Consider the following 144179-nt stretch of genomic DNA (forward strand, 5'->3'; position numbering starts at 1 on the left):
CATAGAAATGCCCGTATGTACGTGTGGGTGAAAATCTGCCAAAATGTTTCGATCTCTTGCGCTCTTTAAGAAATTCCTATTCCGCTTCACCCCTACAGTAAACTTTTGGAGGTGGCAGCAGCTTATGTTCGTCAACGCGAATGCAACTCGATCGGTCATTCGTCACAAATTTCCCAGTCGTCTCAAAAGTCATAAATCACTTTCGACTTGGTCAAGCCATCTTGCATGTTGAGTCTTCGTGTTTCCGGTGCCGGTGGGGTTGTTGAAAAGAACTGTTGTCGTTGCTCTGCCGTCCGGCATCCTTACGACGTGCCCGGCCCACCGTAGCCTACCGACTTTCGTCAGATGTTGATGGGAGTCTCTGGGATTCTCAAGCAGTGAAAGTATGTCGTGATTCATATACTTCAACCCTTGATGCAAATCATGCCTCTGCAAATCATGTATGTTGCTTTGAAATCAATAAAGATGTGATGCAAGGACACGATGTACCCTCAAGATTTCTGCAAGATCTGTCAGATGGTAAAAATCTGGTCGGTAGTTGCGCGTGCCCCCATGAAGTCCACCTGATAAATTACAATGTAAAATAACAATGAATAATGCCGTTATTACAATTTCCTATTTTTTTGCTACAATGCTGTGATGGGAAAATTACTGATATTTACTGATAGTTATCAGTAACGTACTCAAACTACTGATAGCAATCAGTGACGATTTTTAATTATAGTTCCCATCCGTACAAGCACATGAGACGATAGCACATGAATGCTTGGTTTTTCGCTCCATAGCCCTCTGTAAAGAAAATACAAAGCACACGCGTGGATATCGTACGTAGCAAGCATTGGATTTCATTCAAGTACAGAGCCGAGGAAACGACCAAAAGAAACCTTCCAACGAGAAGTATGTCATCATTGCTTCCTCTAGTCTAAAGTATATAGTTGCTAACAACTGGAACATGATTCCAGGTTTTTACCTTTGTTATACTATAACAAAGGTTTAGGAATTGGTCGAAAAACACGAAATTGATCCGAGGCACCTAGGGCCGAGCCACATATACCAATCGACAGGGTTCGACGAACTGAGCAATGTCTGTGTGTGTGTGTGTGTGTATGTGTGTATGTATGTGCGGGGCGCAACTTTTCTATCGCCTGTTTCTCGGAGATGGCTGAACAGATTTGTTCGCTATTACTTTCGTTTGAAAGGTATTATTGCTTAGTATATCACTATTGAATTGCTTCGAGGTCCGACATTTCGTTTAAAAGTTATAAGTAAAAAAGTAAAAATTACGTGACACGATTTTCTCCGGAACAAAATGACCGATTTCAACGATCTTGGTATCGAATGAAAGCTCTTGTTAACGCTAAATTTTTCGGGTAAATTTTATTGAAAACAAACAAGTAGTTTAAAAGTTATGCTTAAAAAACCTGTTTTGACAAGGTAATAATTATCGCCTGTTTCTTAGAGATGGCTAAACCGACTTAGGCGCTATTAGTCTCATTTGAAAGGTAACATAGCCTAATAGATCACTATTGATTTGTTTTTTGATTGGATGTTTAATTTGAAAGTTATGAGCAATTGAATACAACACATTAAAATTTATAATAATTTATAACCATTTCATCTAAGATGATTTATCTAGTTTGAATTATTTTTACATCAAATTAGAGATTTTAATGCTGCAAATATATCTGCAAAATTTCAGTAGAATTGGTTTTGCCGATCAAAAGATATTAACCCTCCAACACTCGCGCCAACTTTTGTAATACGGTTATTCGCGCGCACAATGGCCCAAAGCCAAAAAGACATGCGCACTAGAGTTTTAACTGGGAAAACTTGGTTTTAGGTTTATGGAACCTTTGGAAGAATTTCTTGAAATTGATAGTTCTATCGTCTGGTGCAATTTAAATTTTGATTAATCCCCCTAAAAGTGCAATAAAAATGAGGTAAGGTACAATAGAGCGTGCATCATAGAGCGACACATTGATGTATTCTGCAAAGTTTTAGAGTTTATTATTACAAGAAATTTTGCTGAAGACAGTAACCCCCTATCTCTTCAGCGAAGCTAGAAAAATCTTATTTATTGTATATGAATTAGTGAAATCAGTTTTTTATTTTAGCTCTTTTCGTAATTGTTGTATGACTTTTTCATGTATTACAAAGTTGCACAAATAGTAAAAATACACAACTTTGCTGAATATAGTATACCTCTATGTTTGCTTGTTTAGGAACTGTAGAACTTTGATTATAAAAAATACCCTAATTTTGACACCGAATTACTCGACTAGCAACAGACGGATACATTTTAAACATTTTACATTATTGCTGATTGTTTTGATGCATACAGACACCATTTTTCCATATGAAGAAACGAGAGAAAATTCCAGGCCAATTCCGGTACACCTCATATGCTGATTGCTTCATTTCTGTGATGTCAGTTTATGCTGATCAATTTTCCCAACAATTTAAAGTATTAATGCATTGAATAATTATGACATTTTGCTCATAACAAGTTAATTGAAGAATATACGTTAGTTAAACAACGATTTGTAACTTTATAACAATATGGCGTTCAAAATACAAAATACAACAGCGTGAGTAACCGAAGGTTAATAAAAATTGATGAAATTTATTCTAGAAAACTTTATTGGTGTGAATCAAATAGGCATTACAGGAAATTATGCATAGTTCAAAAATCTATAAACTAGACCTTTACTACGCAATGTATATGTTAAAGAATAATATTTGCTCTTACAACCTACTTTTACTTGCACTTACTCAAATTATTAACAACTTACTTATCCTTATTACGCAATTTCATGAAAAAAGAATCTATCAAAATTTTGTTACAAGCAATTTTGTTCAAATTTTGTAAACGTATTCAATTTTCAAAATTTTTTATGTAAACCAACGCACTACGCAACGTTAACTAATAGATGGATTATACTCCGAAGACGTGTCGGTTTCTATCTCAAATAGCAAGTAAGATCGTATAACAAAGGTTCCTTTCACCACTAGGTGGATTAAATCGAGTTTTTTTTGCCACACTTGTTTATCTACGTATAGCGCATCGGATTCTCGCAACCGTGCAGGTACGACTGCGACGACGGATGGCTCGAGTGAACGCACTCGGCAGCATCAGATAGTTACGACTCAGCCGATATACACAAACGCTTGGCTCGGACGTTCGAAACGGGCATCGTGATACAGGACGACGGACGTCGTTGGATTCGGGCGTCTGTTATCGTCAACACAAAACCGAGACGCTTCATGATCGACGAGCGAACTCGTGCAGAGCAATACTGCGAGACGCTCGAAGGGATTGGCCGCTGCTGGCCAGCAAGCCCGAGGAGAAAGGCAGGATTAAATGCTGATTCGGTGCGAGTCGCATTCGCATCGAATATTCGGCGTCGGATAAATAAAGCCGAGTTCGACAGTTTGTGAGCAGGGATGCCACATATAATTCTGTGTTTTTTGTTGAAAAAATCTGACAATCTGTACGGCGAGGAAAAATATCTGTGCAAAACTCTGTCCAATGCAAAACAATGAGAGTGAAAGAGATAGAGAGTCATTTTGCTGACTATTTCCGTCTCTTTCACTCTCATGTAAAAGCTCAAAAATCTGTTTAATCTGCGTAATTTGGCGAAAATCTGTATTCTGTGCATACAGATTCTGTACAGGCGATTTCTTTCAAATATCTGTTAAACACAGAATAATCTGTGCATGTGGCAACCCTGTTTGTGAGGCGAATGGCAGAAGTGACAGCAGCAAACGTGAAAACGGTGGGCCCATCGTCGTGCTTTCTGTAGAAGATAAAACATGTAAAAGTAAAGCGATATAAGCTAGGTAGGGAGAGATAGGAAACCAAGAATGCATCCTATGCAATAAAGTTCATAATGTTTAATTCTGTTGGCGCATATTTAGATTCAGTTCATATTTGTTGATGACTTGCAGGACAACTTGCAACAAGCTTTTGATACCTGACGCCGATGATCACACCGATCCGCCATCCCTGAGTATGGACCACGTTCGCTAATAGCCTTCGCTTGTTGCCATATACCGCAAATCTATTAGACATCATACGAGACAATGCCGAAATAGCTGTGGAAGCCTTCTTGCAAATATATTCGACGTGGCTCCCTAACTTGAGCTTGTCGTCGACTATGACTCCCAGGAGTTTTAAGGACCGCGTTGACGAAATAGTGCAGTCCCCGACGCTGATCTTTGCTTGCTGTACCGACTTGCGGTTATTCGCCACGATTACCTCCGTTCTATGATGCGCTAGCTCCAGTCTCCTAGAGCGCATCCAATCTTCAACAATGCTTATAGAGTGGGTGGCCGTCAACTCAACCTCTCTGATAGATTCACCGTAGACTTCCAAGGTGATGTCGTCCGCAAAGCCGACAATCACAACCCTCACCGGGAACTATAGCTCCAACACCTCGTCATACATGACGTTCCACAACACCGGGCCCAGTATGGAAGCTTGCGGAACCTCTGCGGTGATTGAAACGCACTTCTGACTCTCCTCCGTGTTGTATCTTAGCACTCGATGCTGGAAATAATTTTCCAGAATCCTGTACAGCGACACCGGCACTTCGACGTTCCGAAGCGAGTTGGCTATGGAGTCCCAACTAGCGCTATTAAATGCGTTTCTCACGTAAAGCGTGACAACTGCGCAATAACGGATACCTGTCCTCTTGCGGTCACCTCGGCTGTCTTGGTGACAGACTAGATGGCATCCACTGTAGATTTTTCTTTTCGGAAGCCGAATTCGTTCCTTGACAGACCGTTTGAACTAGGGCTGTCTAACCGGTAGTACCGGTAGTACCGAAACCGGTAGTACCGGCCAATTTTTGGATACCGAAATACCGGTTTTGAAAAGGCAAAAAACCGGAATTTCCGGTATTTTCCAATATCCTAGTATTTTAAAACTTTGCTTTGAAAATGTGTCTGCTCCAGTATCGAATAAGAACTAAGGTTGATAGAAGATTGTAAAGCTCATAGAAAAACAACTTGATGTTAGTGCTGAGGAGGGTGAGGAGGAGGACAGGGTGAAACTGCGGGTCAAATATGTGGGGCACAGTATAGCATCTTTGCTGTAAAAATGTTTCATTGAGTTCATGTTTCATTCAGCCAAACGTCGCGTTTCAATTTATTTTTGAGCAAATTGATACTTAAAGCCGCCCAAGCTCTCAAATATATGAATTCAGGAAATAAATTCAGAATACAGGGATCTGTGCGGTTTTTGAGCATTTTCACCATCAAAGCACTTTTACAAGTCTTTCAAGTGATACATTTATTAAACAAGCAGATAAAATCTCCAAGCCACTATTTGTAAACAATGGTGATGATACAAAGGTATTCAGGTTTGGGGATAGAGGAAAAATTTGCGAAGAGACTGTAGTAAACTGGGGCATTCATTATGCTGGAAGCTAAGACGAGTTCGAGGTGATGCACAAGTTTGTATACCTCGTGTGGTTGATGACGTGGGATAACAACTGCAGTAGAGAAATACGCAGATGTATTCTTACCGGGAGTCGTGCTTACTAAGACCCTAAGGTCTGGTAAGCTTCACCCCGGTACCAAAAGTACTATGCACACCGCTAATAAGACCGGTAGTTCTGTACGGGCACGAAATGTGGACAATACTCGACAGGGACGGGGAAGTTGTTAAAGCTGGAAGGGTACAATGGGCGGGACATGCTGTGAGAATGCCGGACAACAACGCCGTAAAATGATTTTCGCCTCGAATCCGGTTGGTACCAGACGCAGAGGTGCGCAGCGTGATCGATGGTTAGATCAAGTGGAGCATGACCTCGAGAGTGTGGGATAGTCGAGAAATTGGAGACGCACAGCCATGTACCGAGTTTGCAGGCGGAACATTATATAGCAAGTCAAATCCTGAGGGACTGCGAGCCAAGATAAGTAAGTTAGAGCCGTTCGAGTGACTTTGATGGAAGGTGAAGTTTTTTCAATTGTTGGAAGCGTTGTCAATAAAATCAGTTCTACAAAGGAGATAAATCGCTAAACGTATTATATTTGCTTAAATTTTACTTGACTAAACAATAATACTTTGAAAAATAAAGACATTTACTGAAAAACATCAACATTTCTATTGATTCCGAATAATTTGCCAATACCGGTATTTTACCGGTATTACCGGTATTTTCTACGCCAATACCGAAATACCGGTTTTCGCCAAAAGTGCCGAATACCGACAGCCCTAGTTTGAACCCTCAGTGTACTGTACGAGTCTGTTAAGGATAACCCTCTCCAGCACCTTACCGGCAGTTTTGGACAGACAGATCGGCCTATATGACGAGGGGACACCCGGAGGGTTTCCCGGCTTCGGCAATAGGACCAGGTTCTGTCGCTTCCATCTGTCCGGGAAGTGCCCATCTTCCAGGCATCTACTCATAACTGCCCTGCATGGGCGTAGCGACGGGGGGTGGGGGGGGGGGGGTAAGGGGGTTAAAAACTCCTCAGGAGAAAAATTTTTCTACACTTTCAAGCTTGAAATTTTACAGCCATCAGCTTAGAGTAGAGCCCGATAATATCACTTTCAATTGCAAATTGTCACTCGACAATGAAGCACTGAAGCAACACTGCTTCGCTTCAAAGCTGGCTTCAATCTGCGTCAGTAAAACAGGTTTCACGTCAGCATGACGATCGGTTTTAAAGTTTCATTTTCACTTTCCTATCAAACATTCAGTAGAAGGTCAGTAACTTTTAACGCAAATGAATTGAATTTGTGTAACATCTCCTACAATATAACGCATGTAATATTTAACCTAGTCACCATCGACAAATCGTGTTCGTTCCTGACTTTCAGTTGTCGTCACTTGAAACAGTCACCAACTTCAGCTGGCGCTTGCTGGAAACATTCTGTTCAACAAATGATGCCAGTATTTTCATGTATGATGCGAAGGTAAGAGAAAGTCAGCGTCTTTTATTTGTTTCGACTATGCCGAGTCCTGGTTTAGAACATAAGAAAATTTGCGGGGCTGGTTGTACGATCTTCGTCGTCGTCGTTAGCAGCTTAGAGCCGGGGTGGGTCGTGCTGTTGCTTCATTCAACTCGATCTTGGGTTATTCGTCGCCCATTTCCCAGGTGTTTCTGAAGTTGTAGTCCACCGTCCACGAGGGTGCGTATGTCCTCAGTGCGCATTGTCAAATCCCTAAAAACTATCGGTCCAGAAGGGGGTTTATGCATTGTCAGCTTCGTACGGCGGCTTATGCCTCTTGATCGTGCCGTTTTACGAAGTAGGCTTAATGTCCTGCTTGAATACGTTGCTGGATTTCCTCATTTGTGTTGCTGTCCGTGGCCAACAGTGATCTCACATACACGAGCTCATCTACTACTTCTGGTTCGTCGCTGCCAACAATTGTCGTCCGCGAAAAACGCACGTTGCTCTCGTTTGAGCCTCTACCATACATGTATTTGGTCTTCGACGCATTTATTTTAAAGCCAATCCGCCTAGCCTCCGCTTTCAGTCTAGTGCAAATGGTCGTGACAAAGTTTCTGGTTTTAATATCACAACGCGTAGCCCGCGTAGTTCGCTACATTTATTGAAAATCAAACTTCTTTTTTCGATATTCGCTTGTCGAATTACCGCCTCAAGAGCGATCTTGAATAACATGCAGGCTAAATTGTTAGCTTGTTTCGACCCTGGCCGTGTCTCGAAAAGGCTCGATCCTATGGACTTTTACAGCCTCTCCCAGCCGAGATTCGAACACACAACATACCTCGATGCCAACTGAGAGGCAAAATTTTAACATTTGTCTGATTTTATTTCAATTTGATTTTTTGTCAAATCAAGAACACTCAATTTCAACCTAAATGTTGTTTAACTGAAAATAATTTTCCATTTCTTGAATAAACTGCTTAAGGTTAGGCTGTGTCTGATTTTTTTTTGGTAACCCCCCCAAGAAACTTTGCCACGAATAATTCGGGAGCTTCCAAAATAGCCGCTTCGGGATTCTGTCTGGTCCCGGTGCCTTGCTCACCTTTAGGGATTTAGCGATCTCAATGAGTTCCTCGTTCGCTTCCACCCCGACCTCTAAACCGCAGTCGCCCACGTTACTTTGGATGTTCGGCAAGGACCATCTTACGCTATGGTCTGAGATACTGGAACGTCGGCTGTGGGACGACTCTGCGGACGTTTATAATGTTTAGTCAAGCTTAATATGCATGTATTCATATAGAAATGACTTGAAGAGTCAACTGATTTTCAACAAGATTGTTGGCTGTATGATTTGATATATGATATGTTATCTGTATGATATGATCTGATCTGTATGAATCCCGCTACACGGGGTATGTTGAAACACCGCCATAAGAATTAATTAATAATCAATCGGTTTATTTAAAACAATTATTATTATTTGTTATTTTTTATCGATAGTTATTGAACTAAGCTAATAAATAACCCCAGCAAATTTGACAATGAATATTTTATAGTTTTATTAGAGAACTTTGAAGACGAACTTTGAAAAAATCATTTCAAATAGTCCCGGAGTACCTTAACTGTAAAAGCAGAGCCATGGGTATTCAACGTCCTTCAGAACATGACCCTTCTTTATCGACAGAGTTCGTAGCCGGTTATTAGGGTACAGGTAAATTACAGGGCTAATGTAAAGATCCTATTAACTCTGTAGCGGTGCCGCCCAGTCGAGATTCGAACATACGACGACTGGCTTGCCAAATTGATTTGATTGATTTTTTTTGTATGCCAGAAGGGCATTGGATTAAAAGGCCACTGCGACAGTCTTAATGATCGTCTTTTGTGGCAGGCCCCGATTGCTGTACACAGTTTTTGGACCGCTCATACCCATTGATGGAGTTGAGCGGGATAGTTGTAATCCTGTGCCCCAATTCGGTACTACATGGTTTATAAAGCCAATGACCGTTTTGGGATTTAGGCTCCATACCTGATATGGAGTAAGAAGGAAACTTCCTAAGAAGTTGTGCCTTGATAATGCAAGAGCTCCGCAATAGCAGAGCAGATGCGCTGAACTTTCAGGTTCAGAGTTACAAAAGCGGCAGGTGTCGGATGATACCTTGCCGATATTCTTTAAATGATAAAGAGCGGGGCTGTGTCCTGTTAGGAGTTCCGTGATTGTGCGTGGTTCACTACGAGTTAAATGGAGTAGTTTTTTAGCTACTGCAGGGTTTGGGTAGATAAACTACCGAAAAATTTGATTGATTAGTTCTCGAGTTATGAGGAAATTTGTATTTCATTTGCACAGGAGCCCCCCCTCATAAAGTGGGGAGAGGTCTTAATTCACCATAGAAAAAATTCTTGCCTCCAAAAACCTTCACATGCCAAATTTGGTTCTATTTGCTTGATTAGTTCTCGAAGTTTTTGACCCTTACTGAAGTTTTTGGCGCGTCTTATTAGAATACGAAACCTAAAATTAAAAAAGAAGGAAACTTATCCAATTTAATTCTACTATGCATATTTTATTCACGACAGATACGCATTTCGCATACGACTTGCAGGCTTCCTCAGTGTCTGTGCACCGTCAGTGCCAAGAAGCGCGCCCGTGCAGATAGCATTGACGATTAACATTGACCGAAGCTTCCGCGACAGCGAAAGTTTTATCTCTCGGTGCGGTTTTGTCGCAAAGTTTATTTTTCTTGGGGTTTCAGGGGCAAGCGAAAACCTACCCCGTAACAAAGTGACAGTTATTAACAGTTTCCCATAACGCCCGCCAGTGTCAAAAATGTCGCGACGATCGTTTTTACGTGCCGGTCAAAATTGACGCACCTTCGATTTCTAAAGGAAATGTTAATTTTTGTTACGTTAAATGTGAACGCAAAAAGCTGTCTGGACAACGATTTGAAAAGTGCGTATTGATTATTTCAGCATTGTTTCATGTTTTCGGTAAAACTGTTTGAATTCTTGGTGGGTTGTTTGATTGATTTGTTTACAAGATAAAAAGCGGTGTTCATTACAAGATTGTCACTCTTGTGTACGAGTTGTCTGCTCTAAAGTATTTAAATATTGCGTGTTTCATTGAAAGTTATCCGCTGCGCAATTCAAAATGAAATGCTCTTTCATGATTGCTGGATCGATTTTGTCATTAACAGAACAAGTTAAGCAAAATTCAAGAGTAAATCCAAGCAATAGAGATCGTTGCAGTTGTACAAAAAACACTCTGTTACATGACAGAACCAAATAGAGCATGTTATTATGACAGAAGAACCAGGTATGCTGCTATTGTCATTACCACGGAAACGTTTTGATACTTGACATAATGTTGTCAGTTCGTAAAATACTCTATTGAAATAATAAACCAATTCAGATCTTATATGCACAAGGGATTTTTTGCCAAAACAAATGATAATAAACTCTTTCTTCGATATTTACGCCGCTTTCAAACCTGTCGTGAACCATGAACCAGCAGTTTTAGGTACGTTTGATTAGTATGGGAGCTGTCACATTGTTACCGGGTTGGCGAAAACGCTTGTGCATGGACCATAACAAACATTGTACGTCGAATAGTGCGATGTGAGTTATAGTAGTACCTACATGTGTGAGAGGTTTCGCGCGCCACCTGAAACTCTCATAGACTTAACGTAAAGTCTCGCTCTACTCTCTTTTTTCTCAGCAGTGGTTCTAGTACTTCTTACTAAGAACAATTATAAGAGCTGATATAAATACCGGCGACAACGCCGCGAGGGGAGGCCCATTTCCGTGTGGAAAATGTAGAGTTGAAAAGTTAAGTTATATTCGAGTTTATTAGTGTTTTAAGCCAGGGGGATACATGTTACAGAAGATAAAAGCAATTAGTTCTTTTAGTATAGAGTTTAGTGTGATATAGGAAGTCCACGTTAAGTATAAGAAGGGTAGTTCGTAAGGGAATTTAGTTAGAGTGTTAATGTAGTTGAAGCTAACATTAATAAAGCATCAAACAAGGGATTGTAACGGAGTTTAATTTAGTTGAAGCTACATACAGCTACATCTGTTTTCGAATTTTGGGCAGTAAATTTATGTTTAATTTCTTTTTACAAATATTTAGAAATAATTTTCAAAGTGGGGTCTCGAGTTCGTTGATATTGTCGCCTACGTACATTTTTCAACCTAATATAAGCAATTGAAGGTTGTCATCAACAATTGGAGTATCTAATTTCATTTAGACCTTCGGAACAGAATAGTCCCTGGCTTCAATAATAGCACTTTTCAAAGCTTCCAAAGCTGAATCAATATTGGTTTTACTTTGCAAACTTGCTTCACGATTTAAATGATTCTCAATATGAGTTTTGTATCTTTCCCAATTGGCGTTATGGTAATTAAACACAGATTTAATTGGGTTTAAGATGATTCGAAAAAAGAGCACTGAAAAATCAATTGTGCTCAATAACTCTCAACTTTCAAGTGTTCTACAAAGTTATACATATACATATAATACATATACATAAAATACATATTTTCCCTGCAGACTGTTTCTCACTAAGGTGCATGTTCGCATATTCGAATATTCGATTTTATTTTAAAGTGCATTGTACAGAATGCCAAATCAAACCTCTATCACGTTATCCAGAAAACTAATATTCTACGAGAGCCAAAAAAATGGTATAATACTTCTTTACCACCTTAATTAAGTTCATTTAGTTGCACAATTAATATATGATAATGACTTGAATGTTTACAATTAGTAATGAACAGATAGATTTATTGGTCTTACTTGAGCACAACTGGAAAAATGCAATTGAATGATATAAAACATGTTATTTTTACACCAAGTGTTTCCGCAAGACATAAAGAGGATTTCCTTTTCGAGATTACATTGTTGCAGGATATGTATTACCTTTGATTCACAGACCTTTGCGGGTATACGAGGGATTACATAAAATCGTGTCTTTACGTTCAATCATAAGTGTTTGAGTACTAAATTTTTTATGTGTCCTAATTCGCGCACTTTGTTCCGATTGAAAGGGACACGCATCTTCGCATGCTATATTTTTGCGTTGACAATGTTATACGTGGCACCTACAACTCTGTGAATCTTCCAATATATGTCTATTAAAAACACTCATAAAACAGACCAATCGGAGGGCAACGCTGTACAAAGACGTAATTTTGAAATAAAGATTTTTATTTATGGCAAAAGTTGTACAACGAGCGGACACAAATTGTGGAACTTGATGCTTCATTGAAAATGGGGTTGGTAGACGAATGTAGGTATTGTAATAAAATATATTTATTGATATACGAATCTTAAACATAGGGGATCGTTTGCATTCGGCTGTCTGTCAGTCACAACACTTAATAATAGTTATCAAATTAACCTGCAATTCGGTTAATACTTGAAAAAGAATTTTAAGATATCTCTGAGAACAGCAGTAGGTTGGCAAAGATCGACACAGATTGCCTAGTTTCATTTATTGCTGTTTAATCTGTTGTCTTTAACTAACTTTCTAGGCGTTTACTGCGCTATGAACAACCAATAAAACAACACGCGAGACCAGTTAATTGCTTGCAACCACGCGATAGTATAAGCTTGCACGTACATAGCAGTTTAAGTCAACAGAATTCCACGTATCGTATCGGTTGGTTTGCATAGAGATGCTCAAAACATTTTCAAACGCGCGTCGAATTTCTTTTGCACATTTTACATATGTACCATCATGTAGTGCAATTTTTGCCTATATGGTGTGATTTACATGATACATTAGGGCAAGCGTACCAGTAGTGGCGCATTTAGTAGTAAAATTTCAAATTTTAGGTCAAAATACAGTGATATCAGAACAAATATACATGCACACGCGCGCGATATGATAGAAACATTCTTAATCTTACTAAAAATGACGGTTGGCATAATTAAAAATTTGAATTTTGTTAAAGAGAAAGATTTTTCTACCTTCATTGGTTTGCCTATAGTGGTGGCAGGCTTGATTTGCTCTTTTTACTTTGTTTTTGCTCTTTTGACTACAGCGTCCCAGTCGAACAAAATTCGAAACATTGATGCAAAGGCCAATTGTAGAATTGATTATTATCTACAATATTGTTGACGAAAGTATAGTTTTATTTTTTATATTTATGGCGCTATGGGGCTGATACCCCGCTGGTAGCCAAAAGAGCACTCTTTTTGCAACCAATGGCATTGCAGTTCTGTAACGCTATAAATACAATAGATTATTATTATTATTATTATTATTGAGCTTACGTACTCACTTTATATGCTTGGCAGATTTAAATTTCCTAAATTCATAAATAAATAATATCAGAAAAAGATAAAATTCAAAACTTATTTTAGCAGCTATGCAAAATTAAATTTTAATCAGAATATCTTAACAAAACCAGCGGAATATTTCTACAAATTTCATTTTACCACTAAGAGAAGAGACGATTATTTCAAGTAAACCTGTATAACCCAGATACAGATTAGATATACGTTATTTAGAAGCTTAATTTGCTTTTTATCTCATAAAAGGCGTATTATATTCAACTATCACCAGCCACGTAGCCAGAGGTGGGGGCCAGGAGCCCTATCTTGGCTTCTAATACATTGTATACATATCTTACTGCTTATAAATATAATACATTACTATACATTTGATGTATTGTAGTTCTAAACGAAAAAATATGCATATAAAACAGTTAATATCAAAATTGGGCCCCCGGGCCCCCCCTTCTTGCTACGTGGCTGACTATCACCACTATTGGTGCTACCTCCACTTAGGGTACGCTTACCCTATACGACTTTCATAAGATTTTTATATATCTTATGATCTTGTTCTTAGCGTAAGAACACTTGCTGCAAGCAGGAAGACTAGATACCTACAACAGTTATTCTTTTTATAACATTACATTAAAAAGTTTTTTTGCCGACCGGTTCGGGTTTGATTCCAGTCATAAATAGGCTGTATTCAATTTATTTATTGGTATATTTCATTTTGCTGTATAGACTAGGTATATTAAATTAGCAGAGATTTATAAAATTGGAACATTAATTAATGCCAATATTTGAATCTATTTTCAATATCTAGTTTCAACATTTAAAGTTAATTTTTTCATTATGTTTTCAAAATAATTGATAAGTACAGAATTATTGAAATATGAATTTGCGTAGGACTTGTAAAATTGAGGTTGCAAGGCACAGTATGAAATAGATAGATAATTGATATTTGTGTTGTTATTGTTCAAAATTTATTATTTCATAATTGTCAGAAATTACGAAAAAGTTTAAAAACTAAACGCAATATTTTTATAAATAGGGAATACACTTCAGTATATTCCGTAAGAGCAAAATCCTACGACAAATAAGTTTAAAATGTTTACCATCCCTACAATCACATTGAACGCGCCGACAGTTGCGGAACGACCGGGAAAGTTTATATCACCAATAACGTAAATTAATGTACTGTGCATTTATTGTTCTTGATGCATTTAATAGGTTTATGCAATTGTTCATAATGCTAAATATACTCGTGTAATAACAAATATAAGACACTAAATATACCACAGTCAAGTCCAATTTTGAATTATTAAATCATGGCTTTACAGAGCTTCGTTGCCAGAACTGGAGCTTTTAAAAAATCAACACCATATGTTCTACACTTGTTTATGCCGCAAAGCGCATTTGTTACTCGTGTTTATATAATAGGCTGTGATTTTCGAGTCAGCGCTTCTCCATTTGAGCTTTCCCGCCTTTCCCTCAAATATTGAAATGAATGGATTTCCATAATAGAATATTGCAAATCTCTCGCTGTATACTGTAGCATCTAAATTCTCACCCTTTTTCTTTTTTCAGCTCTAGTGACGATAGATAGTAGGGAAAGTCGTTCAGTTTCATCCTTGCAAACTTTTCTATATAGTATGTCGGCAGTCTGGGACAAATAAATGGATGAATAATTTAAGACTGTGATGCTGGGATTTGTCTCATGTGCTTACCATTCTCCTACTTGTCTTTGTGGCAGATTTCCGGAAACGATCGAAGATAAAATTGAAAGTAAAATACGACTTTCGTTTCAAGAATGTTCTGCCGATGTAAACATACAGCCTTGATTTTAAATATTTTGCAAGTAGACTATTGTTCGATCATCGAGCTTTCTAAAACAATTAGATCAAAAGATAGGGCATGTCAAGTACTATTGAATGATTGGATTAATCGAAAGTAAAGGGAAGCAATAGATTTGTTTCTTGCCGTTTCATCGTGTTTTTTGTTATATTCAATATTAATTATAGTTATAAATTCTGGATACTCTTGAATGGGGACAGTAAAAGAGCCATATCTAATCTCATAAACTAGTTTTGTCATATGTAGAAACACTGTTCTCTAAAGATTTCTCATAGTAAACAAACGAATTAGTAAAAGGCAATGCGTTGAATTTGAGGCAATACGTTAAGCTGTTATTGTCCAGTATTATAATAGCATTTATTTTATAGATTGAGGCTGATCGAATGCTTAACCTCTCAACTGTATCAACAAACGGTTGAACTAGACAACCGTCCAGTGCCCAAGTTTTCCCAATCTAGATGCTTTCTTACGCATTCTTTTACACGTAAAGCAAGGCAAATCATTTTGTTCTGTATGGACATTGTCACTGCGACCAATGGTCTGCGTTGGCTGCTTTGTCAAGGTTGTCAAACCAAAAAGGAGAAGGTCAAGGCTTGGCTTTGCACTGCCTCCAGTATTTTGCGCTGTTCTGGTCATTCATCTCTTAAGGGGTTATATCCATTGGCGTAGCTAGAGGGGGTGCCTGGGGTACCAGGCCCCCTCCAGAATTCTGCAGGCCCCCTCCAGAAATTTTCCTCATTGGAATTGGAAACCGGGAAAAAACTCAGTGTATATGTTCCCGCTGTGTAGGTATTTTCTTTTTCATGCTGTTTCAAGCAAGTTCATCTCCATTCAACTACATCTTGGGCCACTCGTCGCAAATTTCCCAGTCACAGAAGTCGCAAATCACTTTCGACCTGGTCGAGCCATCTTGCACGTTGAGCCTCCCTGTTCCTGATGCTGCACAGTGGGACCATTCTGGAAAAAGGCGGTCAAAAGTCTTTTCTCGCTTTTCCTGATGTTTTCGAGCTTAGGTGTCTTAGGAGAAGTTTCATAAAAAAGTATTCTGCATCTAATGACATTTTCATATAATTATATATTAAGGGGATAACAAATTTGAAAAAATTACTTTTTTATAGAAACTAGATAGCATGGTCATGTGTTCGGCAAAGTTGTAGAACTTTGAATTTCATTAAACTTTGCCGAAGATACTATGTATCTGCATCATATGGTTTGCGAGATATAATTGACTTTCTGTCGTGACCCCCTTAAAATCAGTTTTTTAAACTTCTTGTACACAAAACCTCATCTAACAGGTTCGACATGTTCTACAAACTTTTGGATACTATCAAAATACGTAACTTTTTAGAAGGTATATATATCATATATTGCTTTATTTGCTTTAAAAATGGATTTGAAGCATAAATTTTACCGTTTTTACAACTAATTTTTTCCGTAAATAGGCAGCTACTGGCAGCTAAAGTTAGCATCGCTTGAATCGCCATAGAATGTAGTATAAGTGTGCCAAAAAATTTTGGCCGGGTCTGGCCGGGCATTTTGATTATTTCAATTATGAATTACATACATATATGCTGGTTTTAGTAAGTTATCAGGGTTTTTTTCGTACATGTTCATAATAATTTTACAGGACCTCGCCCACGTCTGTTTCGCTATCTGTTGCAGAATTATTTTCGTTCTGGGATTTTTGTAAAAGTTTGTATGTTGCTGTTAACAACCGCCATGATTTTTTTTACTGTTGGTCTTCTTAAAGTTGAAATCAATGGATACGACGTCATTAACAATTTTTTGAAAACATTTTCGTTTGACAATATTCTGTTCAGAAATCAGATTATTTCAATTATTACATAAAATCATGATTCATTACTGTTAACATACCTTGAACATTTACGTGCACGCTTTATGTCTTTGATACGGTACTCTTGCGGTTCTTCCGAAAGACGACCGACTGGTAGAACAGCTGCATCTATTATTTTTTCTATTACCGTGAATTAACGACAATATCGACAAACGAAGATGTTTTCAGAAGATTGTTAATGACGTCGGATCCATTAATTTCAACTTTAAGAAGACCAACAGTAAAAAAAATCATGGCGGTTGTTACCAGCAGCATACAAACTTTTACAAAAATCCCAGAACGAAAATAACTCTGCAACAGATAACGAAACAGACGTGGACGAGGTCCTGTGAAATTATTATGAACATGTACGAATAAAAAAACCCTGATAACTTACTAAAACCAGCATATATGTATGTAATTCATCATTGAAATAACCAAAATGCCCGGCCAGACCCGGCCAAAATTTTTTGGCACACTTATACTACATTCTATGGCGGTTCAAGCGATGCTAACTTTAGCTGCCAGTAGCTGCCTATTTACGGAAAAAATTAGTTGTAAAAACGGTAAAATTTATGCTTCAAATCCATTTTTAAAGCAAATAAAGCAATATATGATATATATACCTTCTAAAAAGTTACGTATTTTGATAGTATCCAAAAGTTTGTAGAACATGTCGAACCTGTTAGATGAGGTTTTGTGTACAAGAAGTTTAAAAAACTGATTTTAAGGGGGTCACGACAGAAAGTCAATTATATCTCGCAAACCATATGATGCAGATACATAGTATCTTCGGCAAAGTTTAATGAAATTCAAAGTTCTACAACTTTGCCGAACCCCGAACACATGACCATGCTATCTAGTTTCTATAAAAAATTAATTTTTTTAAATTTGTTATCCCCTTAATATATAATTATATGAAAATGTCATTAGATGCAGAATACTTTTTTATGAAACTTCTCCTAAGACACCTAAGCTCGAAAACGTCAGGAAAAGCGAGAAAAAACTTTTGACCGCCTTTTTCCAGACTGGTCCCACTGTGTGCTGGTGCAGATGTTAACGAGAACTGTTTTCGTCGTTTATGTTTAGAACACTCGTCCTAGATTCCGATTTTGTTGGATCACCCCTTCACATGTGATGTTGAATAGCATGCAAAATAAGCCGTCACCTTGTCCCAACTTTCGCCGCGTCTCAAAGTAACTCGAGATGCATAAGTATTCCGAGATGCACACGAAACATAACACTCTCTCCAATGTAGCTCTGCTCAGTTACGTCAGTTTATTCGGAAAACCGTGTTCGTGCATTATCTGCCATAGCTGGCCTCGATCGACTGTATCGTATGTTGCTTTGAAATTAATAAAGATGTGATGCGCGGACAGGTTGTACTCCCGCGGACAGGTTCTGTTTCTGGTAATTGCGCGGATCCTCATCAAGCCCGCCTGGTATTTCCGTACAAAACCGTTCATAATCGTAGAATACTCATATTAAAGAATGCACATAGAAAATTTCAAGCCAATCCGGCAAATATTAATATTATTTGTAACGACGTGTTAAAGCGAATGGAAAAGGAACGCTAAACTTTGAATGCGTGTTTCTCAAAATCGTGATTTCAAAGTTAGTGAGCAAGATTTCTCGAAAACGGTTGAACCAATTCACTTCAAATTTTGACTCAAGTATTATTCTAAGGTTATATTCTAAAAGTTAAACGAAGGTTTATAATTCGGGACTGGAGTGTCGCAAAAAAAATATGAATAACTGGATTGCAGTATTTTGAGACTACGTCTTTGTTTACTATACTGGGACTGGGTAGCACTTTGTGAAAACGAAAATAAAAGTGTAACGTTTAAATGAAAGATTTCAAATGCTAATAACTACTAAACGAAACTGTACAATTTATATGTACAGCATATTCGAATGGCACGTCATATTTGCGATGAACGTGCTTTTGCTTTAATGTTATTTGTAACCAATGGCCCTTTTAAAGACCACAAACGAGTTAAAGTAAGATTATCGAAACAAGTCAAGCTACGCATAATCATATTTAATGCAATAATCTGTGGGCTGGTCATTCATTACAATTTCAACCTTTATCATGCACACAAGTGATTTTTTAAAGAGCCCTCTATGTCTCAATGATTGCAGGCGTTGTACTTATGAACCCCCGACCACGTATTTTCAAAGCCACCATTGCATTCAATGAAGAATTGAAGCTGAATCTTTCGCTCTTCTCTTTTAAACATTCACTTAAACAATGGCACTCACAGATTCTTATAAACATACATATGCCAGAAATGCAGTTAACATTAGTCTTTGATCTAATGATCTGATATAGTCCTACGTCACCCTTTCGTACAACCCTTAGGGCTGTATACCTTGTAGTTTTTATTCAGCTTTAAGTTTCACAGTATTACATCATCGCATTTCTTTGGTTCTGATAAAATCTCGAAATTTGTACTTAACAGAACTCATCATATCCTGCACCGAAGATGCAATGAATCAGCATGTTTTTTTCCACTTTGAACGCATTTATTTAGCACTGTTGACTGATCTCCTGCTTCGTTCATGTCATTGTCATGTCAAAACCGCGTAAATTCCGAAAACCGCGTAAAAAACCCCGTAAATTCCGAAAACTGCGTAAAAAAAAACGCGTAAAAATAGTCGCGTAAAAAACCGCGTAAAAGCGACTTCAGTGTACCGTCATCCGGGGACATTTGCAACCCCGGGGTTACTTGTAAAACTCTTGCGCATATCGCTTTTGACAGCTCTAACGCATTTATTTGTGTATAAAGAAGCAAATTCAGAGTTGCGATAGATTCGATTTCAATATTGTTTACATAGAATAGCAGATAGGTATATTGCTCCTTTTATGACTATTTAGACTACTGTGATAATCATTTAATGAAGCCTACCACATTTTGCACTGTTAATGTGACACAGGAGTGGCGTTTAGTGTAATCAACTTATGAGTTGGGGTCATTCCCGGCGTAGTAGTTAGCATTCACGCATCTCACGCCGAGCACCCGGGTTCAAATCCCAACCCCGCAGATGTCACGAATGACCTAATCTGTTTAAGGGACTATAATCAAACACAAAAGAAACTTATGAGTCTGACTTTTTTCCGTCTTGCCCTTCTTTTTCACTTCATTTTCCTTTTTTTTTGTGTGTGGATATTATCACTACGACTAGCATTTTGATCTATTGTGATCTTATCCAAGTGTTGTTCCGCACTTTGTTGTTATTGCAGTATCGCTATAGAGTGAGCGAACTGCCTATTATCCGTGCTTAAAGTGTCGGTGTGTTTTCACCCCTTTTTCTCTCTACGCTTCGTACTACTTTGCAACCCATCTGGCTCTAGAGCCAGGAAGTGCGGAGACTAGTTATAATTTGTCCTTGGACAAGAGGCTGCATTCGCAGCCCCGGCTAAAGGCTTCATGGTCGGTAAAACAGAGTTCAGCACAGAGTGAGGGTGTGTAGGTGTGTATGTATGTGTGTATGTATGTGTTCCTTACTGCTAATGCATTACCAATCTCGTTCCTAGAACCAGGAAGCGGAGCAAGCTATAATTTGCCCTTGAACAAGAGGCTTCATTCGCACCTCAAGCAAGTACCACTCTTATAACTTGCCCTGGCAAGAGGCTTTCATTGTTAGTAAATGCAGAATGCAGTAGGAGGGATGTGGGGGGGGGGGGGGGGGGGGGTGAGGCTAAAGTCACTTAACATCGAATGGCCTGATTCTACTAAGATTCGAACCCACGACCACTCGCTTGTCAAGGCAGACTCGGTAACCTTGCGGTTACAGGGCCCCCTTTCATTTACCTTGAGCGAAATTCAACTGTGATAAACGTGTAAATCTAAATAGGGGCAAATGTCGCAATATTAATACTTTTATATTTAAATATGAATATGAATATATGGTACTACCACCGCCTTAGCAGAACATCCGTTCATAGCAATGAGCCTATCATGTCAAAAAGAGTTGTACATATTCAACGATCGGTCATGCTTCCCAACTCTTGTATGAAGGGCCAAAAGGGAATTGGTCGGCAAGCAACATCACTTACACGTACCAGGGGTTTAGAGAATCTCCTTCCAAGAGCTAAGTCGCCTGAGTCAATCTTTGAATAAGCCGTCTTAATGCAGAATGACTCCAGCAGGTGGGGAGAAGAGCCCGCTCATTATCCACTATGTGTTGTTAATCGGGCCAAGATTAACCCTAGGAAGTTGACTGTTTCACTCTCCCTAGGCACACCGCTTCAAACAAGTGCTCTGATGGTCCCTCCCTCTTCCCGATTCTAGTTTATTTATTTAATACAGGTATTATATTTAATTGTATTTTATAATATAAGTAGATAAGAAAATAAGTAACATTACCTTTTTAAGTCTGTACCTACACATTTGTTTTATTATGTGATACAACATCTACATCCAATATTAGTTTCTTGTGCCAAGAACTCTGTTGCAATTGAGCCCTGTTAGCGTTGTAGACTTCCTCAGAGTGCTTGTAACCTGTTCATACTTGATCCTAAAAAGAAAGTGAAAAACAAAAGAGACCAGAAAACCAGGAGAAGGCACAGCGATGGTGACTTCCTATCCCCGTGACGATTCCAGCATTGTGTATTACCCCTTGGTTCTTGTGAATTCTGTACCTATAATGAAATATTTTACTTGTTATTGTTCTAACTCAGAGTACTGATGACTACGGCCTCTTCCTGGTTCTCTGCTGAAAATAGTTTTGGCTACTCTTTCATCGGGCATTCTGGCCACGTGTCCAGCCCACCGCAGCCTGCCACATTGCACTACCGTCACTATATCAGCATATTTGTATACTTGGTACAGCTCGTGATTCATGCGTCTGCGCCACACTCCATTTTCCATTTTGCCACCAAGTATAGATCGCAGAATTTTACGCTCAAAAACCCCAAGCACTCGCCGATCAGCTTCCTTTAGCGTCCATGATTCGTGTCCGTAAAGGGCCACCGGGAGGATTAGTGTTCTGTAGAGCGCCAGTTTTGTGCGAATTTGCAAACTACGGGACTTCAGCTGGCTACGTAATCCGTAGAAAGCCCGATTCGCGGCTGCAACTCGTCGTTTCACTTCGCGGCATACATCGTTGTCACATGTCACGAGTGTACCAAGGTATATAAATTCCTCCACTACTTCATATCGTTCCCCATCTAACTCCACCTCGGCACCAACACCACTTGAGCTCCCACGTTCCCTACCAGCAACCATGTACTTCGTTTTGGCGGTATTAATGGTAAGTCCCAATCTCGCAGCTTCCCTTTTAAAGGGCCTAAAGGCCTCTTCTACTGCTCTACGGTTGATTCCGATGATATCGACGTCATCCGCAAAACCAAGAAGCATGTGAGATTTCGTGATGATAGTTCCATTCCTTTCCACGTTTGCTCTTCGTACTTTTATATTTAAATATACTTACTTAAATATACTTCTCTACTAAGGCAATACCAATTAAATATTCATTTATTTAATAATACATACAAATTTACAACTATCAGTCAAACAACAACAACAACAGTTACAAATGTATACGATAGACTCAAGCGGTCAAAGTGGTCACCCATCCATACCAATGATATCGAAATTATGCGAAATGTGCACTGATAAATCATTGAATCGCACTTCTACCCTCATCGTATTTTTACCCCTCCTTACTCTGTTAATTGTTAGTTTATTTTCTAAAATCACTACATATTACTTTTGTTCGTTTATTTTAATTTCTTGTTGCATCAATGTTGATTTTTAGCCCACTGGCCAATCCGCGGTTGTACTGGTTCAAAGTTTTGATTAAAAAATCAGCATAACACCGCTTGAGTGACAGGTTACCTATTTTCGAATTTATCGATTATTTGCAACTACCTTCATTAGCACTTGAGCAATTCCTTGGTCGAGGACTGCAGAGGTGATGATGGTGCGCACTCAGCGTTTCATGAATAAATTGGCGTGCTCATGCACTTTTGTTTGCCATGTTTTCACGGATCATAATCGTTCCGATTCGCGTACATATTCGCCCTAGTGCTTAACGAATGCAGCACGCGAAGTATTAGTAAATATACAGGCAAATAAAGTATCATAAAGGTGCGAGCCAAACTTGTGCTTAGCTATTGGGTTTGCTTGCTTTATTTGCAAAACTGAGTTGTATAGTGTACAAATATCGTTACTTTTTTTACGTCTTGACTTAATATGTGTTTTTTTTAATGCTTCGAAACATGTTGATCAACAAAAAATTTTATTCGGCAATAAGGGCATTGCAAATTATTTTTAAAGTTTTTGTCACAACCGCCCCCCCCCCATCCTTGTAAATTGGCTTGAAAATCGGAGGACAAATGAAAAATAATTTGTAGGATATGAGTTAATTTTTTTTATAAAATGAATGGTCCGTGGACTCTACAGCCTGAAAAACTCGAAAAATGAGTGTACTAGTTGAGTTAACGCTTCTAGTACGAAACAGAAATGGAAATCCAAACAATGGAATTTCCGAAAATCGTCCAAGAAATTTTTCTTTCGTTTTTGTCTTATTTTCGTAGATTTTTGCATGAAAATAATAACGTATATATTAAAAGCAAGAATAGATTTGGTTTTCACGCTTAAACTTTAAATAAAAATACTTAAAACCCATATTGTTTTTGCACGATTAAAAAATTCACTTTGTTTTTTTCGTTCCCCCCCATCAGTGGCGCAACACCGGAAGGACAAAAACTTTATAAAATATTTGTAATGGCCTAGTAACTATCAATAAAAACTATGTATAAACTGTTCGATTAATCATGAACACTGATTTACAAAATAATTTAGGACAAAAAAAGACCTAATGCTGAAGTAGCCAAAACAATCCTTAAAAGGCATGCAATAAAAAAAATTGTTTAATGAAAGGTGTCAAACAGTAATATCATGCATCCCCGCTTCACATCCCAACTGGATAAGTTCCTGTCGATGCCAGTGAATTTTCTAAGGCGGAACTATTCATGACTCAACTGTTATAGGATGCATGCTTGTAGCACCGAATAAATTTTCAAAATATTACAAAATTGAAATAAAGAATTTAATTTGTACAAAAATTTTAAGACCAATCATTTTGTTCTAGATGGGTTGCAATTCTTGTTCTTGGGCATCAGCTGCACATAGTGCCTCTATTCAGTGATCGCTGGATGCCAAATTCGGCCAAAACAGCATGAAACATCATGTGGCTTCAGGGAAACAGTAGACATTTACCCATACACATGTGCACGTATATGGTTGCCTGGCAGACAGTCCCGGTTGCAATGAACATGTCGCTTTTCAAACCGCAGGTACAGATAGTCCGCCAAATCAGATAGTTCGCCAGTTTCATATACTTCAAAATTTCTGCTGTTTTTCCTCTTACGGTTGATGTATAAAACTACTGCCCAAGAAACTACTACCCACTGTTTGAAGTCAGTTTTGGCGTAAGATCGTCCATCACGATACAATCGATCTTTGCCAGCATCGTCGTGTACAACTTCCGGGATCGGTTTTTGTCATCTTGCTTTGTTTATCGTCGTGATTTGGAGTCACTACTATCTTATAAGCAAACACTCCGGCTCGTTTATTAGATAAATACACAACCGACGGCATTCCTAATTTGTTTGCGACATCTCGGATGAAGAGATTGGGATTCCTCTTGAATCACTGGCCACTCTTTTTGAAATCGCTGTGGTTTCTGGCTTTTAGTTTGGTTCTGGTACAGGCTTTCTAACTGTAGACAAACATTCCCTGTACCCTTTAAGTTGCTTAGGTTCCTTCCTTTCAAGAACTAGATCGCAAGAATCAGTCATTAAGGATACCGCCAGAGTGCAAACGACCTGCGACGTAAGGCGACATCCATTTAGTATGTCACGCAAATTTTGACCAAAATCAACCCCCCTCTCCCCCTTGTCACAATTCGTCACAGATTCGTGACCCCCCGAGAAAGTACGTCACGTCACGGCACACCTCCCCAACCCCCTTCACAACAAAAAAATTAAATATTCATTCCAACCTATTTATTTAAAGCTATCAAATGAATTTCAGCAAATAAAAGAAGAAAAATTTTCGAGCTTATCGATTCACGGATTTTGAAGATGATCTCCTATTGTTGCGATCGGATACGCTTCAAAAGTCGCTGATGTGTCGTCGATTAATGTTTCGCGCATATCCACGTACTTTACATCTATCTACTCAAATTCGTCTGATCTAGTTGAAAGAATCAGGACTTCCTGCTGACGTCTTGCAGCAACACGCCTTGGAAGAACTTTTCTGATGGATTTTGTCATTTTGTGCATTCATTCATTGAATCGTGTATTCATTCAACACTACTTTAAATGCGAAATTTAATCCGGAAGTGGTATAAACTCTATCCTTCAGAGAGTTTTTGAGTGAAGGGCAGTATAAATTACACTGAAGTCGCTTTTTACGCGGTTTTTTTACGCGACTATTTTTACGCGAATTTTGGAATTTACGCGATTTTCGAAATTCACGCGGTTTTGATTTGCGCGGGACGTATCCTTCGCGTAAAAAGCGACTTGAGTGTATACCGAAGAACCTTAAAAGCAGCCGTGGAACTTTGGTATGAGTTTATGTTCATCGATTAAGTTCAGCACGAATATCAAGGGAAAACATTGCCATGGGTCTCTGGTAGCACCCCGTAGCCCCTCAGGAGTTTGTGCGACTGCTATTTGCGGTTGCAAAAATCTTTTAGGCAGGACGGTACTTAAGCAGCTCCTCAACGATGTGCTGCATATTCTGTACAGCCTAAATGGAGAGTTCATACTACATAGAAGAATAAATGAGGCCTGTTCACACATATATGTTGAAAAACAGTTTTCATTCAAAAAATTTAGCTATTTGCTTTAAAATCCATCAGTACGTTAATTTTATAGAAGCCTTCAATTGTTGTATCTTAAAATGAAGGCCAACTTATAATTTCCCGAAAAAATTTGCCATTTGATTTTTTTTATGTGACGTCACATAACTTCATACCCCACTCCCCCCTTCATCACAAATCGTCACGATTAGGTCAAGCCCCCTCTCCCCCCTATAAGCGTGACGTTCTTTATGGATGCCCCCTAACGCGACTTTGCTTGTTGCAGCTACATATTCATCCGTTTTTCGTCCGATGTAGTGACATGCCTTGCATTTAGCGACATGCAAGCCGTGTCGCTCTCTACTTTTTGGGGTCATTCTGCTTTGGGAGGGCTTACTTAGGGTGCTTACACCCAGCTAGCACCAAATCGTACATCAATAACCGAAAATTATCGCAAATAACTCTTAACAAATTCGGAATCGTAAGTAAAGCTTAATAAAATCCGCCCAAGTTGATTTTTAGTCGTATATAATGATAATAGCTGACATATAAACGATATTCAGTACGGAATCATATAGTAGTACGGAGCGGGTCGGGCTTAATAGGCTATTAGCGTTGTTCCGGCAACACTGGATAATGCAGCGATGCACTTACTATTGGTGTACTCCTGTCAAAGGGTACTTAACAGCCATACTGAAATCGAGATTGAACGAAGCAGGAGTACCTCGTGTTAAATTTAGTTGAGTTTTGTTAAATTTATTACCAAGTAAGATATTTTCTGAATTATTTCTTTTCATTTAAACGTCAATCGATATTATATATTCTACAACTACTATAATTATTATTAAACATATAGCTGCTACGCGGGCTTTACGTGAATATTACTTAACCTCTTGAAAGGAAAATTTATAAAGAAGACTAAACTAAAGAAGACTAACGTAAGTCGATTATAATTTGTTAATATGAATAAGTTCTCAATAAATTCATTTTATAGCTTTGAGCTTCGCCAAGTAAAGGTTGCTCCAAAGGACTTCTTATTCCGTAACAAGCGTATATTATTACTTATATAGATGATACTCGTATATTTATTTCTTATCACGTAAATCGCCTCCCAAATACCACGAATATGCCAATTTTGCGCATCAAATACGATTTATTAGCATGTATATTGCGACACTTGCACCTATCTAGATACCCCGATCTACTCGATTATTACAGTCGAATCTCGCACACGATTTCGATCAAGGAAAATGAAGTGAAAAAAGGGCAAGAAAGAAAAAGAAGTCAAACTCATAAGTTGATTAAACTAAAAGCCACTCTAGTGTCAGATTACGGTATGTTGCATTAAATGATTATCAGTAGTCTAAATAGTCATAAAAGGGGCAATATATGTACGTAATACTGATTTTTACCTTTTTTTTATACATATTAAAATGCTAGCTAAGCAGAGGCACACGCGATACGAAGCCCACTAATTATCCACTATGTGTTGTTAGCCCGGTCATTATCTTGTATCAATACTGAGGTGTAACTGATCGATGAAAACTTAATTTTATAACCGAAATACAACTTTAATTTTCCATTCTGATTGAAAACATCGGCGACTGAAATAAAACATTTCATAACATCTTGTTTTCCATGAAACTAATTTATAATTTAGATACAACTGTTTTTTGAATATTTTTCTAAAAAAATATGTTGCATTGCATGTGTTACTTGGGAGCTGTTAGTCCTTCCCACTTCTCGACGGAATTGTCTTTAGGTAATTTGGTGATGTTAAAATTTTATTGATATTATTTACCACGGCAATTACGGTACTATTTGATTGAAAATTCTCAAAAAAGTGCATTTAGTTCTTCTAACATTGTGCTAATTCTAATATCTAGCTTCAATTATAATCAATTCATACTATTCGGGCAGCTACTGAAATACGGTTGATTATGCATGAAAGGCCCATTTATATAACAGAAGAAGGTGAAAATGGGGTGGGTAAATCAGCATAAAAATAACTCTATTGCATTCCGTTCTCGGAGCGCGAAGTTGAACGTTGTTTAGACGCAGTTGCTCCCGGTATAGTACACGCGACTTTATTACCACACTGAAATATTCAAAAATCCTGAAGAACATTATTTTTGTGTCGAAACATGTTGAATGCAGAGGAAAATTCCAATATTTAATTACACATCATATTTTCAAGTAAATCAGTAGAATGTTCGTGATGGTCATGATGATGGCTATGCGAAAAATCTTAATCAATATTTAATCAGATCATTGATTGGAATGTTTTGAAGAATTCACTGAACATTTTGAAAGGAATCAGCGAAATTGAAACTTAAAAGCCTTGGTGTAATTATGATAAAATATTAATGTGAAATAAATTTTGCAAGAGCGGTGAAAGAACGAATGAAAGTTTCCAGGCGATTACGAATAAAACCAGGGTAAAATGAAAGCTATTAGCGAGCAATTTCAGCGCCGTTTACAGGTTTTCTCCAGCAGCAGGACCTAAAAGTGTGCGAGCTCGATTTTGAGAGAAATGTTTATTATAAAGAGTATTGCTACCGCCTTGGGATTTTTCAATAATGTAACTCTTGTCACGGTATCCACGCTCCCCCGCAGGACAAAACGCAATTGTAGCTATTTCTTATACCTTTTGGTACCGAGCAGAACAGCTGAAAACTTTAGTGGACCGAGAGAAATGTGTTTATAAAAATCAGATATCCTGCTTGTGCTGCTACCGTTTCCGAGGCAGACCGTAACCCACAAGCTATCGAAAGATTTGGCTTTCCCTCACTAACAAGTACACCACAGCCGTCGAGTTCAACGCGAAGGAAAGCAGGAAGCCCCGCGATACCGATATTAACTTCGATTGTAAGTATAGCATGACGGCCCACCAGCGCTTAGCAATCATTATGGCAAATTATTTTTCCGAGATTTTTGCTGCGAAACGTAATTGGGTGAGAATGAATATTTAATGTATTGTTATAGGGGTATTTTTGTATACTTTGTAGGAGAAAGGGGTTGGTTGTTCTACTTCGGTCAGTAGTAAGCGAGGTAAAAATTCAAAATTCATCAAATAAATTGATTTCTGATTGCTGTCAACTTCAGTGGCGTGAATAGTAGGGGTATTTGGGGGTATAATGAGCACCCTATCTTGTTGGCAGATTTACGCATCCAAAATGACTGAATTTTTAAAGTATCGTCATCGCAAAACATAAATTCACTATCGAAAATTAAAAGCATACTGTTAACAAATTGGAAAATAATTAGCATGATGACGAAAATTGCAATTTAAATTCAAGCTTCAAAAACTAAAAATCGGTCATTGTGTGGGGCACAATGAGCACCCTTACTAACTGCATCGATACCATAGCATCTCTCCATATCTAAAATATGGTTCACCAGTTCTTGTTCTGCAGTGGGAGCGAAAACTGTTTTGAAGGAATCAATTTGGTCCAACTCTTGTCCCGAGATTGCCTCACGTACCGAGCTAACGTCTGTCGCAGAATGCCGTGGCGGCTTGTTTTGTGGATGTTCCGTCTCGCTTTATAGTGATCAAGGCCGCTGCAAGGCCTTTTTTGACCAATTATGTCTTCCGGATTCGCTTGGCATATTCATGCCATCACTGAAAACAAACATTGACGCGATAAACAAAGAAACTGACAGGTTAGTTAATGCGACATAGTGCCCGTTTCACCCCACCTAAAGGTGCTCATTTCACCTCCAGTCAAGTATTTCAAGTAAAAATGGGGTTTTACCTAATTATAGTATAAAATCAAAACTTCAATGATGGTGAAATTTGAGATACAATGTATACATTATGTTGCAGTGTGCACTTGATAGTTTAAGAAATTTAAATGCTCGTAAAAGCTTATTTGGTATAGTGCACCAAAATTATTATTTCTTTAGCGTCTGAGAACCAAGTCGAGTTTTTAATATAACTCACTCATCACTCATTTTTTATTAAATAGATACTGTAGGTACTGCAGTGTTTCGCATGCCATATGATATTACAAAAGGCGTACTTTCGTAGAAAAGAGGGGTTCCTATTTCGCCCCGTGTGCTCATTATGCCCCTAATCCCCCTATTTTGGAAAAAGGGTAAAATGTAAAATCACTCAAAATCCAACCATATTGGTATAAACAGTAACCAAAACACTAACGGTACTGCAGAATTACACTGTGCTATTTCATTTTAAGCATAAAAACTATTTTTGAAATCCCAAAAAAAAATCTACGACGCGTGTTTGAAGCTTAAAACACTTAAACACAAATTTCCTACTAATCGTTAAAATAGCCAAGTGCTTCTGTTAAAAATGTTGAAATCTTCGCTGTTAAAAATGTAGAATTCGTCTTTGTTTACTATACAGGGACTGGGTAGCACTTTGTGAAAACGAAAATAGAAGTGTAACGTTTGAGTGAAAGATTTCAAATGCTAATAACTACTAAACTACTGAACGAAACTGAGCAATTTATGTGTCGTTGAATAGATAAAATGACCAGCAATTTTATGGATGGCTTAAGAGAGCAATTTTAAAGAGGGTGTAACAGGGGGGGGGGGGGGAGGGGGTCTCCCATACAAATGAAACATAAATTTCCCCAAAACTCGAGAACTAATCAAGCAAATGGAACCAAATTTGGCATGTGGGGGTTTTAGAAGGCAGGTTTTTTTCTATGGTGTACTGAGACTCCTTCCCTTTCTAAGAGGGGGAGCTCCCATACAAATGAAATATAAATTTCCTCACAACTCTATAACTAATCAAGCAAATGGAACCAAATTTGGCATGTGGGGGTTTCAGAAGGCAAGAATTTTTTCTATGGTGAATTGAGACCCCCCTCTTTAGGAAGAGGGGTCTCATACAAACAATATACAAATTTCCTCATAGCTTGAGAACTAATCAAGCAAACGGAACCATATTTGGCATGTGAGGGTTTTTGGAGGCAAGAATTTTTTCTGTGGTATACCGAGACCCCTTTCCTTTCTAAGAGGGGGGGGGGGGGCTCCCATACAAATGAATTACAAATTTCCTCATAACTGTAGAATCAATCAAACCAAATTTGGCATACGGGGGTTTTAGAAGGCAGGAATTTTTCCTTTGGTGTACTGAAACCCATCCGTCTTTAAAAAGAGGGTGGTCCTATTCAAATGAAACATAAATTTCCTCATACCTCGAGGATTAATTAAGCAAATTGCTCCAAATTTTGCAAGTACGAGTTTTGGAGGCAGGAATTTTTACCTTTGTTATACTATATAACAAAGGTTTAGGAATTGGTCGAAAAACACGAAGTTGATCTAAGGCCCGAAGGGCCGAGTCACATATACCAATCGATAGGGTTCGACGAATTGAGCAATGTGTGTGTGTGTGTGTGTGTGTGTGTGTGTGTGTGTGTGTGTGTGTGTGTGTGTGTGTGTGTGTGTGTGTGTGTGTGTGTGTGTGTGTGTGTGTGTGTGTGTGTGTGTGTGTGTGTGTGTGTGTGTGTGTGTGTGTGTGTGTGTGTGTGTGTGTGTGTGTGTGTGTGTGTGTGTGTGTGTATGTGTGTGTGTGTGTGTGTGTGTGTGTGTGTGTGTGTGTGTGCTGCTTATTTTCTATCGCCTATTTCTCGGAAATGGCTGAACCGATTTGTCTGCTATTACTTTTGTTTGAAAGGTATTATAGTGGAGAATATTGCTATGCTATCTGTTTCGTGGTCCGACTTTTCGTTTAAAAGTTATAAGCAAAAATGTGAAAACTACGTGACACGATTTTCTCCGGAACCACACAATCAATTTCAACGATCTTAGTACCAAATGAAAGCTCTTACTTTTGCTAAACATTGTGCCAAGTTTTATTGAAAACAAACAAGTAGTTGTAAAGTTAGTCTTAAAAAACCAGTTTTGACAAGGTTCAAATGATCGCCTGTTTCTCAGAGATGGCCAAACCGATTTATGCGCTATTAGTTTCGTTTGGCAGGTAATATAGCCGGATAGATCACTATTGAATGGTTTTTGGATTGGACGTTTAATTTGAATGTTATGAGCAATCGTATACACCACACCAAAATTAACAATAATTTATAATGATTTTAACCAAGATAATTTACCTAATTTCAATTATTTCAATATCAAACGAGAGGTTTTGACACTACGAATATATATACAAAATTTCATAAGACTTGGTTTTACCGGTCAAAAGATATTAACACTCGCGTCGACTTTTGTAACACGGTTACTCGCGCGCACAATAGCCCAAACCAAAGAAAACGTGCGTACTAGACTTTTGACTAGGAAAACTTGGTTTAAAGTTTATCAAACCTTTGGGAGAGTTTCTTAAAATTGAATGCTCTATCGTCTGATAGATTTTGAATTTTGATTAATCCCCCTAAAAGTAAAATAAAAAAATTATTTTTCTTCAGTTTCAATATAACACATTGATATGTTCTGCAAAGTTTTAGAGCATATTATTACAAGAAATTTTGCTGAAGACAGTAACCTTCTATCTCTTCAGCGGAGTTAGAGAAATCTTATTTATTGTATATGCATTTGTAAAATCAGTTTGTCTATTTTAACTCTTTTTGTAATTGTTGTATTACTTTTTGTGTATTGCAAAGCTGTGCAAACAGTAAAAATACACAACTTTGCTGAACATAGTATCCCTCTATGTTCGCTTGTTTAGGAACTGTAGAACTTTGATCATAAAAGATACCCTGATTTTGACCCCGAATTACTCGACTACCAACAGATGGATACATTTTAAACATTTTACATTTGCTGTTAGTTTTGCTGCATACAGATACCATTTTTCCATATGAAGAAACGAGAGAAAATTCCAAAAATTGCGGTACACCTTAATGCTGCTAGCTTCGTTTCTGTAATGTCGGTTTATGCTGATCTATTTTCCCAACAATTTAACGTATTAATGCATTGAATAATTACGACATTTTGCTCATAACAAGTTTATTGAAAAATATACATTAGATAAACAACGATTTGTAGCTTTATAACACTATGGCGTTCAAAAACCTACACGTGTTGTACAAAATACAACAGCGTGAGTAACCGAAGGTTAATAAAAATTGATGAAATTTATTCAAGAAAATTTTATTATTGTGAATCAAATAGAATGGCATGACAGGAAATTATGCATAGTTCAAAAACCCATAAACTAGACCTTTACTACGCAATGTATATGTTAAAGAATATTATTTCTTCTTACAACTTACTTTTACTTGCATTTACCCACATTAGTAACAACTTACTCAGCAATTTCATAAGAAAGGTACTATCAAAATTTATAAGTGCCGTAAAACGGGCTAACATTGATCACCGGGGTAACATTGATCAAATGGACCATTCGCATAAATAAGTCTACTGTCTAGTCTAGTCTAGTCACTACTGCCAACTTTCCTGAACTGATCAATGTTTCCCCGTTTTACGGTACTTCTATTTCGTTTAAAGTTTGTAAACTTATTCAGTTTCCAAAAATTTTATGTAAACAAACGCACCACGCAATCTTAACCAATAGATGATTTATTTTCCGAGGACTTGTCGATTTCTATCTAATAGCAAGTAAGACCGTATAACAAAGGTTCCTTTCACCACTAGGTGGATTAAATCAGGTTTTTCTATGGTGAATTAGGACTTTTGCTAAATTTGATTCAAGAGGGGGGGATCCCATACAAATGAAATACAAACTACTCGAGAACTAATCAAGCAAATGGAACCAAATTTCGCATGTGGGGGTTTATGGAGGCATGAATTTATTTTATGACGGTTTGAGACCCCTCACCCATGTGGTAGAAGCATAAGGATTCTCATACAAATAAAACAGAAATTTTTGCGTATGTGCCGTATTATTTGGCATGTAACAAGCGGTAAGCTGTGAAAGTAAACTAGTAAAACCTTCTCGGAGCAAAAGAGAGTGACTCGACGCCGCTTACTTACGTGCCTGTTGTCATTCATGTCAAAAGAGAAGGACATTCGAAAGGCACATCATATTTGCGATGAACGTGCTTTGGCTTCAATGTTATTTGTAACTAATGGCCCTTATAAAGGCCACAAGCGAGTTAAAGTAAAATTATTGAAATATGTCAAACTACGCATCATCATATTTAATACAATAATCTGCGGGCTAGTCATTCATAACTATTTCAACCTTTATGATGCACACAAGTGATTTTTAAAAGAAATCTGTATCCCTCGATGGCTGCAGGAGTTGTACTTATGATCCACGTATTTTCAAAGCTACCATTGCATTCAATGAAGAATTGAATCTGAATAGTTCGCTCTTCTTTTGACGTAGGACTACGTCTTACGGCAAGTTTTGAGATAGGGTGTCATTCCAAAAAGTCGAAAAATGCGAGCGTCACGAAAAATGAAAGGTTTTGAACGCTAATAGCTCAGCGGTTTTCCGATCGATTTTCAATATTCTTACACCAATCGATCGGTAAATCTTCTAAGAGTTGACCCAAATGAAGAAAAGTATGGATCCTTGATGTTGAACAATTGAAAAATTGAAAATAATGAACCTATGTTTTACCAGAATTTTCGCTTCGTGATTGGTTGGAAGATTCTTTGCGATGATCTAAACCTATACCAATTTGATATCTGTGCTTGGGAAGTACGCCAAAACAAGTGACAAGGCTTCCTCATTTTTACAAGATTTATTAACACCGCAATTGAACCTAGACCATTTCGATGTCCTTGCTTGGGAAGTACTCCAGAAAGAGTGACAAAGCCCCCTCGTGCCAACAGATTTCTTACGAACGCGAATAAACCTAGTCCAATTTGATGTCTGTGTTAGGGAAGTGTGCCAGAAAAAATGACACAGGCTCATTATCCCAACAGATCGCAAATTCTTTACTGCGAGACGATTAAACCTCGGCGAATTTGATATCTGTGTTGGAAAAATGTGCTACAGTTGTAGTGTTCGGTTATAATATGACTCTGTATGAATACGCATGCTTGCCGATGCCGTTTCATTAGAAATGTAGTGAAAAGATGTGCTGTTGATAAAATAGGATTGAATTGGTAAATCCCTTCAACGTGGGGAACCATGGGTAATAAAAACAATCTTTAATTTCAGTAAGGTAGCAGGAAAGCAATAGTTTGTGTTCTTGATTTTGTTAAATTGTTTTCAAATGCACAATATTTTGAGAATTGAACGTATGCAATATTACTACTTTGATAAATGTAACATACAACGCATGTAGCATGTATATATGTTGCATATAGCATGTATACATGAAGAATCGAATGATTACAAGCATGAATACATGCTACTATCACTACAAAGAGACTAACGTAGTCCTGCGTCACCTATATATGCGGTCGTGTCTTGTACACAACCCCTTTGATTTTTTTAAACAATCACTTAAACAATGGCACTCATAGATTCTTATAAACATACATATTTGATACATATGCCAGAAATGCAGTTTACATTAATCTTAGATCTAATGATCTGATATAGTCCTACGTCACGCTTTCGTTCAACCCTTAGGACTGTATACCTTGTAGTTTTTTTATTTCTTCCTGAATCAACCACAGTGAATACATTACTTTAATATATTTTTCATTTCCTTAGTATTTTTAAATTTAAAATACTATTAAATATTCCGAACAATTGTTATTATAGAGTTTTGGCACTTCTCAGCAAAAATGCTAGAAACTTTCACCTGCCCTCGGGCTTCTTTATGCCAAGAGAGGTTAGGCTCTGTGATTCTCATTCACATTTTTTTGTTGTTACGTCTGCTCCAGTTGTGTTTAATTGTGCCCAGCTAGCATTTTCATATGTATAAAACAGGCAAAAATCAGCATTACGTACAGATATATATGCGAAATAAATTGTATTTCATGAGCAAAATTGGCATATCCGTACTATTTTGGAGGCGATATACGTGATTACGAATAATTTTGAGCGTTACGACTATATAAGTATTTATATACGATAACATCCGATTAAACGCGAGTCGCTCCGTACTACTCTACGATTTTGTGCTGAAAATCGTATGTATGTCAGTCATTATCATTATATACGACAAAAAATCAACTTGATCCCACTTTATCCAGCTTTAGTTATGATTTCGAGTTTGTTAGGAGATATTTACGATAGTTTTCGTACATTGATATACGAGTTGGTGCTAGCTGGGTGGTGATTCAGGAACCTCCTCGTTATGTTACAGGCAGGGCTGAAAACAGTTGACAGAAAATAATGAGTTTGAAAAAAGGAAAATATCAGTTCATTATATTCCCTGTATTGTAACACCAACATCAAATCATAGCACTCGGAGATATTTGATACCTACATATCCAAAGGCTGATTTTGAATTTGCGCGCGTTTTACTTTCCCTACGCAGTCTAGTGAGCAACTTTCAGTTATCAAAAAAATCAGCATTCAACAAATGAAATGATTTTTTCAGTAACGCCTCTAGACACACAGGCAGTTAACACACATTGTGCCTATGTAAGCAAGAATTTAGTTTTAAGATTTTTTACTTAACACTTTAACTCTAATCACAATAATTGTACAACTAAATAAAAAATCTTGCTGCATATACCTAAAAAATTGAAATTCTAATAGCGTCTGAACTAACCATTCATAATTGAATACACAATGTAAATTATATTATAAGCACTTTTATGAACAATCTTGATACGCATAGCCGCTCCTGGAAAAAATCATTTAGTTGAAATGAAAATGATTTTCTTTAAAGTTCAGACTCAGTGATATCATGTGTGAGTTGACTGCCACAATCGCTAAAGGAAAAACAAAGTTCACATACTGGACGGCGGCGTTCACGATAGCGCCCTTAATTCATTTATCAGGTAGCACGAATCATAGGTTGCTGATTTCGTAACTAACTCATTTTGGCGCATTTTAACAGTATGATTTTGAATTTTTGCAGCTCTGGTTACAGGTTCCAAGAACCACCGTTTTTTGGATACTGTCCAAATTTCTTTGCAGTTCCAGCTCTTCCAGGGAACGTTGTAGACTACAGGGCACTACTCCCGGTACAACTTTATGCAACTATTTTCCATAACCAGGTTGGGCAGGTACTTATAGTAGGGTACATAGCAGTTTACCAAGTTGTGCTCCAAGGCGAGTTGTTGGTGCATAATCTTGGCAACCGCATTGTGGCGTCCAAGGTAAGCCGTTTCGGCTAAGGCTGGACAGCCTGCAATCACATGCTCGATCGTTTCCCCTTCTGAGTTGCACTTTCGACAACGGTCTTCTATATCTTCGTGCAATAATTACCTGCGGTAGTTCTTCATCGTAATAACCCGATCCTGAATGGCTACCATGAAGCAGTCCGTTTCCGAAAAGAGATCACCTCGCACCAACCACGCATTCGATGCTAAAGGGAAATGTCTAAAGGTTGCTCTAATTGATGAGGGTGCGTCCCATGTAGTTCCTTTGCTTTCCACGTTTGAACCTTTTCTGGTACGGTTTTTAGGTCGCAGTTCAGCTGGTAATGCTCCTGCGCCAGATTCTGGGCGCTGAACCCGTGGTCTGCTTCACAGACAGTGCGGTAGACAACATGGCGAGTCTGACTATCTATGAAATATCTCCGCAACTGCTGGATCTGGGATACGCATAGCACTTGGATGTCAGTGATACCTCTTCCTCCTTCCATGCGTGGTGAGGTGATTCTTTCGACTGCCGATTTTGGGTCGTGCGAACGGTGCTTGGTTAGCGATACTCGCAAGGTACGTTCAATCGCTTCCAAATCCGTTTTGGTCCATTTGACCACCCCTATATGTCAACAAAGGCACGGCAAACGTGTTTATCGCCTTTACTTTGTTGCCAGCAGAGAGGAGTGATTTCAAAATACGGTTGGCACGATACAGGAACCGTTCCTGCAGTTCTCTTCTGATAGCTGTGTGGTGAATACCTTTCAGTTGCAGGAATCCCAGGTATTTGTACGATTCAACTTCAATCATACGAATTTCCTCCCTTTCGTTGATGCGGAAACTTTCAGCGTCCATTTACTTTACCCCGATGAATATTTACGAGACGACATTTGTCGACGCCAAGCTCCATCCGAATATCGTTGCTGAACGTTGTCACCAGCTGCAACAAATGACGCAGCTTCTCCATAGCTTCCGCAAACAGCTTCAGATCGTCAATATAGAAGGTATGGGTAACTTTTGTACACGTTGTCCCACTTTTCAATTGGTAGCCATAGCTGCTTCGGTTGAGTGCTTTGCTGAGGGAGTTCATCGCAAGGCAAAACCATAGCGGACTGAATGTATCGCCTTGGAAAATCCCTCTTTTTATGCTGAGAGTTCTGGTTCGTAAAACTTTTTTCCCGTCGGCAGTGTGGAGTGAAGTGTTCCACATTCCCATTGCGTGCTTCATTAACCTGATGATGCCACCGTCTATTTTATACAACTCTAGTACCTCAATTAAGTACGAGTGGGGTACTGAATCGTATGCCTTCTTATAGTCGATGCACGCCATACTGAGGTTTCGCCTATTTCGGCTTGCCTGACCCACAATGACTGCATCGATGATGTCTTGGTCTTTACAGCCTTGTGAGTTTTTACGGCATCCTTTTTGTTCTTCAGTCATCACTCCATTTGCATCGCAATGGTACTGCACGCTGCACCTTTTAGGTGATTACCGACGAGAGCACCTTGTACAGGCTTGAAAGACATGTTATTGACCTGTATTTGGCGGGATTAGTCGTGTTCCGATCTTTGGGTAGAAGATAGGTCACTCCTTTAGTGATGAATTCTGGTAGCTCCTGGGGGTTTCTTAGTACCATGTTGAAGCATTCCGCCATCCGCCCATGGATTGCAGAGAACTTTTTATACCAAAAATTGTGTCAAAACCGAGTTTAACCTTCTGCGGCTGAGGTGCCCATATCTTAACGATTATGCAGACGGGGCAGTCTGCTGGACACCTAAACTTAACTTAACAATTGTCATTATTGAATTGTATATATTCAGATTTTATTCATTTTAGAATTGAGAACATATGTTAGGAACCTATTGGATATAATAAAACTGCAGGTATGAGTCGGGAAGATACTGTAAACTTCAGAACCAAAATACAATGTATAATGCATCTGCTGCATTTGTCTGATTTTTTATGTCTGTCAGACTATAGTATCACCTCAGCCGCAGAATGTTAACCGTCGGGTTATAAACATAAGCATAGGATACCGCCCGTGTGCTGCTACTCCGTTATTGACCAGGACCGATGAAATTGCAATATGATAACTTGAAAAAGCATGCTTGGGACAACACACTGTTCCTCATTGTGCAACCTTATCAGGGTCTTGGTGGAATGGGAAGGAATGTTAGTCCAATACTTGTTGCTACTAAAGACCAGGGAATCCTCTGCATCTTCACAAGCATTTCGGGAAAGGAATTGTTGTTAGTAGAAAGGGGAGCTAGATAGAGATCCAATTTAATTGAAATGTAATTTGTCGAAAACTACGAAACGATGCTCGTTGTGTAAACACCATTTATTTCAAACTAACCTGGATATTCAAGTTTTATTGTAGTTCGCAATTACGAAAATTAAGATAAACCTTTTTTGTAAATTTAATAAATTTAATAGAGTAAGACGGGGTAAGAAGGTCCGGCGGGGTAAGACGGACCACATCGATTTCGAATAGAAATCCTTAAAAATTTTGCAACTACGCTACCGTACCCTCTATGTTAACGTATTTGAATACTTTCGAAACACTGGTGATCGGTCACACAAAACGTCAAAATTAGAATCAAAACAAACTATTCGCTCGTCGTGACTTTGTGTATTCTAACTTTAGCAGCAACAAATTTAAGGGATTTTTGCAAAACAACGGAGTATTTTGACGTTTCTTCGTATTACTGACGTTTGTAAACCGATAAAAATCAGGCACAATAAAACGAGCCAATATAGTCCCTAAGTTGATAAGCATTTCCTCTTATCAACACTAATGTGCAAAGATATAGCGCCCTACACGCTTTAATTTGGACAATGGCATGAAATTAGATACAAACTTTCACTTGCAATTAGAAATGAAATATTTTCTCTTCCCTCTTTATTCTTCCAGAAGGTTAACCGTCGGGTTATAGAGTCAAAACTCTATAATCCGGTTACGAATTTTTCGAATTAAAGGAAACATACTTCATTTGAATTGAAGCACTTTTTAGTAAGCATTTAACCTCCCGGAACTAGTTTTGATATTTTGTCAGCCTTTCTCTGTAGCATTTTAGGCGGCATTATATGTTCACGAAATATCATGTGAAGTCAGTGACAAATAACAAATGTTTAATTATTAATTCAACTAATTAATCTGATAAAATTCCTCTAAGCGTAACAATTCGAAACATAAAACAGTAGGTATGTGAAAAATTCCACCTGCACATTTGAGCTTCGTACGCAGCATGCACCGTGGGAAAATACGCCATATAATGAGTTGAGTGTAGTATAGAAACATGACACCTAGATTCTCGAATGCAGGAAGCGCTTGTTTATACAAGAAATCGTATAAAGTGCAGAATCGAAATCAGCAATCAATTTTTGAGGTTGCTTTTGTATTGTATACATGTGTGAATATAACACACCGCTCCCTTTCGCAAGCTCCTTGCATTTGCTGTTGGTTTCATTCTAACGTACACTCAATCATCCTGATGAAACGCTTGTACACAATAGTTTGCCGAACATAATCTATTTTGGAAATTAAACGAACGAAAAACTATAATCGCCCGCTTCTCACAACTACGCTAGCAGAGTCTTCAATTCTTTGTTTTCTTCAAAAATATGTTCCTTTTCTCGGAATCGTACATCCAGCTGCTAGCGTATTATTTTCATCGCCAGGGCTGTACCTGCTCGTGTTGAGTAGAAATTGCACCAAAAAGCAGCACTTTTTACTTTGGGCAAATCTTTTTATGATTTTTAAAGCCACAATGACAATGACGACAGTTCATTTTTGAAGATAATAGTGTTTGAAGTTTAAGTGTTTGAAAGATTTTAATAGAAAAAAAAAACAATCTGAAAATTATTCACGGTAGTTGTGCAAACAGACTTTTTTGTTTATCGTAAGACCATTACCAACATTTTATAAAGCGTTTGTCCTGTCGTTATTGGGCAACTGAAGGGGGGGGGGGGGGAATGAACAAAAACAATGAGATTTTTTTAAATAGGCAAAAAATAAAGCGTCAATCGCGTAATAAATCACGTAAATGTTATAAGAAATAAGATATTGATGAAGTGAATTAAATGACGATTTCAAACATAGGAAAGAAAATATAATTACGTACAATACGACCTTGTACATTTTACTGTTCCTTGTTTAACAGGAGGAAGGAACTTGTTTTGAGGAATAAGGTACTGATATTTAAAAATATGTTCCTAAAATGTTCCTGAATAATTAAAAAAAAATATTGTTGCAGTAGAAAGGCCAGGTCGCACCGCTAGGTGGATTAATTTGGGTTTTTTTCCGTTTACTATTATGTTTTGCCGTCTGTCGTATGTTCGGCTCTCGGCTGAGCGGTGCTACAGTCAAAAGGATCATTGCACTAACCCCGTAATTGTCCTGTACTCTAATAACCGGCTGCGAAGTCTGTCGATAATAAAGAGTCAAGTTGCATGTTTATATGTTACTAGCTGACTCGACAAACTTCGTATTGCCACAAATTAAACGGTGTTGTTCATAAATCGTGAATCTCGGGTGACCTTAGACCTTAGACGATTCATTTTGGCAGTTACGTAACTATGAAAGCATGGGTAGTTTAATATACAAATTTTAAAATTTTCCTAACAGTAAAGTTGACAACAACCAGATAAAATAAAGCGGATAGCACTTGAATATTCGCCGTGATTGTGTAACATTTCGCCGAATACCATTTCTTATTCTTATTGTTATTAATACCCTCACAGTCACAATAAAGGATTCCTGAAAATAATTTTAATTATTTCTGATCATAGAAATATTTCAAATTATTTTCTTGTCTGTATTAACATTTGAAAAATATCAGAGATATATTACAAATGTTTAATCGGCCAGGCCAACTGTGAAGTATTGCCGCAAAGACGATTATACGAAATGGATCTTGTTTGAACAAGTTATTCATACATAGATGCATTTCAAAATCAACAGGGGAAGAAAAAGCGGAGACGTCTCGTACCAACCGTTTCTAATTAATAGTAACTTTGTTTTCGTTGGGAGTATCTTTGCTAATAAAGGTTAAATGATAGTCCGGACCCTCGGGGATGAACTTTTAGCCTTTAGACCAAAAACCCGGCTACAATTAGCCAAGGTTATAGCACCTTATTTCGCTCTCTGAAAATAGATTAAACTCTCCAACTAGCAACAATATTAGTTCAAATTATTTTTTAAAAAACGCTGTATTGGGAGAAATTTAGCAGAAATAAAAAACTTTCACTCATCTGCGTTATAATCCACTACTGCAAATTAACTACTGGTTAAAAGATTCTGTCCGCATCGATCGACCTCAGCCCTTGGCCGACAATACACTTAGGACATTCGGCGTGGGTGTTATAAACGGTTCCAGCACAGCAATTCACTTTTTCTGCATTGAAGCTCCGCTAATAGTTTATAAATCACTCTAGTTGCTCTAGTTTCGCAAAAAACTTACCCGGAATGTACCATTTCACGGAAATACTTTTCGTGGAAAGTACCATTCGATCCTAGGGGTGATCCTCTCCTTACTCACAGACGCTCGTTCGGACCCAACTGAAGAAAAGTAATACAGGTCAGTAGTAGATCCAGGAAAATAAATAAACCTAGAAAGAGGTGCTTACTGCGCGGGGAAAAGGGGGGTCTGCATATAGTTTTTGGTGGTCTTGTTATTGACTGTTATGTTTTATGGAAGAGTCCCAAATTTCTAGAGTTCGATTAGTTTACGCAAGTTACGCAAAAATTTTGGTTTTATTTGTATGAGAGTCCTTATCCCCTTACCACAGGGGTGAGAGGTCTCAAACCATCATAAAATAAATTAATGCCTCCAAAATCCCTCAAATGCCAAATCTGGTTCCATTTGCTGGATTAGTTCTCGAGTTATGATGAACTTTGTATTTCTTTCTATGGAAACCACCCCTCTTAAAGTGGAGTGGGGTCATAATTTGCCACAGAAAAATTCCTGCCTCCTAAAACCCCACATGCCAAATTTGCTTCCATTTGCTTGATTAGTTCTCGAGTTATGAGGAAATTTGTAATTCATTTTATAGGAGCCCCCTCCTAAATAGGAGAGGGGTCATAATTCACCATAGAAAAAATTCCGGCCTCCAAAAACCTCCACATGCCAAATTTGGTTCCATTTGCTTGATTAGTTCTTGAGATATGAGAAAATTTGTATTTCATTTATTAGGGAGCCCCCCTTCTTAAAGGAGGAGGGGTCATAATTCACCATAGAAAAAATTGCTACCTCCAAAAACCCCCACATGCCAAATTTGCTTCCATTTGCTTGATTACTTCTCGAGTTATGAGGAAATTTGAATTTCATTTGTATAGGAGCCCCCTCTCCTAAAGAGGGCATGGGTCCCAATTCACCATAGAAAAAATACTTGCATCCAAAAACCCCCTCACACGAATTGCGGTTCTAGGTGCTTGATTACTTCTAGAGTTATGCAGAAATTTGTGTTTCATTTGTATGGGAGCTCCCCGCTCATAGTGGTGAGAAGGGCCTCTAACCATCATAAGAACTATCCACGGCCCCAAAGACCCCTATATGCAAATTTGCACGCCGTTCGGCTTAGTAGTTTTCGATTTTATAAGGAACATACGGACAGACAGACAGAAATCCATGTTTATATATAAGATAGCTGACCCGACAAACTTCGTATTGCTACAAATTAAACTGTGTACATAAATCGTAAATCTCAGATGACCTTTGTCACAATCTCGAGCTTTGCAAGTTTCTGAGGAGTCCATGGGTGATTTAGTACACAAATTTTCCTCACAGTAAAGTAGAAAACAACTCTCCCCATTGCTTAGCCTGATAAAATAAAGCGGATAGCATTTAAATATTTGCTATGATTATATAACATTTCGCCGAACACCATTTTGTGGAACACCACTTTTCGGTTGACCATAACACGGAATATAGAGTTTCGCGGAATACCATTTCGCAGGAGTGATCTCTCTCTCTCTCTCTCTCTCTCTCTGTGTGTGTGTGTGTGTGTGTGTGTGTGTGTGTGTGTGTGTGTGTGTGTGTGTGTGTGTGTGTGTGTGTGTGTGTGTGTGTGTGTGTGTGTGTGTGTGTGTGTGTGTGTGTGTGTGTGTGTGTGTGTGTGTGTGTGTGTGTGTGTGTGTGTGTGTGTGTGTGTGTGTGTGTGTGTGTGTGTGTGTGTGTGTGTGTGTGTGTGTGTGTGTGTGTGTGTGTGTGTGTGTGTGTGTGTGTGTGTGTGTGTGTGTGTGTGTGTGTGTGTGTGTGTGTGTGTGTGTGTGTGTGTGTGTGTGTGTGTGTGTGTGTGTGTGTGTGTGTGTGTGTGTGTGTGTGTGTGTGTGTGTGTGTGTGTGTGTGTGTGTGTGTGTGTGTGTGTGTGTGTGTGTGTGTGTGTGTGTGTGTGTGTGTGTGTGTGTGTGTGTGTGTGTGTGTGTGTGTGTGTGTGTGTGTGTGTGTGTGTGTGTGTGTGTGTGTGTGTGTGTGTGTGTGTGTGTGTGTGTGTGTGTGTGTGTGTGTGTGTGTGTGTGTGTGTGTGTGTGTGTGTGTGTGTGTGTGTGTGTGTGTGTGTGTGTGTGTGTGTGTGTGTGTGTGTGTGTGTGTGTGTGTGTGTGTGTGTGTGTGTGTGTGTGTGTGTGTGTGTGTGTGTGTGTGTGTGTGTGTGTGTGTGTGTGTGTGTGTGTGTGTGTGTGTGTGTGTGTGTGTGTGTGTGTGTGTGTGTGTGTGTGTGTGTGTGTGTGTGTGTGTGTGTGTGCAGCTTATTTTCTATCGCCTGTTTCTCGGATATGGCTGAACCGATTTATGCGCTATTAGTCTCATTTGAAAGGTATTATTGCCTTGTATATCACTATTGAATTGTTTCGTGGTCCGATGTTTCGTTTAAAAGTTATAAGCAAAAATGTGAAAATTACGTGACACGACTTTCTCCGGAACCACACAACCGATTTCAATGATCGTAGTACCAAATGAAAGTTTTTGCTATCTTAAAAATTTTCAGGAAGTTTTATTGTAAACAAACAAGTATTTTAAAAGTAATGCTTAAAAACGTGTTTTGACAAGGTAATAATTATCATCTGTTTAACAGAGATGATCAAGCCGATTCATGCGCTATTAGAAAGGTAATATAGCCGGAAGGATCACTATTGAAATGTTTTTACCTTTGTTATACTATAACAAAGGTTTAAAAATTGGTCGAAAAACACGAAATTGATCCGAGGCCCGGAGGGCCAAGTCACATATACCAATCGATAGGGTTCGACGATTTGAGCAATGTCTGTGTGTGTGTGTGTGTGTATGTATGTAATGATTTTTTCTATCGCCTGTTTCTCAGAGATGGCTGAACCGAATCGTTCGCTATTACTTTTGTTTGAAAGGTATTATTGTCTAGTAGATCACTATTGAGTTGTTTCGTGATACGACATTTCATTTAAAAGTTATAAGCAAAAATGTGAAAAATACGTGACACGGGTTTCTCCGGAACTACATGACCGATTTCAACGATCTTAGTATCAAATGAAAGCCCTTATTAAAGCTAAATTATTCAGAAATTTTTAATTGAAAACAAACAAGTAGTTTAAAAGTTATGCTTAAAAAACCTGTTTTGACAAGGTAATAATTATCGCCTGTTTCTTCGAGATGGCCAAACCGATTTATGCGCTATTAGTCTCATTTGAAAGATAATATATGCTAATAGATCACTATTGAATGGTTTTTTGATTGGACGTTTAATTTGAAAGTTATGAGCAACCGTATACACCACACCAAAATTAACAATAATTTATAATGATTTAAACCAAGATAATTTACCTAATTTCAATTATTTTAATATCAAACGAGAGGTTTTGGCACTATGAATATATATGCAAAATTTCATAAGAATTGGTTGTACCGGTCAAAAGATATTAACCCTCGAACACTCGCGCCAACTTTTGCAATACAGTTACTTGCGCGCACTATAACCCCAAACCAAAGAAAACGTGTGCACTAGAGGTTTGACTGGGAAAACTTGGTTTTAGGTTTATCGAACCTTTAGAATAGTTTCTTGAAATTAAAAGCTCTATCGTCTGGTGGAATCTAAATTTTGATTAATCCCCCTAAAAGTGAAATAAAAAAAATTATTTTTCTTCAGTGTCAATATAACACATTGATGTGCTCTGCAAAGTTATAGAGCATATTATTACAAGAAATTTTGCTAGAGACAGTAACCTTCCATCTCTACAGCTGAGATAGAAAAATCTTATTTATTGTATATGAATTTGTAAACTCAGTTTTTATATTTTTGCTCTTTTTGTAATTGTTGTATGACTTTTTCTTGTATTACAAAATTGTACAAATGATAAAAATACACAACTTTGCTGAATATAGTATACCTCTATGTTTGCTTGTTTAGGAACTGAAGAACTTTGATTATAAAAAATACCTTAATTTTGACTACGAATTACTCGACTACCAGCAGACGGATACATTTTAAACATTTTACATTGGCTAGTTTTGCTGCATACAGACACCATTTTTCCATATGAAGAAACGAGAGGAAATTCCACTTGAGGTCAATTGCGGTACACCTCGCATGCTGATTGTTTCGTTTCTGTGATGACGGTTTATGCTGATCTATTTTTCAAACAATTTAAATTATTAATGCATTGAATAATTATGACATTTTGCTCAGAATAAGTTTATTGAAGAATATTCGTTAGTTAAACAACGATTTGTAACTTTATAACAATATGGCGTTGAAAAACCTACACGTGTTGTACAAAATACAACAGCGTGAGTAACCGAAGGTTAATAAAAATTGATTAAAATTATTCAAGAAAACTCTATTGATGTGAATCAAATAGAATGGCATTACAGGAAATTATGCATAGTGCAAAAACCTATAAACTAGACCTTTACTAGGCAATGTATATGTTAAAGAATAAGATTTCCTCTTACAACTTACTTTTATTTGCACTTACTCAAATTAATAACAACTTACTTATCCTTACTCAGCAATTACATGAAAAAAGGATCTATCAAAATTTAAAAGTGTTCCTATTTTGTTTAAAATTTGTAAACTTATTCAATTTTCAAAAATTTTATGTAAACCAACGCATTACGCAACGTTAACCAATAGAATTATGTTCCGAAAACGTGTCGATTTCTATCTCAAATACCAAGTAAGACCGTATAACAAAGGTTCCTTTCACCACTAGGTAGATTAAATCGGGTTTTTGATTGGACTTTTAATTTGAAAGTTACGAGCAATTGAAGTTACACGTTAAAATTTACAATACTTTATAGCGATTTTAACCAAGATAATTTATCTAGTTTCAATTGTTTTACTATTAACCGAGAGGCCTTAACACTGCAAATGTATTTGCCAAATTTCATAAGGATTGGTTGTACTGGTCAAAAGATATTTAAATGAGCAATTTTAATGACCAAACCTTTAATGGGAACAAACCTTAAAAACAAAATAATATAGTAAAACCCGATTTAATCCACCTATTGGTGAAAGGAACCTTTGTTATACCATCTCATTTGTCATTTGAGTTAGAATTCGACACGCCTTCGGAACGTAATTCAGCTTTTAATTAACACTATGGTAGTTATCATCAATACATATGCATGCCTAAGTAATATACTGAAAAATTTGTATGATATTTCAAAGCAATCAAAAATGTCTTCCTTTTATTTGTAATTTATTATTTTGAGTTAATAGCGGGGTCGCATTCTGGGGTTTGGTTTAACCCTCTAACGGGTAAGACCGTCTGTAGACGGCCTTCGCTTTTGAAGCTCCAGAGGCGCATACGAAATTTGTTTTTCATTGGCAATACGCAAAATGTGTTCAGAACAGATTTCTTGACATTTTGATACTAATATCACAACATTCTGACCATGCATTCAAAAGTTATCATCTTTCAAAAACAAAACTTTCGAAAAATTCCGAAAATAATTAATGCGCGAATATTTCCTTTTTTACTTTTGAAGGAAAAGGACATCTAGAACAAAATGATTGATCTAAAAAATGTTTCTATGTGTAAATTTCATGCATTATTTTAATTTTGAAATATATCTGAATTGAAAAAATATCTGGGCAGTGCGTTAGACATGAAAAAAGAAAAAGAGAAATTGGACGTTTTCTTACCTGGCACTCCTCCCGATAATTATTTTTGCACGAAAATCAGAACTTAAGGTTTTTTTGTGTGTACTTTCTTGATAAAATAGTCATTAGCTTGATCCCTTCGTTTTTACGGTGTTGCCCGTTAGAGGGTTAAGTTAGAAACTGGCCGTTTTCCTGAATGTATTCGGAACGTTTCTAGAATGTGTCCGGCTGTGGCCAAAGTAATTCTGGACACTTTATATGACGAGAAATGAACTACTTTTGCAATTTTGAGTACTTAAAGATGTCACATGTTGTGTTTTAGTTCAATTTAGAAACTGATCCCCGCTCCGTAACATTCCCGGACGTGTTCAGTCTTGATGTCTTGAACCTTTTATACGACTGCCAATGGTCATTTGCATGTGCATGTAATAACGGGTAGCAACTAAAATTTTGGATTTCTTTTTTCTCAAGCTGTCAAAAAAAGACAAACATGAAGAAGATCTGATTTGCCGAAATCAAAGATACATTATCCATTGTTGAAAAAAAATTAGTGTACATTTGGAAACGGTCCGTAATCGGCTGTTCGGCGAAGCTTTCGTTTGACGTCGAAACTGGAGCGTTGTACGGCCGTCATGTCAACTTTGCGAATGCATCTCTTGATTCTACCAATGAACTGTTTGCAATTCGTGGCTCTCCAGTTATTTTTGTATACCAAGGAACTCAAAATCCCGAAGAAATCTTCGATTGGGCGCACTGAGACAGATTTTTCGGGTCGTGGTTTTTGGGTAAAAATTGGATCGAATGGGTATTCAGGAACAATTGTGGCGTAATAGCGAACCAATCGGTTCAGCCATCTCCGAGAAACAGACGACTACGACTAAAGTTAAGCGTCACATACACATACACACACAGATACACACAAACACACACACACACACACACACACACACACACACACACACACACACACACACACACACACACACACACACACACACACACACACACACACACACACACACACACACACACACACACACACACACACACACACAAACACACACAAACACACACAAACACACACACACACACACACACATACACACACACATACACACACATACACACACACATACACACACACACACACACACACACACACACACACACATACACACACACACACACACACACACACACACACACACACACACACACACAGACACAGACAGACACACAGACATTGCACATTCTAAACCTTTGTTATAGTATAACAAAGGTAATTATAGTATATCAAAGGTAAAAATGTGTAATTTTTCAACGGATGTTTCTTTGGAGCAGTTAATTAATAAAATATAGCACATTTTCTTACACTTTTAGGGTGACCGTGAATCCGCCTAATAGGGTGCAAAGCAAAGCCATGGGTGTAAACGTCCTGCAGAACTTGACCCTTCTTTATCGGCAGACTTCGCAGCCGGTTATTAGAGTACGGGAAAGTTACGGGGCTAGGGCAAAGATCCTTTTAACTCTGTAGCGGCACCGATCAGTCGAGATTCGAACATACGACGACTGGATTGTTAGGCTAGCATTGTACCCTAGTTTCGGGGTACAGCCACTTTAAAATCAGTTCTGCTCAAAAATTCTGTACGCGATGTTTTCATTGCTTTCCTATGTTCTATAAAGTTATTTAGTAGGTTAAAATACACTCTGAAGATTGTTTATCGCTAGGATGCATATGGATGATAACTAGCACAGCGTTAACAAACAGTTGAATTAAGTTCCGAAGACGTATCGATTTCTATATGATCATTTCCAGCTCAAAATGCTAAAAAAGCCATTTTTTACTCGACTATTTTCGATTGAAATTGGAATTTGAATGTAAAAATAGTTTCTTTCTAAACCTAACATTTGACGTGCAACATTTCAAAAGGTCCAATGTGCAAATGAGAGATTCTCTTTGCGTCTTCTCGTCTCTTACGCTTATTACGGCGCACAGTGGGGTGACTCGATACAAGTGCTGACCAAGCAAAAAAATCTCTTTCAATCAAGGATAATATGTGGTTCTTAACCTTCCGTTACTCGCGCTGTTGTATTTTGTACAACACTTGTAGATTTTTGGATGCCATTTTGTTTTAAAGTAACAGATCGATGTCAAACCAAAATGTATTCTTCAATAAACTTATTATGAACAAAATGACATAATTATTTAATACATTAATGCTTTAAACTGTTCAGCAAAATAGATGAGCTTGAACCGAAATCGCAGAAACGATGCAAGCGGCGTGTGAGGGGTACCGCACTTGGTCCGTACTAGAATTTTCTCTAATTTTTTCAAAAGAGAAAATGGTTTCTATATACAGCAAAGTTATTTAGCAGTTCATGGTCATTCCGCAGGTGTGCAAAAGTTCATAATTTCGTGACTTCACCGCGCTAGTGTATGGGCTAGTTTTCTGAATGTGTTTTATCTACGGAATCTGTTTATTTGTATGATCCTGTTTTCAGAAAATGTTTTAGTGGACCAAAAATGCTAGGCTGATGAACGGAAGTATCCAATTTTCACACTATGTATCATCACTGTGCAAAAAACTTTCTGACCATCCTGCCCAAGTAAATCAAAACACCACATCAGCCCTACTTTCTAACCACAGATACCCCACTTTCTGCCACCTGCAGAAATGGTATCATGTGATGAGATGATTTATGTGAAAAATATCTAAGAAAACATGATAACTACTAGAAAAAAATTAATCAATAGAATGCTACATCATTTAGGAACGATAAAAGGATCTTTCTGAATGCAGTAACTTGTATATGGTCGCAATTGTAAGATGTACAATTTACAACGGGTTTTGGCGCCACCTGGTGACAAACTTATTATAAATTTTATCCCCCAAACGATAGGTCTTAACCTACTGATTAACTTTGCTGAAGACAGTAACTTTCTGAATAGCCAGGATTCCAAGATATTCCGAGATAAACAGTGTTGTACAAAATTCAACGCGCGAGTATCCGTGTTACAAAAGTTGACGCGAGTAACGGAAGGTTAAGTAATTTTGAGGTGCATAGCCCGAATTTCAGGTTTATTTTGCATTAGAACGTATATTTTTTGTGTCAGGGAGAATTTTCAAATATTTTTCAAGTATTTTTAAGTTTATTGGCTTAAGGTACTTGTTAAGAACATAAAATATATGTCTCAGTGTTATTCTGTACAGTTATTCATGTTCGAAATACATTCTGTTCTGAGGTTAAAATCCCCAATTGCGACCCTGTTGCAAACGGAATAATAAAAATAGATAAATATAAAATCACATTACATGAAGCATACTGCCGTAGACGAAAAAGCAGCGAAATCGGCGCATTTATTCCTTCTTATTTTTGCTATGCACCTCCTGTTTCATCGTGCATTGAGTCGCATAAAAGCTACTCCTACAAGTTCCACAGTGCATGATTTCCTAACGATTCCATCCATCTTTCCATGTTGCTGTATGTTAGGCTGCACCAGACTAATTCAGCACCGAGTGGCGACAGAGAAAATGCGAATAACCGTAAAATGGAATAAAAACACATTAAGAAGCCTCGAACTGCAACTGATATTGTGAAACGGGTGAGAAAAAAGGACAACATTTTTTCAGCAAGAAGATGCGGAAAAAACTAAGAAGCTCATACGATGAAGTGCATTTTTCCATTGTAAATTCATTCGAACCCACGCACGCACCAGAACTATCGAAGAATGTTGTGCAAAGCAATTATTGCCGAAATGTCCTGAGAAGAAAATCATGGGAATAGGAAAAACGTTCAAAATAAGAGGATATATTTTTAATCAATGCTTTAGGAAAAATATGGTTTTGATTAGACACGCCACAGTTGGAAACCAGAACACAGCTTTGGATTACAGTGTGTGTCGGAGTTTATGGATAAATCTATGACGTTTCCTTCTGCAGCTGATGTATTGGCAAAGGATGCAATGGAGTAGGATAGCCTGAGAGTATTTAATAATTAATAATTTCTAAACAATAACATTGGTTTATACAAAAAAGTCACCAGAGTTAATTTTGTTAGTTCCGTAAGCAATAGTCAAATGGAAATGAATAAATATATGTTAGGAAGTGTTGGTCACAAAAACGTAGAAAACAGCTCAGTTTTTTGAAAGATAATCTGATTTTTCATTTTTGTGATGTTACACTAGCTAAAGTAATTTAGCGTGATATTAAGCAACACACAATTCTGTAAGTAACACCGTATCTTTTCGCTTTGTAGCTCCGGTGAAATGAAATGTTGTTGAAATGAAGAAACATTTTAAGGTAGACAAAGTCGAATTTGAAAACGAGACTGCTGGTAGTGACGGAGCTAGATGTTTTTTATCAGATTATTCAACGCTTTATTGGATGCCACCTACAAAGCTTTACTACGTCTCCTCTTTGAGTTAGCTTGATGGCGATTGTCAATTTCAATATAATCAAATTTGCTCAAAGATGATTTCCAATGAATTTTACCTTTGATTATTACCTGATATTAGCGCGCTCCGATGCTCGTCACTACTAGGCACATGGATTTATAAAAGAGATGAAAGAAAACAAGCTACCATCTAATCACGGTGTCCAGCTAACGGCCGTTTCAAGGATATAACGAACAAGTCCAATGGTTAATGGAACAGGGAACCCTATTCAGCGAATTCTCAAGCTGTACACACGAGGCATTGTATAGCAGCCCGTTCATATCTGCTGGTGAAGTAGAACAGTGCCCTACGTGAAACGACAGAGCTAACAGGGCGACAAAAATGTAACATGATACCATTGATAATTCATTTTTGAAGCCGACTAAGCGAGAGCGATAAAATGGTTTTGAACCACCGTGCTGGTCACCGTGCAACTAGGGATGTCAGACAAAAATTAAACATGTTTTCTGATTGCTTATATTCGTGTGTAATTTGGATACTGAACATTTATAGTGAGTGTTAATTGACATACGCATGACCATAAACGTATACGAACTGATTTTTTATGTTGAGATTTCTTGAATGTAGAACAAATTCATAATTGTCAGTAATATGGAAAGCCGGGTAGTTAGAAGTAGTTTAGAGTGTATTGTTTACACTGTATTTTTATCGCGGTCAGTTTTCCGCAGTTTACGTACACACTCAAGGAGTGTTTATAGGAGTGTCTGCTTCCTCTGTTGAAGCAATACGAGGGCCTTACGATCTTCTAGCCGGATTTAGCTTCGAGCCACTATTCAAAGGATGTCCTGGAGTGGTACGAAGCCAACGAGGTTACTTTCGTACCCAAGGACATGAACTCTTCTAACGCACCGAAACTAAGGCCCAATGAAAAATACTGGCCTATTATGAAGCAAGCACTACGAAAGCATTCCAAGGAAATCAAATCTGCGGAAGACATGAAGAAAAAGTGGGTTTTCGTATAGAAGAAGCTGCAGCCAGATGTTATACAAAACTTTTTGAGTGGAGTTAATCGTAAGGTGCGAGCATACGGTTGTGCTATTGAAGTTGAATGAAATAAATATGCCAAAAGCTTACTAATGGGTTATATTTTATTGTCTGAAAGTTTGAAAAGGATCGGTCAAATAGGTATTTTTCTACAGCGTTTCTTCCGTGATGCAGTTTGATGTAAGACACCCTTTAAGTCACACACAAGCGTTAAGGAGATAGTTCGGTCGGTAAAAGTGTCGAAAAGAACAGTGTACTATATAAAGAAGGCTTGGGAAAGTGATAAGTTATTAAGTTATGATTACCGCTGAACAGAACAGGGTCAAAAAAGTGGAAAGAATGATTAAAAAGAATCCAACGAGGTCAATGAGGTCCATGGCTCGGAAAATCGGGTGTTCGGAATCCGGCGAGTAATGAAAAGCCTTAGTGATGAGTCGTATGCGCTACGCAGAGGTCAATTTGTGAATGCTGAGACCATATCACGGCGGATAAAGCTAAAAAACTTCTGATTCGGTTGAAGCATCCGCATCATAATGATTCTGGCATGCTTTTCTCTGATAAAAAAAATTAATCAGGATCAAAAGGTTAATCGAAAGAATGACAGGTGGCTTGCACCAGATCGTAGTCAGGTTCTTATCGTCATGTCAACAAAGTTTCCGACCCATGTGATGGTTCTAGGCGTACTCTCTAGCGAGGGTGATGCCTCCGTATTTCTTTGAACACGGATTGAAGGTAACAGACGATGTATACCAGAAGGTTCCGAAGGTTGTTGTTGTCCAGTGGACGAAGGAGGTTGCTGCTGGCCGTCATTTCATCTTCAAATAAGAAGGAATACCTGTTCCTAATGCCAACAAAACACAAAAATGGAATGCTGAAAATATTCCGGCGTTTTGGGAGAAGGAAATTTGGCCCCCTAACAGTCCGGATATCAATTCTTTTGATTATTTTGTTTGGGGCGTCGTCGAGTGGGATACCAAACCAATATGACGCCTCACACCACGCATAGGTCGCTCAAAGCTAAGATTATCGAGGTGATGACGTCTATGGATCGAAACACGCTAGAACGTGCATGTGGCAGTTTCCGGAAACGTCTATCAACAGTCATTGAAAAGGAAGGGGATTTTTTATGAAATCATTTAACATTCCCATATGTTACGAAAGAAAATAAACCATAAAACATTCCTCGCATATATGACTAACCGGTGTTAATTTTCTAAAACATGTGATTTACAGTAAAAATTCGTTACGCACCCTGTAGATTTACACGCTAGTGGATCATTAAAATATGTGTCCGAAACCCGTGAATCAACCTTCACGGATTTGGAACAAATTTTGCCAGATTGTTTGGTCAGAAAGTAAAAATCAAAAATTTGGTATCGGTTATACCTCCCAAATATCAAAGATAATATTATGCGCATCTCTAACGATTGTAATGAAGACTTCGACTCTTGCCAAATGTTCTAATAACCTCACGTTGTACTGCTCGCGTGTTTTTTGTTACCTTCATGGTAAAAAGGCATATTACATTCTGTTCGATGAACCCTAACATGTTCTAATGTTGCTATTACAAAGTGATCATACATATTTTCAACACCCGCTATCATTACTTATGATTATCTTGAATTGTGAATTTATTTTATTTTTGAATTCGTTTAACTCAATTTTTAAAATTTAGTTAATTTATGTGATTTAGTGTAACACTTTGACTCAGTTTATGACAGTGAGACAAATTTTGAGTGTGTAATATTATCTGGCGCATAATGAATCCTTTAATACTCCGACTCTCCAGCAGCAATCTATCGAATATACGATGATACATACGATAAATAGATAAACTGTTAACTACTCCGGTATGGGTATCTATCCAATCATAAAAGACTGAAAGCGGGACGATGAATAAATTTTAACCTTCAAAATTGATTGATTGACATAGCGGAAAATTTATTTAAACATATTTATACCTCGATAATATGATTATAAGTCCAAACCTACAGCTATTAAGAAGCAATGGGTTTTAAAATTCAACATAAAATCTTTTAGCGTTTAATTATTAAAAAGCTATTTAATCTCTTGAATAAAAATTACCTAATATTAACGTCAGAATAAAAAATGCCGTCTTACTATAAAAATACTATTTAAAATTATTAGAAAATATTCACATTCATTTATAATGATATACCATGTAGGTATAATAATATTTTACTTTAATTGATTGTGGTGTTGTCAAAGTAGTCTACAATTGACAAGCTTAAACAGCTAAACAGTTGCCGGTCAAGCATAAACCATTGTGGTTTGCACTGTGTCAAAGCAGCAATCCTTTAGTTTACTCCGACTTAGGACACTGGCAGTGATGGAAATCTTTTAGCACTGGACCCTGCATCGTCGAAACAATTAGTGCTCAAGTGACCACACAAGTTACAACCGACCTTCGGCGGCTTTAAACAGCAATTGCTCATGGTGGAGGTAGATTAAAATTCCTATTATTTTGGTTTTATAATGGATTGATAATGGATTGTACTTTTAGTGGAGCCATTACTTCCTTTTTTCAAATTTTCAAAAATTACCATTTTTTGCCCAAATATTTTTATAAGGTTGGAAATCGAATCATGTTATCAGATTTTTGAATAAAGCGTGATTCAAAAAATTAAATGTATAATCGTGTAAATCCTTAGCCTAATAACAAGTTAAGAGTTAACTCAATTCGAGTTATGTATTCATGTAGTTATTTTTATTAATTTGCTGACATTATTATCAACCAATATGCGAAGTTCTTCTTCTTCCCGTACAATATAGGTTTATGACATCCGTGAGGAAATATCGTTTTACATAAACTTATGCATTGAAAGTCTGAAGTGTTTTTACCATTCATCACAATGTTTATATCCACAGTCAAGTGTTTGCGATGAAATTTTATATGAGACAGAGAGTCTCCAGTAGCTTTGGTTTTACAAGTAAGGGCACGAGGTACATATATGGCAAAATATCTCGTTGACCAAGGCAGCAAGTAATTTTCGAAAACATTTTTTTGTTGATTTCATAATTTAATTGAAGCGGCTTCTACAAAACCAATATGCATCATTCTATTTTAAGTGACCGAGCAAATCTGGATGTAATCGATTTTCTTTGCTTCACTCAATTGTTGTCCATATTAAGCAATACGAATTCAGAATGAAGTTGGGGGTATTTCGAGGTATTCGCATTTACGTAGACAATTGAAAGCTTTTTGAAATTCTTTCACTGTTTAAAAAATAAATACACGCTTTTAAGGTTGTGCACAATAATAAACTAACTGGCTTCGTACATTTAACATTTCGCCAACTGAATTGCATGTTAGTTATAAAGTAACTATTTTTCGAATTCTTGGTAGTATACAAACCTTACTCTTTTCGAAGAAATTGGGGAATGCAAATCGCAACCGCAACGACCGAAGTTTTCCACTTGATAGCGAAAATCAGGGTTGCCGAGAGGTTTTCCCAAAAATGTGTCAAACTAAAATAAAAAATGTCATTTGTTCATGGTTTTTCAAGTCTTTTGATGTAGGACTACGTCTTTCAGGAAGGTAGCTGGTATAGGGGGTAATTCCAAAAAATCGAAAAATGCGAGCGTGACGAAAATTGAAAAATTTTGAGCACTAATAGCTTAGCGGTTTCCAGATCGATTTTAAATATTTCTGCGCCTATCGATCGGAAAATCTACGCATCCACACCAATAATGAAACCTATTGATTTCAAAGTACGTACTATTGAAAAATTGAAAATAATGAGGCATTGTCTAACTGGAAATCCTCGCTTCGTGATTGGTTGGAAGATTCTTTGCGATGATCTAAACCTATACCAATTTGATATCTGTGCTTGGGAAGTACGCTAAAACAAGTGACAAAGTTTCCTCATTTCTAGTGATGTCCGTTAATCGCTCGATTAATTCAACTAATCGAATAACTATAAAAATATTCGAATAATTTTTAATCGAATACTGCCAGCACGAGTAGTTGAATTAATCGAATAGTTCAAAGGAAATAATATGAATGCGAATAATCCCCGAATAATGCCCGCTAATCGTTCATAATCGTTCGATTAATCGAATAAATGAAAAAAATATTCGAATATTTCTAATCGAATACCACTAGCACGAATAGTTGAATTAATCGATTAGTGCAGACAACGCTCGCCGATTAATCGGTAATCGAATAATTGAAAATTTCGGACATCACTACTCATTTCAACAAGATTTCTTAACACCGCGGTTAAACCTAGACCATTTTGATGTCCTTGCTTGGGAAGTACGCCAGAAAGAGTGACAAAGCCCCCTCGTGCCAACAGAACAGATTTCTTACGAACGCGAATAAACCTAGTCCAAGTGTGTCCATAGTGTGTATATAGAGCTACACATTTGAGAATGCTATGATTTTTAAGGAAAATATGCGGTGCGCAGCATTAGAAATTATGCGCAGAATTAGGTGCGTTTGTATGTATGCCAGAAGGGCATAGTGTTAAAAGGCCACTGTGACAGTCTTAATGACCGTCTCTTGTGGCAGGCCCCGATTGCTGTACACAGTTTACGGATCGCTCATACCCATTGATGGAGTTGAGCAGAATAGTTGTAATCCTGTGCCCCGATTCGGTACTACACGGTTTATAAAGCCAATTACCGTTTTGGGATTTAGGCTCCATACCTGATATGGAGTAAGAAGGAAACATCCGAAGAAGTTCTGCCTTGATAATGCAACAGTTCCGCAATTTAGGCGCGTTTACGATACGTCCTTTTGAAAAACTACTTTTGGCTAAAAATATTATGTTTAATGGAAAATGAATGCTTGTGTGGTATCTAACATATCAGCAAAACATCATTTCTATCAAAAATAATCAAGGCAAGATGATTTGCTATTTGAGCTGGAAATGTCCATATCAAATGACAAATATGATGGTGTAACAAAGGTTCCTTTCACTGTTAGGTGGGTCGGGTTTTTTCAGTGATGCTGGTTTTAATAGATCTAATTACAATAATGTCCGAGCATCGAGGACAGCTTTTGATTTGAGCGCTTTTGTATACAAAATAGAAAATACTATCTACTTTCAAAATTAACCTTGCAGCACATATTTTGTTGGTTTTTATTTTTTGGTTTTCTCAACATTAAAGTGAAAATATTTGTAACTAGCTGACCCGACAAACTTCGTATTGCCACAAATTAACCTGTGTTGTACATAAATCATGAATCTCGGATGATTTTTGTCATAATCTCGAGTTTTGCAAGCCCCCAAGCGGGCGGCGCTTCCGACGGCGGGTCATCGGCAACACTCGCGACCGTCTCGTCCTGAATGATCTAGTGTTACTATAGATAGTTTTTGTGGTCTTGTATTGACTAATGTTTTATGGAAGAGTCTCGAATTTCTCGAGTTCGATTAGTTTTTGAGTTTCGCAAAAATTTCTCCATATCCCCCTACCATAGGGGTGAGAGGTCTCTAACTATCGTAAAATAAATTCAAGACTCCAAAATCTCCCACATGCCAAATTTGATTCCATTTGCTTGATTAGTTCTCAAGTTATAAGGAAATTTGAATTTCATTTGTATGGGAGCTCCCCTCTTAAAAGGGGAAGGGGTCGTAATTCACCATAGAAAAAATTTCTGCCATCTAAAACTCCCACATGCCAAATTTGGTTCCATTTGATTGATTAGTTCTCGAGATAAGAGGAAATTTGCATTTCATTTGTATGGAAGCCCACCCTCTTAAAGGGGAAATGTGCCATAACTCGCTTTCTAAAGAAGAGAGGGGTCTCAATTCACCATAGAAAAAAATCTTGCGTCCAAAACCACTTACATGTCAAATTTGGTTCCATTTGCTTGATTAGTTCTCGATTTATGAGGAAATTGGTTTTTCATTTGTATAGGAGCCCCCCCCCCTCTTAAAGTGAGGAAATCCATAGAAAATATACCATAGAAAATATTCTTGCCTACAAAAATGCCCACATGATAAATTTGGTTCCATTTGCTTGATTAGTTCTAGAGTTATGAGGAAATTTGTATTTCGTTTGTATAAGAGCCCCCCCTCTTAAAAAGGTAAGGGGTCCTAATTCATCATAGAAAAAATGGTTGCCTCCAAAAACACCCACATACCAAATATGGTTCCATTTGCTTGATTAGTTCTCGAATTATGAGGAAATTTGTATTTCATTTGTGTAAAAGCACCCCCTCTTAAAGTTGGGAGGGGTCCTAATTCACCATAGAAAATATTTTTGCCTCCAGAAACCTCCACATGCCAAATTTGGTTCTATTTGCTTGATTAGTTCTCGAGTTATGAGGAAATTTGAATTTCATTTGTATAGGAGCCCCCCCTCCTACAGCGGGTAGGGGTCCCAATTCATCATAGAAAAAATTTTTGTCTCCAAAAACACCCACGTGCCAAATTTGGTTCAATTTGCTTGATTAAATATTTTTTGAAACGATGGTTCTACAATTGATGAAGGGACGGTAGGGGAAAGAAATGAAAATTTTTTGGTGAAGGAGGGGGAAGAGCGGAAAGGAAGGGGGGGGGGGGGGTATTGATAGCTATGCTTGACAAGTAGTCATTTTGAATCCTACCTTTTGTCCAATGCTGGAAGGTGCATGAGTCGAACCAAGCTGTAATCTGAGATTATAACCGGATTCGAACCCACAACACCCTCCAGGGCATGTGGTTCGCTGGTACTTGTACCTTTGAACCATAGAGGCGCTGGAAGAGTCCACTCATGCACCTTCCAGCATTGGACAAAAGGTAGGAGTCAAAATGACTACTTGTCAAGCATAGCTATCAATACCCCCCCCCTTCCTTTCCGCTCTTCCCCCTCCTTCACCAAAAAATTTTCATTTCTTTCCCCTACCGTCCCTTCATCAATTGTAGAACCATCGTTTCAAAAAATATTAAATATATGTATGACCTCATTCCAAGGTCAAGACTAAAATCTTGAGATTAGTCTATTGCTTGATTAGTTCTCGAGTTATGAGGAAATTTGTATTTCGTTTGTATAGGAGCCCCCCCTCTTAAAGTTGGGAGGGGTCCTAATTCACCATATAAAATATTCTTGCCCTCGAAAACTTTCACATGCCAAATTTGGTTTCATTTGCTTGATTAATTCTCGAGTTATGAGGAAATTTGTATTTCATTTGTATAGGAGCCCCCCCTCCTAAAGTGAGGAGGGGTCCCAGTTCATCATAGAAAAAAATTTTGTCTCCAAAAACACCCACGTGTCAAATTTGGTTCCATTTGCTTGATTAGTTCTCGAGTTATGAGGAAATTTGTATTTCGTTTGTATAGGAGCCCCCCCTCCTAAAGTGGGGAGGGGTCCTTATTTACCATAGAAAATATTCTTGCCCTCGAAAACTTTCACGTGCCAAATTTTGTTCCATTTGCTTGATTAGTTCTTCAGTTATGAGGAAATTTGTATTTCATGTGTATAGGATCCCCCCCTCCTAAAACGGGGAGGGGTCCCAGTTCATCATAGAAAAAATTTTTGTCTCCAAAAACACCCACATGCCAAATTTGGTTCCATTTGCTTAATTACTTCTCGAGTTATGAGGAAAATTGTGTTTCTTTGGTGCAGGAGCCCCCCCTCTTAAAGTGGGGAGGGGTCCTAATTTACTATAGAAAATATTCTTGCCCTCGAAAACCTTCACATGCCAAATTTGGTTCCATTTGCTTGATTAGTTCTCGAGTTATGAGGAAATTTGTATGGAAGCCCCCCCTTTTAAAGAGGGGAGGAGTTATAATTCCCCTTATAAAGAGGGGAGGGGTCTCAATTTACCATAGAATAAATTCTTGTCCCCGAAAACACCCACATGCCAAATTTTGTTCTATTTGCTTGATTAGTTGTCGAGTTATGCAGAAATTTGTGTTTCATTTGCATGGGAGCCCCCCCTCTTAGTGGGGGGAGGGGTTTCTAACCATAACTAAAACCTTTCCTGGCCCCAAAAAACCTCTACATGCATATTTTCATGCCGATTGGTTCAGTAGTTTTCGATTCTATAAGGAACATACGGACAGACAGACAGATAGACAGACAGACAGAAATCCTTCTTTATAGGTATAGAGGCCGGTATTTTTTGAGTTTTATCTGTCTGTGTTCAAGTGTCCGAACATATAGGTCTTCCCAGTATTTATTGAATACTTTGTTCCAAAACCACACATAAAATATAGCTACCTATACCAAAAAATAACAATAATTTACAAAAAAATCAACCTGTGTTTATCATCATGAACATTGAGAAACAGGTGATATTAAATCAAATTTTCCTTACTTTTTTTTTAATTTCAGATTTTCTAGATTCGGTGCTTTGTGAAATGTTGTGTCGCAGGATGCGTTTAACCGAGCGCCACATTCAAGCACCGCGCGAGCCTATTGAAGGACCAATCATTCGACCTTGCACTGCTCGCAAATTGGAAGGTAACGACAGGGAGGCTACGATTTGCACACTTGGAAATCATGGGAGGTAGGGTTATTAATATGTTGTTTTTATGTGACTGTGTTTGATGATCGCTGCTTAACCTATGTTATAAACGATACGGGATATAAACGAGTCCTCAGTTATACTTCTGTGTTACAACTCCACGCGTCATGCATCATCTGTAAGAAGTGCTTGTGATAGCATAAAGCAAACTTTATTCTTATGATACGCCATAAAACATTTTGATTGACGCTTTTACTGCCAACATCATGAATGGTATACTTAAAACATCTCTGGATTCTGGTCATTTAATAGTCAATTTGACTAATCGAACTATAATTTAATACAACATAGTACTGACCAAGTACTGACATAAGAAACTAGAACATAACATGTTAATTACTGAAACTATAGCAGTTATTTAAATGCTCAAAAACATTAACTTTTTAATTAACCTTTTCTATAGTGTTTCTTAATATAGTTTGGAAAAATTTCCGTGTATCAAAAGATGCAATAAACGACGATTGATTTTATTGCTCTAGAACTCAACTAGTGATGGCGCGTTTTAGTTTTACGATATAAAGTTGTAGTGTCTTGTGTAAAGTAGTAGACAGTCTTGTTATGGAAATCATTGTCGATGATACCATTTCTCTATGTGTCAATAATTTCACAATAATTTAATCTTATTTTTCGAAACAGGAAAAACCCGCGGGAGTGTAGCGGTTTTGTCGGCTCCTTTTTCAGCTAGCACAAAACCTTCAATTTTGCATCAATAGATACAAATCAAATACTCTCCAAATGATACAAGTTATTACTGATTATTTTTATACATTGCAAACTTAAAATTATTACACATACGCAGGGATGGAAAAAATCGCTTCTAGTGATCAAGATTATAGGAGCGATCAGATTCAGATTCATTGACATCACTACTTGTAAGCGACAAACACTTATCGTGATCCGTACAGATTATGACAAACCTCATGTCAGATCAAGTTCATTGCATGATTGTGTTGAGAAATAAAACAGATACAGACGATTGGTTGTGTGCATCTTATAATTCACAATACAAACAACATGTGTGACGTTTTTCTCGCAACTAGGTAATATGTAACACTGTGATCGACTGCTGAGACTGTTTAGAGAACAAAATCATGTGATCAACGCTAATGATTCACTGTTTGTCATGATCTGTACGGATCGCGATCTGTGCGTGTTGCGATAACTCACAGATTTGATCAAAATCAGTAATCTTCCATCCCTGCACATACGTGAACGCGGGTTGTTCCGATCAGTTCCTTAGTCAGTTCCTAAAGTAGTCGATTTTTAGAAGATTGCATCAAAAACCATTGTTAATGAGAATTAACCATAGTTAATTAGTCCCGCAAGGGTCGATTTTAGGACCACTTTTGCTTTTGATGTTTATTAACGATCTTCCTGAGCAACTACTACATTGCAAATTTCACCTATTTGCTGACGATTTAAGGAAAAAGTAATGAAATTGACAATCTCCTAAACAAAGTTAATATGGATGTAAAGAAAATAATGTATTGGAGTAGGTATTCGATTGAATGCTGGAAAAATTCAGGGAATCTTTCTTAGAAGGAGGAAAACGGTTCTTTATGAAGTTGGTCAAATTAAGGTTAGAAATGAAATTATTCCCTATTCAGCAGTAGTCAAAACCTTGGACATGCTCATGGATAGTTATATGAAGCACCCAGCCGTGTGTAAGAAAGTTTACGAGTCTATGCAATCATTAGTTACACTGCGCCATTACACATTCGTTACACATGCCATTGCATTCTCAGGCAATACAAATACAACGAGCTAGAGCTCTTATAGTTCGTTTATTCGAATATGGTAGTATCTTATACGTAAATGTATCTAACGAAAATTTTGAAAAAGTTAAGTTGGCTGTCAATTCTGTCACCCGTTATGTCCATAATATTCGTCGTTTTGGTCATAGGTTTCAAGTCTTCGGATGTACATTCAAAAATTTTCTCAACTTTCAAATATGACTTCAAACATATAAAATATGGTTTGATGGGTCATCGAATAGAACAAACAATCTTTTGCCAACTGGTATAACTGATGTTGGCAGGAAAGCCTTTCGTCACCGTAGTATATATCTGTGGAACCGTCTGCCGAGCGTATGTGAAGGTGCCAGAAGCTATGCAGTCTTTTAAAAATCTTGTAAAACATTCTTCTCAACAGCAAATTAATAAGCAGAGATCATACTGTACGCAAACTTTTGAAAACCATTAGAAGGTTACTTGTGTTACATAAATACTTAGTTAAATAAATAAATAAATGAATTAATTGGGAAGAAAATCCTGTAACATAATCAAAATATTTTTGTGAACAAACGATTTCCTGTAGTTTATCTCCCCCTCCATAGACGAATGAGGGGTTAAAAACTTTGGGTTTGGGTTAAAAACTCTAATAAAAAAATGGCTTGTCCCCACCCCCCTCCCCCCAAACAAAAATCCTGAATACGTGACTGACATTTAGTACACAATCATAGGTCATGTACATTTCGTAGTCATTTTAGCTTAAGCTGTCGATCTATGTTTGAATACTATACTTATTGACATATGATATTATTTCTCATAAGTAGTATTATTAATTTGATCAATCAATAAGCTAAAACTAAAATAATGAGCAACTGTGTTCGACTCATGATTATGTACTAACTGCTTATGATCCCATCGTGCTGAATTTCGGGGCGTGATAAAATCAGTCTTAGAATTTAATTCTAAATACTGTTAAATGGTAACAATAGCATACTGTCATTTTTCTCTAGATTAATTGTGAGTATGAGTGGAAATAACAAAAAATCGAACGGTAAACTTAGAAACTACAAAAAAAATCCTCACACAAGATCTCGTCCCAAATGCTAGCATAAAAGGATTAATTAATAATTGAATAATGTACATCATCACTATGTTCAGACGAGCCCCATCTCACGCCTAACGAAGATATCTTGCTTGATTTCGCAGCTATCTAATATCTGTCTGGATCTAGTTTCATTTGCTCTTACATATATCATATCTGCACAACGAATAGAATCACTGCCTGCATACAAAAGCCAAGATGAGAGCGGCTCCGTTTGATTGCTAATATTTAATAGCCAATATAGCGCATTCACATAATTAAAAATATATGTAAATAAGTTTTGACGCGGTTGTAGATGTATTCATGCCGCTTTTTTCCAAGAACCTCGAAACAGCCGCCAGGGTCAACTAATGAGAAGACATTAAATGAAGTGTGCTGCTCATTGGACGCGGCAGCCACGAAATTGAGAATCGGGAAACGAGAAGCGGTTACAGTGAATACCATTCGAGTTCTCCGTTTTTGAGAAAAATAAAGAAAAAACTACGAAAAATCCATCCCAGAAGCATAGTATATTGTGTTTGATGTAGGTTAGCGCGAAGACTTGCAGACATTATGAGTCACTTCCAGACCGGTATGTGCGAGAATTGACGTGATATTTGCAAAGAAGAAGGCAAACGCTGTTACGACCAAATTATTTTTAATCTACGAGGCGCTAGCGGTTTGTGTTGATTCACAAAACAGCATGAAACAACTTTCACACGCCATATGAAACCCTGAAAGGCTGCCTCTGATAAATTTCAGCTCACCGCTGTTGTGTTATAATTTATTATTTTTTATGTCTGTCTTTCTTTCCAGAAAGTCCACCGAAAAAGCTAAGACACCGCTGATGATTGTCAATCTGAATATTCCTCCGGGCATCAAAACTCTAGCGCCAAAGAGCCTAAAATGCTCACGGAAACTGCCCCCATTTTGCGTTCAGCATCAACAACCATCGAAAGGCTGTGGCCTCAATCAAGTCAATACGAATGAGATAGAAGCACAAGTTTGTACTAGTACAGCAATACCACAAATCTTCATTCAAGGTTTCGAAATTCAGGATAAGAAACATATTCCCATCAAACAACGGGAACTTTTGCATTGCGAGATTCGACCAATTGCAGAAAATGAGGAAGACAGTTTTGCCAACATTTTGCTGGATAGTATTTCGAATATTTCTTTGGAAATGATAAACAGACATCAGCAGCGACTTCAAGGGACAACTTCAACTGCTCCTAAACCTGTCAACAAGACTAACGCACCATCCGGTTATGATATGTTTTTGAATTTAGATTCGTACGAAATTGATGATTGTGGTCCTTTGTCAGATAAAACAGAGGACTTGAGGGAAGACTCACCGCCAATACCGGCTGGCTATAGATCACTTTGCTATCGCGCACCAAGTCCTAGCACAAGACAAATTATACGAGTAAATGTTACCATGAACAAAGATAGGAACAATGCAGAAAACTGTCGTTTTAATCATTAGGTAAATCAAATGACTTAGCTCAATTAACTAGTTGTGACTACGTGAAAAATCAGAAACAATCAATGTTCAGATTGTTAGTTTAGTTACCTCGTTTCTAAGAAAATAACTTCATTTGATATTCTTGGTCAAATGGTATTTGTGACAGCTAGGGGTACTACGCGGTATTTTTTTAATATGAAGAATTTTCCAAGAAAAACTGTTTTCTCGTGCAGCATTACAGTTCTATGTGAATAACCCGTGTCCTTTCCGAAATATTTCGGTGCAATGCATAACTTGATTTCGGTAACAACAACGTGTTGTAGCTTAAATCCACCTGTATGATAGTTCTGGTATGTGTTTGTCCAGGAATGATAGTCTTTATATCATAAAGGCTAGTACTCGTCAGTTTCAATTCGCAAGTTTCGGAAAATATGTTATTCAAATGTTGTGAATTGTGTAGTTGTTATTCATTGGAACTAGAATAATGTTAGACATGACTGTACAAATATGAAATAGTGCACTTTACCATGTGAATAGGATAAATCGTATTTAAATTTGTAAAGGTTAAAAAATTTAAATTATACTTTTTCCGACCTTTATTACCTGCAGCTTTATTTCTTCTATAGAAATAAAATAAACAAATTAGTAACTCGCTGTTCGATCCGATGTAAATCTGTTCAAGCAGAATATTCTCAATTAACTATTTAGAAATTTAACAAGACTACGGTAGTTTCTTCCCTAGCCTTACTACCTGTCATTATTATAACATTACTAAACATACACGTCAAATATATATATATATTCAATAACATTATTGTTTATCGAAATATAACATAGCTAGATCAAGTTTTTATCCGATTGCTAACAAACTTTCAGGGCATCAAATGAAGCAATGAAAACTCAGTTTTAACGTATTTATTTTAACAAATTTCGCCTCCGAATCCGAATGCCCGTACTTTGGTCAAAACCCCACCCATGAGATTTTGCACAACTTAAAAATCGACATGTTTTGCATATTTACCCATACTTTCTTCATTTCTTCAACTGTTTTGACTACTTTAGAATGTTTCAGAAGATTCATAATAGCCCAGTATTTCACTATTGGCCGCAGCACCGGTGTGTTTGAGAGGTTATGATCTTTCGGCACGAAATCGACATTATTTGCCTTATGCTACTCCAGCACGGCCTTTGCGTAATGACATGAAGCCAAATCCTACCAGAAGTTCCTAGGACAGTAGTGAGACTTCAGAAGAGGCAAAAGTCGCTTTTGGAGACACTCTTTCAAATATACCGGTTCATTCATGGTATCTTTGGTCACGCAATGCGACTCCGCTGGACAGGAACTTTTCTTAGGAATGTCTCAACCCCGCATAGTGGTCCGAAATCAACAACACGTGATCGTTTGAGTTTTGTGTAGGAAAACTTGGCTTAAGGTTTGTGGAACCGTTGGAAGAGTTTCTTGAAATTAAACGTTTTTCGCCGAAAAACGTCGATTAAATCGAACAAACATTGCGGTGGCGGCGATTATCTGAAATCAACAAAATACTTACTTACTTATGTGTCCTTGTCCGCCGGTCTGGCAGAACAAAAGGATGAAATCAGAGATCTCCACCAGGGATGGTCCGATCACTTTGATGTTTGATTCATTTGACAGTACTGTCTCAGCCGAGCAAAATTTGACAAAGTTATATATACCGTCATCCGGGGCGAGATTGTGCCAAAAAAGCATATGTTTTTGTTCTTTAGCTCAGTATACACACAATTTAGGAACTAAGTTGATTTCAAACCTGTCAATATGTACTAAATTGTTCAATTAACAACTACCGTAGAGATGGTTTAGTTACAATGAAACCTAATTTTACTGGAAGTGCATGAAGTTTGGCACAATCTCACCCCTTCTAGGGGGTGACATTGTGCCAAAAACTTAAAGTTAAGCTAAAAACCTAAACAGTGAACGTTAGCGTGTTTATAAACAATACACATAAATATCAGTATAAAGTAGTTCATATGGGGCCGTCCATGAACTGAGTGGACTATCAGGGGCAGGGGGTCGACCAAAAACAACGCATCATACAAAAAGTATGAACGAAAATAACCCGGGGAGGTCTGAAATAATTAAAAATGATTTCGTAGTCAATGGACAGCCTTTATATAGCCAGTAGCGTTTCTAGGGTTAACAAGGGGGAGATATATGAAGGGGTGTATCCTAAGGGGGCATACCTATTTGATCATTTAACAAAAGTAACCATTACTTCGTTCGAGTACCGGCGGCCGCAGAACATGTAGCCCATCCCACCCCCCTCCCCCGTCCTTAAAACTGACAGTTTATACACGGTATAATATATTCGTCTTATATTAGAGTGTTTATTCAAAGCATCTGAAATTTCCAGAGAAAAAGTAAAAATTAGTTTAAATTATTCAGCAGACCTATAATACTGTTTGCTCCAAAATGGATGATGCAATCTAATCTGTCAAAATAGTGTGCTCAATAATAAAGAATGTGAGTGTACTGGTGAATACTGACGTATTTTTGTTGTGTATGTGAAATCCACAAATAGGATCGATCATTATGGCTTGGCACAATCCCACCCCCGTGAAGCTCGAAAAGTACAAAGTTTCGAAAAATATTATTTTCGTAATAAATACTTATCCAACGCATAATAACCTTTCAATACATTGTAAATGATTAGTTTATATACCTTCAAAATAGCAAGTTGATGAGATTTCTTGTTTGGGTTGGTCTATAGGGGACATTTTTTATAAGCGTTTTTTCCGAGTATTTTTAATCGCGAACTTTGAAACCCTGTTTAGGCTAAATAGTTTGCTAATATTATCTGTGTTCCATTCTAAGTTATGAATAAATATGTTATTTTCATCATCATTTTGAATTTAGGTCACCAGTTTCTATAGATATAATAAATTTTCACAAATAAACATTTTTGGTTTTTGGCCCAATCTCACCCCCGTGGCACAATCTCACCCCGGATGGCGGTAGGACATTTGTAGAACTAGTTATTATCTACAATTTTGCTGAACTAAGTTTTGCGACATCTTTTGCAGTTACGGTGCTACAATGCTAGTACCTCATTAGTAACCAAGTGAACGTTTAGTTAGTTACTAATGTTGAACTAGAATTGTAGCTCCGTAACTATAAAAGATATAGTAAAACTTAATTCAGCAAAATTGTAGATAATAACTAGTTCGACAAATGCTTCAAATATAATTTTGCCAAATTTTGCTCGGCTGAGACGGTGCTGTCAAATGAATCAAAATTGAGTCAAAGTGATTGAACCATTCCTGATCTCCACTGCTGACGGTTACCCGCCATGACTTTTACCTGTCGCCAGGACAGGTTCTCGTCTACAGCCTCGTTGGCTAAGCTGCCTCTTCTACGCTGTCCTTGTGGATTCCAGTCGAGTGCTTCTCTGCAGACCTCGTTCGCTCTTTTCCTCAAGGTGTGTCCGATCCACTTCCACCTACGTTCACGAATTTCTGTGGCTATTGGTCGTTGATGACACCGACGATGGAGTTCCTCATTGGATATCCATGTCCAGTTATCCGGCCACCAGGCACGAATGATATATCGCAGGCACCGGCTAACGAATACTTGCAGTTTTTGCGTTGTCTCCGCTGAGACGCACCACGTTTCGCAGGCATACTGCAGTACAGATTTAACGTTTGATTTAAAGATTCGGGTTTTCGTACGTAGAATGATCTGGTTTGGGCGCCAAATGTTTCGCAGACCTGCAAAGGCACCCCTGGCCTTCCTGATCCGTGTGGCTATATCAGTCTTGGTACTACCATCGGGCCTTGTCTGACTACCAAGATATTGAAAGGCGTGTACCTGCTCAACTTGCTGTCCCGCTACTGTGAAGTTGATGGAAATGTCAGTGTTCACTACCACAGACATAGTTTTTGCTACATTGACTGTGAGACCTGCTGCCTAGGAGCTCTCGGAGAGGTCATCTAACTTGCTCTGCATATTGTTTCGGCGCTGTGCAAGCAAGACAATGTCGTCGGCTAGGTTGAGGTCATTTAGCTGCTCCATCATTAGACGATTACAAGGGAATCCTCGATTTGGTCTACTGTCAATTGTTCCAACTAATTTCTCATCCATAATGATGAGAAACAGAAGCGGTGATAAAACCCTTACCCTAACCCCCCGTCATGCAAAACCTTGCACGAGAACGCCTCATACTGAGCCTCGATGAGATGGACTAGCTTATCTGAAACTCCTCTACGCCTAAGTGCGCCCCAGATGTTTTCGTAGTTGAGTCGGTCGATCGCCTTTTCGAAGTCAACGAACACCAGCAGAAGAGAGTCCTGGAATTCGTTGATCTGCTCCAATATAATGCGGAGTGTTGTAATATGATCTACACATGAACACATGATCGGCCAGCACGGAATCCAGCTTGATGCCCCATGAGAATAGCATCGATCTTCTCCTGGATCCGGTTGAGGAATACGTTACAGAGTACTTTGAGAGTAATACAGAGCAACATGATGCCACGCCAGTTACCGCATTCAGTTAGATCTCCTTTCTTAGGCACAAAGCTCCCTATCAATGAGGAGAACGTGCTGCTCAAGCCACAAGTACTGATACTGAAGTACTGATAGGTCTCCTTTCTTAGGGACTTTGACCAATATGCCCTGCATCCAGTCCATATATTGCTGAAAAGCTGATGCATCATCTGGGCTGACAGAAATGGGTCAGCTTTGAGCATTTCGGCTGAAATACAGTCTATCACTGGCACTCTATTAGATTTCATACTCTTGATGCTGCTACAATGTCATCCAGCGATGGCGCCTCTGAGTTGACGCGATTATTTCGATGAACTGTAGGCGTCATACGTTGCTGGTTTTGTTGGTCTCTGACATTTGAAACTCGGAAGAAATGTTCAAAATCTTCAATCCATCGCTTAAACTGTTCTGTACGGTCAGTCAGAAGCTGACCAACTCTGTCCTTTAGCGGCATCTTTGTATTCACCCTGGCACTACTGAGACGGCTAGAAATATCGTACAACAAATGGATATCACCATTGGCGGCGGCGATTTCGCTTTGTTCGGCTGCGCACTTTGCCGAGGGTTTCATCACTGGGCTCGGGACTCAAGTTGTTCGACAAAGGCCCTTTTCACCTCACGGTTCTCCAATCGGCGGACGTCGTAGCGGCATTCAACTTTCTCCTTCCGTCGTTAAACACGTGCGACGCGCAAACGTATTTAAGCGATAACAAGATGATGATCGGATGCGATAGCAGCGCTGCGTTTGTTGCGTACATCAAGAAGGCTCCTTCGACATTTTCGGCTGATGCAGTTGTGGGCGATTTGGTTTTCTATTCGGCCGTCGCATGACGCGTTCAAGGTCCGCGTTGTTTGATCCAATCTTCGCGTTGACGTCACCCAAGTGGATTTGGATGTCACCCTTCGGGATATTCTCAACCACGCTGTTCAGCTGGCTGTAAAAACTCTCTTTCTCCTGCAGGTCAGCAGCATCTGTTGGCACATAGATTGGCACATAGAGAGGCACTGGATCGCTGTAAGGTTCCTAACTAGTGTTCTGAATCTAGCAACGATTATTTGCTCATTTATCGGTTCCTTCTTCATTAGCGTAAGACAATCGAGGTTCCGTACCCCAGTCGGCACCACGTGGAGATAGGAATAGGAGTTAGTGAACAGAGGTTATGGAATGCACATGTTTACCCTTTGCCAGCCAGCCAGTTTCAATATAACACATTGATAAATTGTGCGAAATTTAGAGCATACAAGAAATTTTGCTGAAGACCTTCTATCTCTTTAGCGACGATAGAAAAATCCTATTTGTTATACATATATGAATCGTTAAAATCAGTTTTTCTATTTTAGCACTACAGTTTATGACTTTTTCATATTTTACAACAATTTACAAATAGTAAAAATACACAACGACAGGCCATACATAAAAAACACTCGCGTTGATTCCATCGTCATTTAAAAAAACCACTCATTTTTCTAAAAAGCATGTTTCGCGACATGGCCACACCGGGGCGCTCGAGTGTTGCTTCAAGTATTCGGTATAAAACCACCGAATTACTCGACTACCGACTATAGTTACTATATATATAGTTCGGCGGATAGAAAATCGGGAGCCAAATAAACGTCAAAAGCGGAGCCAAAAGCTTTTCAAAATCCAAAATGCAGGAGTAATGTTAAAAAAACACACTTTATTTTCATAGAACTAGTCATTTTCAACACCCGCCAGTGATTATTTTTCGTAAAAACCTGCACATTTCACCATAATTTCAAATTTAATTTCATAAATCAGGGATGCCAATTCGCCTGGTTTTCTATCCGCCGAACTATATATATAGTAACTATACTACCGACAGACGGATACATATGAAACCTCCTGGATTTTGTAGCTTTTTCATCTAGTTTCTGGTTCATGTAATTTAATGGGATGTTCCGACCATAACAGTGGCCTAGCGTTGACGACATTACCCTAAGCGTTTTTTTGTTTGCGTAATAACTAATGATCGCATTTTTGCGATTCGGCACTACTGGTGTAGGCACTACGGCAATCGTTGGTTTAAGAGTAATGAATTTTTGAAATCAGCGATGACCGAGAACATTGCAAAGTTTCCTTTCGAGTTTTCTGGGAAAATAATAGACTTCGAATTGCTGTGGAAATTTGTCTATAAAGACCTGTCAAGTGTAAAATTCAAGTTCAAGACTTTTTTGAGTTCCGCCTTACCTTTTCAAAGAAAACCCAAGAAAAATGATATAAACAGTCACTTTTGAGCGCCTTCGGATTATTATTCATAAGACACATAGCGATGTAATTTGAATATTGGTAATCATGGAATTATAATAGGTTTAAATTCGTTAATAATACATGTAGTGCATGATTTATATCCAAATGACCCAATCAGCTAAAAATATTGGGCGTTTTTATAGCCCATAATTACAAAGGAAATGCAGCTATACCATTATCTCCGAAGAAGAAGCACGGATAAATGAAATGAAATCATTCAGCCACACGCAGATTTTTCATTCGTTCTATGACGCCTTTCTTCTGAGACACAAATGCCACTGAATCAAACCTGCAGGACATATTCAACTATTTACTTTACCTTTAGTGTGCAAGAGTCGACAATGCATTTGTTGCGTCTGCGAAATAAAACGCAAATTGTCTCATTTAGTAGCACAATATGGTTTCGAAAAATGTGATTTCTATCATAGATGTACCATGGAATATGCTGGCGCCATTACGAAATCTAGCCCTAAAACTACCGCCAGGCGGAAGGCTTTTGATATCGATAGCTTAAACAGAGTTAGAATGAACAAGAAAAGGGGAAATGGAAAACAAACTGACCGTTCCACCTTCTGTCTCTGAGCCTAGCCGGGCTGGTCACGCAGTTGTCGAAAATCTTATATGTATTGCATTCTCACACTCTATCTAATTCATGCTTCTAAATTTGTTTCTTAGTTCACTTGTATCTTTCAAGGTACCTACTCTTTCTATTTTTGACCTTAAAATAACAGTGACGTTATTAAAAGGTGCTTTGTAAAGCCGTTACATTGGAACATTTGACATTGCTTTTATGTATTTTCATTTAATATTCTTTAAATTAGAATCAGGAATGTGGCCTTAACCTATTGCGACAGCGGTTCTTAAGTTTCAAAATTTGTGTAAACATTTCGGTACACTCAAAAAGGTCGGCACGTCAAATTTACTTGAAAACAATTCTAATCCACCGCACTTTTCAAGAAACGTTCACGTGAATTATTGATAGCTTGCACTCATACTATCCGGTTTAAGTGCGATTCCAGTAAATCTTATCAACTTTCCCATTAACTAGTAACTAAGGTTCATGTAAATTTCAGTACAGCAATTTATATGAACCTTAGTTACTAGTTAATGGGAAAGTTGATAAGATTTACTGGAATCGCACTTAAACCGGATAGTATGAGTGCAAGCTATCAATAATTCACGTGAACGTTTCTTGAAAAGTGCGGTGGATTAGAATTGTTTTCAAGTAAATTTGACGTGCCGACCTTTTTGAGTGTACCGAAATGTTTACACAAATTTTGAAACTTAAGAACCGCTGTCGCAATAGGTTAAGGCCACATTCCTGATTCTAATTTAAAGAATATTAAGTGAAAATACATAAAAGCAATGTCAAATGTTTATGATTTATGTGTAGTAATGGCGAAGTAATGGTTACAAGTTACAAGTTTTTTACAGAGTCCATAGCATCAAACAGATTGCGATCAGGCCTGCACATTTCACATAAAGGAGAAAGAGCGGGAGGGTCTTCTAAGTAACATTTAAGAAATTGTGTTACTGTTACTGGCTCTCATAAACATGTATGCTAAGTTTGGTGATAACGGTCAATGTGTACTGGAGTTATGGCGGAACACAAACATTCATAGCGTCAAATATACATACAAACTTTTTATGGACATACAGATGTCATCATTTTTTCGTCATTCAAGACATATGCAATAACTAATAAATTTTTATGCATATTTAAGTATTAACCCTTAACTGATCTACCCTGTTCACCCTTTTCATACTTCATACTCCGATTTTGGCATGTTCTTTTTGAAATAATGTCTAAAGGTTTCTGTTCCTCGTTATTTAGACGAATTTGAATAAATTCCATAAAATTTATTTAGAAACATGTTGAATTTTTTTTTGTGTTTTGGGCCGTCAAATTCTTATACCCCGATTTTGATCAACCGGGTCACTAAGCAATTCCACGATAAAGGATGCTCCGATTTAGTTCAAATTTTGCGTACTTGTTCCTTTTCTTAAAATTTTATATCATATTTTTTTATTTTGCGCTTAGGGTACCTCCTAGTGAGTTAGGGTGGTCCTAAATATAATTGAGACTATTTTTTTGAAAATTTGTATCTCCAAAACACAAAAGATACGTTTCTAAAATTTTGATATGTTCTGTAAAAAATCTCAGACTGTCAGAAAAAAATATAAAAACTGGGATCTTTTTAGGTATTACAATATGAAAACACTAAAATTCAATGATTTTAAAAGTAAGCAAAAATTTGGGTTTCGATCCATCATTTTTCACAGAAATCTGATTTACGCTACAATTTTTCTTTGAAGCTTATCATCATATCTTTCATTTGCTATCAAAATTATTAAAATCGGTCGAGTAAATTAAAAGTTATGAAAGGTTGATTAGATTGCGTTGATTTTTTGGTTGAGCAATTGAGGGTTGCACAAGTATTTTTGTTGCCAAAATCGGAAGGTGGCAAAATCGAACCACCCCCACTGGTTTACTGTTTGAGGAAAACAGAATTTAAGCTGAGCTGAGCTCAAGCAGTCGAATCGATCGGTCAGTCGAGCCGTCCAGTCAAGCATTCTAGTAATCGAATCGAGCAACCGAGTCGAGCAATCGAGTCCAGCAATGCAGTCGAGCAGTAAGGCAGCTGAGTATAGAACCCGTGAGCTAATTTGTACAATGAGTGTACGGAGCGAGCTATGATTCTTGCTACGAAAATATGAGGTCCTGTCAGAGGCCTGGTTTTGGTTACAGACAAGCCTCTTATATACAGGGGGGTTAGGCAAATGATCAAAATTTTGCCTGTTTTTGACGAAATTCAAATGGCCATATCTTCTGCAAAATAAGACATTTTTAGATAAAACCAATTGCATTCGACGGGGACATTTTTTTAGTTTTTTTTTTTTTCAAAATACACCGAGAACCGCAGTACCCTGTGGACACCAGAGACATTTCAAGTTGTCCCGGGTTGTGTCAAAAACTGATTTTTTTTCATCGCTTGTATCATATTCTGTCATGGAAATTTAATAACATTCCTTTCTGTCCCAAAACTTAACTTCATTTCCAAGCGTGTAGGGCGCTATATCTTTGCATATTAGCGTTGGTAAGAGGAAATGCTTATCAACTTCGAGATTTTATTGGCTCGTTTCATCATGTCTGATTTTTATTGTCAGGTATAATAAATTCAAATTTACCACGTGGTTCCGTAAATCTTGCACGTGCATATTATTTTTCGATATAAAATAACAAATTATGGTCATATACCATTATATTCAATTTATAAAATAAAGGTATATTTTATATCTTAATTTTCGTAGTTATGGCTTTACAAGAAAATTTTCGAATATCCAGGTTAGTCTCATATATAACTGGTGATTACATACTGAGTGTCGTATTGCAATTTAGCATCGTTTGCTTTCGTGCCCCGCTCGTTGCATTTTTCCGATAGCGGTTGTTTTTGAAGGTCATTGAATTATTTTGGGCATACTTAACAATGACGTGTTTACAAACCAGGACGTATATTAAAGCATTTTAAACGAAGCATTAGATTCGTGAAATCGGTTACCTAGAAACGTCGCGCGCGTAATTACCATAATATTATACTGATAGCTTTTGAACAGCTCTTTGATAAAGTAGTGAGGGTTTCTAACTATTTTTTATGATCGAAGGATGTCAAAAGGTATCTCGCGCAATTATGGTTTTCGATGTAATTGCCAAATTGATACGTTTGTCTCAGGACGGCTTTCAGGCATAGCAACAAATATCTATCGTTATCTAATAACTGCTCGCGCGATTTCGGACGAATCGAACAGGTTAACAGCACATAATCCTCGGTGTCGGTGAGCTGATGTCTCATAGTTTTTTTGTCAATATTTCGGATTTCTTAAAATTGAAAAGCATGATGAAACCACTCCAAATATTAGAAAAAACGAAAATAGAAAGCACTCGCATTGAAAATATTTATATTAAATATATCCACAATCTAAGAAAGCATACAACTATGACCTGTAACCCAAAGACAATAAATAAGTGCAATGACAAGTAATTAAAGAAAATCACTTAAAAAATCATATCTTTAAAATACACAAAAACAATAACATCATTGATTGGGACGGTCCATCAGGGTACTTGTTTGAAGCAGTGTGCTTAGGGAGAGTGAAGTGGTCAACTTCCTAAGGTTAACCTTGGCCCGGCTAACAACACATTGTGGATAATGAGCGGGCGCTTTTCCCCACCTATTGGAGTCCTTCTGTATTGGGAGGGCTTACTTAACGATTGACTCAAATGATCTAGTTTCTAGAAAGAGATTCTTAATAATCCCTGGTATGTGCAAGTGATGTTGCTTGCCGACCGATTCCCTTTTGGCCCTTCATACAGGAGCTGGTAAACGTGACCAATCGTTATGTTTGTACAATTCCCCTTGTCAAGATAGGCCCATTGCTATGAACGGTTGTTCTGCTAATATAGGTGGACGTTCCCATACATACAACACCAAACTTCATTTCCATTCGATTGGTGAAAAGAGAATGGAAATCTGTCGAAAAATCAACCAAGTTACGGCCATTTCTATGAAATCAAATTTTAGGATATTACGCAAACCATATCGATATGAGTATCAAACTTTAAGGTTTTATAAGCCACTGACACTGGAAGCATTTCCAGGTCGTTTTAAGGAATATCCCATATCAATATGAGTTTCAAACTTTAGGATTTTCAACCCTCGGTTTCGGTCATGTTTTTAAATGGCCATAAGTAGGACGTTACTGGCAACATTTCTAGAACTGATTTCACTGAAATGGTCATATCTCGGTTGTTTCTCGACGGATTTTCGTTCTTTTTTCACCAATCCCCTGGAAATTGTATTGGGTATTGAGCACTTCAATTCAATTTAGTTTAACTCATTTATTTCAAAAAATGTATACTATGTCATGTTACTACTAGCACCCATTTTGCTGATTCAATTCGGAGTAACGTTTTAAAAGCAAATGTCTTGTATTACTAGCATAACATAAATAAAAATAATTAAGTTTAGCGAGTAAAATTTCGTGGTCGACGAATATCTTTAATTCAATGCATACTGCATCATCCTGATCTGGTCCATTGCTCGCAAGCATGTAGAGGTAAACTCGAGCAGATTAGCTGAGTCTTATCTGCCAGGAAAAAAACCTTGCTTGTAGTTTAACTTGAAGATTGTAGTCAACATCAAACAAGAGAAATAAACAATTATAAACAATTGCCTCCAAAATTTTCGAGCAAGTGCGTTTTCGAAATATATTCATTTTTTCATAATTATGTGACCTATTAGCAAAAACACAAATGTTACCCCCTAGCCCGCCCTTTATCACGCTGACCTACGAATTATGTTTATTCCACCTTTTTGATCTTTTGACAAATTGAATAACTTGTAAAATGGTTTCATTTCGCGCTGAAAAACTGTACGCTCAACGCACCATAGACATACAAGAAGTACCACACGAACTCTAATGATGATTACCAGGCAATGAGGAAGACAAATAACAAGAACAGTAAACGAGCTTTTGCAGATTATGTGCCGATTTAAGTTTTAGAGGGATTATTTATTGCACTTCATAAAGTAAACTATTATTCATCCGTCTCGTTCTCGGTGAATCTCTTTCTGTCTACCTGAGAGCTATGTTTATACATCCAAAATATAATTACCGCTACGGTATTGTTTGCTTATTGCACTTCCAGACGCTCATTTACCTAATACTGGCGAAGTACAAGTCAGAAGAAACGAGAAAATAATGGGAGGTTCATGCTATACTACTAAACTATAAAGCAAGGCAATCAGCAGGACTTGTTCACTAGATCATTGCCGAATGGTATGGTAATTTAGTCTAGTTTAATGATTTAATTGTGCAGATTGTCAAAATGCTTATACAACTTTTCGTATCTTTCAGTCAAGGAATGAGTTACTTATTTTTGAAAACAATAAGAAAAGAAAAATGGGCGGTTCACTAAAGGAAAATCTCATACCATAAATTGTTCTTGTATGTGATGGCACATGGACAGCGTACCTGAAAAGGAAAACAAAAGAGATTGAAAATAAATTTATCAATCAACAGATTGATTTGGAAGAATAGTTAGAAAATTCAATTCGTTCAAAATTCATTCGTTCGTCAGCATTCACTTCTCTAGAACCTCTTCCTTTCGTGTATTTTGTTTTCGATACATTAATGATAAGTCCAATCCGTTTGGCTTCAGCTTTCAGTCCGATGTACGTTTCCGCCATCCTTTCAAAGGTACGTGTAATGACGTCAACGTCGATGAATTTGTCTACCGTGGCTCACTGATAACGGCGGACAATGATACCAGTCGTGAGATTCGGAGGCGTATTATCAGCGGAAGTCGTGCTTACTATGGGCTCCACAAGCAATTGTGGTCGAGCAGACTAAGTCCCCGTACAAAGTGCACCCTGTAAAAGACGCTTATTAAACCGTTCTATTCTCTACGGGCATGAAACAAGGACAATGCTCGAAGAGGACCTACGAGAGCTCGGAGTTTTCGAACGACGAGTGCTAAGAACGATCTTCGGCGGCGTACATGAGAACGGAGTATGGAGGCGGATGATGAACCATGAACTCGCACAGCTCTATGGCGAACCCAGTATCCAGAAGGTGGCTAAAGCTGGACGGATACGATAGGCAGGACATGTTGCAAGAATGCCGGACAACTACCTTGCAAAGATTCAAATGATCGAGATTCAAATGGACTCGAGACTGCCCCTGATACTTGAACAATACACATTACTCGATCCATCGTCGCATTGATCAATCGCGTTAGTTTATCCGGAAATCCGTAGTAGTGCATAATCTGCCATAGCTGATCTTGATCGATCGTGTCATACGCCGATTTGAAGGCGATGAATAAATGATTCCCGAAGCGCGAAAATCTGATCCGTGGTGGCACGGGCACCCATGAGTCCCGCTTAATATTGCCCTACGAACTCCTTTGCAAATGGTGATAATCGACGACATAAAAGTTGGGAGAATACCTTGTAGGCAGCGTTCAACAGTGTGATTGCGTGGTAATCACAACAATCCAACATGTCGCCCTTTTTGTAGATCGGACACACGATGCTTCCGTCCACTCCTCCGGTAGTAGCTCCTCCTGCCAAATCTTGATAATGACTCAGTGCAGCGCCGCTTTTCTTGCAGATGCGAGGGCAAATAACCTCGTCTTTTCACTCCTCCAGTAGTTGTTCCGTATCCCAAATTTTGACAATCAGTTGATGAAGATAACCGGCCAACTTGTCCGGGCCCTTTTTAATAAGTTCCGCTCCAATATCATCCTTTCCCGCTGCTTTGTTGTTCTTCAGCCACTGGATGGCTTCTTTAACTTCCCTTATCGATGGGTGTGGCACATCTTTGTTGCTTGCTACATCAATGAAGTCACTTCTTTCACTATCATGGTCTTCCGCCTGCACGCCATTCAGGTGTTCATCGTAGTGCTGCTTCCACCTTTCGATCTCCGCACGGTCGTCAGTCAAGATACCTTCATGTTTATCTCTGCACTTTTCGGGACAAAGCCTTTACGAGATTCGTTGTGACTCTGATAGAACTTCCGTGTGTCGTGAAAGCGGTACAGCTGCTCGAGTTTTCTGTACTCCTTCTGCTCCTGGTAGCGCTTCTTTTCCTGAAAGAGTCGGGTTTACTGTCTCCGCTACTGTTTGTGTCGCTCCGTCAGAATGTGCTGGCTCTACGCAGCATTTGTACCCGCGCTGCGTTCTTCTCATTCAATATCTACTGGCATTCCTCGCAAACCATTTGTTACGTCGATTCGGTGCCACACGGGCTAGGACGTTCTCCGCTATGCTCTTAATGGCTGTTTTTACGGCATTCCAGTTCGACTAGTGTAATGCCGTTTTCGTTCGTTTGCGGGTGTGCACTGAACCGTCCAATCACCGGTTAAAGTTCCCCCCCTTGACTAACCTGAGCATTATAGTCACCGATGATAATTTTAACATCATGTCCTGCTTGGGGCGAACCAACCACCGATTGAAAGCCCCATTAAAAAGTAAATAAATAAATAAACAAATAAATTCGCGTTTTAACTGCGTGTAAAATTCGACTTTATCATCATCGGCACTTCTACTTAATTATGCTAATATTAAAGAATCTACTCTCGATTCCTAATCCTAACCCGATCACCCGTTTCTGCATCTCGCCCATCACTATTAAAGCTGTGTACATGCCCAACTCGTGTATATTGCCGCAGCTCTGGTAAATGTTATGATCATTCCTATACGTACGTACCATCGTTCCTTTCCAACATACCTCCTACAGCACTACGATGTCGAACTTGCGGCTCTTTATTTCTTTAGAAAGCACGTGGGTACTTCCGAGGAAAGGCACCGGCGCAAGGCACCGATGGTATACATTATCCAGTCGTTTACCAACCGTCCATCGCCTTATAAAACCTTTTAGCGCAATGTTGAACAGCAGACAGGAAACATCATCACCTTGTCGAAATCCCCTGATGGATTCAAATTGGTTCAACAGCCTACCCGATATAGTCCTGAACCCCATTCATCATAGCCATGGTGAGTCTGATTAGCTTCTCTGGAAATCTGTTCTCGTAGCCTAAGCCTCACGTTTGTTTTCTTGATTTAAAATAGAGTCAGGCATTTTTTTCCAACGGGTATCTTTCCAGTAGATCAGCGGTTCCCAACCTTTTTCTGTTCGCGAACCCCCTGACAATATTTCACAAAAAAATGTACCCTCTGCAAAAAAAATCAATTCATATGATTTTATGTGTAACATTTTATTGAAGAATATTGACTAAAATAGGTTATCAAGAATTCCTTCCTTAAAAACCAAATGTCGTTATCATCATCGTCCGCGTAGAGCCGAGGTGGCTCGTGATATTTCTTACAGTCGTCTTCATTCGACTCGATTCTGGGTCACTCGTCACAAATTTCCTATGAGCCTCACTCTGGCTCTGGTGACCATCCAGAGGTCGCCTAGTCTCGCCGTCGCAAGTCGCTTTCGATTTGGTGAAGTTACCTTGCACGTTGGGTCCCTCTGTTGCTGGTGCCGGTGGGATTGTTGAAGAGTTGTCGCACTGTCGTTCGGCGTCATTCGACGCATTTAATTTTAGCACAAACCTTTTAAACTCCGCTCACAGTGTTGCGTAGATTGCCTCCGCCGTCAAAGTTTCTGGCTAAAAAGTTTCTGGCTATGACATCAAAGTCATTTGCGAAGCCTAGGAGTGGACTACCTTTGTAAAAAATCGTGCCTCTCGTTTCGATGCCCACTCTTCGGGTCACACCATCAAGAGTGATGTTGAAAAGCACACAGGATAAATCGTCACCTTATCTCACTCAACTTTGCCCCATCTCGGAGGAACTCGAAAGTGGTAGCCTAACAAACATTTTTGTTGTATAACAGCTTATCAAGCGTTTGCTACTTGGTAATTAGCTATACAACGGTTGAATACGCTGCTATTAAACAAAAATGTTTGTTGGGAGCATCCTGCTGTATGCTGCATCCAAAGCAACATCCTGCTGTATCAGTAAGATGCCCTACGTACACTCTAATTAGCTGATGCACACTTGTGCCGATAATACCATCATGCTTTGCTGGACATCATACTTATTATTGCTGCTTTAATTTTAGCTAACTACGGCACCTCAGAGTTTACGCGAATTTTTCTCCAGTTCTACATCGTTGACGAGCTGCTATCTTAGACACTCTGGCTGGCGTCCTCTCAATACTGACTTTCACATGTCTCCGCCTATCGCTTATCCTCAATTTTTCATAAGAAATTCTGCCGGTGAATGCAACAATGACTACAAACTAATTCGTATCTTACCTGCACTGATTTGACATCTCTCATCTCACAGATCAAATCAAATTGTCCACCATTACTGCCAAATTCGCGAACCTCCTAAAACTTTTGGCGAACCCCTGGGGGTTCGCGAACTCCCATTTGGGAATCGCTGCAGTAGATGGAGGAAATGGTGAAAGAAAGTTAAAGCAAGTATTGCTTCGACGACGCGTTCTTACCTAAAGTTCCACTCTGACCCCACCACTGCTATAAAGCGAGACAAAGCCTTTTTTACGTTTTTCGACCTTCACATTGTCAATGGTCACCCTATCTCCTCCTTTCAGAAGCCCCCTCTTGTAATCCAGCCACATGTGCAACCGCTATCAGTGCAAATGCAAGAGAAACGCACTCTCTTTAATTTATTTGGACCTTCCTCCTTGTTAGGGACCACCCCCTTTTGTCAACCCCCCAATGCTGATTCCCTTATGTCAAGTAGCTTGTGCACCATGTTTGGTCTGGTGAAGAACGGTGGAAGCGTTCTGGAGCTATGGCGGAATATACATGCATACATACATACAAACGCATGTTCAGTTTTATATAAAACTTTACGCACAATATTTATATAAAAGTCTTGACGTGAACATATTGAAACTTAGCGGTAAAGACTGTATTTGATAAAAATGACGCGCAGTACCTTGTTATTTATATTTTTTCCGCGTAAGTAAAAATGACTGAGACTTTGACTGAAGAGTGTATTGTTTACGTCGGCCACGTTTTAGGGGACATAAGCGACTAAAAATTTTGAAAAAAAAAATCAAAATTTTTTTTTTCAAATTTTGATTCTGCAGTCTTTTCCGCTTATTTTGATACTAACTTTGTAATAATCCGACCACGGAAAGTGGCCGAAAAACGATCATACACATAAGCATTCCAGTACGGCGTGGAACAACCTCAACGGAATGAAACGCCGTTCCTGTAGAAACACGATTTTCAAAGTTTATGTACCTCTTTCTTAGAAATTACAGAACGTATTAGAACATTTTTTTTTGTTGGTAGGAGCTTGGTAAAGACTTTTATAAATATACGTGTACAATGTTCGAAATGAACCAAACCGGAGTGACAAACAGATGGCACGGATGGTCAAAACCCACGCAAGAAAGCTGTGCAGGAAGTGGCTCACAAAAGTGTTCTACATTGTGATCGATGATGAAACTTACATCGAAGTCGGCACCAGACAAATGCCAAAACAGGAATGCTACGTTGCCACCTCTAGGTTTACAGTTCCTGAGAGTGTACGGAAGAAGAACCTGTCGAAATTCGTTAAAAAAATTATTGCTTGCAAGCGATATACGGGTGTAGCGGAATAGGTCAGCCGTTCATCACTGGCCTCCAAAAACGACAGAGCTACAATAAAGCATTGATGTCAAAATGTAACCATATACGTGTCTAATTTTTTCGTATACAGGCCTTTACTCATATTGAAAATTATCGTATTTTTGTAATCCCGAATGAAAATAAAATCATCTTCAGATTCTTCACTTTTTTGCAAATATTATCGGCATCAGACACATTACGTAAGTTGAGCATTTCTGTCTGGATTGCTTTATCTATTTTAGCCAAGCGCGTAACAAGCTTATATTAAGTTATAAAGTATGGAAATTTCTGGATTCTATTTCTTGATTCCTTCTGAATTTGTTACAACTTCATTTCACACGTACCTATAACTTAAGCTGGAGGCATTGCAATTAAAATAAATATGTCTGCTTGTTGTGGAATGGCACCATAAATTGATGTGCAGTATGATACAAGCTTAGCAGCTAGTCCGAAAGATACTACAATATCAGTTTGTTCATATTAATGTGCTATCAATCAAGGGAAATAAAATAAATTTACTGTTATTATGTCTCATTTTGGGTTTTGCGATGAATAAGTTATTGAAAAAAAAAACTAGTTGCTTTTGGAATGCCATAACACAGTTTACAGAGTAATGTTATTTCTACAATGTGCTACTTTTTCGTGAATTTGACGAAGATATCACTTCCGTTTTAGTTTCTTTTTAATAATACATGAGATGATTTCACAGGGAGCTAGAGGTTCATTTAAGGGTAGTATTAAAACAGCAGCTTTTCTACAGCACAACATTCTTGGTTGAATAAAAATATGTGAATCGTTCGCTGCCATTTCTTTTTCGGTTTGCTTAACGTCAGTACTCAGTTTCATAATTATTTGCTTAGGATCACGAGAATCTTCCACTAATATAACAATATTCATATTGATAAATTGCTCCAAGCTCTATAAGACGGCTAATAAACATCAGCATGATATCCTTTTTCTACCGTTGGCCGGTGCTGGAATAGAAACAATCAAATCACATGTTGGCTGCTCTGCTTCGTTTATAAACATATCATTCCTGGGGGCAACGTATACAATAAAGTGCGTGATGGCCGAGCTTAATTGGTGGGGATCAATATATATATTCCCTGAAGTACTACCTAAACTACAGAATGTATGTTGTATGACTATTATCTTTGGATGACTTTTATCTTTTTATCATATATCATTCCGTCCTATAGTGGAATGCTACATAATACATATTCTGACCTCAACAGGCGAATTTCAACAGATACGCTCAACATTCCCCCTCTACAGTTATGTGAACAATGCGCATAACGTAAGCATAGAAAAAAAATATTTTCCCACAGATTTAAACTGCAGTTTTTGTGGGATAGAAGGAAAAGAAAAATGTGATATAAAAATCAGCAAAAGGATTACTCTGGTTTGGTGTGGCAAGACAGCGAGTCTTTTGCCAATGGCACTTTAGGATTTATTTTGAAGTAATACACTTGTCAACATTTATATGTACGTTGTTATTTAGCAAAAGAGATATAGATCACGTTTTTTTCATGAAATAGTGGAGCCGATAAATTTTACAATTTCTCTGGCCGGTTAAGAATGAGGCAATTAAAGTGCAATATTGCCAAAATAACCGTTAGGGCTCTATCATTAAAATGTCTCAATTTCTACCATCAAAAGCTTTAATGCTGTATCTTAGTAAGCATCTCTCGTTTTGTTTCATTAAAATTTCGAAACCGCTCTCGTTTGGGCCAAACAGATTTCCGTTTACAATTAACATAGAAACGCGACAATATTTGAATAAATAACCCATTAACACACATAGCCATATTTCCGGTGCAGTTGATTAATAATTTCGTTCAATCAATTTTGATAGCGGTGATCTTCTCGTATACTGCAGACAACACTAACTAACGTGTCGTAACAGAAAAATCAAGATTTGATCTCCGAGTATTAGCTGTTCTCCCATTCGTAGATATATTAATTATAAACGGTGCCTTGTAAAGGCCCTGTCTAGTCTATGTCCGCATATATTTCCAATATGACACAAACGGTGCAGTATCGTGCCAGCCCCTTTGAAGAAATCATCTCCCCAGTTCCGATTTCGGATGGTGATAGTCGAATTTGTACCAGGTGGTAGCCGATATGATGCTGTTTTTCTTTTCCTTCTTTTCTTCGTCCTATTTTCACCACTATCATTGTGACCTCTCTCTCTAGATGCCTTCGTTTTCTCCCTAGAATCGACCTACCGGCTGTTGGCCGCTACTGCAGCTTCTGCTGCTATATCATATAAGCGATTATTATCAAGCATACAAAAAATAAGGAAGAGAAATTTAGTGCGAACCCTTTTTCCTATTACCAGACAAACACAAATAATTCCTCCTTTCGCACATTTCGTTCCCGTGTCTGCCTTTGGGAGTTATAAAGTGCCGAGGACGTGCAAGACGACGGGTTCGGTCCTGAGGCAGCGAAATCTTTAAATTGAGCAACCGAACGCGGCTGCCACATTCAGAGACAGCAGCACACCTTTCTGTGTATTGATCATAGATTTAATTTCTACACTTTCCAACGGCTGTGAACCCCAGACTAGATTGTAGTCGTTTTACTGTGACGACTAACGTCTTGGGTTTATTTTTGAAATCCTTCTCTTAATATTGGATAAATTTAAATGGAATTTTTTCCTGTTATAAACCAGATAATTTTATAACTATAAAAGTGTATGACATGTAAAAAGTTCATGACAACAGCAGCCATTGACAATGTGGGCTTAGAATAATTTATTTCGTAACTCAGTTTGGTGAATTGAATAATGTGTACCTACGTTGTTCCTTTAAGTATGACTCGTAAGAGTTTAGCTGATCCTTTAGTCTTCAAATTAGTTATTTAATGCTATTATTCTTAAAAGATTTTTTCTTTAATTATGAAAACGATGTAACTCAATTTTCTTATGAAACTCTTAACTATGAGTTGAATGACTGCGAAAGCTATTTGGTAGATTTTTCTATTTATTAAACATTGAAGGATATACTATGTTCTGCAATATTTAATATTCAGTTATTCGTTTCTCAGAAAAGACATAGGCGGGTTATATGTACTTTGTTTGACAATAATTTTAGTAGCCCAGTTAAAAACTCTCGAATATCTCTGTGCTGTGCTTTTGGTCTTTTCTTTATACTTGCAATGAAACGGACGTGTTTGATAAACGTGATACAGAAATATGCGTTACTTTGTCAGAAATATTGCGAAAAAACTTGACAAGTTTTTTATTCTCCATATGCAGTAACCATAGAAGTGTTAGGTATCCCGTGACAAATGAGACCTTAAGGGGGGACCCTACTCTGGAAAGTCGGAAAAATCGAATTTTATTTTTTTTTTGCGTTTTCGAGGCGCTTATACCTTCGGAAATGTTATGCCAAAAGGATTTTTTGATACCAGATCTGGTTGAAAACTTACGGCAAATATTGTGAAGTCATCTCAAGGGAAGTCCATTGCTGTACATAACTTTGAACGCATTTTCCCCGAAACCATATTTCTTTAGTTGGTGGTACGTGTATTTTAGAATCTAGTGGACCGATTTGGCTGAAATTTTTTTTCAGCATGTACAAATGAATTATCTAAATTGTTACGCAGCCGTTTTTTGATATCTCAATTTTTCAATTCTTCATGAGCTCTTAATTGGTGATTTTTTCTGAAAAAACACCTTTATTTTAGAAAAATGGCCGCAATTTTGGTAATTTTTCGAATTTTCAAAAACCGCCACGTAACAATTTAGGTATTGATCTAAAGCTTCAAAGTCATCCTTGAAATCCGTTCTACGATACTCCATTGGTTCCCGGCACGTACCGCCAGCAAGGAACTATTTTCTAGAGGTCATTCACGCGCCCACCTGCCACCTGCAAAATAATAATGACTATTCTGGTATCTAAAACATACAAAATATGCCTTAACCAATAACCAAAATACCCGAACACTATAATTTTAGCATCTGAAAATAATTTACGAAAATCTATTATTTTTCGGTCTTCCAGAGTAGGGTCCCTCCTTAAAATTGCATAGTTAGAGTTTATTCAACTCTGTAATCTACACCTATCATTATTTTAAAAGTTTTGCCGCACCAAAACTGTTTAGTAGTATTATTTGCTTCAATGTGGAGAGTTGTGGAGATGTGGAGAGTTTGGACACAAGAGTATGGATTGCAAAAATTGTGATACATGCTCGATGTGTGGCCAAAAACACAAGACATTGGAATGCACCTCAACTGTATTGAAATGGATTAATTGTACAAAAATGAATAAAGAACGTAATACAAATTTGGACGTTAACCATGCCGCATTTAGCTCAGAGTGTTTAATTTATAGGAAACTCTTTGAGCAAAAGAAAAGCAGTTTGCGTTTCAATAAATAGCAACAAAGTTCCAAGAACAATGTTACTGAAATCGATTTTTTAAATTTCAATTTTCCTGGATTGTCCACCAATTACGTTGCATTACGCCAGATTTTGAAGAAAAACGTTCACATTTGGTGTTTTTATCAGAAACTTACATTGTGGAAATGGAAACATTTCATCAATATAGCATTCCAGGATATTCGTTGAAACTTTAGAAAACAGGAAATTTTAGACATTTCTTGGTTCATGTAAATTGAATGTTTTGGCTGGTGATTTCAATATTAATTGGCTTGATAACGCAAACTCACAACAATTGAAGCGTCTTGTTGAATTTTTCAATTTAAGACAGACTGTACACGCGTGTTAGCCTGCATCTATGCATATGCTATGCTATAGCAGAAGTTTAATTGACCATGTCTATTCTAATTATGATAGGTATTGTTTGTTCATTGGCAGATATCAATTTGAAAATAACCGAACATGAAACACTAGTTGTTAAAGTCTCGAATAACTGACAGAATAACGAGAAATTAGTAAATTTGAAGTGCCGGAGAAAATATTCGAAACAAGCTATTACGAATCTCATTGAGAGAAGCGTACATTTTCGACTCACGACTGGCAATTTAGATGAATCTGCTGCTGTGCTTACAAACACTTTGAACAGTGTACTAATCAACTAATTGAACAAAAATTCATTTCTTTGAAGAACTCGAACAGCTGGTACAATTTCAATCTCTTGCGCCTTAAACGTAAGAGGGACAAATGGTTCAAAAAGTTTTGTAGGTCTAATAGCTAAAATCATGGAAACAAGTACACGATCGCGCGGAATAAATATTCGCAAGAGGTTAACAAAACTCGCTGTGAATATATCCAGAGAAAGATTTATCAGCATCAAAACAACAGCAAAGAGTTATGGAAAATTTTAAAGAATTTGTTAAAACCAAGTAATTGCAAACCTCGGTCCATAACTTTTAATGGCACGTTGGAACAGTCAGAACAAGTGATTGTGTCTAAGTTTAATGATTATTTTGTTGAAAGTGTTTCGTTGATCAATCAGTTCATTGACTCAGTGGATGAACCGGTTGAAATAAAACAGCCAATCAATAGATAGTAGTTGTAGATTTGAAGATTTTCCCAAATTACATTAGAATAGCTTAGAAACATTTGCTTTTCATTAGAAAATTCGACTGGAGTAGACAACGTAAATGCTAGAGGTATTCAAGATTGCTTTCATGTCATTGGTCACGCCGTATTGAAGCTGATTAATGAATCGTTGCAAACTGGCCATGTTCCTCAACGATTAAAGGCAAAGAGTTTCATCCCATAAACATGTTGCACACTTTAGAAAAATCCTAGAACTTGCTGTTAAAGACCAACTGCTGGAATACTTAAGCAGTAATCCTTGTTGATTCCGGAACAATCGGCTTATCGAGAAGGGCATTCTTGTGAAACCGCATTGCACTTGGTGTAAGCAAAATGGAAAGACTACTTAGAGCGTAAAGACACAACAGTTGCTGTTTCTTGGATCTCAAACGTACCTTTGCGACAACTTCGAGGCCCTTGTTGTTGAGAACAATCAAGGCAAGTACTGCATTCAAGTGGTTTGAAAGCTATTTGTCTAGTAGAACTACCTACCGAGTAGAAGTAGACCGCTTTTAATGATTTTGTATCTAGTCCAGTGGGTAACAATCTTGGTGTACCCCAGGGTTGTTTATTAAGACCCCTTTTGTTTATTATATATATTATTGACATGCGGCGGGTTTTTCGTTTTTGTGACCTCAATCTTTTTGCAAATGGCACCGTGTTGTTCATTGCAGCCAAAGATTTAGATGAAGTCGTTTTACACTTAAATGAAGATTTACGTTAGTTAAGTAGATAGTTGAAGCATAAGCAATTGAAATTAAATATAACTAAAACAAAATTTATGGTTATTTCGCGGAATTGATTAGATGAAAATGTCTCAATTCAGATTAATGACGAGACAATTGAACGCTTTCGGGAGATTAAATACCTTGGAGTGATTATTGACGACAAACTAAAGTTCAATGCTCACATTGACAATGTCTTCAAGAAAATTACCAAGAAGTATGGAATCCTAGCCGATTGAAAAACGATTTAACTATTTGTAATAAAATACAGCTATACAAATCGATCATCTAACCTCACTTAGACTTTTGCCTGGCCAATGAAACATAAATATTGAGGCTTCAGCGCTTGCAGGATAAAATAATGCGTTTGATTTTAGAATGTGATAGACTTACTTCCTCGAACTTGATGATGGACGCTTTATAATGGTTATCAGTGAAGCAAAAAATTGTTTACTTGACTATAGTGTTGATTTTTAAAGTAGTCAACGGTTTGCTACCCATAGATGCCATTTTCACAGATTGTTTTCACACACATAAATTTGGGACCCACCAATTATGTCAGTTCCTGTGAGTTCTGGTTCTTCCAAAGTGTCTGATAATTAAAGTACTTAGTAAACTATGTATATTACAGAAAAACATATACTAGAAAAATTGAATATTGCGGAGGAAATGATAGGGTCCCACATTTATGCGTGTGAAAAAATTTGTGAAAATGGCATCTACAGTACTGGACAAAATAAAGTACGCACTTACCACATCTTGAAACTTTCATGCTTTTCTCATTATTTATAGTAGATAACTATTCATAGTGATCGAACAAAAATTAGCTTTATAGATGTATTTTCAGAAGATGTTTTATACAGAGGCTTTATACACCAGAGGTTTGTCGATATATTTTTAAGCAAACTTAAGACGTTTGATCCTATACAAATTAATATTACTTAAAAACAAATATTGAACATGAAATAAACAAACCTGTTAAGATTTCGGATAAATGGCCTTCGTTGAGCAAATCCATTTTTAAATCCCATTTCCTTCAGTCTTCTGCGAACAGTTCGTTCGGAAATATTCAAATTCGTATTTTCTCGGATTACACGGCTGGTAGAGAACGGATCTTTAGCCACTTCTCGACGAATCAGGCGATCATCACTGGTTGTAGTCCTCCGCTTTCTTCCTCTTTCAGTCCGGTCTTTCACGCTTCCAAGATCCTCATATTTTTTCAATGTTTTTCGTACTCCTGCCTCACTAATTTCATATCTTCGAGCAATTTCTCTATTCGAGAAACCTTTCTTACGATTTTTAACGATAAGTTTACGGATATCTTCACAAATTTGCTTTTTTGCCATCGTACCAGATAAAAACGCGCACCAGTATTGAAAAATCTATCACAAACAATTTGTTTTGACACTTCGCTGCAGTGTGATGGTGAGGAAGTGCTGAGTCGGCAACGTTGTGCAGTCATTATATTAGTAGTGCGTACTTTATTATGACCAACTAAAAATTGACTTTTTCTAGAACTATACAATAGCTTGATCAAAATAGCTAATGTTTATATTTAACGATACATAAATCGTTTAAAAATTGAAAATGCTGCAATTTGTCCAAATATACGGAGTTCATATGTTTGACAATAAAAAAGATACCGCGTGTTATATAGTATGAGAGCGGGTGCGTACTTTATATTGTCCACTACTGTATGTTGCTACCTCGATATTTGTGTGATCAAATTGAAAGAGGAAGAAATCTCCATAGATACAATACTAGAAACGCGAATGAAGTAAGAACACCAAATTTTTTGTCATATGCTTCAGAAAATTCATTGTTTTACAAAGGAATAAATGTCTTCAATTCGATGCCAAGATACATTAAACGTGCACCGACACTTGCGAAGTTTAAGAGATTATATATTTCACATGTTAAAACGGTTAAGCCAGAACAAATACAAATGCATACGTTAAAACAGTTTTTTAGAACTATGTTTATTATTTGACGAAGAATGTATTAAACAGACGAAGTTTTCAAAAACTAATTTATTTATGTTGTAACAAATTTATAAATGTTCGCCACGATGGTGAATGATGGATTTTTTGTAGCATGCTTAAGTAATTTAAAAAAAGAGAAGTCTACAAAACTTTGTGTCACGCGCGCGCGTTGCGAATATAATGTAATAGTTTAATAAATAGAAGAAATTTATATTTGTATATGGAATTAGTTCGTTTTTTGTGTTCGCATAATTGGTTCAATTGTCATAATATTAATTATCTTATAGATAAATCGTCTTGCTCAAACCTTTTTGGGGGTATGTGGTGGGACCATCATCGTCATCATCATCACTTCGAAGGTTCAATTATTAAAAATAGCTATCAGTTTCATTCATGAAGTGAATCAAAGAAGAATTTTCAAAATTAAAACGATAGGTCCCACATTTACTGGAGAAAGTGTGACCTAAAGGGTGCTGGATGGGCTCGTCTACAGCGGGTCTTCATCTACTTTCCCGACATAGAGACAAAAATATACTATTACAGCCAACTTTGATGCGAATTATATTCAAACCAGATTGTTTCTTTCAAAAAAATAATGTACGACAGTAGCAGATATAATTTAAAAACTTGCATCTTTGTGAAGAAAGCATGCATCGTGCTTAGCTATGACGAAGAGGATCAATCACCATATTCAAATTGATTAAAAAAATTAAATTAAAAAAAATCCGAGTGCCGCATATTGCTGTTGCAGTTGAAAACCGTAATAATCGACGTGCGACATTCGGGTTTATTCTTGTTCTGTGTATCGCAACTACGTCGCACGTGGTGCGCTGTGTAGTCCAGTGGCATTTTGAGATATCGAGATAAAGAAGTGTTTTTGGAAGAATCCTTATTCTGCAATTTTATTAAGAAAATCCAATGTTCATAGTTCATGTTCATAATTCATGTTCAAACATTTGTTGAGTTGAACTTGGTAAAATATAACAATATTTAGAGTTGCCACTTATTGCTTTTTATTTCTTTTTTATTCGAAAATCATACAATGGCAATATGATTGACTCTTTTCGTCGTATGTACCTAAACAAAGCTCTATACTTTATTTCGAATTTAAGGTGAATTATAACTGCAACTACTCGAATTTTCGGCACAACATGAATGTACATTTCTTACTTGTACAAACTTTTATGTTCTAGCGGTTACCACAATAGATCAAAATAATGGTCACGACAGTGGTGCAATCTTCCTACAGAAAAAATGTTCCGACGGCAGTTCGTCATACAGAAATTTCACTTCGTAATATACATACAAGATTTTCTTCCGTAACGTATAGTTATAAGTAATCTCCATACTTACCCTGTTGGATCATAAAACTATCTGTGCTACACTGTGGTACGCAGGAAATAGCATAAAATTATTCAAAAATTGTACGAAACAAAAACAAAAAACGCTTAGCTACTAAGTTATGAAACAGCAAATGGAAAAAACTCTTATTATTACTATAGGCTCTTACTTGGCAGCCGTGACGAAGTGACGAATCGTATTGCACACTGTTAAGACGGAATGTGACAAAGTTGGAAGTAAAACATCGATAATATTTTTAATTCATATTTATTTTTTCCATATAATTTAAACCTTGCTTTTCTCAATTAAAACTCACATGCGTTTTTATTTTTTTCTTTTCGATTTTATATCAGATGATAAACATAATCTCAATCTATTTCTCTCGTCATATTTATGTCTATACTGATTTATACAGAAATCATCGACCATGACCTAGCCTATATTTTTCGGTCAAGCTGCAAATAATAACATTCCTATTGGCTATCCGATAATGATAAAATAAAGAAAACTTAGGATGGCAACGTAATTCAATGCACAACATATTAACGTACAATGCTGGTTGGAGAACTGGAACTAGCTTTGATATTGGCAAACAGCAACAACTAAATGTACAAGATTAGCTCCGGAATGATTTTAGAATGAAACTTACTTGAGCAATTTCGTGATTCTAGAAGTCAAGTTTCCTATTATTAGCACAATATGTTCGATTTTACACTACAACTCTGATACATTCGCTAAACTGCGCGTTATGTACTGTTATGGGCTTATATCTTTATCAAATTCACATTCAGTTATTACAACAATTTATAAAGGATGCATTGTTTCCAAATTTTCTGAATTATTTTCAGTTATATGCGAATAACATTAAAAACTCAAGATGGATATGTGATAGAATCAGAATAAATCTATAGGACATTTTCTAGGATTTGTTGTTTGTTCCATAAAACTTGGATATGTTCTTTTTCCATTTTCTTGTAACATTATTGTTCTCTTTGATATGACATAAGTATGTTGGCAAAACAACTAATTCCGACCATTATTCTAATCATCTTATTTTAATAGTTCTGATCGCCTCTGTTATTAAGCAAATTACAATCGTATATACGGTTTGCATCCAATGATGGCTGCTCCAAAATCACTCGATATGTGATTACAGGAAATTTTCTACTCACGACAAATGTTATTGAAAGATTGGAAACGTTTTCCAACGCAAAATACTTATTAGGATACTAACTGGCACAATAAATGTATTTACAAATTAAAATAGCAAAAGTAGATAACGGATACTAACCACCAGTGGTTAATGTGCAATTCCATTGAAAAAAAAATAAGACTATGAAAATGGTAACTAAGTCTTCATTCGCAAGGGAGTATAGCTTTTCACAATTTGGTAACCTTCGATATACATTAGACAGAACAAAAACTAACAAAGTCACAATTTGTGGATTGGAAGATCATAAATTAAATACCTCCTAAAACAGATAATAATCACCTTATTTGGCGATGGATAAAACACTCAAAGAAACGAGGCGAAGTGATTATATCACATCCGAAATCGTAACACAATGTTGATATCTGTACAAGTGATGAGGGCGAGATAATACTGGAAGGAAGATTCTGAACACGCTACTGCTGTCGGTCTGGGAGAAAAGGAAAAAGGGAACACAGGCGAGACGACAAAGAATCCACTTTAGACGTTCGCGCCGCTAATCAACATAAGATCCCCATCCCCGAGCCCGACGGAAGTCTGAGCGTGCTTTTATGTTGTGGCAAAGGAGGTAAAAACTGATGAACAGATATAAACTGTGACTGTTGCGGAACTCAAGCGTTCGATTTGAAATATATGAGAACAACTTTCGTACGGAATTGAAAGATATCGAAAATAGCTTAAACGGAAAGCTTGTAATCCTCAATAATAGGTAATTAATTAATCTAACACAACCATTTGATAATACAGTTTCAGTGTTTAGGATTGTTTGTTTGCTTCTAGTTTCTCGCATTTAAACACGTTAGTTTTTGCTAAATATGATCGTATTTGTTTCGCCGAACACGAATTGAACTGGGCATATGCTAATATGTTTTTTGGCAACAACGAAAGAAACTCTGATTAGCAGCTATTTAATAGAAGAATATTACATTTAACAGGTCTGCTTGTGGTTGAATTTGTACATGCTGGAAAGTTATATGTCGTAGGACTGTCTTGTTTTTCTATCAAACTATAGACACAACAAGATTTTACAGTTACGAAGCATCTGTTTTGTGACATTTGAGGTACTTGTATTATTCTGGTTGGCGCTCAGATTTATTCAGTAGTATTGCTTTAAAATAATATTTTAAATATTCTTTTACTTTGAACCATCCTTTCCAGATACACTCTGCTTTTTGTTTCATTTAATAAATACACCTATTATATTTGCTTTAGTTGCTTTATCAGTTAGTTTCAATTGTAAATATCATTCGTGTTTAAATGTATAACTTTGTTCATTTGTTTTACTTATCCTGTGGTAAACTCAGTGTGCGAGTGATTGCCACACAATAAGAACAATAATAAAAGTTTTGTGAGGTAGTTCTGTTCTTGCTGGCCTAATCTATTTCAATATATATTCAATTAAACTAGTGATTGGCTATGTACCAGATTGTTTCAGTTTAATTATTTTATGTCCTGAGGTAGAATATTGTACCCGGTTTTGGTAAGGAAATTTAAGAAGGTAACTCTGTAATAGGAATCATTGTACACATTGGAAAATCAAAAGTATTTGCCAAGAATTATAGAACTTTACCAATTTTACCATGAGACCGCTTCTGTAGTCATCCATTGTCAACCTGCGTCCATCACGGCTCTGGGGTTAGACAACGGATCAGGATCCACTGTCATTCGTCATCTACGTATGCAACCTTGGATTGAACTCTCAATCTTGCTTTCTCGAGAACCGCTTTCTTTCCAGCAGAACTGGGCTTCTTTTTATGCGTTTCGCAATGCTTCAGCATGTGATCCTTGCGGATAAATCCTTTACCACACTCTTCACAAACATACGGTTTGGAACCACTATGTAAGCACATATGGCGCCTCAGGTCCGTCTTGTGGTTAAACTGTTTCGGACAAAGTTCACATTTGAATGGTTTTTCGCCATTGTGTTTTGCCAAATGCCCTTCGTGCGATTGATGACAAGAAAAGCGTTTACCACAGAGTTGGCATTTGAACGGCTTATCTCCAGAATGGAAGGTTTTATTGTGTTGAGTTAAGTAACACGACTTGTTAAACACCTTATGGCACTCATCGCAACGGTGGACTTCGCTAGGACGAGTTTCTACAGGTAATGTTGTACCAGTAGATGAAACACTTGGCGAACAAGGCGCCGGTGAAAGCAATGGCGCAGTAGCGGCTAATTGCGGTGTCGGTATGCGTAGTTCGCTGTAATGCGTACTAGTTTGCTTATACTGCTCTGGTACGTTAGGTGAAAAGGGGGGCGCCGTATCGCCTTGATACATCTCGGCGCCCCCCGGATATCGAGGAAATTCCGATGAAATTGGTGCTACTGAGGAAATTTCTTCGGTCATTGCAGTGTCAAATCCATTAAGTGGAAAGAAATGATCGTTTGCTATCATATCATTTGCGCTGGATGCTGCATTATGATTACCAATAATATGGTGATAACTCGGGGCCTCCGGCAGGATGGTTTGGAATGATGGGATGCTGGTGTTGATAGTTAAAGGGCTGATGGTGGGGTATGGTGCCGTTATATTGATGGTGTGTTGACTGTGCAACGGCGATGGAATGCTGGTGATGGTGGTGGTGGTGATAGTAGGCGTTTGATCCAGTTGCTCCTGCTGTTGCAGCGTTTCCATGCTGCTGTTCGAGAAGATCTGCAGGCCCCTCGGTTGGGAGGCTTGGACGGAGGGACCTGCTACCCCGTTTGGGGGAACCGTTGATGAGGTGTTTTGAAGATTGGAATTGTATTGATGAAAACCCTGATTCGACGTAATCTGATGTACAGAAGGGGTTGTAAACCCCGTTGCAGAATATTGCGTACTATAATCGGGACTCCTAGGAGGATCAGGTGGTGGAACCGGTTGTTGAATAGGCTGCTGAATTTGTGCCGCTGCTCCTCTTCTACCTTTTGTTGCGTAATTAGGATCACGTCCGGGATGGTGGTGAACACTGATAGGCAACGTTGCTGGATCTGGCTGTCCACTAGATTTGACAGCGTTTTTATGAAGCGTTGTATTGTAGTGTCGTTTTAAGTGACCCGAACTTGTAAACCATTTATTGCATGCCGTACAATTATACGTTTTCGGACGTCTGGCTTCATTGGATTTCCAAGCTGTGCCTTTCGTTGGTAAAGCACTGTTTGGAAGCGAAGATGTCGGCGGTTCAAAATTTCTAAATTGCGAATTGTTTTCCTGTGGCGTTGTTGTGCTTGGAAAATCCGACGGACTTGTTGCCAACTGATTACCTTCACAATCTTCAGTATAAGGTTTAACAGATTGATTTGACTGTGGTACAGTAGGTGGCAAGGCTGGTGTAATGTTGTAATCCGTTTTGATCGTTGCTGGAGCCACAGTCGATGAATATTCTTGTTTTACTTGCATTGCAGCGTGCTGTGGATAATCGCTTTTTATAGAAGGTGTCGATGAATATTCAGATTTAATTTGTGGGTGATAATAGGGAGCCTTTAGATCGTGAGGGTGATGCGGCGGCATAAAATTGTGTGGATCATGCGGCCACATCATTGGATGACGCTGTATGGATTGCAAGGAATGTAATGTATTCATTGGAGGCAGTACGGGCTCCGGAGGATAAACCATTTTTTGCGAATCAAGATCCAAGATATCAGATGGTCCAGGCTCTTCTTTAATAAAAGTGGAAGGATTTCCATAAGAATAGTTACCCTGCATGTCTTGATCTTCATTCCGGTCCATACTGATTCTTTCAGATTGTTGAGATTCTGGTTGCTGTTGATTTTGAGATTGATGCACATTCGCTTCGTGATCATTGAGTGCTTCATCCGTGTCACATACCATGCCACATTTTTCACATTGAATTGGTGATGGCGACGGTGTCGGGGGAATATGAGAACTATTATTTTGAGGTGATGTTGTAGTCGATGAAGCTACCGTAGTTGAGGCTAGTGATGCTGAATTTTGAGTACTACTAGACGAGCTAACTACCTGTGGACTCAATCCAGCATTATTAATCGGAGATGCATTATGTGTTCCACTGTTGCTTGAATGATGTGCCGAGGCATGATGATTTCCGTTACTGTGACTGTTATTACTGTAAGGGTGGTATCTGCTGGAAGGCACTGCTTTGTACTCTATTTGCTGCTGGTTATTGAGATGTGCCGTTTGAAGTGGATGGGCATAATCAATGGGATACGTATATGGATCATACCCGTGAATGTAAGCAGGATAGTGCATTTCTGGTGGAGCAAGAATAGTTCCTTGCTGCTGATATGGAGAGGCTCCGCCTGTAAAACTTTGTGGTGTACCTGGTTCAGGAAGCGCTGGTGGTTGTGGAGTAGATGGCTGATTATCACTTGAATCCGCTGCAGCGGCAATCGTTTGATGCGGCGAAGCTGTTTTAATGTGTGATTTCAATGATGGTTGGTTATTGTTCTCTGTATCCGATGTTGGCGTTGACGATGTAGTTGAACTGGGTATACTGCCCGTGGCAGACGTTCCCCACCGATTCATTGTCTCATGATGATACTGCATGTGCACTTGTAACGATGTAGAGCTCTCCAAATAAAGTCCACACTGAGAGCAACGGTGATGCCCACTCAAATTTTGCTGCGTTTGGGGTACCCCACGTAGAGTTACCCCATTACTGGCCATAACTCAAGCAACACAAGTTGCACACTATCATTAATGCGTTTAGTTTTTTACCCAACTTTAATTGAAAACTGTCAACACATAACTACATCGTAATCTTTTCTTTTGGTATATTCACTGTTCAGCTTGTTTCGTTCAGTTTCAATGCGTTTAACATTAGTCAGATGGATGAGTTTCACTGATCTTCACAAATCACACTAATTAACTAAACCTCAACTAAGCTAAACCGCCAAATGTTTACAAATAACAGAGGAACGAACCAAAAGAAAACTAAAACAACAGTCACTTTTTATTCGAATTTACATAGAATAACAATAAATTTTAATTATCACTATGGGAACGCAGCACGCACCCGGCGCGAGATTTTTCCCTGTATGCACCGTCTTTCTTTTAATTTGAATAGTATTGCCAAAGCCCTGAACTAAATTAGTACTTAGTATTGGAAAATACAAAAAGAAAACTAATTCACGTTCGCTTCGGCCGAGGACGCGTTGTCAAATGAAACCTAAATATAACTCCGAAACAAATAGAACCCAACGGCTCAACAACTGGACGTCTCCAAACAATTTAGGCGAAAATATGTTTAATCTTCTCCATCGCTACACACACTCGCATCCACTTACTCTTTCTATCATGCACACGTTTCCTCCCCCTCCAATAGAGCATCACATCGCATCGCATCATCTTGTGCTGGTCGGCTTGGTTTACATAGAAGACTGGCCAGTTTGTCTTATGTATAACGACGCAGGCGAAAGAGTAAGAGAAGGATACCAACTACCAACTATGCACACTAACACAGCGAGCCTCATGTGCACACCGGAGCGGTTGCCTGCCTTTTGTTTGGTATAGAGTCCGACCAACCATCTAACACAAAACCTTACAAGAAGTCCGACGGTAGCAGCTGCCCAGTGTAGGTATTTACTGTAACCAGAGTGTCACCAACCAAACATTGGACAAAAGTATGAGTGCTAGAAGAGGGTGATGATTTTTGTTACCTCGCCGAAACAGAGATTCATACCTGCAACAGTTTTACACGGTTTTTCGCTGAAAATGATCGTTCAACACCACACGGCAGTGCTAAGAAATGATCGAAAAAACTCGATTTTGTTTATTTGTATGAGTGTTAAGAAGAGCAACAATGCCAAAGAAAAGCACAACAAAACATAAAACCTATATAATACAGTAAAGCCGCTATCCACTCTCTGTATACTCTCTTAGATCGAACCACGTGTTTCAATTTTGCGCGCCATTGCATTGCATGAAGAAAACTCTCCACATTGCTGGTTCGGTCTCTTGGAATGCATTGTGCACTCTCGTTCTCATCACGCTATCGGACTTTTAGGAGAGTTTTCGAATGCCAGAGTAGGACCACCGTATATTGAAAACAGCGGCTATGCTTATACCTTTGCGGTTCTACTAGCGAGGATCATTGCAAATCATAAGGCGGCAATTTTAAACTTTCCTTAGCTTTACTAGGTATACATTGTGCGCGAGAGGAAAGATTATGGCAAAAATGAAAAACACAAAGTTTTGCGACGTAAACTATACTAACACATACTCCCATTAATTAGTTGCATGACGCTTTCGTTGTCGCTTGCATTTATCTGTGCCATGTATTTTTTAACCTGCCTGACAGTAGAGTATAAAGTTTTTACTAGAGATAGGGTCACTAGTCTGTCGTCTGTCGGTGATACTGTAGGTCACTTATGTATACAGAATAGATTTCCAATGACAATGACAGGTGTCTGTCTGGACCAAAGCCCTAACGCCGGCTTAATGTTTAGTGATAGTGACACATATTTGGTATAATGTATATACCAGGGTTCCCAAAAAATAATTTGTATGTTTGAAGAAACATTTCTATATACATTTTACCAAAAATCTTCAAATCCTTTTCATGCTGGCTTTTTTGGCTTTCGGAACCTCACTTTCTGTTTTTTTTTTCAACAGACTCGCAATCAGCTGTTAGAATATAGCATAATTATTACGGGCTTAGTACTACGATTCTCATTGACTAAAAGTTGCTTTCAATCGAAATACGAACATAAGACAGCTGCTTTGTTTGATCAGTGTCGTCCGTCAAATGGTGACATATCAATGTATTTTTGTGATGAATAGATTTTATTTATTGTACGAACAGAGGAACACTCCACTCGAGAACTTAGCTACTGAAGTCTAAATATGCGTATAGTTAAATATTATCGGCTGTATAGCAGTTAAGAAATATCTTCCTTTCAAATCTAAACCAGATTGTCACTGAAAGAAGCTTTTCAATAGCCTACAGAAAACTCAATATTTTATTTATATCGTTTGACGAGGTACACCGGGGTAAGTGTAATCTACACCTTTCAATAAAACGCTTGCAGCACAGAAAATCTGCAGCAGCATCACTACAATTTAATTACATAAAAATACTACACTCCGGTCTTTTTTCACGTTTTACCTTTGTTATACTAGGGTAGAAGTACCAAATATAGTAGTAGCACCCATTATGGTAATACGGAAGAGTTTATTGATATTTTAGCACGGAAAGCATGCTTTTCTTGATTCTCAAATATGTTTGCAAAGTAGAACTAACTCTCCGGAACCGATTTCATGAATTACTTTTAGGCTAAATAATTTTCTTTTATAAAAAATATAGTTTGAAAATTATGTACCACAATTAGACTCGTTTCTTATCATTTCGTTAACAAACCCCTTACTCTAAATTAAGAAATTCTCGAGGTATAAATCACATTTTCCGAGGAATAAATGAATTGGGACGTTAATTACAACCTTCTTAGCGTTGTAAATTTAAAATATAATACCATTTTATTGAAAAAAGATTGTTTTCCTGTATTATCATGATTGGTACAACTACACAAGGGAGCACCAATCATCGTAGTATGCCATGCCCTATCATCGTAGCATGAAAAAGCTCCACTTCTCATCACTGTCACTTTTGGTAATAGTGCATTTTTAACAGGTGTAATTTACAGTTTGTTTGCTTTTATTAACTTTAGATGTTATATAAATCAGGTATGTACAAAAATTACATGTAACGAATAACATAGACTTAATTACAACATTTGGTTCGCGTTCTATGGTACGGCAGCAGCGACAGCAGATTTCTCACAAGCACCATTTCGATGAGTTTTCGTTGCATCAAGGCGATAGATTCCAGAATGACGGTTTTCGCAAGTTGTAAAAAGTTCGGGAGTCCAATCATTGAATCAATCGGAAACCCGGCCAGGTAAATGCACTTGATGGCAACTAGTTTCATTTGGGATCGGTAAGAATTACGAGTAAACGTAAAGTGAATTACGAGAGAGGAATTACGCGAAACAAACGGTGATCGCATGTTGAACTCGTACTTCTGATTCTAAATCAAGATTCACATCAGGGTCAGCCTTCCGATCGCAAAAAGTTTTATTGTTAATCTGAGAAGTACCCAAATATAATGAATATGGTACTCATTTTCAGGTCGCACTACAGAACACAAACACAAATTGGAGTAGCAAGTTGCAGCCCGTTCTTACAACTGGAGAACGTCACGACGAAATTCGGGATGTGGGAAATATGAGCTATGGAACGCCAAGATGCGAAGCTGACACGGACGAGGTAAAACATATTCTAGGAGCCTGAACATAACAAAAAGAAATCTATTTTGAATGATAAATTTGATTGATTGATAAATAAAATAAAATCTGTTATGTTGCAATATAATCTCTTGGTGTTGTTCCTAATTTCCTTTACGTAACTACTCGTAGCATTAGTATTAGTTTTTCATACATATCCCATCCTTAAACGAACTCAAAACTCAAAAACTCAAAACATGAGGTTTTGAAGTACCTTATGTCTGTCTTATAAAATGATTTTTCCACTTATAGTCTTTTAAACTATTATTAAATTAAATTATTCAATTAAACAATGCTTCCGAGAGATTTCCTCGAGCAGCTAATAGGTGCTCTTCTCTCAGGGCGCTTTGTAATTTACGGACGGATGGAATTATTTTCACCTATAAAATTAAAATAAACGTAGTAATATATTTTTACACTTATTTTGAACACATTTCAAATTACTAATGGATTTTTACAAATTAATCTTGTTCCCGTTCCCGTTTACTACCATGATTGGTACACTTATGATGAAATACCAGGAACACTACTACTATGATTGGTACATTGCAGCGATAATTTGAAATGAGTTTATTGACATTTTCAAACTAAAAATTATTAAAACTGAAGCCTGATTTCTTTTCCACTGATCCCAAACTGCTAGAAAACTTATAAATATTCTACATTTTGATAAATAATTAGATATTTATACGTAAGTTTATGTAAATGGATGACATATCTCCACCATATTTGGTACTTCTACCCTATAACAATGGTTTAGGAATTGGTCGAAAAACACGAAATTGATCCTAGGCCCGGAGGGCCGAGCCACATACCAATCGATAGGGTTCGGCAATGTCTGTGTGTGTGTGTGTGTGTGTGTGTGTGTGTGTGTGTGTGTGTGTGTGTGTGTGTGTGTGTGTGTGTGTGTGTGTGTGTGTGTGTGTGTGTGTGTGTGTGTGTGTGTGTGTGTGTGTGTGTGTGTGTGTGTGTGTGTGTGTGTGTGTGTGTGTGTGTGTGTGTGTGTGTGTGTGTGTGTGTGTGTGTGTGTGTGTGTGTGTGTGTGTGTGTGTGTGTGTGTGTGTGTGTGTGTGTGTGTGTGTGTGTGTGTGTGTGTGTGTGTGTGTGTGTGTGTGTGTGTGTGTGTGTGTGTGTGTGTGTGTGTGTGTGTGTGTGTGTGTGTGTGTGTGTGTGTGTGTGTGTGTGTGTGTGTGTGTGTGTGTGTGTGTGTGTGTGTGTGTGTGGGTGTGTGTGGGTGTGTGTGTGTGTGTGTGGGTGTGTGTGGGTGTGTGTGGGTGTGTGTGTGTGTGTGTGTGTGGGTGTGTGTGTGTGGGTGTGTGTGTGTGGGTGTGGGTGTGTGTGTGTGTGTGGGTGTGGGTGTGTGTGTGTGTGTGTGTGTGGGGGTGTGTGTGTGTGTGTGTTATTCTATCGATTTAGGGATCTTGTTGGATTTTGTACTGTCTGAGTGAGGTGAGATTAGATTCAATTTTAGCTTTTTCTTCAGGAAGCTCATCCAACTGATTCAATCTATGATAGATGGTACTCAGTACTGTGTTCAGATTTCGAGTAGATTGTCAAGCTCATTCGAATCACACAGAGGGCTTCATCAAGGTGATGGTCTCTATGGCAAATCAAGTATACAAAAAGCAATTATTAGCAATCGTATATAACACAATAAAATTTACAATAATTTATAACGATTTCATCTAAAAAAATTATCTAGTTTCAATTATTTTGGGGTCAAATTAGAGTTTTCAATGCTACAAATATATCCGCAAAATTTCAGAAGAATTGGTTTGGCCGGTCAAAGGGATTGACCCTTGAACACTCGCGCCAACTTCTGTAACATGATTAACTCGCGCTCACAATAGCCCAAAACCAAAACAGCGTGCGCACTAGAGTTTTGACTGGGAGAACTTGGTTTTAGGTTTATTGAACCTTTGGAAGAGTTTCTTGAAATTGAAAGCTCTATCGTCTGGTAGAATTTAAATTTTGATTAATCCCGCTAAAAGTGAAATAAAACAATTATTTTTCTTCTGTTCGAGCTTCGAGATACGATGCGAGGTATTATTTGACCAAACCTTGTGATTTTAGTCATGACCTTGAAATGCGGTCAGGCATATATTAATATTTATTGTGAAACGATGGTTCTACAATTGATTAAGGGACGGTAAGGGAAAGTAATGAAGAAGGATTTTTTTGGGAAAAGAGGGGAAGAGTTAAAAGAAAGGGGGGGGGGGGGGGGGGGGGTAATAGGTAGCTACGCTTAACAAGCTGTCGTTGTGACTCCTATCTTCTGTTCAATGCTGGAAGGTGCATGGGTCGAACCAAGCTATAATTTGAGATTATAACCGGATTCGAACCCACAACACCCGCCAGGACATGTGGCTCGCTGGTACCCGTGTACCTATGAACCACAGAGTCGCTGGGCAAAAGGAGACTGCGCAACCCCCCTTTGTATTTGTATTTGCGCAGTCTCCTTTTGTAAAAAAAAATATGACTTTGTTTTTGTTCGAAAACATATGTGGCACACTGTACGTTATATCGAAGTTTCCCTGTACTACACTCTTAAATAATGCTACCTGTAAATAGGTCGGATTTAGTTAAATCTTGGTTGAAAGTACTCAAAATACCCTTAAAGTATACAATTTTAAGAAGTTTTAACCAAGTTTGAGCTAAATCCAACCAATTTTCGGGTAAACTCATTTAAGTGTGTGCCTTGTAAGACCATCGACATTTTTGATGAGCTGTTATAATTTATTTGGGATAATATTAACCAATTTCTCAAATGTTCCTGTATGAATTACTGAGCACTTTTTTTACAAAAGCTTGGTTTAAATAATTTGAATTAGAAATCGAATGATTCCCATTGGCGTAGCTAGAGGGGGTGCCTGGGGTACTAGGCCCCCTCCAGAATTCTGCAGGCCCCCTCCAGAAATTTTCCTCATTGGAATTGGAAACCGAGAAAAATCTCAGTGTATATGTTCCCGCTGTGTAGACATTTTCTTTTTCACTGGGCATCGCAAAAGCGTAGTTGTCGTCGTCGTCAGTAGCTTAGTAGCCACCCCGGTTCATGCTGTTTTAAGCGTTCGTCTCCATTCAACTACATCTTGGGCCACTCGTCGCAAATTTCCCACTCGCAGAAGTCGCAAATCACTTTCGACCTAGTCGAGTCATCACGCTAAGCCTTCCTGTTCCTGGTTCTGGTGCAGTTGTTAAAGAGAACTATTTTCGTTGCATTGTAACCTATTGGCTTTCGCCAGATGACGATGGCAATCTCTCCAAACAGTGCTTGTAGCTCATGATTCATACGTCTCCGTCACTCTTCGCTTTCAGTTTGTACTCCGCCAAATATCGTCCGCAGTATCTTCCGCTCGAAAATCACGTTTGGCTAGCATTTGCGGAGGGCTAAGGAAGCCTAATTTCCCGCTTGAATGAGCAAATAGATCATCTTACTAGTGTTGTTGTCCGTGTGCACCAGCAATACCAAATACACGAACCCGTCTGCCACTTCTACTTCGTCGCCATCAAAAGTTACCGTCCGCGAGAGGCACGCATTTGTTTCCTTTGAGTATTTGGTCTTGGCCGCATTTACGTTTAGAACACTTGTCCTAGATTCCGATTTCGTCGAATCACCCCTTCAAGTGCAATGTTGAATAGCATGCAAAATAAGCCGTCACCTTGTCCCAACTTTCGCCGCGTCTCAAAGTAACTCGAAAGTATCCCCGAGATGCACACGAAACACAACATTCTCTCCAATGTAGCTCTGCTCAGTTGCGTCAGTTTATTCAGAAAACCGTTTTCGTGCATTATCTGCCATAGCTGGTCTCAACCGACTGTATCGTATCTTGCTTTGAAATCAATAAAGATGTGATGCGCGGACAGGTTGTTCTCACGACATATCTGGTAATTGCGCGGATCCTCATCAAGTCCGCCTGGTATTTTGCTACAAAACTTGTGCTATCGGTGACAGCCAGAGTAACAAGATCATAATAAAAATTCAAATTTTTGGAAGGCACCCCCAAGGCCCCCTCCAGGGAAAAATCCTAGCTACGCCAATGATGATTCCTCCTTATAGCTTTAAAACACAAAATAATGTTGAAAATGTATTCACTGCATTGTTTTTACTAACCAGAACACATACACTTTCATGGACAGATTTATAATTTTCAATAAGGCCATTACAAATATTTTATGAAGTTTTCGTCCTTCCGGTGCTGGGCCACTGAAGGTCCCCCCCTCCCCCCTTCAAAAAAAAACAAAGATTTTTTAAATCGAGCAAAAAAATTGATTTTAGGAATTTTTACTTAAAGATTAAACGTGAAAACCAAATCTATTCTTGCTTTTAACATATACGTTATTATTTTCCATGCAAAAAACTTTGGAAAAAGACAAAAACGAAAGAAAAAATTTTCAGCCGATTTTCGGAAATTCTGTTGTTCGAATTTCCATTTCTGTTTCGTGCTAGAAGCATTAACTCAACTCGTGCACTAATTTTTGGAGTTTCTCAGGCTGAAGAACTCACAAACAATTGATTTTGTGAATAAAAATTAACTCATATCCTACAAATTATTATTTTGCCCCCCGATTTTTCAAGCCAATTTCCAAGGGGGGAGGGATGACAAAAACTTTTGAAATTATTTGCAATGGCCTAAACGCTTTTGAAAAGCCGAACAGTTAATAATGATTTTATTTTTATCTGTTTTCAGTGCATGTGTACATTTGCAAAATTCGCTTATGTGCTTTGCGGTGATGTTTTGATGCGTTCAAATCGTTTGCATTTAACGATTTATTATGGATGCAATATAGCCCCATTTCGTGTTGCTATTTTGCCAATCTACGCTGAACTTTTTCTGTACAATACAAAAACAGTAAATAGGAATATTACAGGGAGAAAAGTATGAGCCAACTAGAATGAAACCGAATAAAATTAAGAATATTGTTTTGAAGACCTTTTACTTAATGCAGCTCAACAATTTGAAATTAGTTCAAGCACATTTCTGAACCGAACAGAGATGGATAAAAAAGTATTTCATTTCTATTTGTTACGTGAAATTTGCGACTCGAATAACATATTATTCTTATGATAAAACTATATTTCCAGAGTGACCAGAATTTCTGTTGTTGAAAAGCAAGAATATTTTGCTTCACGTCACTACCATATATGTACGTGTAAAGTTCAATATAAAATTGAAGCAGCCACCATAGACGGATAGAATCCTTTTTTGTTGTGTCCTTTCTTCTTTTCTGGTGTTTTCTCTACATCCTGAGGCTACAGTGAAGAACTGCAAGGATGCTATGTTGTCAATTTTTCCCAAGATACAGCCCGTTGTGGAATAGTTTTAGAGGTGAGTGTATTAGTGTCGTCTCAAAAAACTAGAAACTCGAGACCTTGAAATAGTGTCTCTTGCAGATTGTGTGCGGTTCTCTTTCAAGCTGAATCAGATTCATCGTGAAGCAGAAAGCCACATGTGATCCTTCGTTTACCACTCGAGGCAACTCGGAAGATTGACTGCACATGTAATAACAGTCAACGGCGTTTGAATGATATGAAAAGCATAAATTTGACTAGCTTATAATTAATGTCATTTTGTTTCCTATGAACGCCTGCAATCCGCACATAATAGATGGACTCTCGAGACCAAAGTTTGTTCATAACAGCGTTGGAATCGCAACGAAAATTTCGAACAATATGAAAGAGCAAACACGATATCAAAAGTTTACCGACAAGCCCATATATCTTCACTCAAAAATCTTTTAGCTTGAGGAAACGAAACAAAAAATAACGATACCGAATTTGAGGAATTTGCCCTCTATACGTTTCTCAAATTTTCGACCAAATATAGCGTTAATCGCGTGAAAAGGCGATGGGGAAAATTAAGCTGATCGGCTATGAATCAAGAAACAAGTAGATATCATGATCATAACTTTTTACATACACGTTTCTGTGAATAACGAATAGCGTTGACATATTAAAACTGCAGTTTAACAGAAAAACATTGCTTTTTAGTTAAAGTACAGTAAAGATTTATATAACGCGGATTTCTATAGCGCGGGTACCACAATATTTCTATAACACGGTTTTCTGCGTATAACAAAGATACGTAGCATAGGGATTTGGAGTTAATTGGGGCTAAGCTCGAATTTTGAGCGATTTTGAACAGATACGACCGTGGTGTCTTTTAAGAAGTTGTAGGGCATATTATAGTTGACTCTCTAAGTGATATATGGGAAACCACAAAGTTACGGGTTGGCCTGCTGGAGGTTCCGGAATATCTGTTGAAATTTGCGTATTGGTAAAGTTGTTTAAAATTGGTAAAATATATTTGAAGTAACTAAAGTCGGGTAATTGATACAGATTAAAAAAATGAGTAAACAACCTTAGCCGTAAGGCAGTCCTCCGGAAAGTCCAAAATATATCGTGAATATTTTGAGGGTAAATTGACTACACTAGAAGTCTAATTTCGACTATTTTGACTCAATTTGGCCATTGGATCGCTAGCGTATTTATACATGTGATATAGTAAACCGAACCACCGGTAACATTTACTATACTTACAAACTTAATAGCAAATATTTCAACTTTTGTCAGTATAACTAATATTTTCATGGGTTTTGCCTGAGAAAAAGTGGGAGAGAAGTAATATTGCTTTTGTTTTTAGCTTTTTCTGGACAATTCAGAATGGGTTTTCTTGTAAGAGCGAACAGACTACAAAAACTTTGATGCTTTCGTCAACGCGATAAGCATGTTTACCGATGCCCCTGATTATCAATTTTAATCATGCAATGATCTATTTATTGCGCAGTTTTTCGATTTTATATTCACATTGATTGTCATTTTGTGATTTATTGACATTAACATTTTACATTGTCATCTGTCTATCTAGCTATCTATCTATCTATCGATCTATCTTATATATAAAAATGGATTTCTGTCTGTCCTTATAGAATCGAAAACTACTGAACCAAGCGGCTTGAAAATTTGCATGTAGGGGTTTTTGGGGTCAGGGAAGGTTCTTATGATGGTTAGAGACCCCTCCACCACTAAGACGGGGGGCTCCCATACAAATGAACCACAAATTTCTGTATAACTCGAGAACTAATCAATCAAATGGAACCATATTTGGCATGTGGGTGTTTTTGGAGACAAGAATTTTTTCTATGGTAAATTAAGACCCCTCCCCTCTTTAGGAGGGGAATTATGACCCCTCTCCTCTTTAAGAGGGGAGGGGGTTTCCATACAAATGAAACACAAATTTCTTCAAACAAATGGAACCAAACTTGGCATGTGAAGGTTTTTGTAGGCAAGATTTTTTCTTTGGTGAATTAGGACCCCTTCCCACTTTAGGAGGGGGGGGGCTTCTATACAAATTTCTTCATAACTGGAGAACTAATCAAACAAATGGAACCATATTTGGCATGTGGGTGTTTTTGGAGGCAAGAAATTTTTCTATGATGAATTAGGGCCCCTTCCCACTTTTTTTTTGATGGGGATTTGACTACTTTGTCCTACTCCCCACTTTAGGAGGGGGGCTCCTATACAAATGAAAAACAAATTTCCTCATAACTCCAGAGCTAATCAAGCAAATGGAACCTAATTTAGCATGTGGGGGGTTTTGGAGGCAGGAATTTTTTTTATTATGGTTTGAGACCCCTCACCCCTGTGGTAGGGGAATAAGGACTCTCATACAAATAAAACAGAAATTTTTGCGTAACACTGCTTGGGGAGGGGGGGCAGCTCTCCGTAGAGATCACATCTATCTAGTTTTATTTATTTTCCCAGATCTACTGACCTCTATCACTTTCCTTCTGTTGGGTCACCTCTGCGAAATGGTAATTTCTACAAAAAGGTTTGCCGTGAAATGGTACGTCCCGCGCAAGGTTTTTCGCGGACAGGCGTTACGCGTACTCTATTTTGGACATTTACGGCAAAATCAAATAGAATGGTCCAAAATAGCGCACGCGTAACGCCTGTCCAAAATACATGAATCGCCCTATTCTGCGAATCTCTATATTCCGCGTTATGGTTAACCGAGAATTGGTGTTCCGCAAAATGGTATTCGGCAAAATGGTTTGTAATGATGGCGAATGTTTAAATGCTATCCGCTTTATTTTATCAGGCTAAGCAATGGGGTAGTTGTTTTCTATTTAACAGTGAGGAAAATTTGTATATTAAAACACCCATGAACTACCCAGAAACTTGGAAAACTCGAGATTGTGACAAAGGTCATCCGAGATTCAGGATTTATGAACAGCTCAGTTTAATTTGTGGCAATACGAAATTCGTCGAGTTAGCTATAGTTAGTCTATATATATAAAAGTGAACGTGAGTATGTTTGCATGTTTGTATGTTTGTATGTTAGTATGTTCTCCGATCTCCACCAAACTTGTCACACATGTTCCTTGGCATACGAGAATCAACACTAGGCGGTTAACAAAAACGAGGGAGGGAGGCTCCCTGATAGGGGGGGGGAGGGTCCCCCTAAAATATGAAACAATAAACGGCAATGCTCGCAGCTGTAGATTTGTCAAGTGTAATTATGCGCCGAATCTAAGTGACCCGTATAAAAAGTATTCGACCATTAATGCTAAGTGTTGCTGGCCGACTCTATTTGAGCCACAAGGGCAATCATTCATACAGTGTGGAGTTGATCTGAGAACACCGTGTTTTTCCCATGGTCAACTTTATGTGGCATGTTCCAGAGTGGACTCGGCCAATAATTTGTGTATACTTGCTCCTGGTGGTGAAACTAAAAACCTTGTTTCCAAACAAGTTTTGACCAACCTCGTGACTTTAGTCATGACCTTGAAATACGGTCAGGCATATATTAATATTTTTTTTTGAAACGATGATTCTACAATTGATGAAGGGACGGTAAGGGAAAGTAATGAAGAAGGATTTTTTCAGGAATGAAGGGGAAGGGTGGAAAGGAAGGGGGGGGGTAATAGGTAGCTATGCTTAACAAGTTGTCGTTGTGATTCCTATCTTTTGCCCAACGCTGGAAGGTGCATGGGTCGAACCAAGCTGTAATCAGAGATTATGACCGGATTCGAACCCACAACACCTGCCAGGGCGTGTCGCTCACTGGTACCCGTGTACCTTTGAACCACAGAGGCGCTGGACAAAAGAAGTCTGCACAAACCCGCGACATGGATTGTTCTATTTTTAGACACACAAATTGTGCCTCTTCCTCCACCTACTGTAGAAACCACCGACCGAGAAGTTTTAATCTAACGTCTTTTTTACTTTAAGGACGACGACACTATGCAGGCCCTTACGACTTGCAAGGTACTGCGTGTGACGCTGTTCGTCCGAAAGCGTGTTAGTCCGCGTTTCTCAGCGCGGTTCTTCGGAGAAAGGCTCCGTTCCTATGAAAATTGACCAAACTCGTGACTTTAGTCATGACCTTGAAATGCGGTCAGGCATATATTAATATTTTTTTTTTTAAACGATGATTCTACAATTGATGAAGGGACGGTAAGGGAAGGTAATGAAGGATTTTTTCGGGAATGAAGGGGAAGGGTGGAAAGGAAGGGGGCATTGGACAAAAGATAGGAGTCACAACGACAACTTGTTAAGCATAGCTACCTATTACCCCCCCCCCCCCCTTCCTTTCCACTCTTCCCCTTCATTCCCGAAAAAATCCTTCTTCATTACTTTCCCTTACCGTCCCTTCATCAATTGTAGAATCATCGTTTCAAAAAAAAATATTAAACAAGTTTTGTCTTGAAGTGAGATTTATTATTGTGGTGCTCTTACGGTGGCACGAAAGCAAGAAAAAGTGAGATGAAAGGAATGACAGGTTTTTTGTATCCATGGAAGAAACGCTGTAGCACCTTCTACTTTTTTGAGAAGTACAATAACAAAACTATTCATTACCTATGGATGGGGCCATTGTTAACGTGCAAATAGGATAAATGTCTTTGTTACTCTTTCTTTACAGGGTTTCATATTGCAGCTTGCAAGAAAAATCCTCAAAATGCGATTATTTTGACATGTTGGATCAAGTTGTCATAATGTAACCGCATAACATTAAAGTCAATGCGTTATATACAGGTGAGAAAATGCTGGAAACAGGGTATTAATGCAATGTCAAATATTTTTCTAATATTTTCTAAATTGATAGTTCAGCAATGTCGAAACAGAGCAACGCTTAATTTTAAAAACAAACTCCATTGTTGGGTGCGGTTGTTTGACGTCGTAGCTAGTGTGATAATCGATATCTTGATATCTTTATAGTAAATACCCACAAATACCTTTTTCTTCTATACCTTTTTATATCTCATTGGATAAAACTTACACGCACCTGTCATCTGTTTTCCTGACTATACATTCCGGATAACTCGATTTTGTTTTTATTTCTGGTGGATATTCCAGTTTACAATTGCCTCCAACGGAAACTATATGGAACGTGAAAAACTGACTGAGGAAGAACGCGAGTTCGATCATGTCGATTATGAGGTGGAATTCCTCGAGGATCTCGACGGACAAAATGCGTTTGATAGTTTTAATGCTGGCGACAGTGGTGATACTACTGCACTGCTCTGTTCGGAACCCGGACCATCAAATCCAGCTAAACGAGTAAGTCCATTTTAATGTCTTATCTTGTATACCTAATTAAATTATTATTATTCCTTTCTAGAGAAAAACGAACAAACCCGGAAATCGAAGTGTTTTAGCAGTGCCAGAGGAGCTGTTGCTTGGATCCATGGAGAAGGATAAACAATATTGCTTCAAAGGCGTTGTTTACGAAAAAAATTCAAAAACCAGAAGTCTTTCGAACGGTGCGGAAACGTCATGGTATCCAGCGACTATGTGGATGACGTGCTCGAACAGATTTGGCAATATTGTACCAAATTTATTTATCGCGGGGTTATTTTTCCGGATACGTCCGATGATAGAGGAGAGTTAAAATGGGAAGATCCACCTATGTATAAAGACTGCGATAAATTCATGACGTTCCACGATAAAGTCAGCAAGCGAAATATTGCACCTTCTAAAGTTGATGGCCATGCACTCCAAAACTAGCTGACGAAAGACGTAACAGTTATTTTGTACAAATACTCTGATGCTGTTTCGACGCTTCAAAAATGGAATTATTGGAAAGCCAATTGCTACGCTCGCAATCAACAGACCGTGCAGGGGCTGAATCTATAACATCACTTAATGAAATCAAGGAAGAGCTTAAAGATCGCCATGGACGTTATTTGAGTGCTGATGACGTCAATTGGGGATGCTGGGCAAACTGGATTTGCAGCAAACCACTAAACATGCGCGATGACTTGATGCGACAAACACCACCCCAGCATATTATTGGACTTTTCAGTACGGTTCCTGTTCACAGCGACGTTCTTTTGGCAAAGGCGAGATTAGATATGCAGGTAGCTTCCACTGTAAATAATGTTTATGTGAAAATATTACATGATCTAAAAGAAGATCATCAGCAATTGGTAAACATAACATCCGTTATCGGCCAGCGAATCGCGATGCTACAGGAAAAGCAGGTTGAATATGAAAACATGCTAACTGCCATGAATAGTTCAATATCAGTAAGGGAAAATAAGTTTTCTGTAGAGTTGGCACAATCAGTAACAGATTCTATTGATGTAGACCATGAATAAAAATTTCTTTTAAGTTTCTAATCGAATAAAGAAATATAACGCAAAATTAAAGATACTGTACAAAGGTCGACATCCTTACACTATTAAATTTATGTTTTGAATCCAAATGTTCTCATATCTTGACCCAAACCAATGCTGGGATCAAAAATTCCTCCGGGGAAATACCCACATTTTTTAAAGATATTCGAGCAATTAAAGTTTTTGAAATGACCCAAAGCCTCACAAATGTAAATAATCATATCTTTAGAGCTATTCTCAACATATGTTTTTTTAAGATGCCTTTTAAGGTAGCCAAATATGTAGTCGATGGGATTATAAAAAGGAGCGTATGCTGGTAAAAAGATGACATTAATACCTAATGATCTTAGGTACTCTACAATTGCCTTATGACAATGAATACGAGCGCCATCCATTATCAATGTACTATATTGTCCTGGGTGCCGTTTTACTACTCCACTCAACACAAATGAGCGAACGCAATCAAAAAATTTTTGCCGCGTGAAAGTACCTTCAGTGGAAAAGGTTTCAATAATCCCATTGCATCCCAAGAAACTTAACATTGAGCATCTAGGGCGCCTATTAAACTCCCCACGAAATATAAGTCGTTTTCCCAATGGTGCATAACCTTTAGTGCGAAGCATGCCACGGTTATCAAAAGATACTTCATCAAAAATCACCAGGTTGTGTATATCCCATTTTATGATGCTCATATCTGAATGAAATCGGTAGATATCTCGTTGCCGTAGTTGAATTGCTCGTCTTTCCAGTACTTTCCAGCTATAACCTTCTGCATGCAGGATCCGGCTGATCGAAGCAGTGCTGATAGACTTATGAAATGTCCTTTGAAATCGTTCTTTGGTTTCGTAGAGGTACAGAATAGGACAATTTCGGTACAAATCCACAATCCAAGACCTTTCCTTCGGGCCAAATTCCAAGTATACTTTTTCTCTTTCCTTTCGACTAAAATACTTATTTTCCTCATACAGCCGAATCCATTGAGAAATTGTGGAACGATGTTTAGCATAAATTTTAGCTAATGTAGACTTGTTGACGCCCAAATAATAATATCCGTAGAGACAGTGGTAAACGGTGTTAACGGAAGCATGACGACCAAAAACATTTTCGCGAATTCCGGCCATTTCGAGTTAGAGATCGCCACAAGAGAATTCACATACCTGTAAAAATCGTGTAAAAATTTCAATTCAGGATTATTAATGATCCATTTCTGAAGAAGTTTCATGGAATTATTTACCAATGAAATATTTAGAATCATCCGTATACAACATGTTTAGTTGAACTCGATTAACAAACGAAAAAAAAAACAAAACATCCTGACTTTTGACATTGCGTTTATCTCGCGGGTATCTTTTGAGCGCGTTATCACCGCCGCCCCATGCGGATTTTTCATAACCGCCGCAATAGGAATTTCCGTAAAGAAAACAGATGTGTAAGTGGTCGGGTAGATAAAAGAGGGGGAGCTGACAAATGGGGAAGAACGTCCATACTTTTGCATTATAAGCATTTCGGTTACAATAACTGATGTACAAGTGGCTGTGAGACAAAGGTGCCCCGAGTAAGATCGGGCACTCAGCCAGTTTCACATGATTGTCATTGTTGAGTTTTATTTTAAACTAGCTGACCCGACAAACTTCGTATTGCCACAAATTAAACTGTGTTGTACATAAATCGTGAATCTCAGATGACCTTTATCACAATCTCGAGTTTTGCGGGTGGAGTTCATGGGTGTTTTAATATACATATTATCTTCACAGTAAAATAAAAAACAACTCCCCCCATTGCATAGCCTGATAAAATAAAGCGGATAGCATTTAAATATTCGCCGAATACCATTTTGCGGAACACCAATTCTCGGTTGACCATAACGCGAAATATAGAGTTTCGCAGAATACCATTTCGTGAAAAACCTTAAGCGGGATGTACCATTTCACGGAAAATCTTTTCGTAGAAAGTACCATTTCACTGGGGTGACCCAACTGAAGGAAAGTAATAGAGGTCAGTAGATCTAGGAAAATAAATAAACGTAGATAGAGGTGATCTCTACGGGGGCTGTCCCTCCCGCAGTGGCCGGCGCTTCCGACGGCAGGTTGCCGGCCACACTCGCGGTCTGTGTCCATCTCGCCCTGAATCATCTAATGTTACTATTGATAGCTTCTGGTGGTCTTGTTATTGACTATTGTTTTAAGAAAGAATCTAAAATTTTTCGAGGTCGATTAGTTTTTGAGTTAGGCAAAACTTTCTGTTTTATTTGTATGAGAATCCTTATCCCCCTACCACATGGGAGAGAGGTCTATAATCATCATAAAATAAATTCAACACTCCAAAATCCCCCACATGCCAAATTTGGTTCCATTTGCTTGATTAGTTCTCTAGTCATGAGCAGGGCTTCGACCGATCCTTTTTTTCTACCGCAGTCACACCAACGCGCATTCAAGTTCACACCGTCCGTTTAGAGGTGGAATACGAACGCTATGCATAACACAACTGGTAGTTTGCTCAGTCAAACGCCGATGGCACGCAGCAGAACGACCTTGTTCTAGAGCTTTTTGACATTTTCGTTTCGATCAAGTTGCCTTTACCGTTTGGAGCAGCGAATGACTGCAAAACAGTCAAATGACTGGCAATCACCACGCTAACGAAAAGCAACCGCACAATCGTATGATTCAATACTACAAAAAAACAACCACTACATGTGTATGGAAGAAGTCGGTCGGACTCCGTCCAACACAAACCAATATTTTGCTTGCGTCGGACCAACGTCCGGGTGACAAACTATTACTGTGAGCAGCCGATTTGGAGGCAAAAGAGAAACGAAAAAATGCGTCACCGTATGCTTCCAGTCAGTTTGCAGTTTATATTCTCAAAGCGCAAAGCAAAACGGGAGATCGACTGTTTGCTTTTGCTGAGATGCCGCATGAATTGTAAGACGGCAGCAGCGCAAGCGGCAGATTGACTGGACTGGAAAAAACAGTCAAATGATCGTTCAAAAAGCGGAGTTTGAATGCGGAAAGTTCGCATTCACGGCAGTCACATTCAACTTGCGATCCCTTTTCAAGCCCTGGTCATGAGAATATTTGTATTTCATTTGTAAAGAAGCGCCCCCCCCATTATTGAAGGGGGAGGGGCCATAATTCCCCTCCTAAAGAGGGAAGGGGTCAAAATTCACCATAGAAAAAAAAATTTGCCTGCAAAAATACCCACAAGCTAAATTTGGTTCCATTTGCTTGATTAGTTCTGGAGTTATGAGGAAATTTGTATTTCATTTGTATAGGAGCACCCTCCCCTCCTAAAAAGTGGAGGATTCCTAATTCACTAAAAATCTTGCCTCCAAAGACCTTCACATACCAAATTTGGTTACATTTGTTTGATTTGTTCTCGAGTTATGAGGAAATTTATATTTCATTTGTTTCGGAGCCCCCACCCCCTCCTAAAGAGGGGAGGGGTCCTAATTCACTATAGAAAAAATTCTTGCCTCCAAAGACCTTCACACACCAAATTTGGTTACATTTGTTTGATTTGTTCTTGAGTTATGAAGAAATTTGTATTTCATTTGTATGGAAGCCCCCCCTCTTAAAAGGAAGAGGAGTCATAATTCATCATAAGAACCTTCCCTAGCCTCAAAAATCTCTACTGTATCTACTGTAATCGACTGTATGCTTTTAAGTCGTGTACAAAATTGAACTGCAAAGTAGGCCTTAGGACAATACATATTTTCGAAAAGCTAATAAATCAATCGGCACTTTATACATTTGTTTTCCGTGAACCTGAAAAAGCAGGGCCAGGGGGGATTGAGGCTGGAGACTCGTGTAGGGTTTTAGCGGGTCAAGATCCTCACGCCTCATTAGGGGCTGTCCCTGAGTTGTCTTCTCAGGTGTCTGATAGTTCCGTATCTTCTAAGCTGCTCAGCAGATTTCCCTACTCGCAAAAAAAACCTGAAGAACCAACATGTCAATCAAGACATATCACAATCATATCATAACGATTGGAATTCGTTGGTTATCTATACCTTTAAAAATGGATTTCTGTCTGTCTGTCTGTCTGTCGGTATGTTCCTTATAGAATCGAAAACTACTAAACCGATCGGCGTTAAGAGTCCCTTTAAGAGGGGGGGCTTCCATACAAATGAAATACCAATTTACTCTTATCTCGAGAACTAATCAAGCAAATAGAACCAGATTTGGAATGTGGGGCTTTTAGGGGGCAGAATTTTTTCAATGGTGAATTATAACCCCTCCCCCTTTTAAGAGGGGGGGACTCCCATACAAATGAAATACAAATTTCCTCATAACTCTAGAACTAATCAAGTAAATGTAACCAAATTTGGCATATGGAGTCTTTGGGGGGAATGACTTTATATTTCAGACTCCTTACTCCTGTGATTGGAGTATAAGGACTCTCATACAAATAAAACAGAAATTTTTGCGTGTGTACCATATTTTTTGCTATATAACAAGTAGTAAGCTGTGAAAGTAAACTAGTAAAACCTTCTTGGAGCAAGCGAGAGTGAATCGACGCCGCTAACTTACGTGCCTATTGCCATTCATGTCAAAAGAGAAGGACATTCGTCTGCCACGTCATATTTGCGATGAGCGTGCTTTGGATTTAATGTTATTTGTAACCAAAGGCCCTTTTGAAGGCCACAAGCGAGTTAAAGTAGGATTATTGAAACATGTCAAGCTACGCATAATCATATTTAATACACTAATCTGTGGGTTGGTTATTCATTACTATTTTAACCTTTATGATGCACACAAGCGATTTTTAAAGCAATCTCTATGTCTCAATAGTGGCAATGATCCCGTCCATGTATTTTCAAAGCCATCATTGCATTCAACGAAGAATTGAGTCTGAATATTTCGCTCCTCTCTTTTAAACATTCATTTAAACAATGGCACTCACAGACTCGTATAAACATACTTATGCCAGAAATGCAGATTACATTAGTCTTTGATCTATTGATCAAATGTATACCTTGTAGTTTTATTTGTTGGTTAAACCAAATGGGATATTTTGAATAACCGACTTTCTTCAGGGGGACATGCTCATTTATAATTTCATTTAATATTTTTAAAAGATTTCTGAGAAGGGTTTGCCAGTTTAATGTGCTAAGACAACATTTAATGATACCATAGTTTGCCAAATGAAACTGGTGGACATCTTTATATTCCCAACCAAGGCCAAGGCTTCCCTCTTATTTTCATGTAAAAATATAGAAAATTCAATGGCTGTATGGAATGCTTCGTTTTTCCATAGTGGAGTCAATGAGGCGGTTACACAAAAGTCTTCATGAATGTTTGTTAACAATAAATCTAACAAGCGATTTTGCTGATTCTTCACATGATTGATTTGATTAAGCTCTAAACCGGAAGTTTTGTCAAAAATAAACTGTAGATGAAACGCTACAATTGGAAGTAAGATGCTCTCATTTTCAGTGTCTGGAATGAAACCCGCATTGCGTTGATTGAAATCACCGTATATATGAATTTTCACTTCCGGGGGAAATTTGGACAAAATTTGTTCAGCAACCTTGAAAAAATTTTCATAAGCAAATTTACTTGCGTTATTTGGAGGGAAGTATACCGACGTGTGTTTTGCCTGCTACCAGTACTTTTACCCATATATACTCAAATTCTTTGAATTTCGTAGTAATTATAATTGGGTTGAAAGCCCCATCAAATAGTAAATAAATAAATAAATATCGGAATCAAATTTAGTTGAGACAGCAATTAAAACACCACCACCGGACTTCTTTCCAGAAACCTGAAAGTTTCGGCCATCTCTGTAAACATTATAAGCATTCCCAAAAAACAACAAGGTTTTATTACAAAGTAACAAAAGTCCACAGCGAGGCAGAGACTAGAAAAGAATATGAAATGTCCTAAAACAGTCAACGTTAACTATAAGCGTTTCATTGAAAATTGGCAATAAAAAATAAAAATCTATAGATGACCTTAACCGTTAAAGGGTTAAACAATGTCCAACCGCCTGGTCTAAGAAGCTAGTTGTCATATGTGCGAATCTCGGCTGTGCGGTGCTTGTTAGATAGAGTCAGTAGAACCATGGACTAGCATCGTAATGGTCCTGCACTCTAATAGCAGGCTGCAAAGTCTGTCGATGGAGAAGTGAAAAGTCTTAGAAAGACGTTTGGGCACAGACAAACAGACATAACACTAGTTTTCCATACTTCGCACCAATTAGGCCGTCATTTCAAATTTGGGTCATTTGGGCTTAGTTCGGAATGTCTCTGTTTTGATCAAATTGGCGCTTTTTAGCGAAAGGAGGGGAATCTATACCTATTAAAATGGATTTCTGTCTGTCTGTCTGTCTGTCTGTCCGTATGTTATTTATTATTATTATTATTATTAAAGTCAACAGGTAAAACACCACCCCAATAACAGAGCTAACTACACAACTACAGATAAATTATACTACAAGCAAATATATAACAGAAATCAACATAAAACACGTCTAAAACTACACTTATTTGTTTCTCGTGATACATTAAAATTAAATAAATAGTAACATGTGTTGCAAATACGAGACATACTACGTACTGGCTCATGTAAGCCATAATGTATAGCCATAAGCCATATGTTCCTTATAGAATCGAAAACTACTGAACCGATCGGCGTGAAAATTTGTATGTAGGGATTTTTGATGCCAGGGAAGGTTCTCTCGATGGCAAAAGACCCCTCCCCCCACTAAGAGGGGGGGCTCCTATACAAATCTACGCCTATAAAAATGGATTTCTTTCTGCCCTATGTACCTTATAGAATCGAAAACTACTTAACCGATCGGAATGAAAATTGGCAGGGGTTTTTGGGGCCAGGGAAGGTTCTTATTCTCCCCCCACTCAGAGGGGGGCTCCCATACAAATGAAACACAAATTTCTGCATAACTCGAGAACTAATCAAGCAAATGGCACAAAATTTTACATGTGGGTGTTTTTGGAGACAAGAATTTTTTCTATGGTGAAGTGAGACCCCTCCCCACTTCAGGAGGGGGGGGGGGCTCCTATACAAATGAAATACAAATTTCCTCATAACTCCAGATCTAATCAAGCAAATGGAACCAAATTTAGCATGTGGGTGTTTTAGTAGGCAATTTTTTTCTATGGTGAATTGAGACCCCTCCCCTCTTTTGGAGGGGAATAATAACCCCTCTTCCTTTTAAGAGGGGGGCTTCCATACAAATGAAATACAAATTTCCTCATAACTCGAGAACAAATCAAGCAAATGGAACCAAGTTTGACATGTGGGTGTTTCTGGAGACAAGATTTTTTTCTATGGTGAATTGAAACCTCTACCTACTTTAGGAGGGGGGCTCCTATACAAATGAAATACAAATTTCCTCATAACTCGAAAATTAATTAATCAAATGGAACCATATTTGGCATGTGGGTGTTTTTGGAGCCATGGACTTTTTCTATGATTAATTAGGACCCCTTACCTTTTTAGGAGGGGGCTCCCATACAAATGAAATACAAATTTCCTCATAACTCGAAAACTAATCAAGCAAATGGAACCAGGTTTAGCATGTGGATGTTTTTGAAGGCAATTTTTTTTTCTATGGTGAATTGAGACCCCTTCCCTCTTTAGGAGGGGATTAATAACCCCTCTCCCTTTTAAGAGGGGGGGCTTCCATACAAATAAAATACAAATTTCCCATAACTCGAGAACTAAGCAAGCAAATGGAACCAAATTTGACATGTGGGTGTTTTTGGAGACAAGAATTTTTTCTATGGTGAATTGAAACCTCTCCCCGCTTCAGGAGGGAGGGCTCCTTTACAAATGAAATACAAATTTCCTCATAACTCGAGAACTAATTAATCAAATGAAACCATATTTGGCATGTGGGTGTTTTTGGAGGCATGAATTTTTTCTATGATGAATTAGGATTCCTTACCTGTTTAGGAGGGGGGGCTCTCATACAAATGAAATACAAATTTTTCTCATAACTCGAGAAGTGAAATGATACATCCCGCCTAAGGTTTTTCGCGAAATGGTATTCCGCGAAACTCTATATTCCGCGTTATGGTCAACCGAAAATTGGTGTTCTGCAAAATGGTATTTGGCGAAATGGTTTGTAATGATGGCGAATATTTGAATGCTATCCGCTTTATTTTATCAGGCTAAGCAATGGGGGAGTTGTTTTCTACTTCACTGTGAGGAAAATTTGTATATTAAAACACCCATGAGCTCCCCGGAATCTTGCAAAACTCGAGATTATGACAAAGGTCATCCAAGATTTACGATTTATGTACAACGCAGTTAAATTTGTGGCAATACGAAGTTTGTCGGGTCAGCTAGTACTCTATAAAAAATAATTGCTAGTTCAAAAGATACTCCTGTTACTATTTGATATTTGGGAATATTGATCATAGATGGTGCTAGTGTTCAAACAAAATGTGAGGTACGATAATTTTTGTAGATTTTTATTCCAAGAGTTATGTCTGTTTGTCTGTGCCCAAAGCTTTGCTTTGCCTGCCAAAATAAATTTGACACATTCTTCGCAATAGATATTATATCCCACTTTTGAATCAATGTTTGCGTCCCATCGAAACCATTTAGTTTTATATTCCATATAATTCACTCCTTACCAAAGACGAATAGTAAAATTACACTTCATATCAGTTATGAATAATATTTCCACAACTAGTGAGAAAGTTCAAGATGTGACAAACTATTCGTTCGCTATAACGTCTCGCAGCGGTATTCCCCAAAGAAGCGTCTTTGCATCTAATTGGTAAGGACAAGCATGAACTTCTATAAAAGCAAAGCAAAGCCTAGGTGCTACATTCCGTTATTATTCCGTTATTCCGTAAGAAGGTCAAGTTTCCTTCTGTTTTTATACGACAGACTTCGTTGCCAGCTGTTAGAGTACAGGACAATAGCAAGGCCAGTTGCTACGATCGTATTGAGGCTGTTAGCTCTTCCAGCCGAGATTCGAACATGCGACGACTGGCTTATTAGGCCAGCCATACCTCAAGGCCAACTGGTTTGAACTTCAATGGAAATTTAATAATCTATCCGAATGATATACGTATCATTTTTATATTTATTTCAAAGAGAGTTGCGATTCTAACGGAATGTTTCTTTATGCTAGTTTTGCCTTTCTACTATATAAATATATACAGTAGGGTAAGGGCACTATAATTCGACCTATGAAACCAACGCATGACTAACAAATTGCAATATATCGTCCAAATAGCGCTGTTTTTTCGACAATATGATAAAATAGTACAAAAGGATGTATATTCAGTTAACATTTAAAAGGAAATAAGTGTACTATGTATATTTTTCACTCATTTTCTCGTTTCAATTCAATATCCCATTGGGCTAATTTTCGACTCCTTGTTTTAGTTTTCGACCCTTGCGTGCTCTAATATTCGACCCAAGTTCAAAGTAATGTATTTTCAAAGTCGAGGGTCGTTTAAATTGATGAATTTAATGCAAAAAAATAACTGCAACTTCTCTGTAATACCAGATTGGTATTATCTTTTTAAAAATTTAACTGTAAACCGTTTTTGTAGACTATTTCGATTACCCTTCTCCTTTGAATGAATAGATGGAAAATGTTTGAAATGCAATCCCGGAAAACGCCTGAAATCAGACAATTACTTTCGAGTCTGGTTACTTTTCACTTCCATGGCTTTTGAACGGTGGGTCGAAAAATCAAACAAGCGGATTTGAAAGCATACAGCAAGCTGTTTCGACCGGTCGAAATTTAGAACACAAACAGTTTCGCGTTTCAATTTTCGTACTTTTTTAAACGTCTTTAATTACATCATAAAAACAAATATGCACTGCAACAAATGAAAATTTGATAGAAATATTGCCTTTTCTTCGTATAATAACATATAACATGAATTCAGTGTCCTAATATACACAATTTATGGAAATTTTGATTCCGTATCTGTTTTCACTAGTCGAAAAGAAAACACTCGAACTCCAGTCCCACTTTAAAAACCTTGATTATTTGGACGTACAAACGCAAATTTTGGTGGGGTATTGCAAAATTTCTAGCAAAATAACAACCTTGACAATATCCTAAATAATAGCTTTTCTCTGCCTTTTTCTTAGGAATCTATTTGATGAATGTTTCAGCAGTGGTGCGAAAACTAGCACAGGGTCGAAAACTAGATCCCTTACCCTACTGGACAAAATAAAGTACGCACTTACCACATCTTGAAACTTTCATGCTTTTCTCATTATTTATAGTAGATAACTATTCATAGTGATCGAACAAAAATTAGCTTTATAGATGTACTTTCAGAAGATGTTTTATACAGAGGCTTTATACTCCAGAGGTTTGTCGATATATTTTTGAGCAAATTTAAGACGTTTGATCCTATACAAATTAATATTACTTAAAAACAAATATTGAATATGAAATAAACAAACCAGTAACATTTCGGATAAATGGCCTTCGTTGAGCAAATCCATTTATAAATCCCATTTCCTTCAGTCTTCTACGAACAGTTCGTTCGGAAATATTTAAGTTTGTATTTTCTCGGATTACTCGGCTGGTAGAGAACGGGTCTTTAGCCACATTTCGACGAATCAGGCGATCATCACTGGTTGTAGTCCTCCGCTTTCTTCCTCTTTCAGTCCGGTCTTTCACGCTTCCAAGTTCCTCATATTTTTTCGATGTTTTTCGTACTCATGCCTCACTAATTTCATATCTTCGAGCAATTTCTCTATTCGAGAAACCTCCCTTACGATTTTTAACGATAAGTTTACGGATATCTTCACAAATTTACTTTTTTGACATCGTACCAGATAAAAACGCGCACCAGTAATGAAAAATCAATCACAAACAATTTGTTTTGACACTTCGCTGCAGTGTGATGGCGAGGAAACTATTCGTATGCACTAGGCGGCGTTTTGCAGTCATTATATTAGTAGTCCGTACTTTATTATGACCAACTAGAAATTGACTTTTTCTAGAACTATCAAGCTATTGTGATCAAAATAGCTAATGTTTATATTTAACGATACATAAATCGTTTAAAGCCCTACAATTCCAAATATACCGAGTTCATATGTTTGACAATAAAAAGATACCGCGTGTTATATAGTATGAGAGCGGGTGCGTACTTAATATTGTCCAGTACTGTAGTATAAAGGTATAGCAATCACTCGAAAAACCGAATTTCGAAAAGAGGCCCAGTGCAGTGAGCCGAGTGTCTAGTACCATTCGACTCAGTTTCGAAAACTGAGCATTTTCTCTGTGTGTGTGTGTGTGTGTGTGTGTGTGTGTGTGTGTGTGTGTGTGTGTGTGTGTGTGTGTGTGTGTGTGTGTGTGTGTGTGTGTGTGTGTGTGTGTGTGTGTGTGTGTGTGTGTGTGTGTGTGTGTGTGTGTGTGTGTGTGTGTGTGTGTGTGTGTGTGTGTGTGTGTGTGTGTGTGTGTGTGTGTGTGTGTGTGTGTGTGTGTGTGTGTGTGTGTGTGTGTGTGTGTGTGTGTGTGTGTGTGTGTGTGTGTGTGTGTGTGTGTGTGTGTGTGTGTGTGTGTGTGTGTGTGTGTGTGTGTGTGTGTGTGTGTGTGTGTGTGTGTGTGTGTGTGTGTGTGTGTGTGTGTGTGTGTGTGTGTGTGTGTAACGCTTTTTTCTATCTCACTTTTTTCAGAGATGGCTGGACCGATTTCGATGATCTTAATATCAAATGAAAGGTCTAGTTGTCCAATGGTTCGTTATTGAATTTCATATTGGTCGGACTTTCAGTTCAAAAATTATGTATAAAAATACAAAAAATACGAGACCTCATTTTCTTCTCAGAGGTCCCTCAATCGATTTGAATAAAATTAATTGCAAATGAAAGGAAACCAATAACAATAACCACCAAATTTTATGAAGATTGGGCTTGTGGTTTAAAAGTTACATAAATAAATGTGCAAAAAAAGTATTTAAAACATATTTTTCCAACATATTAGCAATAAATGCGACTGCAATAAACTTTCTGCAATTTATTATTTTTTGAAAATTGCGGCTCAGATCTATCAAACGAAACCAAGTTAGACCATTGCAAATCATATTTAAAGTTTTTGTTTTGTGGAAATTGGCTTGAAAAATCGGGGGCTAAAAAATAATTTGTAGGATATGAGTCAAATTTATTTTTATAAAATCAATTGTCTGTGGGCTCTACAGTCTGAAAAACTCGAAAAATGAGTCTCCGAGTTGAATTAACGCTTCTAGCACGAAACAGAAATGGAAATTTGAAAAATCGTCCAAAAAAATTCTCCTTCGTTTTTGTCTCTTTTCGTATATTTTTCATAGAAAATAATAACGTATATATTATAAGCAAGAATAGATTCGGTTTTCACGTTTAAACCTTAAATAAAAATTCTTAAAATCCATGTTTTGTTTTGCTCGATTAAAAAATTCACTTTATTTTTTTTTCGCCCCCCCCCCTTTAGTGGCCGAACACCGGAAGGACAAAAACTTTATAAAATATTTATAATGGCCTCATTGAAAATCGAACAATTCATTCAAAAGTTATTCAAACTTAAACACTTAAGCGTCATGTATTGAACCGTTCAAAACGTGTAAAAACAAAATACTCCAATCAAGGATCGATTGTATTCAAAGTATGTGTGTATGTGTGTATGTATATATGCATGTATGCATACCTTCAGGTATGAATGTTTCTGTGTATGTGTGTATGTATGATGTATGTGTGTACGACTTAATCGCAATTTGCATTGAAATACAGGAAAAGTGATGAAACATGATCGTCAATTTTCAATGCAATTTGTTTCATTTGAATTTTTCAAAATTTTAATTTAATTTAATTTTATCCACTTGTAATTTGCAATCGGACATCTATACGAAGAAAAGCAGTTTCTTTAACCCATGGGTACCCGCCCTATTGTAGAGCACGTTGGTAGCTATTTACGCACCCTAGAAAAGAAAATATAGTTATTGAACGCAATACGTTACTGGTGAATAAGGAACGGATATTCAAAAATATAGGTAGTCAAGTTAATTTTCGATGTTCCTGAGAAATTAACAAACAATTATTGTGGCAATAGAAAGGTTAGGTCACACTGCTAGGTAGATTAATTCGGTTTTTTTTTTAATTTTTAGTTTGTCGATTTCACTGAAAAATATCTACATACTTGAAATATAAAAGTGCACGGTAACTAACTCCAAGAATATTTTCTTTGTTCTGTCCATGACCAAAAAAATATTGTTTGCAATGCTAAGTTACCTCTTTTGCATTTTTGAAGCTTAATCCGCGATTTTGTCACATGGATATATATGGAAAATTTGGTGTATGTATTGCAATATTTACACCAGGAGATATATATGTAGGTATATCAGAAGCTAAATTTGTCTTTTTTTAAATTTATAACAGGCTTTAAGAAATTTGATAAAATGTGTTGAGCGTGTATATTGATATCTGACGCCAAAATTTCTGATCCACTTTTCGGTAAAATCAATACTTGATTCCGGTAGAATCAGCATCATAGTCAAGTTTTTGTAGTTTAAACTTGTATTAGTGTGGAATGTACGTATGAATACTGGACGTTCACCGTCCCACACTACAAACTCAAAGACTATACACAGAAGCTACCAGAAGTACCAAATTGCGTCCTGTACGTCGTCGTATCATCCTGATACTAGCAGCTTGACCACACATATTCAAATTATCCTCTCCCTCGACTTTCTTATCGCCCCTATTCTAGTGGACAAGCAGCACGGCCTTACCAACTCAAACCACTCACTACCCACGAGTCGGTGTACACTTTCTCTGATTCTCCAAGCAGCAGCATCACCGTCCAAAGCAATAACAAAAATAGCAATAACAACGATCTCAAACAGCATTCCGCCGGAAAAAGGATGGGAGAGTAAAAGGAAATATCATCCCCCAACGAGAAAAGTTTTGCATATATTATAGAATATAAAGCGGATTTTCCATCCCCAGTGTGCTTGTTCACTTTCTCTTTTTCTCCATCTCATGGCAATGGCAATCAAGTTCCATGTGTGGTCAGTTGCGTGTCATGTACTGTTGCGTATATCATCTTTCGCATCTGTACACATACTCATCTCCGTATAACCATTATCAAATATTCGGCAGGAATTGCTCGTGAAAGCTTGTGCACGCTTCTTCGGCATCTCTTGTAACGTGTTTTAATGCTAAACTGTCGACTATGTAAAATTTACCTACCAGACTTATCCGTTAGGTTAGAGTACAATAAATGAGAAACCCATAGGAAATAAATGGTAGCTTTGACTACTAGACTGCCAGTAATGCTCCGGTTTGCGGTATAAGATGACCGGTTAGGAAGACTAAATTGTAAAACCTATAACAATATTGGCTGAGAGTATTGTGGAAAGGAAAAATACTTATTGTCCGTAGTTAAGAAGATTTAATTGTCGAAATATTTAAAAAAATAAATGTTTCACTAATTTTAGATATCGACTATACAGAAATTTTCGCTGATTTTGATAGGGGAAAGTCGTCATGGTTAGGTCATCTTTCGGCATTCGCTCATAACTTCCGTAGGGAAAAAGGCTTTTTTATGGTCTTCGTATGAAGCACAATATACTTATTTTGATATAATTGCATTTTATGAATCACTAGCTGACCCGACAAACTTCGTATTGCCACAAATTAACCTGTGTTGTACATAAATCATGAATCTTGGATGATCTTTGTCACAATCTCGAGTTTTACAAGTTTCTGAGGAGTTCAACCTTAGATGATTCAGTTACGTAACTATGAAAGCATCCCAGGTAATTAATAAGCATCACCAATGCTATTTAAATGTAGGCTAATAAGCATTAAAGTCGCCTTAAATGCTAATTAAATGCTATTTTGGCAAAATATACAGCTACTTTACTGATAGCCTTCTTATAGTGCTGACAATGCTAATTTACAGCTAATTACCGACACGAAGAATTTGAATACAATTTTAGATGCCAATTTACAACACCTATGCAGTCAAAAACATAATATACAACAACGTGCAGTATAAAATGCCAGATACGCTGATTTGCTGCTTATGTTAATGCTTATTAGTTACCAGGAATGGGTAGTTTAATATACAAATTATACAGTAAAGTAGAAAACAACTCCCCTGTCCCCTCATTGCATAGCCAGAAAGCGGATAGTAATATTCGCCATGATTGTACAACATTTCGCCGAATATCATTTTGCGAAAAACGTAAAGTTGAATGTACCATTTCACGGAAAACTTTTTTGTGGAAAGTCCCATTTCGCGATCCTCTCCTTACTCGCTGTCGCTCGTTCCAGGAAACCCAGGTAGACCTAGGAAAACAAATAAACCTAGACAGTAGTGATTTCTGCGGGGAGTTGCCTCCCCCCAGTGGGCGGCGCTTCCGACGACGGGTCACCGGCAACACTCGCGGCCGTCTCGTCCTGAATGATCTAGTGTTACTATAGATAGCTTTTGTGGTCTTGTTATTGACTAATGTTTTATGGAAGAGTCTCGAATTTCTAGAGTTCGATTAGTTTTTGAGTTTCGCAAAAAAATCGGTTTTATTTGTATGAGAGTCCATATCCCCCTACCACAGGGGTGAGAGGTCTCTAACTATCATAAAATAAATTCAAGACTCCAAAATCTCCCACATGCCAAATTTGGTTCCATTTGCTTGATTAGTTCTCAAGTTATAAGGAAATTTGAATTTCATTTGTATGGGACCCCTTCGCCCCCCTCCTAAACAGGGGAGGGGTCTTAATTCATCATAGAAAAAATTTCTGCCCCCTAAAAGCCCCACATGCCAAATTTGGTTCCATTTGCTTGATTAGTACTCAAATTATAAGGAAATTTGTATTTCATTTGTATAGGAGCCCCCTCTTAAAAGGGGAAGGGGTCGTAATTCACCATAGAAAAAAATCTTGCCTCCAAAACCGCTTACATGTCAAATTTGGTTTCATTTGCTTGATTAGTTCTTAAGTTATGAGGAAATTTGTTTTTCATTTGCATAGGAGCCCCCTCTCCTAAAGTGGGGAGGGGTCCTAATTCATCATAGAAAATATTTTTGCCTCCAAAAACCTCCGCTTGCCAAATTTGGTTCTATTTGCTTGATTAGTTTTCGAGTTATGAGGAAATTTGTATTTCATTTGTACAGGAGCCCCCCTCCTAAAGTGGGGAGGGGTCCTAATTCATCATAGAAAAAATTCTTGCCTCAAAAAACACCCACATGCCAAATTTGGTTCCATTTGCTGGATTAGTTCTCGAGTTATGAGGAAAGTTGTATTTCATTTGTATAGGAGCCCCCCCTCTTAAAGTAGAGAGGGGTCCTAATTCACCATAGAAAATATTCTTGCCCTCGAAAACACCCACAAGCCAAATTTGGTTCCATTTGCTTGATTAGATCTCGAGTTATGAGGAAATTTGTATTTCATTTGTATAGGACCCCCCCTCCTAAAGTGGGGAGGGGTCCCAATTCATCATAGAAAAAAATTTTGTCTCCAAAAACACCCACATGCCAAATTCGGTTCCATTTGCTTGTTTAGTTCTCGAGTTATAAGGAAATTTGTATTTCATTTGTATGGAAGCCCCCCCTCTTAGTGGGGGGAGGGGTCTCTAACCATCACTAAAACCTTTCCTGGCCCCAAAAACCTCTACATGCAAATTTTCACGCCGATTGGTTCAGTAGTTTTTGATTCTATAAAGAACATCCCGACAGACAGACAGACAGAAATCCATTTTTATATAGTAGATGTCTAAGAAAAGTAGAAAACTTCATTGCGCCTAGAAAATATTCTTTGTTGCGTTTAGCCACTGGATTCAGTACGCGTGCTTTGTATACACGATTGAAACTCACAATATTGTGAAAAGTTAGCTGTGCTGTCACAGTAAGAAGTTTTACAATGTTTTTGATAGATAGCAAAAGCAAAGCCTAGGTGCTACATTCCGTTTTTGAAACTTGGCCTTAAGGTTTATTGGACAAACTTCGCAGGCATGATATTTCTATAAATGATATTTTGGTCGCATGCTTTCGTAAAATTACATATTTTTCTGGCAATAGCTAAACATGATTAGTGAAGAAAACTAGGTGTATAATTTATCAAACTACATTAAATATATTCTGAATATATTCAGAGCAAAATTTCCTATCTTGTTACATGTTTTAGATGTACTACCGAACAATTTCAGTTCAGTTACATAATATTTATATCAGTAAAGCTTTAAAATAAAACCGAACAGAACTAAATCAAGAGGACCCAAAAGAGAAGTTCAGAGAGAGGAGATTAACATGGTTTGTGAGGAAGCAAACAGTTTGGTCACATTCTGGCGACATGCGACACATAAACGATGTTAATTGAATCTGGAAATGCAAAGTTAATATAACTAAGCTGATCTGCAACGAGAAGTGAAGCAGAAAGCGTTATAGTTGTTATAATTTTTGAACTATTCAAGCTAAAGAATAGTTAATTATAAATTATGTATCGCAAGGATTGGATATACAGAGATTAGACAAACTGATCGGGACATTTTTAAATTAAACCAATTGCATTCGACGGGGAATTTTTTCTAGTTTTTCGAAAATATTTCAAAATTTGCAATAGTCAGCGGACACCGGAGATATTCCGGGTTATCTGGGAGTACGTCGAAAATTTAATTTTCATATTTTCTCCCAAAACAAGATTTCGTTTCCAGTCGATTGGTGAAAAAAGAACGGAAATCCGACGAGAAACAACCAAGTTACGGCCATTTTCGTAAAATCAGTACTAGTAACATCTATTGCTCTGATCAGTTTAGGACATGACGCAAACCATGTCAATATGAGCATCAAACGTTAAGGTTTTATGAGGCATTGACATCGGAAGCATTCACAGGTCCGCAGTGTCCCATGGCAACCATGTAGCAGGTTCTAGGTACCCCTGCGGAAGTGGTCGTTTCAGGGAATATTCGATAACATGTCAATATGGGTGTCAAACTTCAGGATTTTCAACCCTCGTAAATTTTTGAAGTTTGACATTCATGGTTTGACAATGGTTTTGGTCATGTTTTAAAATGGTCATAAAGGTAAGACATTACTGGCAACATTTCCAGAACTGATTTCACTAAAATGGCTATATCTCTGTTGTTTCTCGTTGGATTTCCATTCTTTTTCGACCTATCGACTGGAAATTAAATCTTGTTTTGGGATAAAATATGAAAATGAATGAATTTCCATGACAGAAAAAGATACAGACGATTAAAAAAATTAGTTTTTGACATACCCCTAGACAATCCGGAATATCTCCGGTGTCCGCTGACTATTACGAATTTTGAAATAATTTAGGGAAACTAGAAAAATTTCCCCGTCGAATTCGATTGGTTTCATCTAAAAATGTCTAATTTTCTAAAATTATGGCCGTTTTAATTTCATCAAAATTTTGCCTGTCCCGATCATTTTGTCTAACCCCTGTAGTTACATATTCAACTACATAGCGTAATTGCTTACAAATTGTGTTTTATAATAATTATAAAGTCCCTCGTTGTGATTTAATATTAATCTGGTTTTGTTACGGTGTTTTTCGATGAACCATTAGAAGAAACATTGTCATCGGTTGCTTTTTTCAATGCTTTAACGTTGCTGTATATTAACATACACCATTTTCTGTTATTTTATGCTTTTTAATCAAATTTGAATGGGACCATATGGGACCTATCGTCATGATTTTGAAAATTCTCCTGAGATTTATTTAATATTAACTAATGTTTATTGGAGCGTCTTAGTAGCATACCTGGAAATGATAAAAAAGAAGAAAAACAAAAAGTTATTTATATCCTTTAATTCTACTAATTCTACTAAGTAGTAGAATTAAAGGATATAAATAACTTTTTGTTTTTATTCTTTTTTATCATTTATTTCATGTTTCGGTTGTTTGTGTCTGTTACAAGGGTGTCACATCTACCGATGTTCAATCATCAACAGAGCTTTTCGCGGAGTTTTTTGAAAGTGTATTTACTGGAGCAACGGGCAGCATCACCGAATTGTCCGTTGATAGCGACGATGTACCATACCAATTGTCCAATTCTTGTTTCGAAAACGGTATTCGCGAGCTCGATGTCAATAAGTCTGCAGGTCCTGATATGCTAACAAATAGAATCTTAAAACAGTTTCGACTAGAATTTGTGGCGCCTCTTACACGCTTGTTCAATGTGTCATTAGCTACCGGCCATTTTCCGGGGATCTGGAAGATCTCGCACATCACTCCGATACATAAAAAAGGGGCTAAAGCTCATGTGGAAAATTACCGAGGAGTTGCTATTCAATCGGCAATTCCGAAGCTTTTTGAGTCGTTAGTTTACAGTCGCCTTTACGATAATGTGAGTAGCCGTATCTCTCCTACGCAACACGGATTCCTGAAGAAAAAATCTGTCATTACAAACCTTTGTGAATTCAGTTCTACAGTTATGGATTATATTTCAAAAGGTTTTCAAGTGGATTGTATATATACAGATATGAGCAAAGCATTTGACGCTGTCGACATTAATAGTATCTTGGAGGCGGTTAGAGATTTCGGCATTCGTGGCTCGCTGTACAACTGGGTAAAATCTTACCTCAAATATAGAGTACAATTTGTAAAAATGCGTGGCTACATATCTCGTTCGTTTACTGTGCACTCAGGAGTACCACAAGGCAGTCACTTAAGACCATTGCTATTCGTGCTTCTGATGAACAAATTGCCTGATGCTATCTTCCATGCAACTATACTGATTTACGCAGATGATGTGAAAATCTTTTTTCCTATCAAATCCATTGGTGATTGCATGAGATTGCAGCTTGATTTAGGTCATGTGGGAAGGTACTGCGAAATCCGTGGATTGAAAGTAAATACCAACAAGTGTTCAGTTATGACCTTCACCAGGAAAACCAACCCTGTTACCTTTGATTACGCATACCGAGGAAATGTGGTGCCGCGAGTTGAAAATGTTCGTGACCTGGGGATAACGTTCGATTGCTCGCTTTCCTTTAGTAGGCACATTGACAATGTGATTAAAGAGAGTCTGAGACTTTATGCACTTGTCAGAAGATTTGGCCGTGATCTCGACGACCCTTACGCAGTACTTTCGATCTACAAAGGCCTTGTCAGAAGTAAACTCGATTTTGCGAGCGTTATTTGGCGTCCTCAGTATATAACGCACATCCAGCGCATCGAAGGCATCCAGAAAAGGTTTGTAAGATTCGCTCTGAGGAATCTTAGATGGAACGGAGAACAGCTACCACCGTATCACGATCTGTGTTCTCTGGTGGATTTTGATACGGTCCACTCGAGACATAAAATAGCCGACATAGTATTCTTTTTGAACATCCTCTCAGAACGAACAAACAGCCAACCTCTGAGCAGTCGGTTAATATTTAACAATAGTGCAGTCACACTCCGACAACGCAGGACCTTTGAGCCGCCTTTTCGGTTCAGAAATTATTCGCAGCACGAACCTACTTTTCACTTCATGAAGCCTTCAATGCACTGCAGCATATTATAACCATTGGCATGAGCTCAGATGCGATTAGGTATAGACTTAGTTTATACTTCAGAGGACAATTACGTTAACTCTAGACTATTTATTTTATGACTTGTAATTTTTGTAACTTTTGTAATCTGTAGAATTAGATTTATTGTCATTATTACTTGTATAGATTTAAGAATGGGTAAAGGGCTTGAAGCCTATATTCGAAATACATTCAATTCAATTCATTTCAATGTTAATCGATAGTCCTTTTTTTGTAATTAAGCCTTCGAAGTAATACCACGGAAAGTGCTGCAAGAAGTTTAAAATAATCATAGGTGTAGATTACACAGTCGAATAAACCTTAACTATGCAATTTTTCGGTCCCACTTGACTTGCCCCGGGGTACCTTATATGAAATTCGTATTCGCGTTATAAACTGCACCGATGCTCACATTTCGACTACTGGCTCAGCGAAACGTTGGAAATAGTGACCCTTGGAGCCCGATCTGTGTGCTCTTTTCTGGAAAATGGTAAGTATTTTCACGAAGAAGTCGTGGACTGGCAGTTAAGGTACACAGGGTTATAGATTGAAATGTAAATAATGATAAACATTGAATACCAGCTATATATGGGGTGGGGTCCGTAGATGCAAGGTTACCGAGCCTGCTTTGGCGAGCGAGTGGTCATGGATTCGAATCTAAGCAAATCAGGACATTCGATGTCAAATGACTTTAACATGGATTTATTCTAAAGCTCATCATTACTATTCCTTCATTATGAATTTTCTATTGCCTCGATGAAACCTCCTGCCAGTGCAAAAGACACTCTTTTATAGTTAAATGTACTGATCAGAGGAACGCTATGAGTCCTCGCCAGGGGCAGTTAAAAATTAAAGATAGGGTACCGGAGGGTATTTTCAGCATGCTACTAAATTCAACCTACATTTCTTTTGCTGCGCTTTCCCAAATAAAAATGTTGCCGCTATAAAACAATACCGTAATGAATGTAATACTCAAAGGCTTTAATGTGTTGTAATTATTTTCATAAAAATGTAGGTAATTTGGCCATTATTTCTCCACCACTCCAGCACGTAATTAGGGCGAAAGAATAGAAGGAATCGTATATCCGCTCTAGATAATGGTTTAGAAAACACACAATTATGTTCACATTTACTTATCTAGAAATTAAACAGCTGTTAATATTGTATCACAGAACAATTCTACTTCTTCACTTCACTAGTTGAAAATTTATCTTGTTGTTATTTCCAGCCTAAATAAACTGAGGTGCGTCATTTACATTACTACAAGTGAATGATTTCGTTGTTACTAGGTGTTTATTCATGTTCACACTAAACTTAACTATTTATTACCGAATTTTTCACACTTATTACACGATAACCTCATTTATTATTATTATTTATTATATTTCTTATTATATTTCATTTATTATATTTCTCAATTCCTTTTTTATCAACACAAAAGTAAAGTAGTGATTTTTTCTTACTCTACGGCTCCAAAACGGAATACCTATAGCTCCAAATGTGAAATGACCCTTGTTTTACCTTTGTTATACTATAACAAAAGTTTAGGAAATGAATATTTCGGCGAAATTTCATGAATTTATGTCTGCCTGTCTGTATGTCACCGAAACTACTAAACCGATCGGCGAGAAAATTTGTATGCAGGGATTTTTGGAGCCGCGAAAGGTTCTTATGATGGTTCGAGACCCCTCCCCCTCTGGAAGGCAAGGGCTCCCATACAAATGAAACAGAAATCTCTGCATAGTTTGAGAACTAATCGAGCAAATGGAAACCAATGCGACATGTGGAGGTTTTTGAATGCAAGAAAAGTTTTTATGGCGGTTCGTGACACCCGTGAATATTTTGCCAAAACTAATTCCGAAAAACAACCATAATTGCGCCAGTTCTCTTTAATCGGTCATATCGGGCTCAACTTTATTGATATGCTTCAAATAAAAAGACATTCCAAGAAATTATGCATACAGTCATCCCAGTATTATGGACCAGTTAAGCATGATGATGCTATAAACTTATTGGTAGAAACACAGATTTGAATAATTTACAGTTTATTTATAACTTAATCGGTTATAAATATATTTTAATTTGAAGTTCTGTTGGCAATATTGTTCCAAATTCACATACGTTTTTGCAGAACAACAAAATGTAAGCATATTCCATTCCCAGTATTATGAGCCACTTTCAACAAACTTTGTGTGTGTGTGTGTGTGTGTGTGTGTGTGTGTGTGTGTGTGTGTGTGTGTGTGTGTGTGTGTGTGTGTGTGTGTGTGTGTGTGTGTGTGTGTGTGTGTGTGTGTGTGTGTGTGTGTGTGTGTGTGTGTGTGTGTGTGTGTGTGTGTGTGTGTGTGTGTGTGTGTGTGTGTGTGTGTGTGTGTGTGTGTGTGTGTGTGTGTGTGTGTGTGTGTCTATTCTCGCGATTCAGGGATCTTGTTGTATCTTGTACTGAGGAATCAACTTGAGGTTAGATTAGATTCAATTTTGGCTTCTTCTTCAGGAAGCTCATCAAACTGATTCAATGTATGATGGATGGTACTCAGTACTGTGTTCGGATTTCGAATGGATTGTCAAGTTCATTCGAATCACACAGAGGTCTTCATCAAGGTGATGGTCTCTATGGCAAACCAAGTATACAAAAGGCGACTTAAGGCGACTTGAAACGGATACGATAGGCAAGAATGCCGGACAACTATCCTGTTAAGATGGTATTTGCCTCAAATCTGGTAGGAATAACATGACCAGGGGCGCAGCGAGCGAGATGGTTAGACTAGGTGGAGCGAGATCTGGCGGAGAGTACACGGTGTCTTGCTAGATCAAGAGTGTGATGCAATATATCAGGATCATAGTGCTTCGATTTCTGTATATTGATTTTCTTTGCACGTTTTTTTTTCGTTTTACTGAAAACAAATTCAAATTTTAGTCAAAACAGCGCGCACTGTTGATCTATATGCTTGACCCATAATACTGGGAAAAGTTAATTTTGCTCCCAGTATTATGGGCCATTGTTTAACTTCGTATTTTAAAGCGGAAAATGAATTTTTCTAGGTGGTTTCGCTGTAATTTAATAAATGCATACCTATTCACTTGATTTCGACCCATTATGCGCTCAGACACAAAAATTTACGCCGCCCTTCAGCTTATAATTGACAACCGACTTTTTATGACAACCGCATAAATAACAACAAATCGACGCTCGCTTGGAGCCAACTGACAACTATCGGAAAACTAGGAAAATTAACACATTAGAACTACGTGTATTGCTGTCAAGCATACAGCGGAATCTTGCTTCTGTCTATTTAACTCATACTCGATGGTTAAATATTAGTTTGATATGTATAAAACTTACGTAAAGTATAGACTGGCCCATAATACTGGGGTGACTGTATTCAGGTATGCTGTATATTTCCAAAAACCTATAAACTAAACCTTCAACAGGTTATGTATATGTTATAGGTAAATATTTCATCTTACAACTTACTTTTACTTGTACTTACTCAAATCAATAACAACTTACTTATACTTATTTACTCAGCAATTTCATGAAAAAAACCTGATTTAATCCACCTAGTGGTGAAAGGAACCTTTGTTATACGGTCTTACTTGTTATTTGAGATAGAAACCGACACGTTTGATTTACATGAAATTTTTTGAAATTGAATAAATTTACAAACTTTGAACCAAATAGAAGCAATTATAAATTTTGATAGTTCCTTTTCTCATGAAATTGCTGAGTAAGTTGTTACTAATGCGGGTAAGTGCAAGTAAAAGTAAGTTGTAAGATGAAATATTATTCTTTAACATATACATTGCGTAGTAAAGGTCTAGTTCATACGTTTTTGAACTATGCATAATTTCCTGTAATGCCATTCTATTTGATTCACAACAATAAAGTTTTCTTGAATAAATTTCATCAATTTTTATTAACCTTCGCTTACTCACGCTGTTGTATTTCGTACAACATGTGTAGGTTTTTGAATGCCATATTGTTATAAAGTTACAAATCGTATATTACGTATATACTAACGTATATTCTTCAGTAAACTTGTTATGAGCAAAATGTCAGAATTATTCAAGTCAATAATACTTTAAATTCTTAGGAAACAAGATTAGCATAAACCGACATCACAGAAACGAAGCAAGCAGCATGTGAGGTGTACCGCAATTGACCCCAAATGGAATTTTCTCTCGTTTCTTCATATGGAAAAATGGTGTCTGTATGCAGCGAAACTACTAGCAAATGTAAAATGTTTAAGATGTATCCGTCTGCTAGTAGTCGAGTAATTCGGGGTCAAAATCAGGTTATTTTTTATAATTAAAGTTCCACAGTTCCTAAACAAGCAAACATAGAGGTGTATTAAATTCAGCAAATTTGTGTATTTTTATTATTTGTACAACTTTGTAATACATGAAAAAGTCATACAACAATTACAAAAATAGTTAGAATAGAAAAACTTATTTTACAAATTCATATACAATAAATAAAATTTTTCTATCTTCACTGAAGAGGTAGAAGATTACTGTCTTAAGCAAAATTTCTTGTAATAATTTGCTGTAAAAGTTTGCAGAACACATCAATGTGTTGTATTGAAACTGAAGGAAATTAATTTTTTTATTTCACTTTTAGGGGGATTAATCAAAATTCAAATTCTACCTGACGATAGAGCTTTCAATTTTAGGAAACTCTTCCAAAGGTTCGATAAACTTAAAACCCAGTCAAGACTCTAGTGCGCACGTTTTCTTTGGTTTTGGGCTATTGTGCGCGTAAGTAACCGTGTTGTAAAAGTTGGTGCGTGTGTTCGAGGGTTAATATCTTTTGACCGGTAAAACCAATTCTTATGAAATTTTGCAGATATATTCGTAGTGTGAAAATCTCTCGTTTGATATTAAAATAATGGAAATTTGGTAAATTATCTTGGTTAAAATCAATATAAATTATTGTTAATTTTGGTGTGGGGTATTGGATTGCTCATAACTTTCAAACTAAACATCCAATCAAAAAACCAATAAATAGTGATCTATCCGGCTAAATTACCTGCCAAACGAAATTAATAGCGCGTAAATCGGTTTGGTCATCTCTGAGAAACAGGCGTTCATTTGTACCTAGTCAAAACAGGTTTTTCAAGGCTAACTTTTAAACTGCTTGTCCGTTTTCAATAAAACTTGGCAAAATGTTTAGTAATAGTAAGAACCTTCGTTTGGTACTAAGATCGTTAAAATTGGTTGCGTGGTTCCGGAGAAAACCGTATCACGTAATTTTCACATTTTTGCTTATAACTTTCAAACGAAAAGTCAGACCACGCAACCATTCAATAGTGATATACTAGGCAATAATACCTTTCAAACAAAAGTAATAGCGGTCGAATCGGTTCAGCCATCTCCGAGTAACAGGCGATAGAAAATTCGGAGCGAACACACATACACACATACATACACACACACACAGACATTCCTCAGTTCGTTGAACCCTATCGATTGGGATATGTGACTCGGCCCTCTGGGCCTTGGATCAATTTCGTGTTTTTCGACCAATTTCTAAACCTTTGTTATATAATCCTATGCTTATGCTTATGCTTAATTTCTAAACCTTTGTTATATAGTATAACAAAGGTAAAACCATCAAAAATTCAAAGCGCTCCGATTTTATTCAAATTTTGTAAATTTATTAATTACCAGAAAATTTTATAACCGTAGTTTTTCGTTTGGCGTTTGGGGTGCCTGTTTCTGAGCTAAGATGACCCCCAAAATCGACGTTGTGCCAAACTTTTTTTAAATCATAACTTTTGAACGACTGACTTGATTTTTATGATTTTGAAATCGACTGAAAAGATAGTTGGATTATGTTACGAAGACGTGTCGATGTCTGTTTCAAATAAAGATGATATAACAAAGGTTCCTTTCACCACCAGGCGGATTAAATCGGGTTTTTATAGTAGGTTTTAAAATGTGATTTTCAGCCAATTTATTTTTACAGGTAAGCATAGTTGTTGTTGCATTTTATTTCGTTTTAAGTTTTAGTTAATCGCATTCTAAATGAAAATGATTAATATTGTATAATATTAGATGAACGTTGAACCAATATTTTCGTTATTAAAATTGACCGTAAGAGAAACTAACAGTTCAAATCTGTTATAGTTATGTCGGATATTAAAAAATATATCTTCACACGAGTAATGTTGGCGTTTGTCGGCGGTAAATGTGTAATCAAAAACTCCTGAAATGCTATTTTTTACGTGTGCGCATAAGTATGGCTTAAATAATGCATGTATACATATATTATAAATTTATGTGAAAAAGGTCTTCTCGAACATCGTATCGCGCCTTGTGTCCACCTACGTCGCATCGCTAGGCACGTCACTTGCCTTTGATCGCAATAGCAATAGCGTAAGAATCGACAACATCAGCATCAACATTACCTATCTACACACGTACGGCATGGACAAGGACTTTACATTACATAAGACAGCCGAAAGAGTAAAGCAACGTGTGTAGAGTGTTATACTCTTTCGCATATCGCCCCGATTTCGCTCCAAAAACTAGAAGCTATTTGAACAGACCTGTCCCTCCCGGAGAGCACAAGGAAAGCTGAATTGAAAATTCTTCTGCCAGCGTCCGGAAAATATCTACCTCCCCAGACTCCCGAAAATCGGACGTTAAACCATGGTCCATTCTCGATCCGCAGTGTGCGTGTGTACGCACAGCAAATTTTCTTTTATGTATTCTACATAATTTTATATCGGACACTCTAGTTTGCTCTCTAAAGTAAAAAGCAAAGTAAAAAAGCAAGGGTTCGTTATATATGTAAAATACATATACTGAAACATTCAATTTCGGTCGATATCTCAAGCTGCTGAGCTGACCCTCTTTTTGCTTTCACTTTTACTTTGATATTCAGCTCAAACTGAAAACTTCGCCACACAGCATCTTTCCACCCTCGCACAGCAGACCACCAGTCCACCATAAAATCACCCTTCTCGTGTCCACCGCGTCACAGCACTACCCAGCTCATCCCACAACCCCTTTCGAGAAGGCTCTGGGGGGAGATCAAAACTACTCCACCGCTGCTTCCGTTATCGTCGCACGTTCATCGTCTTTTGAAAGTACAGAACCAAGCGCAGTCTCTAGGAAATATATATGCTTCGCTGGACCAACGAAATGGAAATTTTCGTGCGCGTACAGAGACGAACTCGGCATCAAACGGGTGGTCATTTCGTCACACTCGTTCGAAAAAGGATTTAAGTTTGTGCTACACAAAATTCGCTATGCTTTTTGAGATTCCGTTTTTAAATGTAAAATCGCTAGAAGATATAAGTAATTGAGTTGCAAGGCCTAATATGGAGATTGATTAGCCTACTCGATTAGGCTATTAATCGAATATATTCGATTGGCAAAGGTACTGCAAGTACTTTCCTTGGTGGTATTGGCAAAGGCAGTACCTTTGTTTAACCAGAAAATTGCCAATTGAAATGATTTATTTGTTTTCTACTTATGATTGTGTCTAGCAAATGACTTTTTGCATGATATACATAATACACTATGAAAATTTTATAGATTGTTTCTATCTGTGTCACATTTAAATTTTTGCATGGTGATTATCAAATGAAATCCATGTGCCGAACACATTTTTTCTCTGAAAATCTCGCCAATAAATCGCTTGCTAATAAATAAACTAAGAAATAAACAGAAATATGTGTGGAATTTTCTGCGTGTAGCAAAGGACAATTTACCAAAAAAGAAATGTGCAATTAATTTAAATAGATTGCACTAACATAACGTTAATCGTGAAAGAACATGAAAAGTAATACAACTCTGCAATCTTTAGACGGAGTACTTACTATCATAGCTATATTCATCAGAACAGAATTTAGTGAAATAGTTAAAGAATCTAATGAAATAGGCAAATTCCCAAGTAACATTGAGGGTTTTTAGTTATTCTTATGATGGTTTTTATGACCGAAATTAGTAATAAATACCATTATAAGAGTGCAATAAAACTCAAACTGTTACTTGGGTGGACCTTTATTCATATTAATTTTATATTTAAATCGAAATTTAAATGGTCAAATGCATTATTATTTGCTTAAAATGCATGCATTTTAAACAAAATTTTGTTTTGTAATTTTTTAAATGCCATTCACATAGCTATCACATGACTATCAGGTGTGCGAAATAAATAGTGAAAAACATTTAGCATGGCATCAAGTGATAATGCGGCAAACAAATTACTCTTGAGTTAGAGCTTCCCAGGACATTTGCTTCAGGTTCTTAGACTTAAATATATTATTTGTTAAAATCCCAAGTAACCTTTTTGTTGTATAATAGCTTATTAAACTATTATACAGCAAATTACCGTGGAACAAGTGCTTGATTAGCTATTACATAACAAAAATGTTACTTGGGATTAGCAATAAAATAAATTCAAATCAACAATTTCAGAGTCCGGACTCGGTTTATCTTGCTGGAGTCATCGCAAAATATTGTTTGGAAGTTTTTGAAAACTCTGCTTGTTTTCGCATAGGGTTCACGTAGATTTCGGCCCATTAAGCGCTAACCTGAACAATATTCAGGAATTACGTTGAAACTATATTTATTCGAGACAAGACCAATTAATAGAATAACACTTACTAAATATCGGGGTGCAGTTTGATCTTAATGAAACGCTACTGAATTTGAGTAATAGTCGCGAGAAGTGATGAAGTTGCTGCGGGTGTTTTAGCCCCACTTTTTATAGTGATGTCTGTGTTGTTTAAATATCCGGCAGAACGAAAAAGCCTATATGGTACAAACCATAACAGTTATTAAGCAATCCGTCGAATAACTCAATAGGAGGTACGGCGCGTGCGCCCACCATAATTTCTTGAATGCATGGCTTTATCGTTAGCCAAGTTTTGGCATATTGTTGGGGATTTTCAAAGGCTTGTCGTCTACCAAAAACCAGCTGTATCTATTTGAAGAAGCCTGAGAAATTACAATGAGCAAATAGCACCCACCCAGGGACCTATTCGGTGGATTACTGTCCTTCAAAAGCAGATCAAAAGAGAGTCAGATGGATAACGTATCGGTGTTTCCTACATACTGGCTCATTGACGATAACTAGATAACTAGC

At 37.7% G+C, this 144179-nt stretch overlaps 3 protein-coding genes and 1 pseudogene across 3 annotated transcripts; 2 read left to right on the forward strand and 2 right to left on the reverse strand.

Moving 5' to 3' along the window:
* Positions 1-61609: 61609 nt before the first annotated feature.
* On the forward strand, positions 61610-66073 carry LOC128744324 (uncharacterized). Its single transcript, XM_053841223.1, has 2 exons — positions 61610-61758; positions 65404-66073. The coding sequence occupies exons 1-2, from the start codon at positions 61610-61612 to the stop codon at positions 66071-66073; spliced, it is 819 nt and encodes a 272-aa protein (XP_053697198.1).
* Positions 66074-96427: 30354 nt separating this feature from the next.
* Positions 96428-99391, reverse strand: LOC128739966 (uncharacterized). The gene has a single exon (XM_053835473.1). The coding sequence runs from the start codon at positions 99389-99391 to the stop codon at positions 96428-96430; it is 2964 nt and encodes a 987-aa protein (XP_053691448.1).
* A 630-nt stretch (positions 99392-100021) lies between these two features.
* LOC128739967 (uncharacterized) lies at positions 100022-114606 on the forward strand (annotated as a pseudogene).
* An 89-nt stretch (positions 114607-114695) lies between these two features.
* LOC128743904 (uncharacterized) lies at positions 114696-115745 on the reverse strand. Its single transcript, XM_053840597.1, has one exon. The coding sequence runs from the start codon at positions 115743-115745 to the stop codon at positions 114696-114698; it is 1050 nt and encodes a 349-aa protein (XP_053696572.1).
* Positions 115746-144179: the final 28434 nt, after the last annotated feature.

The sequence above is a fragment of the Sabethes cyaneus genome, chromosome 3 (genome assembly GCF_943734655.1).
Source record: "Sabethes cyaneus chromosome 3, idSabCyanKW18_F2, whole genome shotgun sequence".
Lineage (NCBI taxonomy): Eukaryota > Metazoa > Arthropoda > Insecta > Diptera > Culicidae > Sabethes > Sabethes cyaneus.

Bases quoted from the DNA above. Each gene is read 5' to 3' on its own strand.
- LOC128744324 (XM_053841223.1), top strand. From the start codon at position 61,610: ATGTTGTGTCGCAGGATGCGTTTAACCGAGCGCCACATTCAAGCACCG. The intron at 61,759-65,403 runs GTAGGGTTATTA...CTTTCTTTCCAG, and splicing joins ACACTTGGAAATCATGGGAG to AAAGTCCACCGAAAAAGCTA.
- LOC128743904 (XM_053840597.1), bottom strand. From the start codon at position 115,745: ATGGCCGGAATTCGCGAAAATGTTTTTGGTCGTCATGCTTCCGTTAAC.
- LOC128739966 (XM_053835473.1), bottom strand. From the start codon at position 99,391: ATGGCCAGTAATGGGGTAACTCTACGTGGGGTACCCCAAACGCAGCAA.